Below are 112,348 nucleotides of genomic sequence, written 5' to 3' on the forward strand. Positions count from 1 at the left end.
TTTGAAATGTAAAGTTGTCTCAAGATAAAGAATGTTGAGCGTACTAGTGGACCTTTTGGTGGAGGGGGTGGATGAATGAATGAATGAATGAATGAATGAATGAATGAATGAATGGATGGATGGATGGATGATGGATGGATGGGTGGACTTTCCATCAGAACCTTATGAAACAGCTTGAAGACTGAAATAATTTGCAGTAGTCTGCATTAAGAAATATTACATAAATGATTACTACTCAAAACAACAACACCAAAAAAAAACTGTTCAAAAATAAATAAATAAAATCCCACATATTCAGAAGTCAGCCTTCCCGATAAAAGCCTTAAGGGACACATTTGACAAGGATAACAATAAAAATAAAACTCACTGATTGTCAGAGTGTTTGAACCTAAAGTTATTACTGTTTAGCTCCTTTAGCTTCAGGGGCAGGAACAATAAAAACATGACCTTGTATTGGCCTCAAGTAAATACTTTACAATGAACACAAAGCGAGTTCATGTTACTATCTTAGTAGTAATATAATAATAATAATAACAATAATAATAATAATAATAATAATAATAATAATAATAATAATAATAATAATAATAATAATAATAATAATAATACAGGTCGACCGAGCAGTGATGATGGAGGCCGCTATAGCTGGAAGCTAACATCGATAGCATCAGACTTGTAAAGGTTAATGAAACAAACGGCCGTCAGTCACCGTCCAGGACGCTTTCCCCTTCTCCTCACGGCCGTTGACCAACCGTCCAAAGCGGGTTAACCTCCACGACACACCCGTGGCCATTTCCAGCGGATAAATAGAGGATGTTTTGTTGGAGGAGCTGCAGGAGCCGCTGGCTTCAGGCCGGGAGGTGCAGGTGAGCAGATCAAGTCACACACCTGAGACTCACGTGACTGATTAGCGGAAGTCATTAGTAATAATTCCGAATACAAAATCATTTATTTCAAATAATAATCATAATGACTATAGACAAATTTGTAGTAAAATAGTATTTTCCAATGTAAGTTATGATTGAAAACTAGAATTCTACGTGTTTTCATATTATTTGATATTGTTGTTTTGCTATTTAGTATCATAAAAAGTGATGGGGCAGTGGCAATCAAATCCCACTGTGAGAGGTCACCACTTTGAGTCCCTGAGCACGACCCTTGACCCCCCCCCCCATCAACTCCCTGGAGCACCTTCTTGGAGCCCGATATGCAACAACAGCCCAAAATGTAACAACGACATGAATTGTTATAAAATGTAATGTAATAAAACCCAAACTGTAATAACTCGTCAATAATGTAAAACGATTTAACAAGAATTCAAATGTGATCTTAATGTGTTTAATGTTTATACATTATTTTCTACGGATGACTGAAGAAATAGATTACAGATTGTAGAGCACAGAAGACAATAAATGACTTTGGCAAAAGCAATCACACATCAAAACCATAAATTGTATAGAAATACATACAAACAAGTAGTCCAAGCTTTTAGGATTCATTCTTTTAGTGTTATTTGTTTATTAGCTCATGTTCAAGTCCAATGCATAAATCATTGACTAACTTTAAGATGTAATAAATTATTACACTATTAAGGAAAACATATTTTGCTTGTCCCATAATGTAATATTAAATGTGTTTAAGTTTTGAGCTCAATGTCTTGTTACATTATCCACCAGTTATTACATTTAAGGTTTTATTTACATTATATTTTAAAACCATTCCGGTAGTTGTTACATTTTGGGTTGTTGTTGCATATGGGGTTCTAACTCGCCTTAATGTGGCACATCCTAGAAAAAGCGGAAGTGTGGAAGAAAGGAATTATTTCAAGCGTGTGGTCAGGCTTTTGGTTTAGTTAGTTAATGAGAAAAATGGAGTTCATCTATGTAGCACGTTTTCACCATTTTAAGAGCCTCCTAAGTGCTTTACACAGTTAATCACAGTCACACATACAGTCATACACCAATGGAGGCGGCTGCCATGCATCGTGCTCAGTCCACCCACTGGGAGCAGTTTAAGGTTCAGCGTCTTGAACCTTAAACTCTTCCTCAGTATAAACATTAGGTCAGTTGGTGACTATAAATTGTGTGGCGTGTGAGCATAAATGCTATCTCTCTGCAACATTTGCCCTTGCATTTAAATTTTTTTTTGGGGGGGGGGCGGGGAATTGTAATAGCTTTATAACTTGTTCTATTAAGTGTATGAGCTTTTAAACGTGGAACTCAATAAAATGTTACATATTCTCGGGTGGGCATTGAACCTCTGACAAAAACACAAGAAAAGAACGTCTCTTGTAAACGTGTCTTTGTTGATGGTTATTGTGGTTGTTGTCTGAGCAGGGCAAATAACATTCTGTCACTTCTGGTAGAAATCTGTCAGTTCAGAACAGATTTGTGGTGATTTTCCACATAGTGGTGCACCAAAGGACAACTAGACTCCTCATCTTTGTCCAAAACAGTAGAAATCTGTCTGGGAATGAAATTGTTTCCATGCTGTCACCATATCAAAAATAACCAATGTTTCATGTGGCAGTACAATGGCTTTAATTCAGTCATGAAATGTGTTTAATAGTAAGATTTTTTTTTTTTTTAAAGAATAAAAAAAGAAACAATTGCTCACAAATCATCTCAACTCTGGGTTTATGTTGTTTTTTTTTTTTTCAAAATACAGTGTGGATGTAACATAACTCAGATTTTTATTTTCTATTGTAAGAACTTGTTTTAGATATGTCAATACTCATTAGGAAAACAAAAATCAAGATCCAGTCTTCAATTCATCAGAAACAAAGAACTGATTCATGTTATGACCAAATAACTTTGAGCACGTTGTACTGGAAGCGACGCCTCGTCCGTCTCTGTTGCAGGATTGCTTTCATCTCCGGATGCGAATGGCCTCTTTGATCATCCTCCAGCCATTTGCTGGTCTGTGACTTTGACCTCTTCCGAGGTTGATGGCGGGATCAATTTTTCGGTGACGTGAGTTGTCTTTCACGTCATGTGTTCCTGTCTGATTGGGATTTATTCCAACGAGCAAAAGTTCTGGAAATGGTCAGTTTCTCTGCAGGAGGTTGCTTTGACCTCCAGACTCTGAACCGGCACGCCAGTGTTGCTCATTCTAATGTCAGATGATAATTGGCCACAGTTCATGTTGATGTAAGCGTCATAAGACTTCAATGTTGGGACTTGCTGGATCACTTCATGGTGAGTCTATGTCTGGAATTGTATAAATAAATAGGAAACTATGCAGACTAATCAGAGCTTTCTTAATATATTAGCGATGAATAGGAAAAAAAATTTAACTTTTTCAGTTTTTTATTTTTATTTTTAAGAATATACAGTCTACAGTGTTTATATATTTTTGATAATAATTCGTTCCTGTTTGTACTTCTTAGATACGCCTTATTTTTTTGGATGACACGTCACCAAAGCAATTGCAATCAGTTTTATTTTCCTGTAAGGTCTGTAGTATGTGTACGTTCGAATCGCTTTAATTGACACAGTGAGCTAACCTCTCTGGGTATCTTCAAACCACGGCGGAGTCCTATGACATGCTTGATGACTGCTTTTTATCAGGCTGATACTGATACTGTTACTTAGGATTCTACCAACTAACCCAATCGTATAGATTTGTTTTCTTCTTTTTAGTAACAAGCCATGCTGGTGGTGGTGGTGGTGGGGGGGGGGGGGGGGGGGGGGGGGGCAGTAGTTGATCACACTCACAAAATCCTCACTTGATACATCTTTTGGTGTACTCTGCTTTTATCCCACAATTACACAAAAACATGTGTTTGGTCAGTTTGGTCAGTTGTTGATCTGACATGAATGTTGGAGCATCTCTTTGATGGACCGACTACTAGTTTATGCACCTGCCTTTTGGCAATAGTCAGCAGGAATTAGATCTCAAAGTTGGACATAATTATACAAATTGATTCATGGATAACAAACAGGTGGGTGTTGAGTTATTTTCTGAATGTTTTGGGTTTTCCTTTGTTTTCTACATTTTCTATTGTATAGTTTGTCAGTCATGTCAGTCGATGGTCTGGAGGAAGGCACCAGGAGGCCTGAGATATTTATGGTGGTGTGGTTTAATATATAAGCTTGGGGCTTAGCTTGACCGGCATGTGGTGGACTCACAACATTACTATAATCTACTATTTCAACTAGCAATAAACACAGCACAGAGGAAACAATAGTGCGTCAGGAACATCAGTACTTGTTACGAGTGTTAGCCACTCTCTAGCTTGCAAATTTGATTTAAAAATGTAATATTTCATCGAGCCACACACTCATCTGTTTTAAGGACGAGACAATCTCACTTATATCTGAATTCTCTTTGTCACAGAACAAAAAACAAAAAAATCTTATTTTTTGTTTTGCACTGATAGAATGCCTCCATGTTTATCAACTAATAAGTGCAAAAAGTGACCAAGAGCTCAACACACTGTCAGCATATCATACTTGATGTCTTAAGAAGTGCCATTGAATAATACAGAACTACAGCTTTTCTAAGAATCAAGTTGAGTATGTTGTGAAGTTTGTGGCTACCTGGGTTATGTTTTTGAGGTTTTAAATGTTTGACCTAAAATCAGTGTGTTGAGGAATTGTTTGATAAAAACAAAGGCTGAGGACTTCCCTGTCCGTAACTGAAGCAGTGTCAAATGGGACAAATTTGATTATACTCGATCATTCAAATGTCCTTTTTTTTTTATCTGTTCATCCATCTTCTGTGCGGCTTTATCGTACTCAGGGTCACGGAAGGCTGCAGCTGATTCCAGCTTACAGTGGGTGAAGGGCAGAGCCTGGACAGGTCGCCCATCCATTCATATTTTAATCCATAGATTGACTCAATTGTGTAAACTGTCAATTCACTTGCATGAACCAGGATTCTTAAGGTGAATGCAATGCATAAAAGTTTCATTCTCATTAGTTGACATTAACTGACATTTATTTAGTTATCCTGTTTGCTCTGTTGCAGGTTCGCCACAGTGGATCATGTGATCAATGCAGTGGAGCCTTCCTAATGCAACCTGGGCAGTTGGGTGTTTAGTGCCTTGTTCTGGGAGGTTCAGTGTCGGTGGCAGTTGGATTCAAACCATTTCACTCCCCTAACCTCTTTTTACTGTGACCCATTTATGTACTAAGGAGGAGAAATAAAAACTTGTCAGCGCTCCCTGATGGCTATTTCTTTTGATTGCATTTTGAAAATGACATTTTTAGGTACTTGAACACATTTTTTTCAAAGGGACTTGCCATAATTCTTAATTGCGTTTAACTGTCTTTTATGACCACACAAGTTTTCATTTTCTCACTTCCTTTTTCTCACCTGCAATTGACATTGATTAAATAATGAAATCTCAAAATAAACACAGATACATGCATGTTTATGTATATAGTGTATGTACACAACCACACACTCAGTTGAATTGTTTGTGTTTAAAGGTACAAATGAAATAAATCTTTGTTTAACCATTTCTTAAATTATGGACGAAACTAACAATTTTATCCTTTATAAAAGAAAATCTTATTATTACCATGTAAAACAGACAAGTACATGATATATTTGATATTTCGCACAAATCAAAAAGCCAAATATTCAGTGACTCGTGAATGTTTTAATTATTCCATGTCTCCTTTCATGAACTTGACATGCTCAGCTGTGAGCAGTGAAATGAAGACCCAACAGAATGCCTCAGGTTAGAAGTGTCTGTGCTTTATTCTTTCTACAGTAGCAAGCTAGAGAAAAACGTCTGACACATCCCTTGTTTGAAGTTAACCTTTGCAAAGTGGCTTCACACTGGGGGTCATTCACCGCTGACGGTGCACACTCCAGCACTGGGAGCTGAGGTGTTCTGCTTCAGAAGGCCTGTGACGAGGAGGGACTTGTAATGGTTTAATATGGAATGGAAAAAAATCTTTGTTTTCTGTCTATGATTGACACCGGTGCTTTGAGTGGATGGGAGACATTTTTGTGTGCATCTCAGACCTCTTTCAAGAGGATGCCCCCACCTCATGATTTTTGCCTTGGTGGTGATGAAGTTAACTTTGAACAATCACACAGCCCTGTGATAGACTGGTGACCTGTCCAGTGAATACTCTGGCTTCTGCACTGTTGGCTCCAATAGAATATACAATGAGAAAAGGCAGGTATACAGAAACAGTAGACACATTTGAACAACAAAATAAAAGGCATCACCTCACTTGAATTTACTTGCACCAATTTACCATAATTAAATACAAGCTAGATTGTATTTCTACAGGGTATTGAGGACGTCAGCTGATCTCTCTCTCTCTCTCTCTCTCTCTCTCTCTCTCTCTCTCTCTCTCTCTCTCTCTCTCTCTCTCTCTCTCTCTCTCTCTCTCAATTTCAAGTGAGCAATTAACCTGAAATCAAAACTGAATTTGAGCTGTAGATGACCTTGTTGTCATTTGTTTTATATATAAATGTTGGTTTTCTGCAGTGTTTTTCCCATGAAGGTTTTTGACATTAATAATACTTTTGATTAAAGATGATTTGCAAAACAAAAAATATATACTTTATGATTGAAAAGTGCATCTGTACAGTGTTCGCCAAATAAATGTCAGAAAACCTCCGAATTCAGACTGCTTTCTCTCTCACAATGAAAATTCTACTGACGCTGTAAAACAATAGCAAACTGAATCAATATCAATTGAATATCTTGCACACGTTAAAGAGGAGAGGGTGCCTTGATTCGCACTAATCAAATTAAGCCAAAAGAAAACAGTTCACATTTGGAAAAACTATGTCTGTGCTTAATGTGGACTAAGTAGTGGGTCATCAGCAGTTTAAACAATATAAAACATTAAACGAACTGAAACCGAAAACAAACCCAATTAAAAATATCCGCATTTATTCAATGTATACCATTGGACAAGCAACAATTAAGCATGTGAGCCAGTTTCCAAATGAGCCCATGCAGCATCCACTGCGTTTGTGTGCGCAAATTACGCAGGAGGTCAGAGCGATACACGGATGGCAGACGAGCTGTTTTGGTTTCTCCCGGTGAAGCCAACTGCTGGGTTTAACAATGGGCAGGCGTTGCTACCTGTAGCCTTAACTTGGGAGAAGGGCACAGCGTTTTAAGAATGGGAAGCGCATTCCCCTTTAAACAAGGTGGGCTGAGCTTATTTGCAGTTCTCGCTCCTATGGCAACCCAATAGCTCAGCATCATGAATATTCACACAATTCACCAAAACGCACCCTGACTATGGATCAGTGATGTCAGCGGTCCATGGAATGCTCCACTGTATTTTTGCGTTATTATGTCACGTTGTTTGACGGCATCTGGAAAAGACATCTGGTGAAAAGCGCATCCTCCGTCGTGCATGACCTTTCCCCGGTCTCCATATCACCGTCCGTCGACACGTCTCTCACATGTCACGCTAAGGTGACTTTCAAGCAGTTTTTTCCACTTTTGCGCACAATGTCGGAACGGCACAAAGATGCACAACGGGGACGCAGTGGCCAAGCGGACCGCCCAGGCTGCGCGTGAGGACATATGCAAACTGCCAGGTAGTCCAATTATGAGGAAGAGTATCTTTCATCTGTTTCTGCAGAGCCACGGCGATCCATGTCATGTGTAGCAGGCTTTCTGGGATTCAGATTGGCTCCAGACTGATCGCTCTCACAGACAGAGAGGGAGCGCAGGGCTGGCGGCAATAATCGTTACTATACAGCCAAACAATCTGGGTTTATTTGGAATTTTCCTCCCCTGTGTCTCAATGTCATAATGGACAGGTTGCACTCCTCCATGCGTAAAAGGCTCTACAGTTTGCCACAGCACATTGGGCAGAAATCCTCTATAATGGGCGAAGGAGAAGACGCAGACAAGGACACCCGGAGGAAGAGTATAAGGATGAAGCCTCTACCGTCACCATCGCCGACCTCTGGGGGAAGCTGCAAAGGCATCGGCGAGACCAAAAGTGGGGAGTCTGGGATCATGGAGACGGACATCGGGAGACCGATGAAGACCAGCTCAAATGGAGATTGCCGGAGGTTTCGAGGCAGCCTCTCGTCCATCACAAGTCGGCATGTGCACGACTCGGACTCGGCGGAGGAGAGGCGCCTCATCACGGAGGGGGATATCACCCCGAGCGAAGAGAGCCCCCCTGGAGCCATCGGGGACGGCCAGCCGGATCAAGGCGCGCAGGGGGCCAGCGGCGGCGGCGGCGGCGGCGCCCAGAACGATTCTCCAGACCAGCAGTCGGGGTTTATAAAGTTGGATGGCATTGATCAAATTCTGCCGGACGATGAGAGATTATATCAGGCTGGATTCATACACAGACAGTTGGGAGCAATGCTTCAGCCAGGTGTCAACAAGTTCTCCCTGAGGATGTTTGGGAGTGAAAAGGCGGTGGAAAGGGAACAAGAGCGGGTTAAATCCGCCGGATTTTGGATAATTCACCCCTACAGTGATTTCAGGTAAGTTTCAACACCTGCCACTTTTCCCTCTCCAAAAAACAAAAGGCTCAGATTGGAGCGTCACATCAACACTGTGCTTTACGCAGGCCAAGATGTGTGGTGTTTCTCATTTATTGAGAAATTCCTCTGTTAAGGGCAAGCTTCTTCATTTGCTTTGCCCAGTTTCATATCAACTTCACAGCATATTTCACTACTTTTATTTTTAAGAATATAAATCACAAAAGTTCAGTGAACTGTCTTATATCTTTACACATTAATTTATCAAAGCTGGTAGCAGATTTTGATTTCATGTGACACAATTCAAAAATTTAATTCATTAGTTTTAGTGAATGCACATATTACTCATGAGGCCTGTAGACACACTGTGTTATTGAACAAACCGCAGATGACACAACCTTTGTTGATTAGGACTATCTTGGGCAGATGAGGTCCAAATGGATATTTAATTGAATCTTAGATGTTTCGCCTCCTGTTTTTGACAAAATCTGCTCCAGGGACATCATTCAAGCCCGATAAGGCTCGGTTATGAGGCCCTCTCTTCATGTAAAGCCTCACAAGCTTTAGTCTTGATTTTCTTCTCCCACAGAAAATACTATATTAGACAAAACAATGTAAATATTTAATTTGCTGCAAGCAAAAAGTTACAGACAAATCTAATCTAATTTGCACAATTTATGTCTGATCACCAAAGTATTGTCTGGAGCAGCAAATCTAAGCATAAAACGTCAAAGACGGCACCCTTTTGATGGCCCGGAGGTTCCTCTTTAATGTTAGTGCCCTTGAGTTTGTTATTGGCGATATGCTCTGATTCATGGCCACATGGATGCTCTTAACTAAGAAGACATGCTGGATTCAAGATGATTCGTTGTCAGCTTCATGGACGGGTAAACTGATGGTCACACGGTGCTTTTCCAAAAACCACATACTAGGGGTGTGTTCTCGTTATTATTAAATGGGCCTCTTAAAATGATATGCTTTTGATTGAAGAGTGCTCCCATAATCTGCCTCCCTCAGGCTATCCGGTTAAGTAAATCTTACACACACACACAAAAAAAAAAAGATTAAATGACATTTCCTAAGCTGGTTTTGTAAGTAGGCAATAACCCTTAGCTTTTTAAACTTGAGTATATTATCCTGTGGTTTAATATTTCAAGCTAAACCATTGCATTACAAGCTGTGACAACCTTGGCATTTACTGAAACAATAATTCTGTCACACATTGTTTCGAAGCATGTACTGTGAAAGGATAAAGGGCTAGATTGTCATCCCTATGTGGTAATGTTTCTCTTTCCCGTGGCAGTACATGCTCTCCAGCGTGTTTTCTCTTCCATTGGCTCATATGAGGGTGTAGTGGCGTGCGATATAGACGCTTACCTTCAAAAGTCCATCTGAAGAAGAAGATAACTGACTTTGACAGACGTGCGAGTTGTAGTTTGAGTTGCTCAGAGGCCCGTGATGTCAGTGGAAATGGCTAAATAAGAGTCTTCCTAGAATAAGTATTTTCTGGCAACAATGACTTCTCCCAGCAGATTTTTAATATGAGTCAGACGATAAAATCAGCTGTCCAAAGCACCCTTTTCTTTTAAGAAACCCGTTGCAGTGACAGGTAAATGGAGACACTAGAATGAGACATTTGTGCTCACGCTTACATTTGATTGAGATGCATCCACAACTACTCTGCACCACACTGTCCTCAAACCATAGTTTGCCAAGGTCCCCCCCCCCCCTCTTAAGAGATGAAATCTCTTAAGAAGTTTAAGCCTTTAAGGATGCCTGTCAGTTGAAACCACTTGCAGGTATGCTAAAACCACTACAGTGTTCAGTGACTGCGATGTAGAAATCCTCACACGGTGAGGACAGGCCATCAACAGGACGTGAGATCTGCATTAGACAGTTTGCCATTTTTGTTATGCTCCTCCCAGATGGTTGTGTTTCCGCTGACCCCCTCTGCTCTCTTACTCAGTGTGTAAAATGTCATGAGGAAGGGTGATTTGGGGCTTGGGGAGACTGTCCTGATACGGAAAGGTCAGAGATTTGGCACCAGCCATCGGATTTGAAGTGTCTTTGAGCAAGATGCTGAAGCTGGGCCTCTGTTGCTGCACTCGGTGAAATATGTAGATGCTCCCGTGACTCTCTGAGCACACAAATAGATAAAGGTAGTATAGATTTTTAAGAAGAGGGTGGCTGTATATCACCATAATTAAGCATTTGGTTGATCTGAGAGCAGTTTGTTAGTGGTGTGAGCACTCAACGCTATGATTTTGTAATCATCCATCACTGCAATTAAAACCACAGATGTGGGTCTGAGGCAAGAGGGTTAAACATGTTTCATCTGGATGTGATGTCAATTTCTCTGCGACCAATATGAATGTGACAAAGCACAAAATATGTATTATTTTATGTATACTTTAGGTGAAGCACAAAAAGTCCACTATTATATGTTTGTTTGACGTGAATGACTTGAGTTTAAACCTTTCAGTCAGTGAGGTAAGAAAACACATGTCATACTGTATGTCTTTGAGTTAACAACCTGCTTCATTGAGCCGCACAGAGCAGCACTCAAGGGGAGCTGTGGGGGGGGGGGGGGGGTCTGGAGTACCTTGAAGAAACCCACGCACACAGGGAGAACATGCAAACTTCACACAGAAAGGCCCCCGGGCCATAATTGAACGTTCTTGCTGTGAGGCGAGAGCACTCACCATTGCGCCACGGTGCAGCCTAAAAATGTTGAACAAAGTAAAAGCAAAACATGATACTTGGCTGCCTACATCCTCCAAAATCAGGAATGGGATGATTGGACTGTAATCAAAGGGCACATGGAGATGAGTGGAACCTTTTAATGGGTCCCGAGAAGAGAATGGTTTCTGTGACTAAGAGTTTCAGTCCCATGTCTGCATCAAAGCTTTGGCACCATAAGCTCAAATTACAGTGTCACAAGGAATCACAAAGTCATCGCAGTGCTGGAATTGAGCAAAATCTCCTCTTGTCAAGTTTTGTATGACGCTAAGAGGCAAGGGAGGAGCAATATCTTGCAAGGGGGGAAAAAGACAGATTAAAAATGGCATCATAATCCAATCTGCGGCCCCGTTTCCAGATCCGAAGCTAAACTGCCTCCTTCGATTCCGAACAAGAGTCTTCCAGCGAGCAGATGTGGTCAGTTAACCAGAGCATGGCATCGACAATCAATCTAAAAGAAGAAACAAGCCCAAAATAACTGGCTGAAATGTGTTGTGTGGATTTTTTTAAATAAGTTCAGCTGTTACGGATGTGAAGCATCACGTGACCATAAAGGAAGTCAGAGGGTTTAATAGGATCGTTGAATTGTGCATATGATGGGTGATAATCTTACTGCCCCCTTCTGCCCTGTTTCACACCGTTATAATATCATTGCTGCATGTCCTTGGTTGTAGAGAATGATAATGTCATCGAGCGCTTATGAATGTTTTGGTGCTTGAGTGGCAGAATGGCAGAGCTCACAGAATGGACTCTGTCTCTTTGTCTGATTAAAAAAAAAAACAAACCTGGTGATTATTTTCTTACCTGCTTGCATTGAGCACTTTGAGCGCATCCTGTCAATGCAGCAGCATTGTGCTGAGTTCTGGATAAATGATGAGGCGCGATATTGGGATGCAGCCCTCTGATCGTGGCAAGCCTTTTAATTATCTTGTGATAAAGGGGCCCGGAGGACACATCTGTTGGAAAGTATTCCACATTTCCCACGAGAGATGGAAAAGGAGATGCCACACATTAAAAGTTTTATTTTTCAGTTTTTTTCCCCTTGTTCTTCTTCTTCTTCTTTTTTCTTTTTTTGAACTGCGAAGGCTCTATTAAGCTTTAGAGCCGTGTTGCCAACACCATCGGAGAGGGGGGTCGGCTGTCCTGCAGTTTCTGTCAATCAGCTAAATCCCATTGCAACAGTGAGGCGAATCCTCTCTGCTAAGTCCATTTTTGCAACAACCTTTGATTCCTCACATACATCCAGTTTGTTTCATAAGGCATTAATCGAGGCAGTAACAAATATAAAGCTGCTGAGTAACACGTCTCACTATTGCTCTTTTCTTTTATTCATGCACAGGCAGACCCAGATTTGCGTAGTCGAAATTAATAAACCAAAAAACTAAATTAACAATTCATTTTGCCACTCTCTGACATGTTTTGTTTTCTAAACAGAGTTGAAGCATTTTGGTGTCGTTTATTAGCTGTAACAGAAAACATATTCAGACACATCTCATTTTTCAAACGGTAAAATACTGTACTTAGATTGTCATCGCCTTTTCTGAAACATCCCAAAGTAATTCCCATTCTTACTCCCATTTATTTTTTTTCTCAATGGATTTCAAGCTATTTAAAGTAGGTGTAAGCTTCACGATCTTTTTTCCAGCATCAGTCATAAATCACAGCCACAGACTTTCTTTGTTTGATGTACTGATTGCCCACTGTACCGGAGTGTGCTTCGTCTTTGTGAGAGTATCGGATCCCATTGAATAACACAATTCTCTATTTGAGTCCGGCTGATTATGGTTGATTTGACAGTACATTTTTGCTATTGATTTGTTTGGGTCTCCTGGGTTCTCAGGCTTTCCATCGGAGGATTTATTGAAAAATGAGATGGAGTATCATACATGGTTGGAACAAGAGCGATTCTGCTTCTTGCGGCGGTGGCAGGAGTCACAGTGTAGGTCAGCCATGCACAAAGGTCAAAATGAGGCAATAGAGAACTGTCAATCTCACAGTCTGCTCCCTATTTATATTGGTTTTGACAGTTTTTAATGTAATTTTAAGGCAAAACAGTACTGACTGCACAATCCTGGTGAAAGCAATGAGTTTGTGGTAAAATATCTAAATCAGGGTCTAAAATACTTTGCTCCCTCACTGCCTATTTCTGACACTATTAATTGTCGTGGGAAGGTGAAGGGGAAAAAAGAACTGCTTAAGAATATAGCAGATGAATGACACTCTTTTCCTCACAGTCTCCATTAAGTAATTCCTCCTTTAATGTAGTGAGGGTAAAACATGGGGATTACAGATGGTTCTGGCTGGGCTTGAAAGTGGGGTAATCAAAATAGGCTGCTGTGCTCATCCACGAATATTAGGAGCCAAGAGATTATTACAGCACAATTTATTTAATGGAGGGAGCCCAGGGAGGATGTGCGTGGCCGGCGGGTGGAAGGTTGCCTGTCATAGTGGCAGAATGATTGAGCGGTGCTGCGTGACCTCGCCAGGCACACTTGTGTGGGAGTGTGAAATCAGGACATGTGATCACAACCGTAAATATTTTTTTTTTCCTTTATTGAATTTTAGTGAACCCCCCCTCCCGATATGTCATTTAATTCAACCCTGTATTAGACAAAGAGCCGAGTGTAACCTTGGGAAAGTGATGGTAATCTGTAGGTAAGATTATATTGATTGATTGGACATCATATACATTCTGAAAATGGGAAAACCTGCAGGAAACATTTCCTGTTAAGTGCCGCATGTCACCCGGCTGATATGCTTGATGTATTTTGATCATCTGACAAGTGTGTGTGTGTGTGTGTGTGTGTGTGTGTGTGTGTGTGTGTGTGTGTGTGTGTGTGTGTGTGTGTGTGTGTGTGTGTGTGTGTGTGTGTGTGTGTGTGTGAAGAGACTGTATATTCACACACACAAACACAAACACAAACACACACACACACTAAACATATTTCTGACCCATATTCAGGTTTTCAGTCAGAGTACGTACATAATCACTATCCTACTGACTACATATGACTCATTTACTTATATTTTAACATTTCAAGGGGAAATCTGTCTTCTTCATTTTAATTTTACATTTTTATATCGGTTTACTTATTTTATAACCTTCATGCAGGTCTCGTTTATTGTGGGTGGTCAAAAAGACTCTTGACCATGCAGTTTTTATGTTTTAATTGAGACCGTTTGCTTCAGACTCCACGGCCACCACAATATTTTAAGGCCACTTTTATTTAATCAGCAAGTTCAAAGTAGAACTAAAATATGCAGTAGTTTGTATTCACCTAGACAGCATTTCTCAAACATGACACACATGACCTCTGGATAAGTGTAAGATCATCCGATCAGAATTTTATTAGATGATTACCTTGGCAGCTGAAACATCTGCCCCATATGTTGTCTTGCCTATGACAAAATCAAAATGTCAGGAGACCAGTTTGGTGAAGTCATGAGAAATCAAGTCACTGGGTTAAAATCAATTAAAACTGGCTAAACTAAAAAGAAAAAGTTCATGGAACATTTTTCTAATTATGTAACCATATCCTTTTCTTCTTTTTTCTTTCTCAATCTGAAAATTATCCTATAATCAGTGCTGATTGAGGGCGAAGTCAACATCACTTCACACGACAAAGGTGTAATCTTCCCGTGATACCCAAGAGGGCATTATTTACTTTGATTATGAGCACTGAAGTGTTTCAGGCTTCTGCACCATCTCTGAAGTGAAATAAGTATGAAGGATTTTTTTTTTTTTAGTTCCATTGGTCTAAAATAATCCATGTGAAACGATTGAGGAATTTGCTGGACAGGAAAAAGGAAACCTCTGAAAATGAGATAAGCCTCAGATTCAAGCTGTGTCTTTCATGGGAATTGTCAGTCTGGCTGGAATGAATAATTAGGAGTGCTTAGGTTAAAATACGTCCTGGAGGCCATAGTTCTTATTTAGTTGTGTCCTGTTCAGGATCCAGGCATGCTACTGATACAGATGTTGTTGACCTACTATATGATACTACTTTGTTGGGTTTCTTTTTAATTATTGGAGTTGAACACTTTTTAATTTTGTGAAATTTAGATTTGTCATTTATGAGGAGGAAAGTGGGATCTTTCAAGAGATCTTAGTAGTGAATTTAGGTAAAAATAACAGTATATAGTTAGCCTGTTTAGTATATTACCCAAATTGAGACTTTACCTATGTTAAGCCCTCCACTGCAGCACCAACTCAATTCACCTTACAGACATTCTGCTATATCTAGTACATACAGCTTGACCTTTTCAGCCCTGCCTGTGTCCCAGGTGGATTCTTGCACCCCTTGTGTTTCTGAAATTGGATTGCTCTTTTTTAATCCCCCTCTTTCAACCTAGACAGGAAATGACCACGTCCTGAAAGTCGCACTAGTGTGCTGCTCCAGGAGTTGAACACATCGTGAGAAACATCATTGTAAAAATGAAACAAAAAAACCCATTACAAAGTCAGCTACATGGGTCATTTCTATTAGGCTCCGAGCCAATTAGTGCCAGAAACAATAGCTGTGGATTAAGTATGCGGACAACATCGTATACCGTTTACTATGGACAGAGACTGCCGCTGTTTTTCATTGTTGTAAATCATCATGGCTTTAAGTTTTCTTTTAGTTTCTCTAATACTGTGAAAAACGAGTGGATATACAACAAAAACTGACAACAAATAGGTTTTTTCTTGCATTTAGGGGGTTTAAGATGCAACAGTTAATGTTCAGGTCATGAGTTTCACATGTGTTCATGACAGATTAGATTAGTTAATTCACCTGTATTAGCTGTTATCCCATCGCCATCATCACTTTCTCCCGCCATCTGTGCAGACACATGGTGCGGCGTTTCCTTTAGGGGACACTTGCCACAGTTTCCCTTCACAAATGTATAGAAAGCCAAAGTGCTTTGGACACAGTGGGGCCTCTACTCAGTGAGGACCGGAGTCCAGTGCGCTGAATAAAGCCCTCTGTGTGGAGCTGGCGTGGTTCACAGGAAACACTTCCCAGGATCAATGTGTTTGGCCTGGCCCTGCCACACGCTGGGTGTCTTGAAGACTCAGACAAATGGGTGGATTATGAGACATGCAGTGGTGAGAGACAGAGTGTTCGCACTCCTCTGCCATGGAGCGGGGGCTCTCCTGATTTATTGGCACTATCACCACAGTCCGTGGCATGTTCTTTTTGTTTCCATGCCACATTTTCTAACGAGTCACTCTGTAGCAGAGATGGTTAATACGAATCTAAACAGGGACAAAAAGGGACCGTATCTAAATGTACAGTCAAGTAATTATGGTGCGAACAAATGAATAAAGTCCTTCGCTGTTCAAGAGCGCCTTGCGTTTGTTTACTCCTACAAACAGATAAACTGCATCTCTTCTCCAATTTCTATTTGATTTCATGCTCAGTCTATTTGCTAATGGGTTAAACTCATCTTTTAAGCTTCAGTACCTTTGTTCTTACATTACTTTTTTAAACAGAGCCTAGAAAATCATGTTTGAACTAGAACTACACTCGGTAGAGCGCAGACCTTCGCCAACACCACATTTGTTTGCTGAACCGAGTTAGCATCGCTAGCGTGATAGCCCTTAGCTCCAATCGATGCTAACTAGGTAGGTCAGGTAGCTACATCATTGTGTGAAACACTGAGGAGGGAGCGTCTCCATGGCAACAGACGCTGATCTCATTTGATCTCATTTGATCTCTTTTAATCTCCGCCATGAGATGCCTTTCCCATCTGCTTTATATAGGAACCGCAGTTTCTTTGGGATTCATTCGGAAACAGTTAGTCGTTAACGTCCCAAAATGTAACCGATTGGTCCTTGGATGATGAAAAATCATCCCTGAAAATCTCATGCAATTCGGATGAGTAGTTTTTGTGAAAACTATGTACATACATACATACATACATACATACATACATACATACATACATACATACATACATACATACATACATACATACATACATACATACATACATACATACATACATACATACATACATACAAACCAATAAATAAATACACACCGGCGAAAACCTTCTTGGCCCAACTGTCATTGGCAAAGGTAATTAATAATGACTGCACCAACAGCGTCATCTCATACAGTTTCTCCTCAGTTCTCAGTCTCTGAGTCCTCATCGTATAAACATAGTTCTAGTTCCATTTTGTTTACACTTATTTATTTATTAATTTTTATTTTTTTTCATGCCTCTACTCTGCCTCTGACCCTTTGACCTCAGATCTCCGGTCTGGAGATGGACAGGAAAAGCTTTCATTGTGACTGCTGAATATAATGGCCCGGCATCGGTGCAACCTCAACCAAGGGCACGAGGACACGGCGTAATGCCGTAACCGGTCCTGGGTATTACTCCCTGCATTATCTTAGCACTTCATCTGTGGTGAGAGAAAGCCCAATGCTCCATTTTCCTTTGTCTCACACTTCTCTATCCAGCAGAGCTATGTGCTCGCGAGGAGAGGGATTCGGTGAGTTCACTTTGGAGAAGTGGCACTGGCCAGTATTTCTTCCACCACCCTCTGTGTCTGGCTGTCGAGAGACCCGTGTGACATGACCCTGCGGACCTTGTGGAAGATAACAAGGCATCATGATGAAACACAGATGCAATTAGTGGGGATATGACAGCCTACAAAGCAGATACTGGCACATGCTAGTAGCATAAGTGCATGTTCATGACACAGGCCGGTACGCTCGCCGTGTCTTCTATAGCTCTGTTACTTACTGCATTTTTATTTTAAGCCCCTCTAAGGGTATTCTTAATTTTCCCACCCACGTAAACACTTTTACTCCAGCGAGCAGATAGGTAGCAGGCTGCGCACTGGGAAGGTGCAAAGGGTTCCAGTGTACTCCAAAGCCTCTCCAGAAAACGCTTAAAAGGAGATCCCAGTGGTAAGAAAGGAGGACAGGAAACACACTCCTTGTCTACTTCAGAGCATTCTTCTCAGTGGGCCCCCGACTCCCTGATTATATCTGGCCAGTTTGCTCAGTGGCACTAGTGATTTCATGATTTAGTCAGAGCTTGAAGTGCACACTTCTGAGCTGCTCAAACATCCGAGCAAATTTAGGCTGGACTTATTTCATTGAGTGGATGTAGGGCATGTTTTTGAATGTCTGGGACTGACACTATGGCTTTTTTCTCAAGTTTTCTCAAGATGGTTATTTGGTTCTCAAGCTTTTAAATCGCTGTTCACGCCGTCTCCATATCTGAAACACGAGAGACAACATCAAATCACGTTAAAATGTTGTGATGATCGCTCAAATTCTTATGAAGCCATCAGGAAAACATTTACATTTTAGAATCAGTTTTTGTCTCAGAAGAGTTTTTTGTCTGCAATTCACATCATCTCACTTCAACTACTTGCTGATTGAATTAAACATATTTTATCACTGTCATGAAAATGCTTTGATTTTAACGCTTGGAAATCAGTAGTTTGAACAATCTAAATTAAAAATATTTTTTTCTTATGGAAAATATATTTTCTAAGAAAAACTAATGGTTAAAAATATTTATCACATAACTACATTGTTTGACTTCTGTAACCCTTTTCACCAGAAGTGTTGGACGCTCACACAAACAAAGCAGAAGCACTGGATAATATTGCACAAACTACCAGGCTGTAATGATGTTCCAATGAGCATTTTTATTTCTCCAAAATACAGTTCAAATGACTTCCACATTTTGCCAAATGCTGAAAGATAAAAAGCAGGCTGTTGAAGTGAAGCAATACGACACATCTCCCACTAGAGAGGTTGTAAGTTGCTATATCGTGATCTCATTATCAGCAAACTGACATACTGTTGTTTTTGTTTTTTTCAGGAACTTCATAATATGAAGGAAAATCCAACCACATATATATTTTTATGCAGTCAAATTAGTCGTTCACAAACATTCAACAAATATCCAACAACATCACCAGGAATCCACCGGTAACTTGCTGTATGCAACCTAAACCAACAAAACTTCATCAGAGGATGTTAAAATATCTCCTTTTTGTGGTCACAAGGTAGCCTCAACCCTTTTTTTTTTATCCAGTAATGGAGTCAATAACATTATCCAGAGACGTCCAACTATCAAACAAAAAGCCCCAAACAATTGCCATATGTGATATTTTCCACACCGGAAGTGATGGACGGTTTTAGGCTTCTCATCTTTTACAGTCTGTGTTTTGACCGCATCCGTAATGACATTGTCTATAACATCGCCGTCATGTTGGCTGTGTTGAATAACAGTTCCAGATAGAGCTTTAGAGGGGAATGAAAAACCGAACCCTGCACTCTTATCTTGATGTACCTCCAGTAGAACTACTTGTAATCTTATTTATGGATCTCTTTTAGTGGTGTTAGGTAAGGTTGCCTCCTTTCAGTTGATTTTGCTTTTCCTCTCCCCTCTGTAGGTATTTAGAAAATCCCTCTGTTTTCTCTTAGCCTAAGGTTGGGGAGATTTGCCTCTACCTCTGATGAAATCTTCTTAACCTGGGTTTGATAAAACAGCGTGCTTCACCTAAATATAGCCGCCTGCGACTGCACAGCCCCAGTGTCAGTGATGTGCTTGCAGTGTGCCTGCTGGCTGTTCTTAGGAAAGACAGTGCCGTTATGACAGTTCATTGGAGCGGGTGACAACAAAAATAGGATTAACCCTTTGAACCCGACTCTTTTCCTTCCTAGACACTTAAATTTAGCTATGCTTGCCAACTGGATTGTTTCAACCAAATGGCTGCTCTATTATAGACAGTACATGGGCATTGTTTTGGTTGCAGATGTTTTTCTGTTAGGTATCCTGCATCGTAGATTACCTGCCTCGGACTAATTGTACAGGAGCTGATGTAAAACTGATGCTTTTTGCTCTCACACAATTCTTTCTTTTTCAAAAAGGGCAATAGTTTTGCCCAAACTGTTGCAGTGTCACTATCAGTTTGCTTCTAACAGTGATTTAGAGCTGCTTACATTAAATTGTACTTTGGTGTTTCTAAATGCCATTCTACAATTTACTTTACGTTCAGCGAAAAAGAAAATACGACAGCACATTGAGTGGAAGTAAAAAACCCAAATATAAACGTATGTAATGAATGTGAAAGCTGTTTGTGTACATATGATAACGATAATAAAACAGCTAACCAAAAAAAATATATTTCTGAAGGATGTATTCTCTAAATTAGCTCCTGAAAATAAATAAAACCTTATTTCCAATGGAAATTTTATATGAGTAAAGTCACCATCAATAAGAGATGATTAGTTAGTTTTCATTTTCTCCACTAAAGTAACTCAATTAATGGCAATATTATAAAAGATAAATAAACACACATAAATAGTCTCTCACATTCTTCACATCGGTTTAGAGGAAAGCCCAGTATGTGACTGGACTGTGCATGTGTTTTGTTAAACTCGCAGGTGAAACCATATGAAACCAGGTTAGAGGTGTTTGGAATAGACCCGAGAGTTAAATCAACAGCCACTAACTTGATCTCTGATTGGTTTGAATCAAGTATGAAGATCTTTTTCCTGCAACTTTAATGTGTTAAGTCAAAGAGAGTGATTACCAGTTTTCAATAGAACATTGAGCAAGTCAAGGTATGACTGGCCACACAGTGGTCCAGGTGGTGGGTACGAGCATCCAGAGAGCTGCAGGAAATCAAGGTGTGGATTCCTGCATTTGATGTGGAACAGTTAAAATAACGTCAATTCACCAAAACATGTTGCGTCTCCAGTCAAACTGACAAGCTGCGACACTTAAGTGAGAGATCCACAGAGAAGGAGAAGAGGGCCGGCTGGTGCAAAGACTTATGGGATAAAATCACGCAATGGCGATTTGCCAGAGTCTAGATGAGGGGGGAAATACATCAGTCACAATCGACCACTAGATTGCAAAGGGAATAAAATGCGTACCGGTCGAAAAGTTTGTCTGTCACCTTATTGACACAGAGAGCAGCCGGTCTAACACATCTCCTCCCCCAACAAATAACTCAGGATGCAGGTGTGCTCAAAATCATTCAAATATATTGGTCGCTTCATTAATCAATATCTTGTGTGGCTATTATTGTGTAACCAGCTGTGTGGCGGCGGCGGTTGACATATGTAAACAGTGTGATGGAGCCAGGGTTTCTGATCTACGGGTTTCGATGGCGAGTGTTTTGTTAACTGTTGATGACATTCTGATGGCATCAGTGACGGTAGTAGTACTCGCCATCCTGCTCGCAGTTCAGGAAAATATCAACAAGTAAAAATGGAGTTCTGGGCGAGTGAACTTGTCATGTATGAAAAAGTAGAATGATGGTAGCAAGAAGCAAAACCCTTCATAAATGTATTTAATCTCATTTCAATAGGTTCATCAAGCTTGTTTTGTATTTGCAATTTTATCTGAATTAAAATGAGCTTCTGAAAATGTGCCACGTAATTACATTTTTTTTTACTTTCATCTGCCTCGTGTTCGTGGATTTGTGTGGATGCCCCAAGTGTAGAAATGCTGTTATTGTTTTTGTAACTTAAAGAGAAACGGCTCTCCTATAGTGACATAATTACTAACATATGCAAACTGACACACACTTTTAAGTTTGGATAAGTACAGTGGCTTACAGGAACTGTGTGTAATAACAATCAAACTAAGATTTGTGCTGCAAAAATTCCAAATAGCACAAGCAAAAATATTGACATAGTGAGTTAGTACGTCAGATTAAAGATACTTAATGGGGTCATATTATGTAAAATGCACTTTCTAATAATTTTCCATCAGCATCCCTGTACTTGGAATGACGCCCCAGAAGTTAAGAAAGTCTGTCATCTCACTCCCTGGCTTGTTTACAAGTGTGTGCTCCAATGAGCCAATCAGAAATCAATATTCCAATATTCCTATATTCCTATATTCAAAGGCAGAAAATCGAGGAAAAGCTGGATTTGGGGCAAATAACTTTCAACCAATGAGACCCATGTGAAAGTGTTGAAAAGCTGTCAAATATGTAAAAACAAGCACATACATGTGTACACAGACACAAATGTGCATTTCAATCAATTCGGGAAACGTTTGATTTTACTTCCGATGTGAAGAGATACGTTTCAGTGATTCATCAGGTCCATTTCATAATATTTAGTGTACCCAGTGTTGGCGAGTGCCCTTGTGGATGTTTGGTGTGAAAGCACCCCCTGCTCGTGTCCCGTTCCCATTCAGTCAGCGTGGCACAGAATCGAGTGAGGCACTGGTAAATCCTGCCTGCAACTTGCCCCTGACATGACAGATGACCTGCTTGCATGCTATTCCATCAGTCTCCCAGCGTGGTAGCCAGCAGATAGACATCTCTACATGCCAAATGTAAACAGGTGCAAGCACACGTGCATATATGCTCCCTGTAGATCCTCGGCACACCGCTCTGAAAAGGTGTGTGCATCTCGAGCCGTGTGCGGTGGCTTTCACAGTCCGTCTTCGGGCAGCCTGGCCCGGGCCTGGTGAGGAGAATGAGAAAGGCTTATCGTGTAGTCAGATGCACTCTGAGGATGACAACATGTTCCCATTGTCCCTGGTCACCCCACCAGAGAGCAGAGTGGGCTGTGGCTACAGACGGCGAAATGTCAGGGCTCCCTTCATGAGTACAGTGAACTCTCAGCATCTCCAGTGAGGTGTGAGCTTCACTTTCGCTTAAATTATTTTTTTGGGGAGCTTTTATTATTTTTCCATCTGATTATTCCTCTTTGGTGGCAAGATTACAGAGACACCCTGTGATCAGAGTTTTAGGATGTACCTCTTATTATCAAATATTTCCATCTGATATCTTATCTGAAAAGGCTTTCCTAAATGCGTTTATCTTTTGTGTTTTACAACAAAGTCTGTATGGAAATTGGATTTTTCCAACCATCAAACACAAACATGGAATTTAATTCTGATCATATGCTCATTGCAATGGAACTTGGACTTTTTTTTTTTTTTTTTTTTAATTATTACATTCTCACTTTTAGTTTTCTTTGTTGCCAGTTTGCTTTTGTTTTGTATTTTATTGGGATGATATGATTCTGGAACAAAAAGGAAAAAGAGGAGTTAGATAAATGAACAGAATGTTATGCAACAGTTCTCTCTTGGAAATAGTTATTTAATCTCACCAGTGTGAGGTTTTGTTATTACTTTCATTTTATTTCAAGACAGGTGGAATTCTCCTCAAACAACTTGAGTCTGTGACTTAGGACACACACACACACACACACACACACACACACACACACACACACACACACACACACACACACACACACACACACACACACACACACACACACACACACACACACACACACACACACACACACACACAGATAAGGGAGTGTGTAATGCCTTGGAACTGTCCGCCCAACATCCCACAGTCGCCCAACTGTATTTATAGAACAATGTTCTTCTATGTCAGGGTCCTAGTGCATAATAAAACACAGTAAATGGATCCCTGCTATGTTTAGGTGGCCTGACCTCCATTAGGAGGCAACCACAAGAGTGAAAAGGAGGAATCATGAGCATTTACTCTGCACATGCATGCAAACACACACACACACACACACACACACACACACACACACACACACACACACACACACACACACACACACACACACACACACACACACACACACACACACACACACACACACACACACACACACACACACACACACACACACAGACGCATCCATGCAAACACGAGCACGTTAAACCTCAATCAATGGGTGTTATGTGGAAATATAACCTTCAAGGCACAGAGGATCGTACAGTTTTTTTCTTGCTACTTGGATGCTGAACTAATTTCTCATATTCAACTAAAAACTAGTTAATCATCACGATTATTGAGAACTCAATATGAATTGTGTGGATGGATCAGACAGGAACTGTGTGTAATGAGAATCAAACTAAGATTTGTGCTGCTAATATTTAAAATAACCGTGCGTAAGTGCTTCACATTTAAAATCATTTCTTACAACCATAATTCCAAAGTTATTTACTGTGACGTTTCCGCAATTCAACAAAGAAAATATAGTAAATGCTTAAATAAGACATTTTATAAATTCAGGAATGAAAAATAAGCCTTCAGTTGCCATTTGAAACAAATCTCAAACGTTGGGACTGACAAAAAAATGTTGAAATGTTTTTAGTACAAGTTGTTAAAAGAATTCTTTAACCAAAAAGGGTTAGTGCTGCTGGATCATTAACATACAGGGGTATTTTTAAGAGGCTGAGTCTCTGACAAGTAATAATGGAGATAGGTTTACCAATCTGAGAAAATCTACTTCGAAAGATAACCTATATACAATAAATATTTTGGCTCATAGACCAAATCGTCAACAGTAGATGCTTATTATTTATTGTTATTTTTCGACAAAACATTAAGACCAGGTATGAAAATGTGCTAGAAACCCTCGCTCAGACTCAAGAACAGAAAACATTGTATGTGAATACAGTTTTGCAGAGGAGTTAAAAAATGAAAGTTAAATCTATATAATGCAAATTAGGAAGCCACATCAGTTAAAATATGCCACTCCTCTCCGGGCTCATTTGCTCATTTGAATTTGCTGAAGCAAGATGGAAAACTGTTCTACGGCCAGATGAGGTCTAATATGAAGCCGTCTGTTTTAGAAACCACTGATGTCCGATGTCCTCCGGACCAACGAGAAGGATTGTGCACAGTTCAAAAGCAGGATCCACAACCATTGAAGCTGGAAAGTGCATTGAGGATGGCCTGAAATCAATGAATCTTGACATTGTATGCGTCGACTCAACATCTTCAGAGGTGGAATTTGATGTAATAATGCCACAGTGTGATTTATCTTTTTCCTTTTTGTTTTAGCATGCAGTTCCTTTCATATTGAGAAAGGCGCATCGCCACATTAGGCGCACGGCAGCTGTTGTTAATCCTAGCAGTCCCAGTACTCCTCAATGCAAGTGCGGCTCTATCAAACAGGTGGCGGCGGGATGCGCTGTGCCAGAGTGCCGTCCTGAGGTCTTAAACAGCATTCTGTCTTGTTATTCTTGGTCCAGTGATGTGAGGGAGTTCGCTCTTCTTTTTCTAATCCTCATGCCGTTTCCTCACATTCATGGAGAATTATGTTACTGCTGGCAGAGGATTTCTTCGCTTCTAGAGAAGCCAGACATCACTGTTAAGTCCACGGGCCTACTTCTTGTTTTCATTTGGTTTGTTCGTTATATTTTCGCAAATATCAAAAGAATTAATGATATTCCTATTCGCTGTGGTTTCCCCTCAAAGTATTTTACCACACGGGCTGACTGACAACAAAGCTTTGTTTGATGATTTGTTGTGACACGACTGTCTAAACATCTACATCCCTCCAGTTATTTGATTGTCCTAAGAAACAGCATATCAGTTTATTTCACATTTCACTGCCATGTCTTAATAGTAAGCCAAAGACAAACCCATTGATAGCTTTCGAGGACACCTTTGTCATTTTTTTATATTCATAATCTCAGTTGCACGACTGCCTGAAGGTGGCGAGACACTCAAATAAAAGATGAGGATATCATTGATCACCTGTGCTGTTGTGTCAGAAAGACGAACAGGTTCTTTGACTGTTGTAGTCAGTCAGTCATGCAACCACAGACAGCCCGATAGTCTTCTCTGCTGCTATGTGCTACAACTGCTAACATCCGCGCAGCTGAAAATGACGTGATAAAAATACACTGCACAGCACCAAAACAATAGTTTGTGTTTTTCCCAAAGGGCAGAAACTGCTGTGCCATATTCATATGTTCTGCTGATTTCCATACCAGTCAACTGCTCTTGAACAACACTTTAATCCTCTCGTCACTTCATAGTTACATTTCCTAAAGACAGCAGTAGTCTTTGTACATGACGTATTGGATAACTTAGTCATTTTTATGTATATAACGGTTGTCACCTGTGATTCAGTGGAGCGCGACGATTGATTATTGTTGTCATGTCCACATGTTTTCTTGTATTTTTCTGTTCCTGATACGGATGTTTGTTTTTTTTAAACAGTGACAGCTATATGTACTTGTAAATTTGAAAACCTAAATATATCCCTGTAATTCTTTTTTGTTGAATAAATAATTCCAACAAATCATTATTGACAAACAGATGAAATCTTTATGTTTGCATTGTACTAATCCAGCTAATTCCATGCCAACACAATGATAATCCAATAGTGACAATGACAGAAGACTGATGACTTTCAGTCTGAAAGTTACCAAAGGTATAAGTTTCAGAATATTATTAGCAGCCTAGAAAAAGGAAAACACTGAACTATCTGAAAAGCTGTGGCCTATTGTGCAATGGTTATTCTCTAATTCCCTGTAATGTACAGACATTGGCTTTGTAACAGTGATTTAAAAGTTTATATGTGATCTAGCCACGAACATCAAAACACACAGCAGAACAAAGACACAGATTTCCAGCACTTACACTACCTGTAAAAAAAACCCCGCTGATGTTGTCAACTCAGTCCTGCCCCTGCCAAGTACTTGGTGCAGCTTTTACAAGCTCGAGCGTAAAGTATTAGGAGGCACAACAATATCAAGAACAAATGTCATTACCTTTGTTTCTTCTTTTGAAGTTTTACTTGTTCTCCTGGGCTTTTAGTCTTAATGTGAGTGAACACAGTGGTGGCAAGGTCTGTCTATATATAACTCCACATGACAACAAGCTGGAACAGTGGATACCTTTTTACTTTGAAGAATTCCAATTACTGTCACTGTTTCCTCAGCGTGTGTGTTTGTGCGTGCAATATACTATACATGAAACTGAGATGTGTGTTTATGTGTAATGTATATTTATGTATGCATGTGTGAGCACCGGGTCCCTGTGTAAACTGTAATCCAAGCACTTTACGGCAGCAGTGTTTTTTCCTAGCAAACAGCGACCTGAGTCGTTTTTGCAGAAACACAATAGCCTTTTTATCCATATTGAGAGAAAGTGTCGAACATTTATGTGTTTTTACTCCATCAGGTGATACACACGGCTAAGGAAGTCACAAAGTTATAGCTATTATGTTGTGATACGAGTGAAATTATCTGGTGTTGATAAATTTGCTTTAGTTTCAGTTGCGTAGAGCATTTTATTACACACATGCAGGACTCAACACTAAGGTTTTACTCACCAGCTACTAAAGTTACTTGCCAGTCAAAATGATTCCTGGCTCTGCTGACTCTGGTAGCATTCTCGATCTATAATTATCGTGGCTGACCATGAAATCACAGGACATTTTGCAATCAGCAAAATTATATAAAAATTTTTACACAAAAATACAAGCCATGCTTCAAAAAAACACTTCCTGTCCAAAACAACAGATAAAGGTTCATCACAGTCTGACTCTTTCATGGAGTGTCTTTCCACTTTCTGCCGACCTGGCTGCAGCGGTCCCACAACCTTCCCTATACAATTTCTTTGCTTGGTTCATATTATGTCTTTTCCACCAGAATCAGTCACATGATTTTTGACAAGCCAGATCGTCCGTGGAGTTTTTAAAACATCCACGCTTTTGTTCAAAGCAGCTTTGGTTTTACTTGCTATCTGATCGGAAAGAAAATCCAACATCACACACTTCCGTCCCAAAGCCGATCTTCTCATCCGTCCACATCGTCAGTGCTGCTGACATCAGCAGGCGTGCCTTAAATTAACCAATGATGAGGCGAATAAGCAATAACGTGCAGCGAGTGCTCTTCAGATTTGTAGTTCCCCCCCGTTTTATTGCGCCATTGAACAAGGTTCCTACTGTGTTAAGAAAAAAAAGAGAGAGAGAGACAGGGGAAAGCAAATGTTCACCGGCTGTCATGGTTAGTAAGATTGGCTGAGATTCTTGCAGGGACGACCCACAATTTGGCAGGTTGGAGGGTGTTAATGTTGAGCCCTTTGTTCTCAAAACGGCTTTAAAGTTTTAAAGACTAAAGGTCTAACTAATGCTGCTTTCCACTTGGCTTGGACTGCAGAAATCACAGTTGTTGGCAGTGCTGCAGAGCAGTAAATAAAAACTTTTCTCTTTATGGTTTTTGACCATTTTGACCGTTATGACTCACACAAACAGATCTGCCTATGCAAAATAAATTCAGATTTTCCTTTGAATGAACCGGGTGTGATATTTGTTTTTACTCCCAGAAAGAGGTATCGTAATAACAGCTTTACTAGAAACAGCTGAACTGTTGAATGGCATGCAATGTTGTGATTAATCAAAGTCTCCAATGCGGTTCTTCCGAGGAACTGATGCAAGTCTCAGGTGGGAATTCATAGCGTCACAAGCAACTGGAAATCAGCAAAAATCTTGAATTTTACACTCCATTTGGGACGACATTGTTTGACCAACTCAATTTAAAAAAAGGAACTTAAAATTTTATATGTAAATAAAACCAGAAATATGGATCATGCTGTGCGATTCTGTGGGGTAGCAATTCAAAGTACACCCCCGAGTTATTTACTGCAACACACAGAGAATGAACCATGAAATCAATAGACATAAGCCACGACATGGAAACAGCGGTAATTACTTTCTGTAGTCCCGCTTTCTTGCACTGAAAATATACCTCCTACCCCGGTTGTGTACGGAGCAGCAGTTCTTTCCCACTTTTTATCTCCCCACTCTTGATTAATAGTTTTGCACATAGACAGATCTTTATGGCCCAGTTAAAGGTGGGTGGGTAAATCATCAAGGATCCTAACAAGAGCGCGCCACGCAGAGGTCCTCACTGTGCAATCTGTGGGGCATCCAGGTTGTATCAGAAAAGAGCCAATTTAGATTCAATTACCTGGGAAGCGGAGAGCGCAATTTATAACCAAACTCTGAGGCTTGGAAGACATACGAGGTCAGTGTATAGTTTGTAATTAACAGTGGACCCTCACTGACCTCTGATTTACTGTCCCAAACACAAAAGCTTTTATGTCAAGACCTTCTCTGGCACTGGTGGAAAGTAATATATTAAGTATGTGCACAAGGTCATTGAAGTATGTAAATTTCTATGGGATCATTACATGGGGTATAAGATTGGTTCCTCTATACATGGACACTCAAAATTTAGCAGCAAAGAGAGTGGAGCACTTTCTCGTCTTCAGTTCAAATCCATTGTAATCTCACTTGATTATTAACAGAAATACAATAAACAATGAACCATAAAATGCTGTTGTTTATGGTTGTTGAACTAAAGTTGGTCTTCTACTCTACTTGTATTGTTATTGTGTTACAGCTAATCTTGTCTTTCCATTTATTGTGATTTGCGGGTTTGTGATTAACAGAAACTGCAATAGCCTCTCAAATAATTCTTTGTTTTACAGGAAATTATTAAAAACCCTTGGTGCTTTAGTTGTTAGACCACAGTCCAATGAGCTGCTCTGGGCTGTTCTGAGTTTCCATGTTCTCCATGTGTCAGAGTGATTTAGTTTTTTCTTATATTAAGTCTCGTTTGTCCAAAACTGCCACGTTTGGCTGAAAAATACACAATCCTGGAAGAGTGTTGTCTATTATTAAAAAAAAAAGAAAAAAGTCTGTCTTCAAGTGCAGGCATGGAAGATGGATGAATCGTTGAATGGAATAAGACTTAAGTATTCAGTAGATGAAGATATTTTCATATTTAAAAAAAAGCAATATATGAATTGGAATGAGAACAAACATATGTTTAGAAAGTACTTTTAGATTTGAGTCCAAGTTTTTTTAGCCTCCCTAAGACTTCAGTTATAATTGGCAGCTTCCCCAAAAAGATAAGTGCAGCATATTGGTCTTTTAAGTATCACAGATTCAGTCTTTAACAAGTAATTCTCTTCCAGTTAGAAGTCAACGCATAATGATAAAGATTATTTGCCCGATTGATTTACCATTTGTCCATCTTTGTCCATGTCTCCCTCTAACAAGGTTTTACTGGGATTTGACCATGCTACTGCTGATGGTTGGCAACCTCATCATCATCCCCGTGGGCATCACGTTCTTCAAGGACGAGCACACGCCTCCCTGGATCGTGTTCAACGTTGTGTCCGACACGTTCTTCCTCATGGACCTTGTCCTCAACTTCAGGACGGGAATCGTGAAGGAGGACAACACAGAGATCATCCTGGACCCGCAGCAGATAAAAATCAAGTACTTGCGGAGCTGGTTCGTGGTGGACTTCATATCCTCTATCCCTGTGGACTACATCTTCCTCATCGTGGAGACACGCATTGACTCCGATTTCTACAAGACGGCACGCGCCTTGCGGATTGTCCGCTTCACAAAGATCCTCAGCTTGCTGCGACTCCTGCGGCTCTCCAGACTCATTCGCTACATCCACCAGTGGGAAGAGGTAAGGAACCGCATGCCGGTGTGCTAAACTGCCTGTGAACAATGTTGTGGAGAGCTTTGGGCTGTTTGAGTTGTGCTTGGGGGAGCTAGAATCTGCGGCTGCTCAAAGTTAGATTCACAAAGAGCGAAATCGAGGGAGAAAATGGGCTGACAATCTAATCAAACACATGGGGTTTTTCTTAGTAAATCCAATTATGATCCAAATGGTATTCCCAACCTGGGGAGATGTACAGCACATATGTTTGCAGAGCCCTCCATGAATCATTTTTCCCCCCCAGGAAGAAAATATGAATAGATGCTGCCTCTGATTGCGTTCACCCTTGAAAGTAGTGAAGGAGCTCCTCCGCTGAACGCCTGTCACTAGTCGGTTGATGAAGCCAGGATGTTGATGAGTATTTTCTTTTCCTCTCCGTCTCCACCCAGCCAGCAGTGGGACCACAGAGCCCAGAGAGGCAGTGCAGCAGTATGTGCATAATTATAATTATGGCAATAATTAGAAAAGTTCCCATTGCTCACACTGGATGGATCTCGTTGTTCAGTCTTCGAGGTAAAAGGTGCAAAGTGAGGCGTCGGAGCCTCACGAGCCAACTAGAAGACACACCGCCAGAGGATAATATAGGACTGTCAAGGCAGCATATAGGAGCGGTGTTATACAAGTAAGTGCGCTGACACAGAAAGACTGGATTACAAGTAGTCATTTCACACAACTTCCCTTTAAACAACAAAACAACCTCTACAAGCCTGTATTTCCTAAAGGTATTGACAGAGCAGAGGAATGACTTTAGATCAGGGTTTAGTCCCTCGATCAAGAGTCATTCGGCAGAATCGTTGTGGATGGTCATAATTCAGGTGGTATCGCAGCAGATCTGCGTTACTACATTTGAAGCTACACAAAGCAGTATGTTTAGGTGACAGTCAGACTTAATGCACGGAGCTGGTGCTTGCCATATGGGCTGTATCCTGTGGATTACAAAGCTATATCTAGTTACTCGAGCATCAGGGTTCGTGTCTGTATTTCAACTCCAATCAAATCATAGAATAGATATCTATGTTTTTTTATAACATAGATATCTACGATTAGATATTGGAGGCTTTGCATATTGTCGTTTGGGTTTTTTGAGAACATACAATTTGGGAAATCTGTTGGTTTCACTGTAATCAACAACAACACATGTTCAAGCATTGCTAATTTTTGTGTCACTTTGAGGGCGCATTTTGTAAAGCTTTACGAACCATAAACTGTGGATCAGTGGACCAGTAATTGGAAAATTTATTTAATTTTGCTGCAATTCCATCGCAAAACCATTATGGGGCTCCCTGATTCCTAAAAATCATCATTTCCTGAATCTAATGATGATGTCATCACCAAGGTTGTGAAAAAGCCCAATAATGAGCCCTTCATTGCAATCAGGTGTGTTGCAACTGGGAGAGAGCTAAAACATGCAGGACAGGGGCCCTCGAGGACCAGGGTTGGAGACCTCTGCTTTACACCAACAATTAGAAAGGTTGAATAGATGAATGATTGCCAATCAAACCACAGCATACATTCACACATGCCCATTGGCTTTCAGCAGAATTCCCGGGTTAGAGATTCAGATGGCTATCCAAGTAGAACAGCATATATAAGTGTGGTGACATTAATCATGCAGGGCCTCTGTAATGCCATTTCAAAGAGAGGAAAAGTTCAAATAAATCACTTGGGAAGAATCTTTCTGCAGCCCTGTGTCTCTCATACAAAGCCACTGCTGTATTTCTGTGAGCAAAATGAAGGCGAGGATACATGTAGTTCAAGCCAGCCTTCATTTCAATAGAGCGAACTCACTGGCATTCGCCTGTCACACATTCAGCCTGAGCAATAAGGTCGACAAAAGAAAGCAGAGGACGCCACTCAAGTATCCACAGAAGTAGATTCTAGCCACAAACTGACAAAGAATTTGCTTTAAAAGTATAGAAAAACAGATGGATGTTCGTAAACCAAAGAACCGTGATTCATACCTGTGTCATTTTAAAAACTTGCAAGGACAGTGCGGGACTGTGACGACTGCAGCATTCGAAAAAAACAAAAAACAACCCAACGCTACAGAGAGCGGACATGATGCTCAAATAGAGCCAGCTGCCATTTACATAGGTGCGTGCGTGCGTTTGTGTGTGTGTGTGTGTGTGTGTGTGTGTGTGTGTGTGTGTGTGTGTGTGTGTGTGTGTGTGTGTGTGTGTGTGTGTGTGTGTGTGTGTGTGTGTGTGTGTCTGCTGATGAATGCTAGTTAGGCAGACAGAGTGAAAGGCCAGCTTTGCATCAGCGCCAGAGTACTCCAGATGCAACCTCACAGAAATGTCATCTGTCACTGCAGAATAACTTGTCGCCAAGATCACGCCACCTGACTGACTTTTTGACTTTTCCTATTGACAGCTGCACTTTAGACAATATATATATGTATCTCTTCACAATCTCACTATTTTGCTACACTTCACACCGACCTTATTTCAGTCTCTTCACCTACATATTGAGCTTTGGGGAGAAAATGAAACTAAGAAACTACTGTCCTTGAGTTTCGTTGTGTTCTTGTTTCTCCATGGTTATTTACAGCTGTGAAAAAGTGTTATTTCTCTCTGGTACTGAGGTGGCATGCTTGTGATCCATGGCGCTGTGCAATTTTTAACCTCTGTAAAATCACCAAATGCCAGTCAGCGTGGCTTGGCACTCTAAATATGGCAACACGATGTGATGTATACGTCTCTGACATAGCAGAAGCTGCAAACCTGTGATGTCCTGATGTCCTCCAACAGGCAAGGCTGAATTATTTCACTCATATTTCACGAGTGTCTGCAAGCTATAAATAGTGCCGCACGAATTCATTTGGTTTGTTATTGTTTGAGATTCATTTCCTCTTCTGTAGGAAGTCACACGGAGGACACTTCTTCTGGGATGTGTTGAATACAGCTCACTGAACTCGGCTGCATGGCTTGTCGCCTTGTAGCGAGATCCTGTTGGGAACAAATATTTTGAAATTAGATTCCTTCCCCCTTGGCACTGAAGTGCAGCAAATCAGGCTTTTGAGGAATCAGGACCAGTCAGAAGTTTATTGTAAAATACGCTGCACTGAATACTTGCAAATTATTAGTACAACATAGAGCTTAAATATATAACATGTGAAATCAAAATCTAATTTTCACACTTCTTAAAATCTTGGTCGACTGATTTGGCATATAAACAGATCAAACGAGGATAAAGGAATTGTTTTCTATGGAATGCTCCTTCTGGAAGTCACATTTCACTGGTTTTGGGTAGTGATTGCTGACTCCTGTCACGGCTGATGGACGAGACCCGGAAGCTGATTCGGACAATTCAGGATGAGTTTTTGAGAGATTATTAATTACGTTTGTCTCGTAGCCGGCGAAGGTTTCCAGGGTGAGATCCATGGGAAGGTCAGGAGGAGAAGCTAAGTCCAGGAAGACGTGGGAATGTCACGGCGAGGCACGAGACAATCTGGTACAGACACACAGGGAAAAGGGTTTGTTATAGACCGAGGGAAGAAGAACATGGGTGAGACAAATCACAATCAGACAGGCAGCAGAAACGACAAGCACATGGAGACACACGGGTAAGACAAAATAAAACAGGAAGCGACAAACAGGCAGACGGAAACTTGATAAAGACACACAAGGGATCTTGACAACTCCGACTCAGTCATGTCCAAGATCAGTGGGTTTCAAAATGCGAGGCTGGACTTCTCTGCAGCCCCTGTAAAGCTGCCGGTGCAGGTGCAGGTGCAGGTGCAGGTGCAGGTGCAGGTGCAGGTGCAGGTGCAGGTGCAGGTGCAGGTGCAGGTGCAGGTGCAGGTGCAGGTGCAGGCAAACATGTTGTGGTTGGGCTGCTTTCACCCCAGCACAATTCAAATTCTGATTTAAGGAAATGAGTGGAGGGTTAAACTATTGACTATTGTACAAAGACACACAATTTTGAGACTGAATTTATTGTAAGTGAAATTATGAAATAGTGAAAGCTTATTTCTCCAAAATATTTTAGGACAACGGAAATTTGTAGACTTTCATATAAAGATAAGAAACGAAAAGTTTAGCTTTTTGTTGTGAAGATCTCCATAGCTATAATCAATTATATCTTTGATTTGAACAACCTTGGAAAATGTCGGCACCGAGCTCAAAAATACGACTTGAAGTCAGACTTCTGTTGATCTACAATAGAAAGCAGAAATACCTACATATATAATTGATGTAAATGTGGTGAATCAAACAACCTTTTCTTTGTTTCAAATCGATTTTTGGCAGATCATGGAAGTAGCTCTGACATGTATGATTGCCTTGTGTAGTCAATTGACAATTTATGGTAGCGTTGTTTAAAGTATGGATAATTTCTTCGAAACCCGATAACCCCTGTGTGCTAAGCAATCGAATCTATGCTCAGTATACATTCTAACGTTGTATTGATTGTGCTGAAGCCTTAAATAAATAAACAAATTCACATTGAATTTCCAGCCCAATACTGTACGGACGGAATCAGAAGGGAGAAAATCAAACGCGGACAGCCTGTCGGGAGCTTGAGGGCATTTTCTGGTGACTTGAAGGTTGTTTTGGCCTGCCAGGGACTTTCAACTTGATCAGTTGTAACATGAAACAGGAGAGTGTGCAGCGCATCTGCAGGAGCAGCAGCAACTTCAAATAGTTTACACATTACAAAAAGATTAAAAAACATGTGGATGACTTTGCTCACTGACAGGTACTGTAGGCACGTTTATCATTCATTTGGTGCCTGGCCTGTAACACAATGTTACTAATTTGTGTAAGATGTGAGTCACAGAAGTGAGTCATGGAATAGAAATAATATCATTTCTTTTACTTGTATTGATGTAAATGCAAACACAAATCCATACATCCATTGTGGTATGTTTAGATTTGTGTAGATGTTTGCATATTTGTGCGTACTTTGTTGTTATTGACTATAATTGCGTGTTCATTGGAGAAGATATTGCACCGGCACCCTGAAGCTCAGACGTGTTGGCGCGAACTGTTGAAGTGTCCTTGAGCATGATTCTTGACCTCCAGCAGGGTCTTCCCAGAAAAAAAAAACAGAGTGGATTGCAGGTCAAAGCAGTGCTGCAAAATTTTAAGAATTGTCATGGCCCTCACTGCCGCTGTATGGATGATGGCGATGATGAAAATAGAGTATGAGTAATCTTCCCCAATTTTACACTTGCAGGGGGAAACAACTCGGAATCAAGTCAGGACAATCTGTCTTAAGGGGGCCTGCAATCTGCAAAACATATGACATCCTCTGTCCTTAGACCCCCATAAGGGTGTACGTCCCCAAACGACCTTTGAAGCGAACTTCTGGAGGAGAGAGCTCTCCCCCAGGACAGAGGAGGCATACATTAGTTCTATAAAGCCAGCAGCGGAACATTAAAATGATTTGAACCTAATGAAATCCATTTAAGCGTATTATGATCTCTCCAAGACAATTTGAGACTGTTTCACAGGCTGATGAAGCGGAGGGAAAAATGTATGCCCCCACAACCATATTAGACACGATTGACAAGCTAATACATTGTCAAGGTGTACTGCTATCATATGAAGTACTTATTACACATGGCTTTTTGTAAAACTTCAATTACAATTGTGATTGAATTCATTCTCCAGTAAGTCGATTCACATAGTAAAACGATGCACAGATGGAACTTTTATTGGAAAAGCGCCAGTCACACGATTGTTGTTGATGCGTTCGGAAGTCTGGGTTGTAACGTGTCAATATTCCTCTGAATCCTGCTTGTCTTTCCAGATTAACGTGCCCGGGATTACCGGCAGAGAAAAGAAACCTTAGATTACAAAGCACAAGATACGCTGAGGGCGTTTGCGACTGCAATCATCATCAATCAATCATCATCTTCACCCCCTCAAAGACTCTAATCCAAACTTTGCTAACACCACTAACACCCTTTTACATAACTCAAGCAATGCCCCGATCCCCCGCCAGCTCATGAAATCTCCGTCTTAAAAGTTCCCCTTTATCTCAGTTGTCATAAATTATCTCTGGTTGCTTCCTCTTCCACTCCACATATGAGGCTCTTTTCACGACCGCCATGTTGACAGTATGTTGTTGACAAACAGGGTTTTGGTGGCGGTGGCTAGGTGCCAGTACGACACTGCCATGCACTGCGATGTTCAGTGTGGTGTGCAGATATCCATCACGCTCACACACATACCGAGCTGACTGTCGTCGTCCCCCCCCCCCCCCCCCCCCGTCTCCCCCTCGTCAGCTTTGTCTTGTCACTTTTCATCGGGATAAAAATAAGACTGTGACCGGATATCCTCCTCATTGGAGTTGTCTCCTGTTGACAAACCAGTGATTTGGATGAGATTAGTCATCCTGTTAAATCAGATTCAAGGCAGTGCACTAATGATTAAGCTCTGAGGGCTTCCTCCCATCATGTCTGATGCCTCCAACTTGTCGTCTCAACGGGCCGACCCTTGAGGCGCCGCTCGTAGCGTGGATGGAGATGAGTCCGTGAGATGAGAGCCGAGCCCACAGTGTGACAGAACTAAAGGTTTTAAAAAAGTTAAAGTGTTGAACCTGTCTGGACAAACAGAATCCGGTTGACACTTTTGACATGAGAGTGACGTTACGGTAAAGTTTGTTTCATGGTCATCAGTTTAATTTTCAATTTAAGAAATGAAAAAAAGAGAAGTTTAATTTAGCTTTCATTTTTTTTCTTACCTCTATATCTTTGTGAAAATGGGATAAAACAGAAAATGCTTGCCAATATTGGCAGCAAAATGATTTTTGTTCGTGTCATGAACAGCTGCAGAAAAAGTCTGCCTCACATTGTATTTGACTCCCTTGCGAGGGATGCTTATCAATATGTTATTAGAAAACCATTTGTTGTATTTTTGCATAACCACTGTGTGCACACAGAGCCCGGACATATTCAGTGATAGTCGACGTTAAGAGGGACAAGAAAAAGCTTCCCAGCCAGCGGAACCAGACGTTAGCAGGATTTTTCTTTGGCAGTCTGGGCCACAACATTTAGGAAATGGAAGACTTTTCTTTCAGTTTATCATTTCACAAGTTAAAAATTGACAGACATGCATAACATGAATATTCTTCCCATATAAAATCCATACCCATTTATCCACACCAGGGTGAAAGGGTACAGTTTGATTGAGTGCAAGACAAACTAAGATGGTGTCGCATTGCCTTAAGTACCTTTGCTTACAAAGGAAAAGTTTGAAACTAATTTAGGTGCTTTATTCAGTGAACAGAGCTTTTAAAAGACAAAAGAAAGTAGAGTTTATTGTACAGTGTGTAGTAAAATACGTTCAGGTGTGAGAGGTTTGGGGTCTGCTGCTACACCGGCAGTGTGTAATGTATTTATTAAAAAGTAGCTGAACGCCTCTTTTTATTTGATATTGGCAGCTGGGATTGTTAAGATTTATGGCTCGGACGGCATTGCTGGCTTTGTGTTGCGGTAATGGAATGACAAAACGAAACGTCAGGTGCTGTGAGAGAAGTCAGCCATGTGGCTTCCCCATGGGTCCAAAAAGAGAATGAAGTGTCTTTCATTTCCACTCAGTAAATCTCCACAAAAAATTTAAATAAGGGAAATCGGCTAATCAGCTCCCCGCTCACTGACCCATTACCTTCGCCAAGGACTGGTCTTTCACAGATAAGAAAAGCAGGAAGAATGGATTTAATGGGCTATTATTGACTGCACAATGAGGCTTGCCAGCAACGGTGACAGGTCCTCAACACGCTGAATGAGCCGCGTGTGATATGAATACCCACAGTGGATTTGCTTAAAAAACTGTTAGACCGAAATGTGTAATCCGGCGCAAACCCAACGGCTCATCTTGGGCAGGCAGCAGAATCAGAGTGGTTTTTGTGAGCCGAGCCCTCCAGGCCTGTTTAGACAGATGATGGAAGGGTGTTCCCTGTGGTCCACTCCCAGGCCTGCTTCTCATTCTCCACGTGTCGCGCTCGCCGTCCAACGAGGGCGACACTGTGGTCGAGGCATTTACAGTGAGAAAAGTAACCTCCTGCCCGCCGCTTACTCCCGGAACCTGCCATCATGCTGGATGATTAGAAATAACTCGGAGACATGCATGGCTTGATTCAGTTGATAAACTTCATTACTCATCAGGAGGAAATCGTGTCTCGCTCAAACACATCAGGATGGAGCTTGTTGCAATTAACACAATAAATGTACTCAACTGAAAACATCCAGTACTCGTACATAATTAGCACCATTTGCAGAGAAAAAGACGGATTACGTTGAAATCACCACTGTCCATCCGTCCATCTTTTTTACAGCGTCATGCAACTGAGGGTAGCAGGATGCTGGAGCTGATCCCAGATTACTGTGTTCGAAGGCAAGGCACAGCATGAACAGGTCACCAGTCCATCAGAGGGTAAACACAAGGAGATAATCACATATAAACTCACATTTACACCTAGAGACTAGTAGTGTCGACATTAAACCTTTAAATGCATTGACTGCATCAATCAAAAGCTTTTGTACTTTTCCTCATATTAACCACAAATATTTTCAAATCAACAAAATCACTTTTGTGCATATGCTTTATTGTGTGTTCAATAAGATGCAATTCATACTTGGGAATATATATTCAAAACTCCATCTTTGTAACCCAAACAAGCAAAGTAAGGATTTTGTAATACTGAACTTTCAAAGCCTACATTTATCTCTACATCCGTCATTTATAATGTGGCTTATTACCTTCGCCTACGAATGTTGGGCGACCAGCGATGTTGGCCGAGAAGGTTATGTTTTCGCCTGTGTGTATTTATTCATTGGTTAGTATGTCTAAACAAATGAATGTATGTACGAGAAGTTGGTATTTTACCGACTTTTCACAAAAACTATCACCCCGAATTGCATGAAATCTTCAGAGATGATTTGTCATCATCCAAAGACTAATTGATTTGATTTTATGACGTTAACGGCTGTTTCCTGAATAAATCCCAAAAAACTGCAAAAAATAAATAATAAATTCCCATACAGAGCAGATGGGAGAGGCACCTCATGGAAATCAAAAGAGATCCGCAGAAATAAAAATAACTGTGATAAAATGTCAACTGCGCTAATGATGATTCATCTACTGCTCGAGGAACTAAACTTTTGCATTTGAACCTGACTTGAGCAAGACAGTGAAGCTTGCATGCAGCCTGGGGTTGCCTTCTATTGTGTGGCAGGAAAGACACGTGTTAGAGATTCAGTGCACACAATGGCATCAGCAAACCGACACGAGAGAAGAATTTAGTTTTGTCCTATGTGTGGAGACGCCGTCATGCCAAACATTCATCATCATTAACGGCGCGAGCAGCAAACACCAGATGCCTCAGTATAGTGCGACATTGACTGTGTCTGGGCAGCTACCGTCAGCACCGTGGGACATATGCATCTATTCTCTCACCTGGATCACGCTCTTCTCACTCCATCTGTTGGAGATGACGCAGCAGCTGCCTCCATCTACTCTCCCACCGCCTGCCGGCCCTTGCATGATCACTGCTTCACAAGGATACTGTTTGATTACAATTTATTTATTGATATTTATTGATATTTATCGGTACTTGGTCGTAGTCCAGAATGAAATGTTTGTCAATTAATTGGTGAATTTTAAGGGCTCCGTAAGAAAGGAAGTCCACTTCATTAATCCCCTAAGGGAAATGATTTCTCTGCATTTAACTCGTTCCCTTCATAGTTAATTTAACTACACAGACGAGGAGGAGTGTGCTGCCATGGTGGGCACCGGGTCAGTAGTAACCTGTCAACACTGGGTTTTCAACCTGTAATCCACCGAGCACAAGCTTGCTCTATACACGTGTCTCAGATAGAGGAACTACGGTAAAGTAAGAAATTTGTGTGTACTGAAAATAAAAACAAAGTAACATTTCATTCATTTTCGAGCTAGGAGGTTATAAAATATATGATGTGTATGTGTGTATTGCGTGTCTAATGTCTCTATTTACCTACCATCACCAATGAATCAATTATTTTGGGTGGAAATAGTCCAAAAGTAAAAAAACAAAATTTCATATAAAAATTGTAACAACTGTAAAGTTATAACTAGGATTATTTTCTGGAACAGATCTTTTATTAAAATCAGATTTTTGATTAACGACCGGGGGGAAAAAAAACATTTTGGTATCGCCTGTCATATGGCAGCGTTTAATGAGGGTTGTGAGGGTGAAAACAAGCCCCCTGTATGAAACTTGTGCGGCGTCTCTGTGCCCTCATCAATCAAAGCTCTCTTGTTTATGCTGATGCTAAATACTGCCAGGCTCACTCGGTGTTCCTATCAATTAAAAGAAAGTGGTCAGCAATCCATCATCCCCCCATGTGACATGCCATGTTGTGCAGTGCAGTGTATGCAAACGGTCTGCACACTTGTGTTAAATACATCTTTACAGTGCTTTTTTTTTAATTGATGTTAAATTATGGCGAACACAAATGTCCTTTTCTCTCTGCCATTTTTTTTTCTTCTTTTTTTTTTTCCCCCTTGTCCTGTTTGGCAGCTTGGGCAAACAATAATATGTGATTGAGAGCCTTCCGGTGTCAGAACAGTTTTTGCTATTGCAACAGGAAGAGACCTGGAGTGTCCTCCGGTTGCTGCCTTTAAACCAGGGGGGAACACTCAAAGAGAGAGAGAAGAGAGAAGATTGTGGGGGGGTGATCCAAACACTTTCCAACTGTTGTTCGATTAAACCAGCCCGAGCAGCTTTATCTAGACAGTAACATGATTTTCAAGCAGGAACATAAATGAACAAAGAAGCAACAACAAAAGAAGAACATGATTTTGACAGTTGAACTAACGATGGCAGAAAACAAGCAAGCAGCAGCAGCACATCTCAGTGAAATGTGTGTGTGTGTGTGTGTGTGTGTGTGTGTGTGTGTGTGTGTGTATGGGGTTTGTCCACTGGGTGTGGTTGGCACTGTTGCGGGGGGGCCTGTAGCGACACCTCAGAGCCTGAGGCCATCGGGCCCAGACACCGATACTCCTACGCTCGGCAGCCCTCCAGACCCTGGAATGCTCCAGTGAACCACCCCAGAGAGCCACGCCCCAGCCAAGAGGAGCCCACGAGAGAAGGATAAAGGGTGCAGGGCCCCAGGCCCCGATCCAAGCCGCCAAGCCGAGACCGGCCGGAGCAGGGCCCTCGGGCCGAGCGGGCCAGGAGACCCCCCCCCCCCCCGAATCCCGGTGGGGCAGAGAAGGCCCCAGCCACCCTGTGTCCCCCTCCAGGCCACCGCAAGATCCCATCCTGCACTACTCCACCCGCGAATGGGGAGGGGGAACCTGGCCCTAGCCCCCCTGGCAGCACCATGCCCGAGCTAGGGCGCCCCCGCATTCCAGCCGCACTCGAGGTGGTGAGACCACAGCGGGAGGTGCAGTTATCCCCCCCCACAGCCTCGTTTCTTTGCCTCGGAGTGATGGCTTTTTAACAAAGCTCTAACAGAACCAATCTTCTTTAATTTTTCATCATTGGAACAGCTCTTCCTGCTTGGCGTGGGGTTTATTTGAATTGATTACAGCTGTGGAGGCAGATAGGGGAATCACCTTCCTGCAGTCACAGTGCAGTTGGGCCACCAATCAGAGATTTGCGTGGCTTTACCAGTCACACTTCTCAAACGTTCATGCTCTACACAGTTTTTAAGAGCAAGGGTACATCTACAGTAGGAAAGTAGTGGGACTTTATTTGTAGTAATGAGTCGTTCAGGCTGTACCATGAGATACTGAAAGGACTCCGGCTACTTCAGAAACGTGCTGACACTGTAGAGTTTTAGAGAGAGAGTTTTCACTGTATTGACAAGTTGAAGGAAAACCTACACAAAGCAGAGCTGTGTCCTGAAATGAACCATTTCAGAGGCTCATGGTTAAACCTATTCAGCAGACTCAAGGTAATTGTGCTTGTCGTTCTTCACTATGTCAGTGTTGTACTGCTTTAAGGTTGGCGGATTCACAAAAGACCGGTCAAAACAGCTCCAGCTGAAGCTCCGGGTTTTTTTCTACATCCACCAAAAACCTGTATCCCTCTTTTTTAATAACTGCGTCTCCTTTTGTCTCAATATCTTTTACTATGAAGTGGAATGTCCTTAATTTAAAAAACAAAACAAAAAAAACTCATTTTACAAAATGGGTTCTTTACAGTATCCTTGAGGGTAAATGTGTTCAAGACGATGTAAAATGCAAGCAGAACGGTGTACTTTTCATATCTGTGACATTAATGTCAGGGGAATTGATATATTTGAATTTGCCTGTGACTGAGAGAGTTTTTATAGATTTTAAAGCAGTACCACTGCAGTGGAAAGCAGTTTTTAAGTCTCTTCCCTTTCCGGTCTGGAAATACCAATTTTAAAAAATGAAAAATGTATCCGACTCAATGCAGAAGATGGACGGGGGCACCTCATTATTTATTCATTTGGCAGAGAGTGAATTTAACACTTTCATGCTATGGATCGCCTTTACAGCTCTGACAGGAAATTTATCATCGACTTTGCATATTAGCTAATACAACTTATCACGTGCTGTGCTTAAAGGAGAACTTTCTCCTTGGAAAAAAATAAATAAATGAGGAGAGGGGAAACAAAATAAAAAGGCACATTTTCCGTGCAGCTGTGAGCACAAAGTGTAGGAGATGAGGGGATTCGGTGGGTTGAGCGAGGAAAAAGGTGCAGCTGGGCAAATGATTCAGCGGAGGTGATGTGTAAGAGCCCCGGGGCTAAACATTTTGAACAAGAGCCCAAAGAGAAAAGGCGACAGAGTTGGAGAGCAGACACAGGGAAGTCTCGATGTGTATCTGTGGTGTGGACAGATAAGAAGGGCCATGATGTCTCCGCACAACGTGAGAGGCACATTTTCCCAGGCGTACCTCTGACTTCACGCTAGCTTTTTTTTTTCTTTCTTTTTGACAGAATTAAATTGATGTGATTTGACGGTGCAGCAGCTGCAGTCAGCCCCTTCCCTAACCTGAGCACAAAGGAAAAAAATACACTTTTTGAATGCATTCGGATGGGGGAGAAAGAAAAAAATAAACAGGGGGCAAGGACCATGATTAAACACTGTTGTCAGTGATGAAGAGGACGGAAGATGAAGATGCTCTCGTCTCCCAAAGTAAAGATGGAATATCCCCTCTCAGTCACCAGCCCTTTAAAGGCAGTGAGTGGATTTTAATAAGGAGCGGTGAGGTTAGCGGTGCACACTGTGGTCTTCAATGGGATTAAGAGGCTTTGAATGGCTGAGGCCATTAAAATCTACACCGGCCCAGAAGTCCTGGTGCGCCTTATGAGTATATTTATCATTAGGATTAACAAACCGAGCCTGCAGACGCTCTCACCTCAAGAGTGCAGCCACCTCGACCCTTGTACCATTATTGTGTTTGTGCTGAGTGGCTGATGATAAGAGCAGAGCAGTAGGTAAAGCTGCGGTCCCCGTCCGCTGGCTGTCCCCGGTGGACGCCAGTGACATAAAACACTAGGCTGAGTACGTGGTCGTCTGATTCCAAAGCCACAAAAAGTGCGTGCATGACATGTGAAGGGAAAAGACCCACGGGTCTCTGGACTGCATGTGAGGGAGGAAAATCTCCCCCGGAGAATGTGTGCATGTCTGACTGTGCTTGGTCGTCTCGGGAGACCTCGTGGATTTGGCCATTAGCGTGTTGAGTCATCGTACGCTAACTCCTTCCCCGCTTTCTCTCTCTGACGCTCCTCAGATCTTCCATATGACCTATGACCTGGCCAGCGCCATGGTGCGGATAGTCAACCTGATCGGCATGATGCTGCTGCTGTGTCACTGGGATGGCTGCCTGCAGTTCTTGGTGCCCATGCTGCAGGACTTCCCCGCCGACTGCTGGGTGTCCAAAAATAAGATGGTGGTAAGTGCTTGTGCTTCTCCTGCGCAGAGTCCTCCTGCCTGTCTGAATCAGATTATGACCTGTCTTATCTCATCCGTCAGTAATTACTATACTAAAACCCTTTAGCTTCCTGGTAAAGATTTCCTTGTTTATCTGTCATTTTAAACTCTTAATCAAATACATTTATGTGTGACATTTGTCCATATTTAAAAAAAAAAATTTTCCTTGTCACTTTTATTCAGTTGAAGCTTTGGACATCTGTTGTTTGTGTGTCTTTCTTAGGTGGACAGACAAGCCTTATCCAATATTAATGTTATGGATTTTTTTTTTTTAATGCAGGAAAAGTTTTTTACCTTTCCTGCTTTACCTGTCATTAAAAAAAGAGTCCGTACCAAATGTATTTAGAACGACAAAATGAACACAATTCAACTTATCCAATACTAGTTGGATACTAGAATTTTCCAGCGAGTGCTCACGCTGCTCTTTAATTTAGCGGCGTTGTAACAGCTGCGGAGTGGAGTCTGTGTTGAGGCCTCACTCATTACAGCGTTGGCCTTTATCAGCTTATGGAGGTGGACTGTGGCGCACCTGATGTGCGAGTCGCCTGTGGCTGATGGCCTCATGTTAACTCGACGTGTGATAAAAGGGGGCAGCTCTAAAGGAATCTGAGTTATCGTCATGTTTTATGGCGACAATTGATTCGACGTCGGCCAATGCTCAGCTTTTCACTTTGACTCACTGATAAATCAAATTATATTTAATCCTTGAACAATGCAGCTGATTAGAGTAACACCCTACCTGATGGTTTATCCATACATTTGTCAATATGAGAGACAAGAGGGCATCGTTTGTGCCTTTGTTCGATCGAATAGCAGCTCACCACATTGAATAGTTCAATTGGTGACACTTTGTCCAAACGTGTTTCCTTTATTGCCTCGTTCCTTTAGGCTGTTTGCGCTCGACGCGATCACAGCTGTAACTGTATGTGCGTGTGCGTAATGGAAAATTGACATTACTTTTTTTTTTTTTTTCCAGTCAATTTGTAATTCAAATCAGTGAAGTGGAGAGAACGCAGTATTAGCATAAAGATGACAGATTAGGAAGAGGAATAAAACACATGATTAAATGCCGACGACAAAACGATGCACACGAAGGAGCTTAGTTTGAGACGTACGTGAAGCAGCTTCTCGTCAGCTGTTGCTTCAGCTCTTTGTGCCAGAACAGATGTCACATGAGTAGTTACATCGCTCAAGGTATGATGTATTCGGTTCATCACGCCTCGCTGCCTCGCTGACATGCTCACTTGTTTCACTGAATCCGCCTCTCGTACGTTTAAGCGCAGGAAATGACAGATGTTGCAAACACTGTCCCTTGAGATGTTTCACACTTTAGCTAATTTTAGCTTCTTTTTTTTTTTTTGTACCTGTTTCTGTGCATGAGGACGTACACACTGGTGTGGAAGGTCCTGCTTCGGGATGGTGTCAGTAGTTGGGACCAAACTATGTAACAAGCAACTTCTTTGTTTCCTTGAATATAACGACAGATGTATATTTAGACATGTTTTTTTTTTTTTTTCAATCTGTCATCTTTTATTTTTTAATTTCTGTTCTCTGTACCGCCATGAAAAATGTATTTACCCTCAGTATATAATGCATTAAGCCAACTTGCGAGGGAATTAATCTTAGGTTACATAAGGCTGCGCTGTCAGGCAACATATTGTAAACTGTGGCTCTAGATTAAGGTAGAGTGACGTGTGTGTGCACTTTACAGCAGTACAGGCAAGAATGACATGTCTTTACTCAACTCTTCATTTTACTTTGTGCAACATTTCATTTTCAACATTAGCATAATGAGGGATTACCTACGGTTTATAACTGTTTGTTAGGAAACACTCATTCAGTATGCTCCTTGGCCTTTGTATGAATGGCAATGAAATTACATCTTAAATATGTGAATAATGAGCAGGATGCATATTCAGTGAGGACATATTGCATAAGACAAAATGTCACAACAAAGTAAGGCAGATTTAAATAGTACAGAGAGTATGAGACGTTCACCATTCTGTATGTTCCCACAGAAATCACACTGCTGCTTGTATGTGAAATACCAACTGTCGTATGGAACATTTTTAAATCACAGCAGCACACTGTAGTTAAGTTTGATTTTAAAACAGTTTATTTTGAATTGTTTTTTTTACATTGTAGTCATCAACTGGTCCACAATAATTTTGCAAAAGAGTTTTTGACTATGAACATGAAGAATGTATAATGTATTTCTACATTCTCATCTTTTTACAGTGAAAATCTGATGCATGTTTTTTGAATGTAATGTTCACACTTTCATGTTTTTTTACCAGTGTTTTACAAGTTAATCTTAAATGTAAAATGGACTATACTTCAACTGCTTCAACGGTCTGATAGTATGTTGCTCACATGCTCGCACACCAATGGACACAGTTTTTATTTAAAATGCTCAACCTGCATTCAGTTATTCGCCCAAGGACATAATGAAATGAAAAACCAGGGGCCATAACTAGTTACACAGAAAAGTAAATTCAGCATTACCTTTGTTTGTCTGTTTCATTTATGATGCCTTGATAACGAGCACACACTGTATCTGTATTAATATGGCTGCCAAACATTAGCTGAGCTGTCAGCTCTGTGTGGGTCTATTGACTCACTCGCTCATTATTTTCAGCTGAGGTTACATGAGTCAGAAGTCAAACGGTGGAGCCTACAACAATATTTAGGTCTGTTTGAGTTTGTCGGTCATCCAAGCGCTCCACTGCATCTGTTCACACCGGGGAGGTGCACTTTTTTAGCTGTTATGCAGAACTTTATTCGGGGTACATACTACATGACAGTACTCCTGGTAGTGTTGCAAAAAGACATCTTTTATGTTGATGACAGGAGAACTGAGTTAGTCAAACAAGCAACTCCTACTCCCTTAAACTCCAGATTTAAAAACAGTAAGTGCTCAGACAAAAAGCTTTGGCAGAATATAATGTGACCATTTGGCACAGAGAGAGACAGTAGCTCCACAACAGTTGTCATGAAAAATTTGAATGACTTTATTGATTATATAGTAGTTATCAGTAACTAAACATCACTGCAAAAAGTGGTAATACATTTTAACAGTGCCTTATAAAAGTTCTACTTTTGCTTGAAATGCAGCCCCCAAAAGCAATCCTTTGGCTCAAGTGGTGCAAGAAGGCTCTGAAATGTGAGGAGAGATATTTATAAGTTTTTTTTTTTTTTTTTTAAATCCCCGTGTGAGAGATGTTGCCTCTCATTAACATCAAAATGGAGTTTGTTTTGTTTCGCACAGTAAACACTGTCTAATTAATTGCATTACGTAGAAGAATGGCTTTCATTGTGACAGAATAACAAATATATCATTCTGAATTAATTCAGGCCTTCGGGGCAGGTAACCCTCTGATGGAAAGCCCCTCATGCTTGTGCTCACATTACCTGGTAAACAAAGAGCTTGCTTGTGTTGATATAGCCGGTCACAGTCGGTTTGACTCTGATCAGAGTCATTAAAAGGCGTTTTTGTCTTCTTTTACAGTAGCTGTCCCATTATCTTGCTGGGTCATCGCTCCTTACCCTTTCAGGAGGGCACTAATAAAATTGCTATCTGTCTTGGCTTTTCTGCTGTGGAAATGAGTTTGAAAGCAATTTGGACATGTCACCCCCAGGAGAGAGTTGATATTGATTTGCCATGAACTACCACCGGGATCTAAAGGAAAAGGGGCAATTTATCTACAAATGAGAAAACTCACAGAGAAATCACTTTTTTTCTAAATAGCTGACCTACTTTCTGTCATGCAAGCCTCCAGTGTCTCACGCTCGATCCGTCCATTCTCAGGGCTCTGTTTTAGGCTCCTGCCCAAATGTCTGCTTGCTCCAAATGTTTGCATATTGCAACGTTTGTTTTTACACAGCCAGCTGCTCTGTTTTGAACTGCTTCAAATGGACATCTGCCATTAGTTTTGTCTTAACTAATTGGTGTGCATGTACGTGTGCGAGCTGCCCGGGTCCTGGTTGACCTTTAATATGACGTCGACTCCCTAATTTGAAAGATCGAGATGAGCGAGTTATGAAGTTTACCACTCTAACTCGCCCTGTCTTCTGTTTCTTCTAGAACGACACGTGGGGACAGCAGTACTCCTACGCACTTTTCAAAGCTATGAGCCACATGTTGTGTATTGGGTATGGCATGTATCCCCCGGTGGGCATGACAGACGTGTGGCTGACCATCCTCAGCATGATTGTGGGCGCTACTTGCTACGCCATGTTTGTGGGCCACGCCACCGCACTAATCCAGTCTCTGGACTCGTCTCGACGGCAATACCAGGAAAAGGTGAGTCAGCATGATGTGTTGGCTGTCATGTCGTACTTGATTCTGAAATAAGTCATTAGATTACAGTCTTTTAAGTGTTTTAGTTCAAACACAAACAAAAACAATCATCAGCTTTTTTTTTTTTTAATTAAGACTCTTAAAAGGTCTTTTTCTGTCTGAGAAAAGTGTGAATACTCACATTAAAAACACCCACTTTACAAACACAAACTGCCACTAAGGCCGCAGACCCGCTTCTACTGGTTGGCTAAAACATAAAAGTGACGCTAAACACTCAATTGCCCACTGGCATACATACAAATCAACAAAACACAACCATATGTGCCATCATATACTACTTATATGAACTGTGTCAGTGTTGTTTTCTGTTTTGCTAGGATAATAGGGGTTCTACATTTACGGGATGTATTTCACATGGCGGGCAGACAATTTTATGCAAAGTGACCTCTACCTGAAAGTTAAGTATCGTACTCAAAGACATAACCGATGTAATCTTCAAGATCAGATATTTCTCAGCAAATAGACGTGATTTAAACAAACCTGTTGTTACCAAGCTTTACAGAGACTCGGGACATTCATTTTAATATTGCGAGATTGTGAATTTGATATACAGTAGATATAAAGTGTCCCTCTTGTTTTCCACTTTAATGAACTATGGCCGATCCCAGCGCAAGGGAAAGTCCACCCTGGACAGTTGTCAGTATTAATGGAGCTATTTATTTCAAAAGAAGTTGTTCTGCACATGTTGACCGGTGAATGCAATACTCCTAAGATTTTGCTACCATGCCCACATCTGTCTCTGTTTCAAAAACTAATGTAGAGACTGTTATCTGAGCCACATATCACGGGACTGAATCATACTGTACGGTGGCTAAGTAGTTAGCATTGTTTGTTCTGCACAGTAAGAAATATTCAACTCATCGCCCATTATATATCAGCTTAACAATCATGGAATGACTCCTGATCCCTCCTTAGGGCCTTATGATCCAAATATGACATGAATGGGTGAATGAACAAATGCACAATTGAAATTACGTTTCAAATGAATAAACTTTTTCTAATCCTATAATGTTTTGTGATGTCATACCTGTTCTTTTAGCAGAATCTGTCAATGGTAAATGATTAACAATGAATCATTAAGTTCCTCCGTGGGCTTCGCAGACAAATATAAACACGTGTGTCACTGGGTCACTTTAATGCAGAAGAAAAACACGATATTCACAATATCCCCCACAATAATTCCTCTTCACAATAGGCTCAATGGAACTAATAATATCCCTGCAGAGTGTCAACAGTCTTCCTGAATGTAAAAACATGTCTTTTCAAATTTGACTGATTCACGACCTGGAAAAGGAGGAAGAAGGATCTTATTTATAGTGCCGTCTCCTTCATACAAGACAGCGCTATCTTCATTTCATTTGACATGATCATGCCCCTTCTTCAGCTCTTTTGTCCCCCCTCCCAACATACCTTGGAGTTTGAATATGATCTACTCCAGATCTCCTAATTGATCTACTCCTGATCTCCTGAAATGTATTTCAATTATATGTTTATGTTGTACGTTCAATTGTATATCCAACATTTCTTTTCATAGACTAAACAAAACCTGCTTTGTTTTCAGGCTTGTGGCATTTCTCAGCTGAATCACTGCACACGTGCACAGAAAGAGCAGTTTTTTTTAAGCTGACCTCAACTAAACCTTAGCATGAGAATTAACATGCCAGCATGTGATCACATGCTGGCATGTTAAGATTTATACACTCTCAGGCCACATCCACACGGGCCAAAATGATATTTTTTTCTCCCCGGCATTCTCAAAAAAAAGTTCCGTCCACATGTCACTATAATAAACACGACTCAACACGATGCATAAGGGCGTGTCGTACATATGCCAGGCCTTTAGGGGCGCTGTGACTCACCAAATACACCAACAATGCAAAAGAAGACACGGAGCAGATAGAAATTTAGAAGTAGACTCCCGCTCATAGACTTTTATATAACTCCAAGTTATATAGGTCTATGCTCCAGCTCCTCCTCTGGCTAGTGTCAGTAGCTTCTGCAGCTCAACTGGAGCATGTAGTCCGACATTGTTGTGGTTATTCGATGACCGCGGTGGGGAGGAGAGGTGGGGGTGATTGCGTCATCGTTTTTTTTCCACAGATGATCGTCTTTGCCATCCACACCTCAAACCCGAGCCGGGGGTTTTAGAATTTCCCCACTCTGGGAACCGTGTTTAAAAAAAAAAAATAATAAAGTTTTCGGGCTTCTGAAACGCCACCTGGTCGGCCCCTCAATGTGAGAGTTAAAACCTCTGCCTCTTTGAATACAATCCTTGCATTTGGTCCATTCTGCAGGTGAAGTAGCGTTAATCACTATGAGAAGGAGCCAGATTTCTCTCCATCCATGTGATGAAACTAATTATTCAGCAGGAGATGTGCTGCATTAACCGTGAGGTGTAGGTAGATCCTTCCCTATCCCCTCCAGAAAGTATTGCACCCTGCGAAACAATCGAATGTATGAGACTACTTAAGTCCAACATTAAATGAGTGTGGATTTTTGCCTTGAAACCGTGTGGAAAGAGACAGACACACAAGCATCCCCCGTGCAGGGAGAGGAAAGTCCCGATGGCAGGCTGTGAAGGCCGAGACATGTTCCACTCTGCCATGCCCTCCGCGGGCCCAGCGTGGGCGATAATGAGCCGAGCTGCTTGGCTGCCACTCTACCCACCGTCTGTAGCGAAGAGGAGACAGGAGAGGCTGACCTCCAGGGAATGGAGGCAGAGGCTCGAGGGTTTGCACCTAAATGAAAGAGGGAGGTGGTGGGAGAGAGAGAGAGGGGGGCAGAGAAAAGGAACCACGGCAAGACATGCGGGGAAACAGATTAGCTGACGTAATGGGTGTGTGGTGCTGCATCTTCCAAAGGAATGAAAGGGCACCTCACTAAATCGAGGGCTGAGTCTTCGCCAAGCTCAAAAAAGGTGAAAAATCCCAATAAGTAAAGCAAGTAAGTAGGTTCCCGACTAATGTCAGTAGGCCCAGCTCAACACTCGCCACATGGCTGCTGCTCTGCTTTAGAGATTCCTCGCAGACATGAACGTCTGGCTCGTCTCAGCACCAGTCAGCATGTGCTACCGAAGGTTCCCGCTGCCATTTCTGGGATCCCCCTCCCCCCTCAGGGCACCTTAAGAATCCCCCAGCCAGATGAAAAGGCTCCCCTGTGCTTCCACTGCTTCCCACAGTGCCCGCCTGCAGAACGGTTATTACTGCAGACTGCAATTAATTTTTCAGAGTTCGGATTCTCTCATTTATCTTTCCAAAAGGCTCAGTGATAAGACACACTCGGGGTATACCGTCACTGCCCGCTCATCTGGCACTGGCAGCCAGATAATAGTCATTTCTTCTCCACTGTACTATATCCACTCCTCCTTTGTGCTTATCGGGGTTAGTTCCTTCAAAGACACAAAGCTTTTTTTTTTTTCTTCTTCCCGTTGGCCTTTTGACTCAGTCGTGTGACCGTAGGATCTGCTTCCTGGAGACTTCCCTTTGCACTTCCATGTTGGACTAATACCATAATCCACACGCAGAAGAAGTGGCCCATCCATCGGTCAGTCCCCAGTGTTTTTGGAAGACAGGTGGTTGTCTTCAGATGGCCGTCGGGCAGCCACGACAGGAACAGCTGCTTCTGTCCTTCGGGATCGAGGCTGGGAGGAAATTTGCTAACTGAAGTGCCGCTGTCACCGCCGACAGCCAAAAGCAAACCTGCCATCCTATATCGATCTGTCATACACATGTTTTTGCTCGGCACTGTGAGTTCTTTTTTTTTTTTTTTTTAACCAATCGGGAAAAAGTTGCAATAGATTGGCTTTTTATTTTACAGATGGATGTACAATTGTTTGATGGTGTCGCGGAATGTCAGTTACAGAAAAACACTTGAAATGCTAATAAGGCAATTGTTTTTTTTTATTATTATTATTAAAATGGTCATAAGTTAATGCAGTCTGATTAAAATGGCTGCATCTCTGTTTGCCTTGATCTCTTCTTACGGGTCACTTTTTAAAGTATTCTTTATTCTTATTATTATTGAATAAACTCACTATTGTGGCTATTTAAAGTGCAAAGCCCTAGCAAAGCTTTAAACATTTATCAAAGGCCATCTATATGAGCAGCACATTACATCAAACAAAACTGCACAGTGTTTTAGTTTCTCAAATAAATAATTAAGAACAACATGAGGAAGAGAAACATGCAATAATTCAAAGATTGGTTTCCATAAAATATGAAACTAAACTTGTATAATGACACATTTTTGAAAAAAAAAACACTTCAGACTCTTCTGGCCCATAGAAACCTAACTGCAGGATACAAAGTGAATGCACACATCTTAACGGGGTCATATCATAAAGCTTTTCAACACTTTCACATCGCTGTTGTTGGTCCATACACATCTTATTCAAAGTTTATGGCCCAAAATCCAGTTTTTAGCTGCTTTCAGTATCTGCTGTGTCTGTGAGAGCTGGACTGGCTCCGCCCACACATGCCCATCTTGGGAAGAGGAGGAAGTACTTCCTCTCGTGGTGCCATGTGCCAGAGCAGGGGTACGTCCAAATTGTCCCTCCTATCTCCTTATCTATCGACTTTTCCTAAGTCCCGGAATTGTTTTGTGTGTCGGCCATGACAAGGACTGTCCGAATTCTCAATAAGCTAAGGAAAGGAGGCTCGTTGCTTCCTTTAGAGCCTCCTTTAGCTTAGGAACCACTGATGCATCCTTTAGCAAAGGAGGCGAGCTCATGCTGCCCCACAATTCCTTGCTGTGACAACATTTAAAGAGACCCGCTCATCCGAGCGTTTACGGAAACTCACAATGTCGGAAAAAGAACGCAGATCATGTAAGTTACCAAAGCAATAATCTGCCTTGAACAACTTTAAATCATCTCAAACCCAGATCCCAAATATGAATATTATGGATGTTGTTAAACCAACACAGCCTATTCTCATTTTGCATTGATTATTTATTCACCTGGCAGCCGTTTCACTTTAGTTCCTCGTAGCCTGGCAGCCTCTTTTCCTTTGAGTTACTTTCAAACCCTGAGATGTTTGAGTTTATATCAGCGGTTAGAGACACAGGGGAAAGTGGTAGAAATGCGCTTTTTTTAGTCCATTTTCAGAAACTTGTAGTTCTTTCCCCCACCATGGCGGACGTCACTAACTTGCGCCGCCGTCGGATTATTATGACTAAGCACTAAGTGAAACACCAACGAGATCGCCTTTCACTAACTCCTTTAGGAAGACTCCTAACACCTTTCCTTATCCCTGTGACGTCATCCACGGGGTGATGGTAAAGTCGATAGATAAGGAGATATGAGGGACAATTCAGACGTACCCCATAGCTGCCTAATTGTGGGAGGGTCAAAGGGAGGGCCTGCCTTGATTAGGATTGGCTAAACTCCGATGACACTATATAGAGTTTGATTTTGGATTGGCTCGTTGAAACAACACACTTTTTCGAGATGAAAACAAGCCAGGTAGAGAGAGGACAGACTTTCTTCACTTCTGGGGCATTATTCTAGGTGTGGGAACACATACTACTGTTAGAAAGCCATTATAAAGTCCATTTTGCATAGTATGACCCCTTTAAAGTTAATCAGCATAGTGGTTTCTATTTTCTTTCTGATGATGAACACTGTTTTCTTTTCCTTTTACCTTTATTGCATCCAGTAGTTTCATTGACATAAAAATGTCTTCTTTAAACACAACAGTTTGCAATTTGAAGAAACATTTAAACAAAACAAAACAACAAAAAAACTGCATACAAATGACACAATGATAAACTAAACAATAAAATACAGTGCAAACACCTGAACATCCCAAGAAAAGCAACATTGCTCCCTCAAATGTATTGAGATTTGTGAGTGTGTGTATCAAAATAATAATAATGTAAGATCACTTCACAAAATTGTTGCTAAAATGACATTCTATCCATGTAGACAACACCAACTGTCCATATCCAGCATACATCAAAGAGACAGCATTTCATGATGTTCAGCAGATAATAATCAAACCAACAACCTCTAGTACTTAAAGACCAAATCCGGTATGAAATTGTATTTCAGACTTTCCAAACACACATGTGGAAAATGTACACAGTGTGTGACAGACTGTATTTCTCATTGTTTCTGGGGTTTCCTCACCGAGTTTCTCTTTCCTGTGCTGCTTTCTCGCCGCTCACTCAGATTTGAGCTGGAATTTCTCTCCATAAATAAAAGTTTCCTTCCCACACAGGGAGCACAGTCGATGCTAAGGTTTTTGTCAACTTTCACTGAGTCAAACTCAGAGTAATGTTGGTATTTTCGAGCATTAAACGCTGCAGGTCCTGCTCTCTCTTGCGCGCCATGTTATCTCCTATTGATCACGACATGTCTCTGTTGTTTACACTGACGTTGCGTCGCTGATACGTCATTGTCTCACAAGACGAAATTGCGGTTTAGTAATGCAGTAACGCAGCCTGCTTGCGGGAAATTAACGGTAATCAAATTACTGCTTTTGTAAGAGTAATACTTTACTCATGACTTGAAAAAAGTAATCAGATTACGCATCAGGGCTGGAGAGTAGCATTGCATCTATAAGCTGATGATCAAATGTAGATTACAACAGAAGATAAAAGCATTTACACAAAAAATAGATCTTTAGTTAGGATGCAGAGATTCCACACTGCTGACATGCAAAATGTGTATTTTTACTACTAGTATTAATATTACCCTGATCATCTGTGCGATTCTATGTACTAAAACCAAAGATACCATCAACCAGGCGTCATCAACCTCCTGAAACTCTGAAGTTCTGGAATCTTTGTAAAATGTCATTAAAATCAACATGGTAGGAAACACATACGCACGCACGCACGCGCACACGCACGCACGCACGCACGCACGCACACACACACACACACACTGACTATAGCAAATGCATGTTGGGACACTGCCAATGTGTGTGTGTTGGCTTTCACTCTTTTAAATAGTCTCACAGTTGCCTAAATTTGCATGTGGTGTGGATTTTGCAGAAATGATAGATGACCTGCTTTGTTTTCCTATAACTGTAATGGTTTATTGTGGATAGTGTGGATAGTGTGAGCTTCATACTTTCACCTTTTTTTATTTTTATTTTTTATATTTTGCCAAGCAAAAAAGCATAGTCTTATGAAATTGACTCAAATTGAAATTGCTGATGTCTTGGGAAAGCCACATGATGAGAAATATGGTGTGGTTGCATTTCTGATGAAATGAAAATTTAGTTTTCTTATTATTAATTATATTGTGCAGTAGAGACATCTGGTCTGGTATGCGCTCAAATGGGACAGAGTACGCCATTCTTAAGCCGCTGTTCTACCGCGCAGTACGTTGCGGGGCGGAGCGGGAGGTTACGGTACGGCAAAGCGCACCCAGGACCAACTCAGAAAGTACAGTAAAAAGGTAGGCAGGGTTGTGAACGACTTGGCGAAGAACACGGAAGTGGCCGCCGGCCGGCCGAATTGTTCTCTGTGACTCAGGTTAAACTTTCTCATTGCAGCGTCCAGCTCCTGCTGAATTTCCTCCTCCTGTTCCATGACGGAGGAGCGTCTGTATCTCGTTAAAAGACTGCGATGTTGTGTCCCAGTTAACAAATCAGCTATTGAGCACAAAGCGGCGTATGTAAACAACAACAGGGGGTTTACGGCAGATGAAACAGTTAAATATTGCGGGCAAGTCGAGAGTGACGATCGTCACTGCCAATCAACAGACGGCTGCGTTGTAGCTCCTCCTCACAGACCCGTTCCTCGGTGCCCGGTACCTCAACGGAGGGGTAGCGGAAAATCGTAGCCGGCGGTCGCGGGTTCGTTCCGTACCATCCACAACTTTTCAGTCGGACCGCGCGAAGACCCGCCCCTCGACACTCCGTGACAGCAAGTGTCGTGGAACCGCGCCTTTAGAGATCTCTTTGAGTTCAAGCAACCTCTGGGCTACGGCCTATAATGCCGGTGAACAGTGGAATCTGCTTTACGAGATGAACCTTCATAAGAAAGGAGGAGAGACATACCAAGGCCTTTTTGATAGATATTGTCCATCCTACAAGGCATTGCAACTCTGAAAATACAGCATGCAGGCCCAACACAGTGCACACAACATGAATGTAGTCATAAGTTTTGTATCACACTGCCTCTGAGGAACAGTGTGTTTGACAGTGAAATCACCAAATGCCAAAAGATGCTGATGTTTTCAAACGCCAATCCACCAAAAACTGCCAAACTGGAGGAACAGTTTCACGTTGATGAGTCATTCAAGGTCATGTGCAGATAGAGGACTCTGCTACAGCGGTGGTCCGCTCATTTTTGGGCAACAACCTGCCACATCAGTGGGCTTTGAAAGGTTGCTTTTCCTGCTTTGCATCTTTTGATAAGCGAGTTCAAACGGCACATGACCACAATTGATCTGTCCAGGCAATGAGCATGCTTGAACCAAAAAAAAAGTCTACAATTGTGTATTTTTCATAGTAACTTTGAAGACCTGTTTAATTGAGAAACAATAATCTGATCTAATTGGACCAACTGTCATTAAAAGTATGATGAATATTTTTGTCGTTCAGAAATAAACTGAGGATTGAAGGATGGAAAGACACATTTGTACTCAACACACATTTGTGGGATGAACCATTGGTTGTGACCATAAAATGGCCAAATCGTCTTTCTGAATTCCAAACAGCTTATCCTGCTATTGACTCTGGTTTTGAGCATCTGGTACTTATTTGCTGCCAATCAGGTGCCTGGTTGAACACTTGTGAGAACAGTTTGGGGGTGTTTTTCATGGCAGAGTGACCATGAGTGTGTGTGTGTGTGTGTGTGTGTGTGTGTGTGTGTGTGTGTGTGTGTGTGTGTGTGTGTGTGTGTGTGTGTGTGTGTGTGTGTGTGTGTGTGTGTGTGTGTGTGAAAAAGGCTGGTTGAAAAATGTGAACCGTTCCACAGCCGTGTGTGATCGGGCTGGTTACCATGAGGAGGAGCTGCCAGGCTGTTGTGGTTTGCTCAGTTAATACGCTGTTACATAGCCAGTATGTTTTGTTTCTGCAGACTTCTATTATTCAAACTACCAAACAAGATTGAAAAGCAGAACTGTTTTCAATGACACAATCTACATGATCTTCTCTGTTGTTCTTCTCTTAAATGTAAATATGGCAAAAAAAACAAAACAAAAGCAAAATAAACTGGAATAATCCAATGAGGAAATAAACAGGTTTTCAAGGCTAAAATGTTTTAATCCAGAAGCATTTTTAAAACAGATTTTTGTAAGACTTCCTAATTTTTTGTGCTATGTTTATAAAATATTATAACATCAGCCAAATGCTAAAATGACCCATCTCATGCAGTTGTAGGCATAATATCTGTCACCAGTGAAAAGTTAACTTAATTGGAAGGTTTATTTTATAAGTCTAACAATGCATTGGTATTTTCTTCACATTCCGATAACACACTGATAATTTGGAGGCAAAAACCTTTCAATATGAAGAATTACACATTTTGACTCATTAGCAGATGTTTGAAATGCTACCAGCTTTTTTTGTGCTCCCAGTTTGCAAGCTGACAAAGATCTCTGCAGTTTACAGTTTCAAGGTTGTTTTATTTTCAATGTTTGAAAACCAAATATGCCTTGTTGGTACTCCAAAGAGGCTGTCAGCAAGACTACAAAATTGCATTATTTGCATACACCAACAGCTTGTGAAGTAAAATGAATTGTGACTCATTTCTGTGCTGCACAGACACTGTGAGGCTCCACAGACTAGAAATGACCATTTGAACAATCATCCTCGTTACGTAGTTGTGCCAGCGTGGCGCTGGATGCGCTCTTCAGTAAACAGATGCGTTGAACCATTAGCGTTGTAGTCGTACTGGGGTTGAATTCAGACCTGAGCCATATGGTAAACAATCAGTGGACGACAACGACAGCCAACTCCTGCAACCCGATATGAAGCACTGTTTGGTCGGAGTGAGAAAGGATCAGTGTTGAGCCGATGGAGTCCAGTGACACTGTCGCTGCTTTCAAGCTGCTTTTGATGCAACAGAGGCCCCGCTCTCATTGACTTTTCGAACGGTTAAAAATAGCACTTGCTTTGCCCATACAGCCAATATAAGAGGCCATCTGTCCAGTTGGCATGCAGAGGTGACATCGAGGTAGCACATTTTATATTTTGATGGGAAAGGAATCAGTGAAACCCCTCTAAGGGGTTGTGATGAAGGAACCAGCCTATGAAAGATTCTCTGAAGTGTACAGATGGAAAAGAGGGAAGGCAGGGGAAGGAAAAAAAAAAAAAAAAGGCTCTTCTCTCAAAGATGGTGAAAATTATCATCAGAAAGCCTGGGTATAATCTTTTCTGAATAGAATTCTATTACAATGTGGCACCATGTGATAAATGCTTGGGCTGTCAGCAGCTAGTGAGCAGACTTAAATGAGCTCTTTGGAATCAGGCGGCATGTTAACTGTTACACAAAGTAAAGAACCCAGCAATCAAACTAAATATTAGGAGGGTGGGAGTTGTGAGTTTTGAGGGTAGCCCCCACTGAGATGAAGAATAGCTGTTTTAGATTCATGTTCGCCGGGCTCGAATATATCCGCACTCCCAGTTGTTTGTGTCCTAAACTGAATCTGCGGATGTAAGGTGTGTGAGCGTGTGTGTTTTCAACTCCAGATGTATGCAGATGCCTGTGACTGCAGATATTAAAGTTCATGTTGATGTATTTTGGGCTGGAGTTGTTGGAGCTGTTTACTGCTTGATTGCTGCCGTCCACACTATCAAACGGAGAACTGAAACGGTTTACGACGTTTAAGAGAGTGGGCTTCTAAACAAACGCTGCTTGTGTGGATCATTGTAGGTCTCAACATCGCATGTGGAAATGGATCAGACACAGAACATGACGACCATATATTGACACCATCTTTCTTGTAGCAAATCTTCTTTGTTGAGGTTTTTAGAGGAATTCCTGCTATTTCTATCATGAGTTCCCAGAATGTAAAAATAGGCCCAACAATGGTCTATTAAGGGCTGTTTTAGCATAGTATACAACGCACGTGAAAAGGGTGGAAGTTTTAACGTATGAAATATCACAATAGGCTTTGATTAGTCGTGTATTAAAAAATGTCTATTAACTCAAAGGAAACCAAAGTAAAAGAAAAGTATTTTGCTCCACCACCGTTTGTTTTGTTCTCTTTGCACCTGAGAGTCTAACGTACCATCGCTATAAGAACTGAATAGAAAATAAATCACTCCAAGCTTGAATTAGTCCACAATTTTGTCTTTCTACGTTAGAAATGTGCTTTTTTGTAATTATATGACGGTATGTGGAGCAACGATGTTTGAAATAAGCAGGTAATACTTTTTTTAATAATCAAAAATGCTTCAAGATCTTAAATCAACAAGGCCATTTATGGTTTGGTTCGTGTTAGCAAATGTTAGATTGACAAATCTTCAAGTGGCCTCAGCATTGAATAACTGCAGGGAAACACAGCAGAAAGCTTTGGGCATGTATTTTTTTTATTTATTTGTGATTGATATGTAAGGTATTGGATGTTGATTGTTTCTTTTGCTTATTCTAACTTCTGTACGATGGAGTAAGCCACTCATGTGTGATTATTCTTTCTGTAGGAAATTACACTCCCATCACATTTGGGTTAGAATTTTAAACGCTGAACAGCTTGTTCACATTGCGCCATAGAACACACGGAGCTGGAACGGGTTAAGCATCTGTCAGATTCCCACAAGATCTTTCCCTCCTGTCTCGGGCGTGTGGAGAACCATTATCACGCAAAGAGAATTACATCTCTCCAGATTGGGGGCGCAAGATGGCTGCACATGTGACTGTGCAAACGGGCTATGCCTGCCACTCCAGCTCTCTGTAAGCCGCCGCTTATCTGTCGCTACGGCTCTCTTCTGTGGTAATTTATACAGCACAGCAAGATGGGGATGTGGAGACCAAACAAAAGAGATGATTTCATTCATTTGTAGGTGACTTGTGATCCTCGTTGTCTACTTTGCCAAACAGAAGCTTTCTGATTTCCTCATCCTTATTCCTCCTTCCGTAATGTTATTCAGAGTGGGATCATTTGAGCGGTGTTCTGTTTGTCGTTGGCAACCGGTGAGGAAATCGTGGATGCCCGAGAGATAGCATGTTGTGGCATGCCAGTCCCAAATGGCCTTAGAAGCAAATGGCAGGGGGGTGCTTCAGCCCCTCCCCTTTAAAATCTCTAATTAACACTTGGCAATTAGACATGGCTCTTTGGGGAATAGTTAATAAGAGGCCCAAAGCTGATTATTTGTGGTTAAACTGACTCTAGAGATCTGTTGTGCTTTTATTTCAATCCCCCAATTAAGACTTCCAGAAATACAGTAAACAGTCAACAGTTGGAGAATACAGTATGTCGATAGAGTTGTCCTTCGCTTCACAATGAGGAGATTAATGTTGTAAAACTCATACCCGGTAGTTTTACTGTTTCCCTCACTGATGCCACACATGTGTAACCTGGGCACCCAAGGTTTGATTAATGTTGAAGGCTTTGGAAATCTCTTGTGTAAAGAAGATGTAGATATCATCCAACAAAAGCAGCGGCATGATGATGCCTTTTGGAGGCTAAATCACGATTTTGCAGTACAATCAACCCAAGGATACAGCTGTCAACACGTTGAGGAGCTTAAGTCTGATTCTGCCTTACAGTCAGAGCCGTTCTCATTAGCCTGGACCTGGCTGATGGGATTAAACTAAACCCTGTTAGACTCCAGTTTCCTCTCTTACCATTACTGCTGAGTCAAGGATTGCCAACATGCCTCAGAGGTCCTCCATAAGGCCAAAAACATGTACTGTGGGTCCCTGAGCAACACCTTCGGCCCCCGTCAGCTCCCCTGCCCAGCGGCGGGCTGTGTGGCTGCCTTCCGATGGGTCAGTTCAGTAAAGAAATTTCCCCGATGGGATTAATACAGTATGATAAAAATGAAATATATTCTTAAAAAAAAAGATGCTCATTGAGAGTAAATCAAAATGAACTGCCAGTTTCAACATGCTGGTGTGCCAACTGTCATATTTGCAGGTGCAGGACTTGACCACGATGGAACTCACTCATATGAGGAAAAAGAACCCCAACAAAAATCTGTTTCTATCAGTCCTTGCCCTCTTTTGTCAAAGCAGAACTCAGGAGAACCAGGTCAATCGTGGACCACTGTTTCTTCTACAGTAGCACGACACTGAGAAAACATTCATTTCAACTGTGACAGTAATTGTTTATGTTCCATATTAAATTCTCTGTTAAAAGTTCACTTTCCTGATTAGCGAGATTGTGCATTGATTGCACACGGTTGTGGACAGGAATCATTAAAGCATGAGATTCTCAGTATATTCCAAAATTATCTAAAATAAAAATGTATTATTAAAGACATAATCTGCAAACAACATTATAGTGAAAATACTTTTTTCCAGTTTCCAGTGAGAAATAAATAATTTTTACTTTATTTGTGTGTGTGCACAAATTCTTCATTATATGACCCTTACCTTTTGACCATGCAGCACAACATTTAAAAAAAAAAAAAAAAAAAGAGAGAGGTTCAGTGGGAACAAATGTTTATAAAGTATAAAATAAGTGCTTGACAACTCTTTTGGGAAATGAATTATTCATGTGCTATTTGGTAAAAAATGTGCATCTTGTGCAAATAAAGAAAATAATAATGAGAAAAGAGTACAAAAGGAAAATAGAGTACAAAAGGGAAGGAGATCAAAGAGTCGATGAGGAGACAGTTCTGTAAGGTTCATGCACAATATTGCCAAGGCTGAAGGCTAATCGGCTCATTGGAGCACAGAAATACTTTTAGAACCTCGCTACTGTCATGTGCTTAGAAGACGGTACTTCAAAGAGGCAGGGCTCAACCTTGACCGGTCACTGGTTAGTACCGTCTTGGTCGCTGAGGATTCCATGTGTACTAACCTGCATGTTGTTGTAGTGGTCAGTGCATGCCTTGTGTGAAAGCTCAAAAATAGAAATATTTCTGCTGTAATTGCAGGCAAATTGTCAATCCTTAGTATGCTCTATTAAAAACCTTAATTAAAACTTTTTATGGAAAATGTTACTCAAACACCAGGATTACCCTTCACTTAAACTTTTTGGTTTGTTTTCCTCTCAACATATGGCCATCCTCCACAAAATATATGAGCTGGCTTTGCAAGTTCAACCAAAGAAAAATTAACTGAGCAGATACTTTTTTTTTTTCAAGCAAGGAAATATGATTGATATAGGAATAATTGGCTTGTTCACAGTACAAGGCCTTTATACCATCTGTGCAGCATAAAGCCCCCCTTGTTTTGGTTGAGCAGTGAGAAACTCTGATGGTGAAATGATTACCTCCTTAATAGAATATATTACAATAGAAATACTTTATTAATCCCAGGGGGAAATTCCTGAAACTGCTGAGACAAGTAGAGCAAGAAACACTGTGCAGCAATGAGATAATTTTCTGTCATGTGGTGTTTTTATCAGCTCATCACACCATCAGGCGAGCGCTGTCACCAAATGGTTGGCCTCTTTGCATCTCTGTCAGCAGTTCTCCTCAGACTCTGCAGTAGTTATGAAATCCCAGAAAGTGAAACTGCACGTCTCACAGTCATACTCATCAAAACAGTAATAGCAATAGGACTTTATCTCTCATTTGTTCACTTAACTAATACCTTTTCATCCTGAGAAAATCAAAGTGTAATATGCTGAAAAGCTGGGGATAAATGGGGTGTATCAGATCTCTGACAGTTTTTCTTTCTATTTTATGGATGCAGGGGTGGGGGGTGTGGGGGTGTGGGGGGTGGGGTGTTACGGCTCTTTCTGCGGGAGATGATAATCCACGCCTTTTGAAACAGAGCGCCTTGCTGTGGCATGTCATGCAGGAGACATTAAGACATGAGACAACATTCTAAATGTGGGTTACACCTGTCATATTTGCCCCAGCGTCACGTGCAGACTAACCGTCTCAGCGACGCTCAGCAGCCGGTGCAACGTCCCCCCCCGCCCCCCCTCCCTGGAGGAGAGAAGGCAAACGTTCCTCTCCGTGGAAAGATCCTGTTTCATCATCAGATCAGTAAACGCTCAATTTTATGCCAAGGGGATTGTGGGGATAAAGACTCAAACCCTTACCCCATGACAGAACTCATTCCTTTCCCCTCAGAGGGTGGATCTCTAAAAGCTTCTTTCCGCATCCTCCCCTTGCTTGTGCAAGTATTTAATTTTCCAGGTCACTTTTAAACAGTGTGAGCTCAGAGACATTTTCAAATGCCTCTTTTGAAATTCTGAAGAAAGTGACCTAATATTTAAGCATATAATGTAAGCAGTTATATACCTGGTCAGTTATATATCAGTCCCACTTGTCAGGTGGATTTCTTCTTCTACACTTGTAATAAATGAATGGGCATGCCACCATACTGAGCAGACAGTTAGTTCACGGTAGACTGGTCACAGAGGGAGTGGTAGCATTAGGTAGCATCAGTATGCACCGTGTGACTCCAGATTGTTTCTTTGATCTGTAAGGGACTGGAGGGTTGTTTGTATTCAAACAAAAACCACAATTCATTTAAATTTTGCAAGAAAAAAAAGAAATGAAGAGAACCTGCGAGAAATAAAAGATTGGGCCTGCATTTATCAGGAGAACCTCCAGGATACCTGCAGACCTTTGGTGGAGCCCTATTGGGGTCATCATTTCAACTCACTTATATGTATTATATTCCAAGTTGCTTGTTCTTTACGCTGTATGCTTTTCTTTTTCACAAAAACAATCTGACTTGCATGAGACAGCTGTCCCTATTTACTGTGCCACGTTTGCGCAAGACTCTCCTTTTGATGATTTCCTCCTAAGATTAGTGGCGACGAGGGGAGAGTAGTGTCGGATCACAGAGAGAGAGACATCTGAGGTCAGCCGTGTCATTCAGTGGTGAAGCTGCTGGCAGCGGTGATCAAAGAACACCTCCGGCAGCGCACCATGAATGGTTAATTTCTCTTTTTTTTCCCTCCCTTGTTTTGCTTTACTGTGGGTCAAGGATTTGTGTTATTATTCCCAAGGAGCTCTGAGCGTGCTTTGATCAGCGTCCTTACATCCGATACTATGGAGTCAATGGTCTGACATGTGTTTTATTCATCCTGTCTCGAAAACAGAGGCGCAAGTGGAAGCCATAGCCCCCGAAAAGCTTAACTGTGAAACTAATATTTTGACGAAGATTCTTGGTACGTGTTATCAGAAACAGCACTGTACTCATGTATATATGATACGATATATTTGGATCTATGCAAATAATGTTCACACTTTTAACAGCTCTTGTAGTGCCATCTACATTAAAGAATCTGTGGATGAAAAGGGAGAGATTCTGTGTGCATACTTCAAGATAAAGTCTGTTTTTTTTTTTTTTTTAATTCATCTTGACTTTGTATTTTTCCACGTACTGAACATTTGTCTCACTCTGCTCTTTTCTCCATGGGAAAGTTGATATATTTAGCCCGTGTATGCTCACCACATTTAAACTTTTCAGAGTGAAAGGAAAACTATGAGAGACCCGATCAAAGAGCAGAAAAGTAATATTTAGTTGGGTGTTACTCACCAGGGCCTGGATGGTCTCGGTGTTTCTGTCTTCATTTCCTTGTGCGTCTAACCTCGGTGCCAGCTGCTCCCTGTGGCGGTGTATTGTGGCGGCGGCGCTGTGGCCTTTTGAGTAACCTGATTGTTGTGTGTTTCCGTGTCCCTGCAGTACAAACAGGTGGAGCAGTACATGTCCTTCCACAAACTGCCGGCAGATATGAGGCAGAGGATCCACGACTACTACGAGCACCGCTACCAGGGGAAGATGTTCGACGAGGAGAGCATCCTCGGGGAGCTGAACGAGCCGCTCCGAGAGGTGAGACCAGGGTTTTTCGGATTCGGTTTAAAATGGCCGTTCCTGCGAAGCTTGGATTCACAAGTTTACTGATGTTTTGCCACGACACGAACACAGAGAGGGAAAAGCTTTTGTGTCAAAACCTACGCAACTCAGAAAAGCCCCAAACGATGGCAACAAACAGAAGGCCTGCACAACAGATATTTTTATTTTATTTTAAATCTCTAATGGAAATTTCACATCACAATAATTGTGACTATAATTATCACTAATAACGATGGTGTGTGCTGTGTTTTCAAAAAGGCACACTCAAATAAATTTACCAACTTTCACATTGAGAACTACAAATAATAATAAATTGTTGTTCTTGTTTTAGGTGATCATTTAGAAACGTTCATACTGTGGTGTGATTGTTATGTTTTTCTTTAATTAGGTTATAATTTAACATCTCTTAAATTTTAAGATTTTCTTTCAGGATTAATAAGGACCCCACAACATGAAGCTACACATTTCTATAAACAATAAGATTAGTAAGCAATGCAAATAATTATGTTTAGGGAAACTATAGTGCTTTTTATTTTACTGGTCACTATATTTTTTTAGGCTCCACATCTGTTTTCCTGTTTTTACTAACTACTGCGTTCAATCTGTCTTTTATTCTCATTCAAACAGGAAATCATAAACTTTAACTGTCGAAAGCTGGTGGCGTCGATGCCTCTATTTGCCAACGCTGATCCTAACTTTGTCACCTCCATGCTCACCAAGCTGAAGTTCGAAGTGTTTCAGCCTGGGGATTACATCATCAGGGAAGGAACCATCGGCAAGAAAATGTACTTCATACAACACGGCGTTGTCAGCATACTCACCAAGGGCAATAAAGAAACCAAGCTTTCAGATGGCTCCTACTTCGGGGGTAAGATGAGACGCTGGTTACAGAAGCACATGCTCAAAGGTCACACACACACACACACACACACACACACACACACACACACGCTCAGACAAGTCTGTGCTGTTTTAATATTAATATCGCCGTCCTTTAGCACCTTAGTCGTGCGGCTCGGGATGGAATTTGATTTGTGTGGCGGCAGCGTTTGGGAAGAGCTATTCTGGCTCTGGTATTAGCTCATCGTGAGCTTGAAGTGGTACGTCGTGCACTGCTTGTCACCTCACTTAAAATTCTGCTTCATGGTTTATGCAGGACTTTTCCCTTAATTCACATCAAGAGCTGTCTCTTAAATGTAGGGCGAACCCAAATTATGAAAACAGCACTCGCTGTAGTGCAAATTAGGAAATGTGCATCCAAATGTCAACGAGGTCGGCAAGCTGTGAAATTCCATACGATACCAATGGTCGAGAATTATATGGTAACCCAGAGTTGTTATGTGCTTAACTTGTTACACACTTAATCAGGGTCAGATAATGCATATAGCCCTCTCGTGGTCCCGCAGAGCCTGTGACACATGTAGGAGGAAACGCTGCCATACTGCCCTCACCAAATACCAATTAATTTGTTCAGTGACAGCGTATCATTTAGACTGCACTGTTAAGTAATTAGAAGTGGTGGCAAAGCATTTAACAGCACATGACCTGCCTGTGGAAGTTTAATTACGCCTTGCCTGCTCAAGTCCATCTCCCTGCCCTCTCTCTGGGGGGGGCTCCACAGAAATAATGAAAAGATGGCAGGCAATCTATCTCTACACATGCCAAAACTAATCAACATTTTACACAACATGGCCCCGGCTCTCTCCAAGGCCATTTTCTCTCAAACGTCGTCCAAAACGCTCCTTTACTTCGGTCCCTTAACAACAAGGCAGACTTTGAGATTCAAAGAAAAGATTCGTTGTGCTTAGAGGCTTATTCCGAGCACATGCGTCCCGTCAACGGCACAGTTTGCGCGACAGCTTGGATGCCTTGGTTCTCCAAAACGCTGAGCCGAACGTGCTTCAGAGGACAGTGTCCTCAAAATGCATCCGAGTGGATGCGTCTACGTTTGACTGTTTTTCCCTCTTTGGGCAAATACAAGTGGAGTGCGCCACAAAAGTGCAAAGTGCACAGATTCTGAAACAGGAACCGGCTCGGTAGCTTTAATCTTGAACGCACGGATTCCTAATTATTTTCCGTCTTGTTGCAATGTAGACACGGGGCTTTTGACTCCATTATCCTGTGACTATTACTGGCAGTGCCACTCGTTTTGGGGGTGCAGAGGTGTGGGGCTGGTGAGGTAAGCCTGGAGCCAGAGGGAGTTTGTTACCAAACACAAGTTAGTCATTCATGAAATTAATTGGTGCAGGATCAGCACGGGGACTGTGTGGCACATGTGGATTTGAGTGTGGCTTGTCAGTATCAGCATGCGGGAACTTAAAAGCAATGAATGATTTTTTCTGAAGGTGCAGACGTATGGAGCTTTGCATCACATGGTTTGAAATGTTTTCCTGACTGTATGAGAATGGGAAGTTTAGGCGGTCCGGCGGTGGAGGGCTATTCCTTTGTGTTAACACCCTAAGAGTCAGCAGGGTCTTGTCCATGGAAACGGTGTGCCTATTTGCTCATCAACATCTCAAGAAGGGGGAAAAAAAAAAAAAAAAGGCACACGCCGTAACTCAGTCATTCATAGACAACCTGAATTATTTATACAATTATACACACAGCAGTCTGCTCCAGTTTGTTAGCTGTTGGATTAGCTCAAGCCAGAGAGCCTAAAGTCTAAAGTGGACACGACATGTCCTGGATGGGAGCGTCGGCTGGGCACACAGAGATCCAGCGGAGAGGGGAAATGTAATGTGACTGCAGTACTAACGCCAAGGGACACATGGATCTCTGCCAAGGCTGCTCTCTGGACGCCGCTTTGGGCTCAGAAAGAAAACATGTGCCCTCCTCCTCCTCCTCCTCCTCCTCCTCTCGCCCACCCCACCCTTCACTTGCCTCTTTCTCTCCTTATAGTTCAGTATTGAAACACTTATCTGAACAGCATCGCCGCTCTCCGCCGTCGGTGCCCAGACTCAGGAGGTTATTGTGTTTTTAGAGTTCATCCTTTGTTCCCCGCAGTAATTGAGGTGTTGCCAGTGAGGACCGTGGCTCTCTCTTGCTTGGAGTAGAGCTCGGTGACCTTGTGGTGGACCTGCATGCCATTCAGAGGCGCTTATCAAAAAGCTGTTTTGGATTGCGCCTCTAAGATGGCTCACTTTGTCGCTGAGCGAGTGGTTAGCCGTAGCTCTGTGAGCGGCGTTAAGAAAAGAAAGGAAAAACGAGAAAGAAAAGTAAGACACAGTCAGAGGGAGGAGGGAGGGGAAGTGAGCTGACGGCACAGTTCACAATCTCCTGTGTCATCTTCTTGGCTTTTCTCACTCTCTCACTGGTGCTCGGTGAATGGTGCTCTCTAAATCCATAGACGTGTGAAATCCTAGGTTGGGGAACTAATACTCCTTCCATCTCTGCTACCTTTTTACTTCTTATTTTTTTTTTTTTGCCATTTACCGGTTTTTTTTTTTTATATCAGCGCTCAGACTCTGCACTGCCAAATGGCCACCCTGACTGAGTGAGTCAGTGAGAGCAGCTGGCAGCAGCAAAGGGCCAGGTAATCCTCCCAGTCCTTAACCCAGTTAACACCTCTGCGTCTCTTATTGTGGAGGAGCTTCAGCTGACTGAGTGACGGAATGGGGAGGGGGATGAAGATATATGGAGGAGTCTTATATAATGTGACAGGTCGGATCGTCGGATAGCAAGATATACGATATTATACTGAGATGTTATGTTGAGGGATGCTGCTGGGATGGAGCATCGGAATGTTTGGAATATGATGTGATAATATACATATAGCTGCAGACAATAAATCATGCTATTGGATGTTATAGTTGTAAGTAACGCAATACAATATTATCAACAGCTCTGTGTTCAAATATTTTTTTCTATCTTTTTAGACCATGAAAACCTCAGATATTCAAAACTCTACATCTAATGTTATCCCATCTCTAAACCAGTTAAATTACAGTAGACCGTTTTCCTTGAGACAAACTGTTTTCGGGAGTAACAAACTGAGTCTGGGTTATTTCAACATCCAACTCTAAACTCTGCTCTTGTTTTATCAGATTAATCATGCTTGGATCTAAAGATGTATGTGGTCCGTGGAAAATGGTAGAGATGCCTTTGAAACTGAAGTGGGATTAGGAAGGGAAAAAGATTTTTAATCCATTGTAAAAAAAAAAAAAGAATATATATCTATCTTGAATTCATATAAATTCCAAATTGTTGGTTTGTCCAGAATTGATTACGTGAGCAAACACTGGTCATGAGTAGATCATTGGTACAAAAAGATCATTTCAAAGAGCCACAAAGTTTCCATCAAATGATTTGAACCTGATGATTTACAAGCTCTTTCTGAATTTCTACACTCACAGTGACGTTACTCTATTTGGAAAAACAACGACAAAAAACATCCCATAGTAGTATTTCTTGGACCGTTTAAAGTTTTTCTTTCAGACGTGTCCCACATGCTGGTTAAATCCACCCAATCTCTTTCTGAATGTGCACAAGTGTGTTGCTCTTGTGAGGAAATGTTGAGGATCTTGGTTGCTTATCATTGTGGCCTCAAACATTTGAAATAAAGCAGAGGATTTCATAGTAAGTGTATAAGTTCATTTCCTATAAGGTGCTGCTTATTGACAGCTGATCAGCTTAAGGTTTTTGATGTGATCGTTCATCTTTGTTTGACGATTCAACAATATTCTAAGTATTTTGGGGGGGGAGGGGCAATTCACATGGATTTTGCCCTCTTTTGGACCTGGTTCATTTGCTTTTCAAAAGTGACTGATGCTGCAGGCGATAAAAGACTTCTGTGCCTGAGAGGGTTTTGGACAACTCCGACACCACCAGGCTGAAAGACGATCTGTTTTACAATATTTCATCATTCAAACTCCGCATAAAGCAGGTAACTGGAACACGCCGTTACTTCTGAGGCTTGATCAAACCATATATGAGCCGTACTGCACATTTACATTTGTAGGCAAACATTTTCTGCAACTTGAACGTTGCCTTGTTGAGTCTTTGCTCCACACTGGCATAAACACAGCTCATCCTCCAGTTTAGGGGAAAAAGAGACGATGAAATGTGACGGGACCTCAGCATCAGTCGTGATCCGGAGAAAAAGAAAAACACTAGACGAAGAGCAGCCGGCATCCTCTACCTGTCCTGTGCATGCTGCCCGAACGGGAGGTGTCTGTGCACCTATGCTAATGCTGTGAGGTAGTGAGCATGGCATGTCGCCGGGAATCAAACAGCCCGTTGCGGATGTTTCAAAGGTTAGAGAGTGTCCGCTCCGTGGGCTGCAGGCGGTGTGGCGGAGGGAGATGGGAGCTGACAGCAGGACTGAGAGTCCAGGTGAGCTTAGCCAGACCAGGCTGCGGGACACAAATACTTCATCACAGACCAAGCTGCCCTGCTCATATTCATTAATTCACATCCGGGCACACTTGGAAGCATGGAGGAGAGTACATCTGCACACACCTGAAATCGCATGCAGATACATACAAAGAAAAAAAAAAAAAGTTACGTAAAAAGTACATTCAAAGGCCAGAATTTGCATTCCCTCGCAGTAGTTTCTAGGCACCTCATGTGAACTCGTGCACATACAACACACAACACACAACACACAACACACAATACTCAAGAGCATCTAAGCTGTTTAAAGCACCCAAACCTGTGAAAAGAAAAGAATGGATGATTACTTTTAGTGAGAAGGGAAAACAAATATTTATGCTTTCTTCTTCAAAAACATGCTGTTCTTGTGTAGGTGTTTTAGTTTCCCTCGCGTTCATCACGAAATCAATTCACAGGCTTCAACACTTTTGCCCTCCGTTGCTTAGTCATTTGTGGAGAATCATGAGCCGCACATCTGTTGAGGATTCTTCTTTCTTAGAAATTAAAATTTCATCAATGTTTGTATCTCTGCCGTGTAGCCTTTCTTACACCAGCTTTTTTCCTTGTAGCTTTTTATTGACTGCCTTTAGCTCAGCTTCCTGCTCCCAGAGTGGATATTGCCAAGGGAAAGTCAATAAAGCCTCACACTGAGCGCAGTTTGTAAGCTTCTGTTTATTTGTACATCATATTGAATAAAAAGAGAATTCAAGAGAGGTGTATTTTTCTTAAATTTTACTTTTAACAGATTATTTAAATATTATTATTATTATTATTATTATTATTATTATTATTATTATTATTATTATTATTATTATCTCAAGAGGCCAAGACCAATGGAAAATGTGCATAATAATCAACCTTTTTCTTTTGTTTTATATCAAAAAGGTACTTTATATAATTTCCTTGTACATTTAAATGTATATTTTTTTTGAAAGTTTTTATGTTGTCTTCTAAAATGCAACATGACTCAACCTTGTGCCATTTGGGCAAATCAGCTGAGCTGAAACATGTGAAGTCCTCCCTTGTTACCTTGTTTCTCTTCAGGGTAATGATGATAAACTCCCTCTCAGTTTGCACCATTTCTGCAGCCTTCAGCACGTGTTCACAGTTTAATGTGGGCGCGAAAGCTACTTTTCTACTTTTCCAAACTTGCTTCACAGATCTCTCTCCCCATACTTGGGTAATAGTGTTTTCATATGTCCACTACTCCTAATATAGCATTTAATAAATCCAAAACAGGACTACTTTTGTAGAAAAGTTAAGTTCATGTTTTATTTATAGTTTTCAATAAAGAGTCCGAATTGGACCTGGTTTTGCCTCCGGGCTGCTTTAAAGGGGTCATATTAAGCAAAATACGCTTTCTAATGGTTTCCCAACAGTAATACCTGGAATGAACTGGAAGTGAAGAAATGTTTTTGGACCAATGATACCCACGTTGAGAAGCTGTATAATATGACCTTTTAAAATCTTTTGTCAGCTGTTTTTGAACATTTTACCGCAAGTCTCCATCTATATCTGGAAATGAAACATAAGAACCACAGGAAAACAGTTCAAGGAACAGTTTTTAAAAGCATTGATGCTTGGTTTTGAATTTTGAATTGCTCTGTGTGCTACAGTTTTATGGTACTGTTTTATGTAGGGACTTTCAATGGAGATCCGTCTCTTCTAGCAAACTTAAGTTAGTGTTTGTGACACATGGTCCCTCGCCCAGATACTGCTGGGACCAGTACACCTCAACCTTAAAGGAGTCACATTATACAGCTTTTCAATCATTTCATTAGGGTCTCGTTGGTCCAAAAACGTTATATTCAAAGTTTATTGCCCCAAATCCAGCTATTTCTTGATTTTAATCCATTTGAATATTGGATCATAGGAGCTGCATTCAGAATCTGCTGTGTCTGTGTGCACAGGACTGGCGCCACCCCCACATGCCCATCTTGTGAAGAGGAGGAAGTACTTCCTCTCGTTGTGCCATGCGCCAGAGCAGAGCTGCCTAATTGTGGGAGGGTCAAAGGGAGGGTCTACCTTGATTGTGATTGGCTAAACCCCCGATGACACTATATAGGGTTTGATTTCTGATTTGCTTGTTGGAGCAACACACTTTTTAAAAATTTAAACAAGCCAGGGAGAGAGAGGACAGACTTTCTTCACTTCTGTTTCCTTCCCAGGTATGGGGATGCATATTACTGTTGGAAAAACATTAGAAACGGAATTTTGCATAATACGACCCCTATAAATTGGATTAAGCAGTTTAGAAGATGAGTGTGATGATTGGTAACATAGTTCCTGATATTTAAGCTAATTACGTGTGTACTTCTAAGGTAGAACTTTGCAAATACTCTGCAGAAGTCAGCCCTGGAGTGTTACATATTTATATTTAAGTGTGACCACACTACACAGGTTTATGAAAAATATAGACATTTACGCCTTCTTGTAACGTATCGTGCATGAGTTGGCTCTCGTTTACCCTTTTCCGCCCTCTTCATGCTCTTTCTCTCATACACGCTTATATTCTCACATAGTCTGCCCTCCACTTTGCGAGCTGGAGGGGTGGGGGGTTGGGGTGTGTGAGGGGGGTGCGTCTCTACAGTAAGCGCGCGGGCCACGTGGGTTCTCGCCAAGGTCATTGCACACGATGTCTTCTTTGTCCTCCTTTCTCTGAGCAACATCCAATTTTAATTGTGGCGTCATTCAATTTTGATGAGTGCACTGTCACTTAAGTGTTAAAAAGAGATGCTGAGAGCGTTTCGCGTGGCAGCAGCTCGCCAAGTTACGGATTTCACAAAGCAGAACAGAACAGCAGAGCTTGTTCATTTTGAGGTTTTTTTCACACTTGTGATTTGTGGTTTTTCACTCTCAAATGCTCATTTTACTCCGTCAAAAACTACAACCGCGCATCTATTCCCAGGCACTCATTTATTCAGTATCGTCATGATATTATAGCTATCGCAGTCTGAGCCAGCAAAGCCTTGAATTATTTTGGGCTCTCCTCGAATCTCGGCGTCGTTATGGAGGACCGCACAGGAATGGGTAAATGTGGCGGCAGCAGCCATCACTTCGAGGGGAAAACACACTCCCCCACTTACAGAACACAGGCCCAGTCTACAGCAGCTCATCCTGCTCTATGATTTCATGCAGGATTTTGGGTGTGCTGCGATGAGTCAACGGAGCTGTGAGTAAGCAGTGGGAGTAGAGCATTCATAAATAAATTGAATGTAACTCACGATCCCGCCGCAGAAGTGGTCTCGAGGTGAGGATGTGCAGTGCAGACGTTCACGAGTCACTCAACATTTTTGACATGTTTTGTGTACCCCCACTGCAAGGTGTGTGGAACCCCAGAAGGTTTAGTATCACATGAGTGAAGAGCCGGGGTACTGGTTCTCACTCGTCTCTGTAAATTACCCTCCTATTCAGTGAATACTAACAAGAAGAAAATGAATAAAATCACAGTAGCAACAACAATATAATGTAGTAAGGTTTATTTTACTGCTAAATTATTCATTCTCCCAAGTCTTCTTTGTGCTGGATAGATGTTTTTTAGTCTTGAATGTCAGGTAAGTCTTTATACATCTCTTTGTAACTTTTACATCTGGTGTTTTATACTAAAGCTTGTTTTAGAATTTTTGATTAAACTTAGAATGAATTGATCTTTAAAATGTAGGTTTTGATTAAATAATTGTTAGTTTTAAGATTGACTTGTTTGTTTTTATCATAATCGAGCTGAGAAAATGCATCTTCTTGACCCACATTTGTTCCTGCATTGTACAAATGCTGTTGCATAATGACATTAATGCCAATATGACATGATCATATTGGGGCTGATGGGTTTTCCTGCTGTAATTGGCTGAACTGGTGAGTTGTAAGTGTTGTCGGGAGAAATCAAACATCATGGAAAGATTTATTTTAAGATGCGTAACAACCAAATGCAAAATGTATGTGACGCAAAAATAAGAATGGTTTTCTAGTTGCATCAATTCTTTAAATATTTTACATTTCACTGGTTTGTTAGATAGCTTGCTGATTGTGTATTTCAGTTCACCTTTTGAACTTTCAAGCTTAGCTCTCTAAAATTGTAATCGTTTGTAAGTTGAAGGTCACAAAGATAAAAAATCAAACAACAAGGAAGAGTGGCGAATCGACCACAACAATTATTGTAATTCATCTACACATTTTCTTTAATGTTGGCTACAGTTTGACAAATTAAATGTGACTGAATATTTGACATTCATTTTCTAAAAAATCTCAAATTTTGAGTTATTCTATTTTACATAGAGCTCATAAATGGGGCTTCACTTGTTTTACCCATTTGGGGCTCTTTTTTCTACTTGTGCTGGAGTTCAGACGGCTTTGCTAAGTGTTTCTGCTGCTCTTGCCACAAAGACAGTTTGATGACGCCCGTGGGCTCGCTGCGGCTCACTACCTCGTCCTGGCAACGTTGGCTTCGTCCAGAAAGCCACGGGACAAGAGGATTTAATACAGAGCTGCAGTGCTCCTCTCCAGAGGGGATTACTGGAGCTGTGCTGCTGGAAATGGACCCCCAGCAATAGCTACAGCCAGTGCTGCCCCCGCCAGCATGCACTTACAGTACACACTCAACCACACGTGAAAAAAAAAAAAAAAAAAAAAGAACACACATACATCTTGGTTTTTACTCGGTCACACAGCTCTCTCGCTAACTTGGCTATTGTGCGTTCACCCGAGCTCGCCCTCACCCTCAAACAAGCTCGCTCTTATGCTTCATATACGGTACATATTTCTCACTCGCTGTCCTGTTACATCATGCATTCTCCCTTTATCACTTCGCCTGTCTCAATTTGCAAACCATTGCACACAATCACAACCACTTTACACGGGATGACCAGAACAAAATAAAATCCTCAAATGCAATCCAATTCAGCCGCCGTACAGGGAAGGCGACGCCTTTCAATTGTGTCTATGTGCTTCTTGCTTTTTTGTTGCTGGGTTTTTTTTGGTTTTTTTTGGACTATTTATCAGAGTGAGATCGGCTTTCACGTTCTATTAATGACTCTCATTACGAAATGTTTGACACAGACACAGTCTGAGATTTCACTCACACAGATGTGCAGCTACTGAAGTGTGAAGTCCAGCATATTGATCACAGCAGTTTAGATTAATTCTGTTACATTACATTACAATAGTTACATTTAACGGCCTAAAATACATTTTTATTGCACAGTTTACCTACTTACACAAGCAATTTATAGCATTTATTCGTCTAGAATAGGCACAGCTGCATTTCATACACCATCTCCATCAAGATTTCTCCAAAAATATACACTCTTACACATCAAACCATGAAGAAATTTTCCTATTCACATCTTCATTATTAGGTGGATGAACTCTTCTTTCATTTGTCACATTCCAAATAGTCAAAAGTTTTCCACCTGCACTTCCTGAAATAAATAGTCTGCATTGTCATATTGCAATCACCAGCGTGATTAAACTTTGCAGAGAGATCACCAGACGGCACGCAACCTTCAACGCTCTTGCCGAAATCTAGACTTCCAGTTTTATCTTGGTATTTCACAGAGCGTCATAGTCTGCGCCGTTAAAAAAAATCAACAAAACCGCTCCCTGCTTGGGGTGAAATGGAGGTCGTCTCGTGGCTGATGAACAACGTGATGTGGTGTAACGCTCCACGCAGGTTTGGCTAATATGAGAGAGCTGCTTTTAAAAGGATGAGAGCTGATGTGATTAGCTGTGATTGTTACTAGCCCCTAACAAAACCCAGCATCATTGACAGCATCAGTTTATCACGCACCCACACACAGCTCACTGTCATTATACCCACATGCAAATCCATTTACAGAAGAGAAAGCTGCACATGCACCAAGTCTGAGGGTTTTGCAGTTTTATTGATGCTAGTGGTGAGACCCCCCCCCCCCCCCCCAAAAGATAGGGATACGTATAGGTAGACGACACATCAATCTTTCATTGAATGGTGAAAAATGAAGGATGCCACTGTTCCGTTTTTGAGGTCAGCACACTCGTAGAATTATTTTTCAACCTTGTGAACCGTCTTGTGAGTTGTATATAGCTTTTCTATATATATTTCTAATTCTAAACATATGAATCTGAATGAATTAATCTAATTCTAATAATACAAATATATTTGTCGGATTCTCCTCTGATTTCCTTTCAAAAATTCAAATTAAGCCGGTGACCCTCCAATGATGACCTGAAGTTGGCACCAGTGTGTTGCACATGTGTCACTCTGGCGTGGGTCCACATTGTAGCAGGAGGCTCTCCATGTGTGTAAACATGAAGCCAAACAACTAAAATTGTTAAGTAGAAGCAATGGACAGCAATGGAAGGTATACTTATAGGGTAGAGTGAGATAATGTTGTTGAAGTATTCTTTAAAATGTAGATTTGATGGATGCAGGAGGGCATGGTAATGTGCATTCGGAGGTGAATTGCTGTGTGTGTGTGTGTGTGTGTGTGTGTGTGTGTGTGTGTGTGTGTGTGTGTGTGTGTGTGTGTGTGTGTGTGTGTGTGTGTGTGTGTGTGTGTGTGTGTGTGTGTGTGTGTGTGTGTGTGTGTGTGTGTGTGTGTGTGTGTGATAGAGGAAAATCTAATAGCATACAGAAGATGAGATGAAAGCTTACAAGAAAATAAATGAGGGAAGGTGAGGAAACACATGGCTCACAAGCAAATATATGTCAGTCACTTATTTACATGTCCTTACATTCAACCACTGTGTATTACTTTAAGGGCAATAGTGTACTATGGGCATACTTGGATACATTTGTATACAAAGTGTGCAATAGGTATAATAAATAAACAGCTGGAATGTGAGGCACATATGTCGTGCATTCTCCAGCATTCACACAGATTTACTGTCTCACACTGACATGTCCCACTTACAAGCACATGCAACGTCTGCATGCAGTACAGACACAGTTGCACCTGCACTCCCGGTGTGCGTGCCTGAACCTGGCAGCAGTGCAGCTTGTTAAATAGAGCATTATTCTTCTGGCAGATACGGCTGGCAGACCCATAAGCTTTGACTATGACACAATAAATGCAGCACAATTTCTTGTGCTTTATCACATTGCACGTTATGTTTGCGACAGGAAATTAATTATATTAGGAAAAAGTAGAGATCAACAGTTTGCAGGTATTTAAAGAATGACTAAATGATTGTTTTCGTATTCAACAAAAGTAATAACACATAAAAAAAAACATTTCTGTAGTCGTTTCTTCAAAAATGGCTACAAAATGGGATTTTTTTCTGTTGGTGTTTCAGTTTATGCAAGGGCTTGATTAAAAAGTAACTGACAAACACATTGCTTTTGAAATTTGACATTTCTGATGTGGCAGTTCAAATCATTTATAGAATGAGTGGAGTGGCACTGCGGTAAAGAAAACATTAATTGTAAGTTATCTTATCAAGTTAAACACTGAAAATAAAGGTTATCATGAAAAAAACTTTAAAAATCCTAAAAATCATTATTCTCTACATTCAAAAGTTTTGAAAAATATCTGTTTAGCCTTTTTTTTTTTTTTTTTTAAGGTATTTTACATCATTCTTTTAATGCAGTGTCACACACTCACATTCACATCTATGGAAAAATGTTTTTTTGACTGCGGGTAGATTCCAGAAAAGCTTCCAGATTTCTCATCACTTCATGAATGTGTCTGTTTCTTACAGAGATTTGTTTGCTGACGCGGGGAAGAAGGACAGCCAGCGTCCGAGCTGACACGTACTGCCGCCTGTACTCTTTGTCCGTCGACAACTTCAATGAGGTACTGGAGGAGTATCCAATGATGAGAAGAGCCTTCGAGACTGTTGCCCTGGACAGGCTGGATCGTATTGGTGAGAAATACCTCTTAATACAGGAATGATTTCCATTCAAGGCAAACTGAAACAAAACAATATTTGAAAGCAGTGAAATTCTGTGGAAAAAGCTGCTTGAAGGCCAAAGTTGGCATCAAAGCAGCAGGCTTATTTCAAGACATAACTAGGGCTCTTGGACAAAACTTAACGGCTCTAAAAAGAAATGTTCTCACTGATACTCTGTGAGTGAAATTACTTTCAAAGTCATCTGCATATAAACATGCAGATTGAGCTTTGGTTTTGAAATCCCGGCGTGACTCCTCTTACGCACACAATTGATATTCTCCTCGTATCCATCACCGTTCCCAGGCTCAGCCTGGGCAGATGAAAAATTCACAATGAAAGGCTTGCCTGTATCATCACTCAGCCATCGCCGCATGCTCTGTTTTATCCTCAGCTATGTTTAGAATAGAAGATAGAGAAATTGCTTTAGGGGCTCTCTTTGTAGAAAATGGCTGCTTTGAAAAGATGTGGTGGGCTGATAGTAATAATTCTCTGAGATGGTCTCCGGCGTATGTCCTTTCTCCCGGGCGGCTTGATGCTCAGGCACACCCTTCTTGCCTAATAGAGTAACGCACAGCACTAAATCACAAATTAATTACTGTCTTGATGGACTTTGCGCAATCTGATTGGAGGTGTGTGAGTGATAAAGGGTCAGGTGGTGCCGGGTCAGACGAGATATGGATACAGTACCTCACAGTAACACCTCGACTCATCTGCCACCAGTCATAATGGAAAACGGAGCAATTGATCTGAGCCTAATTGCATTTACAATATCTTTGGATTTCACGGCCTTTTGTTAATACTAAATTGAAAACGGCACTGCCGTGAATTAACCCTGTCACTGCTGGTGTGACCATTCAACAATGATTAAATGGACTTTTGGGTCAGGGTTGTGTGCATTTCTTATGGAGGATGGGTGAACAGTCCGTATGCCTGTCATAGTGACGTAACTTAAACTTGTCCCGTTGACCTTGTTCCTTTCTTTCTTGAACTGAAAGTGCTTGTCTAAGAATAGTCAATCTGAGATGTTTGTATATTACTTTATCTTTATTGTGAGTTTGCTTGACATATAGACGTTATCGTTATTTAGGAATAAAATGGTTTCTGGTAGATCACATGTGTTTAAGGTGTTTCTTTTTGTTTCGACAGCCAATAACAGTTTAAAAACATCCCCCTGGAGATATTGTTGTTGGGGAGAGTTTATTGCTGCCCGGGCTCAACCAACAACGTGGAGTACATTATTTGGTTTGTTTTGTCCCTGTTACTGGGGGAGTTATAATACAACTTTATCAAAACACACTGCCCAAACTTTAGGCTGTCTTGAATCCTGAGTTTCTTTCTCTGGGTTATCTTAAACTCCTTTTCCTTTCTTTTTCTTCTATTTTCCCACTTGTAATTCCATGCGGTCCTTTAATTCTTACCCTCATAGTTGTTCTAGTTCTTTCATTTTCTATTAAGGAGTTCTGATGGGAAATTGGAAAAAATGTTGGTGTACTTAAATGACAGCCTACTTCTAACTTCCTGTAAGATCTGTGATAATTCTACTCTTTTCTACTTTTTCACTTCTTCTCTCTTTGTCTCTTTGTTTTTGTGTTTGTCTACATGTGTACATATAAAAGGCAAGAAAAACTCCATCCTGCAGCACAAGGTACAACATGACCTCAGCTCTGGTGTACTCAACTACCAGGAGAATGAGATCATCCAGCAGATTGTGCAGCATGACAGGGACATGGCCACCTGCGCCCACCTCCTGCAAAATGCCCCACCACAGTCGCCTCCCTCACCTACCCCTGTCATCTGGGCCCCCCTCATTCAGGCTCCTCTACAGGCAGCAGCAGCAACAACCTCAGTAGCCATTGCCCTGACACACCATCCCCACTTTCCACCAACACTCTTCAGACCTCCAGTTTCTGTTTTGGGTTCCCTGAAGGACCCTCCAAGTCGATTTAAGAAGTTCCACACATTTGCTCCATCATCCACAGTCCCCGGCTCTGCTGGGAACTCTCCATCCAGCACACCTTCTAAACTGTGCACTGGGGTGGACATGCCATTGTTGGCCTCTTTCCGGGCTCAGCACATGACGTCTGGTTCAGCATCGGCTGGCTCAAGCCAGCAAGCCTCAGGTAGTGGAGCCCAGTGTGGACCTAGTGGAGCTGGGTCTGGATCAAGTGCAGCAGGGCCCTCTGTCTTCTCCTTCAGTCCATACTCATCTTCTGGTTCACCCACATCTAGTATGGCTCAATTACACCCTCAGCCACAGCATCAACAACCCTTTCGCTCCAGCAGCCCACCTCTCTCAAACCTCTTTCAACAAGGCGCCATAAGTGGAAGCACAGGGTCAGGACTGAGTGGAGGGGCGGTGGGAGCCTGTGGAGGCTCTGCAGGGTGGTCTTCAGCTGGAGCAGTGGGGGGCTCTTTGGAAGGAGCTACAGGCGGGGATGCTGCTTGGGCTGGAGAGGACTTTACAACTGGAGTGACAGAAGTTGGTCCTCTGAGAAGTTTTGGGTTAGGAGGGACTACTGGTGGATCAGCTGCAGGGATCTCAGGGGAAACCATAGGAACTTCAACTGAAGGATTAGTCGGCGCTGCTTGTAGCAGAGCAGGAAGTGGGACATCAAGTGGAATAGCTTTTGGCGTAAGCTGTGGGTCAGTGTCAGATACAGCCAGGAGGTCAAAGGAAGGGACGTCTAGGGGATCAATTGGACGAGCATCTGGAGGACAAGGGGCTTCTGGGGAACCATTCGTGGGGATAACCACTGGAGGATCTTTAGGGAGGGCTTCTGATGGATACAGTGGGGCCTCTGGTGGTACGTTTGGAGGAATATCTGGTGATTTAACAGGAGGAAATCCTGGGGGATCATTGGGAAGGGCTTCCAGTGGATCAACAACCAGCCATATAGAAGGGGGTTCAAGTGGGCCAGGGGCAGGGGTGACTGGAGGGCAAATCAGCAGACCAGTAGGAGGCACAGGAGGGAACCATATAGCAGGGTTGACAGGTAGCCCATCTGGAGGGGCTTCTGGTGGAATTACTGCTGGACTGATTAGTTCTTCCCGTTGTCAGAGTCCTATATCTACTGGTTCATCTAGTCCTATGCCTGGTCAACATCTTCAAAACCAGCCACCTCCAAAACCCCCACAAGTGGCTCCTCTGCAGCAATTTGCTGGTGGAGGCAGGACTACTCCTGGTTTAAACCTCTTCCAGTCCCCCCCACATGGCTCTCCATCTAGAAGCAGAGGGCAGCACACTCAGCCGCCTGCTGAGGGCTCTCCATCTTCCCTCAGCCAATTTAGCCTGGCAGGCCTCCAGTCTGGCTGCTTGCCTCACCAGATGTCATTGGAGAGGTCTGCCTTAGCTTCATTGGCTCAGTATGGTTCAGCAAACGCCTCTCCCTGCCTTACCCCTGTTGCACCCAGTCCCACTATTCAAAGTCCAGTGGCAGGAAGAACTTTCCACTACAGTGACCCTTCCAGTGCCACAGGATCCCACAGTTCCTTGCTCATGCCTCAGTCTTCTGTCTCCTCACAGCTTCCCAGCCAGCCGCACACAACAGGTAGAGAGTCTCCTCTGGGACGTTTTTCTGAAGATCTCAAGCTTTTATCCGGCTCACACCCATCTCTGCCCCAGGAGGTCGCCCAGGCCTTCGGACACCAAACCTCTCGCTCATCTGTGGAAGCTGGGTTTTTCCCCTCACCATTTTCTTCACCTACTCTTGTGCCGAAACCCTGTAGCTCAGTGCCAGGACACATGACTCCTCCAATTCAGATATCTCCAGGGCACCCTCACCAGACTCGGTCCCCTGGGGCCTCCCCAGCCTTGCCTCCGCGCCGGGGCTCTGCTGCTTACTCATCAGATCTAGAACCTCAAACTGTCCGCTCTAAACTCTCTTCCAATTTGTGAGGATTAATCACACCCTCCTCTGCTCCTCAGACGTGAAACACATGAACTATCTATCTCCATCTGTGGCATTCTTTTCTGTCTTCACTGTGTTCCACCTGTCATTTTACAAAGATTTAAGATTTCCTGTGATTTCAAAGACACTCTATGAGTAACTCTGAGTTCTAGAATACTCTATATTAAATTTTTCTTTTTCCTTTTTTATTCATACATACTGTGTATAGTTAGAGATATATATTAAGTAAGTGAATTATGGGACTGGGAGGGTGTGAAAATGTTCTCCATTTAAAGGACAGTCATTTTGTTTATTTCTATAACTATGCCAAATTCATCTGGTGATTTTTGAGAGGCTACTTCAATGGACTACACAATAATACTCTTTTCTTGCAGGAACCTATGCACTAATACCTGCTTGTATAAAGGATTTTTTTGTGTTTCAAAAAAACATCTGAATTTTTAGCTCAAAGAACGTGCTTTGGGACAGGCTGACTCTTCTACCATATCTTTTGGGATCACATATTGTTGGTCCTTAAATGTATCTATTAGATTGTACTTATTTATTCTCTGTATAAACTTTTCAAAACCTTAGGAGATTGAGAGAGATTTTTGGAAACCAAAAAGACTTTTCCTGTGGGATAGTAATTCACCTCGTCTTGGCCCGTCTATCCTTATTTTATACCACTTTATCATGTTAATACTGTTTTATTAAGCAGAGGTAGGAGGATTGAGCGAGCTACCCTCCATCTCATTATTGAGACATAACAGTGTGTGAGTGACAAGATTTCTGCAGCGTCCTCAACCATGCCGTAACAAGCTCACTTTGTCTTCCAAGCTCATGCCGCTAAAGTGTGTAGAAAGCATGTGTTGTTTTTCTCCCCGACTGTGTACAACTGTTTCTGTGTGAGTGTCAGTGAGAATCAATGTGAATCATTGGAACGGTCAGATGCAAGGCAAGACTTTTTCCATTGACTGATTAAAAGGATGTTTGCCTTTTTATGTAAAAACTAGAACTTCCACTAACCACTGCTTGTGTGATGAATTGAGTTGCACCAGGACTGCTCAACATAAAAAAAAACAACTGTTATGAAAGAGCCCCAAAACTGCATGCAGAGTCATTTAAAAAAATAAACAAAAAAACAACCCAGTACATTAAGTCCACAAAGTGGGATAGCCAAAAAAGTGCTATAACTGATTTTGAATTTGTGCTATGGTTCTTCTACTCTGGCTATGAGTTTCCTCATTGAAAGATAGTGGTGACTTTCAGATGTTGAATGTATGTACTTCAATTGTTGCTCCAAGTAAGTACTGTAGCCATGGTACTCGCACTGAAGACTCGCTTCCCCGGGGAGTTAAGAGACTGTTCCATATCAGAAAAGGTCATTGATTCAATACCTTAGACAGACATTTTTATCAGCAGCCACTTCTACTGCCAAAGTATCCTTTAGTAAGACACTCATCAAGACACTTGAGTTTGCAAAGCAATGTGAAAACCTCGAAACAAACAACGAAGTTGCCTAAAATAGCCCACTATTTATTTACACTTGCTGTATAAGATACTGCTGTGGAATTGCACTGATATTGTACCAGTGAGAGAAATTGTACAATATACAAAATCAGACTATAGTATGATATGTTCATCTGAGCTAATAAGGTCATTATAGTAGATTAATAAAAATGTTGGACACACAAACTTTTGATCCTCTTTAATACTGGCCCTATGGATATGCTTGAACACCCCAGCAGAACTTTCTAGATTTAGTTCTCAGTTGCAAATTGCATCCAGGCCTTTTTGCTGACATTGGGCTCTTTTAGCAGGGAATTTTTTTATTATTACTTTGCACAGTACTCTAATTCCGACAGCATATTGTTCAAACGTCTGACCTTACTTGCTCATGATGAATCCCTTTAGCTGCAAGTCTAGACTTCCATCAAATGAAGCAGAAATATCAAACTTACACGCTGTTAACTGGTTATCAATCCAGTTAACTTGTTGATCGTTGGAGGTACCGGATCCCCTCAAATATGTTATTCCTTCTTGAATCACTCTCATCACCCTGATTGTTTCTTTCTATTTACACAGACTAAACTGGAATGCTGTGAATGATAAATGGTATAGCTGGCATAGTGGTGTACGATTACATCACGGTCAGGCATCGTATGGGTTTCATTTTTAGGCTGCAGCCTCATTGTGCGATCACTATGGCAAGAACCTTGTTGTAAATCACATCACAGGCACAAGCTGACAGTCCTGCTAACCTCGTTTCTTTTTGGTTTCATTTTAAACCGTAGGAGCAGAGATGTGTTGTCCAACTTTATGTCTGTGGTTTTTCAATTTTCAACATTTCTGTTCCAACCACAACATTTTAATGTTCTTCTATTCTTATGTTTAACTACATCATTCCATAACTGTAATTTTTTGGTGGATACACTTGGTGCAGTTGAATTGTCCACTTCTAATTCAAATTCAAAGTGTTTTTTTTGTCACGTATGGTATATGTTTTAAAATATTGACTCACTACCTATACAGATTTGCACTGTTTGAAAGAGGATTTATTGTATGAATGTCTAAATATATTAACAAAGTTAGTTTTGAAAAAATTTACTTTTTAATGTGAATCCCCGAGTATAAGAGTTGATTGCAAATACAGTAAGGTCAATTCCAATCAAAGCTCAATGATGGGGGAAATACCCTTCAAATAGGGGTGTCTTTTCTGGAGCTGTAGGTACGCTGCACGTTTCTGCAGGAAAGAACACAGCATCCACAGTGGAGTAAGGTATCACTGATCTCCCTAGGGAGGAGTGCTGTGATATGCTTCTTCATGTTTGTCTGAAGCTCATCACCACGACAGACCCACAGGTTCCACTCAGACAGCTGAGTCCCAAACACAGTCACAGCACTCAGTCGCAGCAGCCTAATTGAACAAGACATGTCTGTAATCCCTTGACCCTCGCAAGCTATCGCACACAGAGGTGCACAGTGACCATGTTCTCACCTCATTACAGTTCTAGGAAGTCTCGGAGGTATAGCAATACACACAACCTGATACACAGCTGCACAGATGCATATTTACCGACAAGATGCCACCATGAGGGATTCACACCATGTGATAATACAATATCCCCATCTTTTTTTATTCCAGAATTTAGGTTGTTAATTGGACTTGTCGCTGGTTGCCCTATGCTTAACTCTCAGTGGGAACAGACAAAACATAATGGACAGAACCAAGAAACACTGGATATCAACTAGTAATGAGTGGTTCGACGAGGTGTGTCTCTGTGAAGTGGACACAAAAAAAACTTTGCCGAGAAATGTATGCCCTCCGTTCACTGAGCTGCAACAATGTGAAATTAGTAGGAAGTCACAGGAAATGCAGGCAATCAGCAGCAATTTTTTGTTCATGTAAAAGTATGTTGCGCATGTCACATGAAATTTGCATGAACGTCACGCTAGATATTGTTCAAAATTCATCTGAAGTTTGCATGCATGTCACATAACTTTTGATGTTTGCAGCCACCTTGCAGTGGATGTATGATTGTTCGGTATCAGACACAAGATAGAGAATTCTTGACCATATAAATATGCGATCTTCACCCAGTGCAGCAATCATTTGGTCATCAAGCATCAAACAGAATGAAGCCAATAAAAGGGATAAAGACCACACTAACATGCTGAAGACATATTTCGTGAAAATTGTAATTCCCCAAAACTAGATTGAGATGGCTTTGAGACAGATTTGTGGTATCTACTATGATGAAAAGACAACTTTTTTATTTTTATTTTTTTTTACAAATTTGGCTATCTCATACAATGGCCGTGGCACACGTGAGGAGATGCAAAAACATGCATATGTCTCAAGATATTTTTGAAAGTCCTTTTTAAATTCTATTCAAATATTGTTGCAGCCCAGTCAGACAGAAGTTGGACAGTGTCCTTGAGCTTTCTTGTCAGACTCTTTAGACCACAATTTCAATTCCTCAATCCGTGCAAGGCGACGCTCAGCTGGGCACTTCTGAGAACACTGATAATGAGCCATTCAATTGGATTAGCCATGTATACCATGCAGAGCGGGGGCTCCCACAGCACCATGCTTGGATGGGAGTCACTGGCACGATTGAGAGGAGGAAAAAGGTGAGACAGATGGAGCTCTGTGATACTCTGTGACAGGTATGACAGAAAGCGAAAGCCTGGAAGGGTTCCATATCAGGAATATTGATTGTCTGAACCCAGCGTTGGCATTAAAACCTCAGTGGCCTGTACCTGCTACCCCGCACAAAAGAAGACGGACTGCTGCGCCTCGTACATCATGAGAAAATCCCCCTCTTACCTTGCAATATGACCTTATATACCTGTGGATTTGGAGAACAGTTTGAAGCAGGCCTGTGAGACAACAGCGTGGATTTGAGAAGACGTTGATATACTGAGGAAGTGATGTAGTTGGACACTGAGCGACGGGAGGGTCAGGTGGACGGGCACGTACCCCGTAGAGCACTCGTGCCGATCAGGGTGATTGTGCCATGTTGCGCCCTCCATCATGATTATTGGTGAGGGCAAGTGGATGTTTTTCTGCATGTTATTGATTGAGAGGATATGAGGTAAAGCTTTGAGCACTGTTCTGTACCTTGCAGTTGTGTGTGGGTGTGTGTAGTTCCCGCACTTCCTGGCAGGGTTGATCGCTGAGGCTGGGCGCTGTGGCAGGAGGGTGTGACAGGGAAGCAAAGGTTGGAGCTCAGGGAGATAGAGATATTGGACAGCGATTGATTAGTTGGCCAGAACTAAGTCTGGTCCGTTATCACAGATAAGTGGTTTAGGTGAGGGGTGGTGGGTACACAGTATCAACCAGATCTGTCACTGTCACAGAGCAAAAACAATCTCCACGCTCTCCTGTCTGTTTTGTTTGGACCAACCCTGATGCAAAATTTCCTGTTTCAGTCTATTTATGTAACGGAACTGCCATCCTTTATAAATTCCGAAAAAGCCATTTTTGATTGATGTCCATGCAGCACTAGAATTATGTAATGGAAGTGAGAGGGGGGTTAGTAATCCTTATGGTCACGAAATACTTTGAACTTGGAAAAGACTATGTCATTCTTCTTTCGGAGTAAAGACATGAAAATAGTTGAAATTCAGGTAACCATTTTCCACCTGACAGCGATGTTTATTCTTCAAGGGGATTTACTATTTCCAACCTCCCAGACAATTTGCTGCAGCTGCATCTGTACCATAATGTAGAGTTGTGTTTTTGGAGGAATCAGCTGGGAATTAGATAAGGAGGCTTAGAAACTTTGTGCCTCTGAGGATGCGAATAAAGAAAAACAACAGTGACTCACCCACTCATGCAGAGAACTATTTTCATTATGACTCCCTGTGTCTCCATCTGAACATTGCAGGAAAGCTGCTGTTTGACAGCAGTAGAGGAAACTGAACTAAAGGACGATGGGGGTCCCGCGCCGCTGGTGTTTTGTCCAGTAACAGAACTCGGGTTTATAAAGTGCAGGGAAAAAACCCATTGAAAAACAGCTGACATGTCTTCTTTTAATCCTCTAGGACTTCTTGTAGCATTTCAACATCAAGTGCCACATTTACATCTCTTTTAATATTTGAATTAAAACCACTCTTGGTCAATACATTGGCCTGGAGGTGTTGCCTATACCTGCAGTAAGCGATACTAGACTGAGTGCGCATGTTCTTCCTACATAATTACAAAAATGTCTGTGCCCATCAATGCTCCCATGGGCATGCTGGTCCTAAAAGAATGGAGTAAACTGTGCATTCTATCTTTCTAAGCCAGGTGCGAGATCAATAGCAGAATTTTCTTATTTGATTAGCCCTCATGTATGTGTGGTATATGAGAGTTTTGCCATTACATCAAAAGCAGCAGAAGTTGTGTTTGTTGCACACTGCTATTATGATCTGACTGCCAATGATACTGTGTACATTTCCTCTCCTCAGAGAGAGAACCCAGCACAGTTTATTTCCTTTGTAGCGGATATTGCCAATACAAGGCTTCAACAGTTTTGTTTTTTTTGTTGTTTGTTTTTTACTACATGCATGAGTGAATTTACCTTCTCACCAGCAGAGCAATCACTACTACGGCATGAAGAGGCGTTAGAGCACCGGGATCTCAAAGGGGATATGAAATGGTTAGTTTGTGTTACGCCCAAATCACACTATAAAATAATTGCGGTGTTAATTATAACCCATATGAACCATGCACTGTTCATTATCTGCAGAATAACCACTGTTAAAACAAGTGACATCGGTGGTTTTTGGCCTCTCGTTTTGACGGAGAACTACTTCAGGTGTGTTGGAACAAATGAAGGTACGTTGACCTTCAAGAGCACATCAGATGCGGAGACTGAAACTCTTCCCGGCTCTGCTTTGGCTCCTGGCTCGCGAGCTGTGCTGTGCAGCTGCAATCGGGTTTGCAGGTTGTGTCAGTGAAGCCCCCGTTCCCTCTATCAGAGCCCATCATTGGCACTCTGGAGCTCTTCCAAACGATGGTTTGTTTCTATAAGCAGTGTTCTCCCGGTCTGTTTGGGCCGCTTCCAATTCTGTTGCCTAATCTTCCCTGTCTCTTTGTGCTGCCTGCTTGTCCATGGACATGGGCAGGAGAATCACTGATGCACACTAATGAAATCATTTGCTGTGATTGAGGATTAGATGTAGCAGTAGTGGAATCGAACCTCCAATTTCCCCAGGGGAGAAGAAGGCACACGTTTTTGTTCCTTTTTTTTTTTTTTTCAAGACTATTGTTCTTCATTCACGCCACAAATTTCTCTAAACGCCCGACTTCTCTCATAAAGAATCATCAGAATCAGGTGTATGGTCTAACAGTGTACTTCAGAGTGGATGGATGTGATACAGAAGCTGGTAAATGTGGTGCAAAGTTGTTTACTGTAGCGTCGAACACAAATGACCTTGTTTGCTTTCTGCTCCAACACGGTGGTGTAACACAACACTAATGTGATTCTAACCAAAAGATTGGCTGTTGGGCAGTGAAACCTGAATTTGACCCAGTATAGGATTACCATGCAACACTCGGGGGGGCTTTCTAGTTCGGCTGAAGATCTTTCTGGGGCAGGAGTCTGTATCTGTGGGTATGTCATTATTTCAGGCTACCTTACAGCTCACTTATAATTCTGTAATCTAACAAATTATCATTGTCGATTTGGTTTTGAAAACCACCAGCACTTGTGTTTCTCTGTTGGATGCAGCTGATCATAAATGCCTGCGTTGAAGCCAAAGGTGAGGCGACTCCTCATTGGATTGCTGTGTGGTGTGGTGTGGTGTGGTGGGGAAAGAATTTATATTCTATTTGGAGAGATGAGGGTTTACATTAAAAAAAAAAAGAAAAAAGAAGTCCTGCCTCTCGAAGTCCCCTCTTCTTTCATTTGCTGGAGTACGTACTATAATTCCACTTAATCTGATGTTGGAAACATAATGTCGATGACAAGGTACTTGCTTATACAGATTTATATATTTCCATAGGACCTATTTATATTTCTGTATTTATCAGCACTGTACCAGATAGGTTAAAAAAAAAAATGTGTGTGTGTGTATACAGAGTCCATAACATGTCCATGGTTTTGTTAGGAAACATGTCATTGGAATTGTAAAATCTGTCTACTTTGGTTGCGGCGCTGAATTGGGACATTTTTGTTACACGATGATACCGACGAAGACTTTCTGCCCGAAAGGCTCAACTTTTTTGTCTCATGAAGGCTGTGACTGGTTCCACACTTCTTACGAGGACTCACAACCTTTTGAGGAGGACAGTATTTTGACCGCTTTGCTATCGATCAATGGATATCTATTTTTTCTGCATTTAACATGGGAACTGAGAAGGGGTTAAAATAAATAAAAAAAATTAAAAAAGCAATAAGGGAACTGTACAGTTATGGTGTGGCTTGATGGGCAACTTCGGAACATTGACCCACACAACAACCACACACACAGTAGCCGTGGCTCGTAGTTTTGTGTGGTGGTGAAAAGGAGTGAACTGTCGATAAGCACACATACTGGATGAAATAAAATGGTATAGAATAAAATATAAGAAACACCTGCCTGGAGTCTTTTCCTTTCTGATTTTTCTTTTTTTTTTTCATTTTTTATTACTACAAGCCGCACGGTCTCGATTGAACCTCACCAAGTCTGTTTGACGCCACACCGCACGAGATGCACGCCTCTTTAGTTCGCAATGATTCTGTTGCAGGCTTGCATGATGCTGCAAATGGAAGATTTGCGGAGCAGTTTGTTTTTGCTCACCCTCCTGCCTGCTGAGAACACGTGTCTTTCACGCACACGTTTGCTTTGAGGCGCACCAACGAGCGGTTCAAGGGACATGTGAAGCTCTTCTGAATGCCAGAAATGTTGGTGGACTGTTAAAGAAAAACAAAAAAATATATCTTTTTTTTAAATAAAAGTGGACGACAGTCTGCGTCTGCCCCTGTGAGCACTCAGCCATCTGCTTCATTAGAATTCCCCCTTGAGGTAACCTTCGCTTCTCAGGGAGGAACTCATTGAAAGTGAAGGGCTTTGTTTTAGATTGTCTATTGTAATTACACATTATTCTCTTCCTCTGATGCTTGCCTGCTGAGAGGAGAGGAGAGGAGAGGAGAGGAGATGAGAGGAGAGGAGGGGAGGGGAGAGGAGAGGAGAGGAGAGGAGAGGAGAGGAGAGGAGAGGAGAGGAGAGGAGAGGAGAGGAGAGGAGAGGAGAGGAGAGGAGATGAGAGGAGAGGAGAGGAGGGGAGAGGAGCTGGCTTACGCAGCCGCCTGTTTGGCAACTGACGGCGACAAAAAGGGAAAAAAAAAAAAGCGAAGTGTAAATCGCGCATGGCCGCAGCCGCTGACACGTGAGTGTCCTTTATGCTATCTCCATGCAGGCTTTTTTTTCTTTTTTTTGCAGCGGGGCAGATCAAGCGAGGTCATGGTGACATCCTCCCGGGTTGAGGTGGCTGTCTCTCTCGCTGCCACAGAGACGAGCAGCACTAATACCTTCCTCTGTAGCATCTGGGATAATCTGCTCTAGTTCTCCTTGGGTCAAACTCAACAGTAATTAATCCAACCATTACTCTGCAGGCCTCGGGGTTAAAGTATATGCGTATGTCTCAAGCGTTTTCCTTTTTTTTTGCCTCCCGTCCCTCTTTTCCAAGATAGCCCCTCTTCAAGTCAACGCTGGTGCTGGAAAAAAGCATGGTTTGATATTCTCCCACAAATTAAAACATTTTAATAGTGGCATCTGAGAGCTACATGGGGATTAGGGTGGATTTCAGTTGGCCGGAGGGATGAAACTTCAGTGACCTGAACATCGAAGATCTGCACTACAGTGGATCAAAACACAGAGTTGCTTTATTAATTCAGGACATGAAATGCGCCACCAGCAGGTTTTCAGCATCCTCCTTTCTTCCTCTCTATCTTACAAATCTCTTGTATTGAGTTTCTTTTGTTTTTTAAGAAAAATGCTTTTACTCTCAGTATCTTCTCACGCTTGTAGCATGCAGGCATGGCACTACAGTTTTTTTGGCAGCCCAAGGCCCAGAGCACTCAGGAACACACACACAGTAACTACAGCACATCCGCATTAGCATTTTTTTTTGTTTTTTTTTCCTCTCCCTCTAAAACCCCACCGTCAAAGCCTTTTGACATCTGCCAGTCTGTTCACAAATATTGTCAAAATGCCAACTTCGCAATGCTCTAGCTTTTCATACGCGTGGCTGAAAGTTTTTTCTGTGTGTGTGTGTGTGTGTGTGTGTGTGTGTGTGTGTGTGTGTGTGTGTGTGTGTGTGTGTGTGTGTGTGTGCGCGCGCCTCGTGGGATTGAGTTCATTAAAGCATACGCATGGGTAACATCAGAAGGATGGCCACAGGTTGCCAACCTGATGTCCCCTCTCCGCCTCTTGCTCTGCCAAACTGCCCCCCCCCCCCCCCCCCCCCCACACACACACAAACCCCCCCACCCCCACCCCACTCCAAAAAAGCCCAGTACTCTGTTAAAAAAAACACGATTGTCAGAAATGGACCATATGTGCCCTACTTAGAGGAAAAGTGCTGACAGAACTCTGTGTGGGTTACTTTCACAAATTAAAGGCTGTTAAGGTGATGATGTGACCTCGGGGACACTACAAGTTAATAGTTCCAATCTCCAGGAGAAGTCATGTGAAATGTGATTTGCCCAGTGGGGAATGAGCGTGCTTGTCATCTTGTGTATTATCGTGGATTTTGAAGACTCTGTTCCACTGTTGTGTTTCACATTTTGATTCCAGTGTTCCTTTAGTGTGTTTAACTTTTTTTTTTTTTTTTTGTAATTTCTCATGGAAAGAAACACACAAAGTGATGTCAAGCATAGAATCTATGACTGAAATCATCAGTGTGCAGTTGTCAGAATTCTCAGTTGTCAGAATTCTCCAGAATATCTCCAAATTGAAATACGAAATAAACTGTGGGATCCAAAGAGAAGGTGATTTCATTAGTTAACAGATCAACATGAGAGATAATTTCCCTCTGAGCTTCCCATATGACCGACCAAAACAATTGCAAATGTCCACAGAAATAATCTAAATTGTGTTTTAGTTTCTTTGCATTGAACCGCTGACCGCCATCAGTCTTATTGTGTGACCTTCTGAGGAAGACTCTTTTGCAAAAAAAACCCCCCCAAACAAATAGAAATAAATAAACTGTGGTTACAACTGATTTTGTTGTTAGGAAATTCAGTTTCAATGCTGAAATACGACGTTGAAATTCCTTGTATCACTCCCAAGGTGATGCTTAAATCTAAGTCTTCAAATTGAAGTACATTTGATTTAAATTAAACATTTATATGCTGCTTTTATAGGCAGAAATGAATAAAATACTCACAGAATTTGAATGACAGGGATATTTAATAAGAGTGAAAATTTTAATTCAGTAAATTCTAGCATATTGTAATGTATAAACATCTGGGTTCACGGATTAAATGTTTCTCGTCATGAAATATTTCCAAATCTTTTTCTAAAAGGATTTTTTTTTTTATGTGAAACGTAATTTACTGCTGCTTTACGTCAATTTCATGATAAGTGTTATATTTTTTATTTTATCAGTACTAGCTTTCCCAGTCACAGACGTCACACTCATTAAACTGTGTCGCTCTGCAGTCAAGCCTCCCTCTCCTGTCAGTTGAACCTTTTTATGTCTATTGTGAAATTAATTTTATGTTAAAATCAGATTTGGAAGGCACACAAAGGATTGGGAAAATATATAATTCAAGCTCTCATAGAAACAAAATTTTGTATTACTAAAGAAGTATGGTTATAAAGGAACTTAAATATAGTGAAAGCACATTTGTCCTTCATTACACTGCATGTTTCTATTCAGTCAGTCACTGGAAAAAAATCACCTTATAAAATGATACTGTATGTTACTGCAACACCATTACTTTCACCTTGAATACTTTTTTTAACTGATTGCTGTTCATTATAATATAATTACTCAAGAAAAGGCCACAGGGAACCAATAATAATGCTTTAATTGGACACATCTTTTCAGGAAGATATATTCAAAACCAGTTTTGCCATTTTCCTCCATTAAAACAGCCTGGAAACTTCAATTCATAGACTTTTTCCATCTGGAAAAAAAAAATAACCATTAATAAATGAGTACACATAATGTTTGGGTACTTTCATGCAATTTGTTCACAAATTGAATAATCAAAATTTGTTAAAATGCAGCTGTTGCCCCGAGGCAACATTTTACCAAAAACTGCACAATGATATTTAATATTTGACATTATGCCATTATGGAATCACCGAGGCAGTATAACATTTTGTGTGTGAGTTTATACAATTTTCAATTCCCGTCTCTATTTTGAACCCGTGTTTTTCCAAGTTTCGCATTACTGCACAAACCGTATTTTATACTGTGTTAAAAATAACTGAACAACAGATCAAAAACAATGTCTGTGTTTACTATCAGCTCACTTATAACTAGTAGATGTAACTTCAGCGGAACTTATTGAATGAATCTGTCATTAGACTGAACCACACAACTTGAGGGAAACAATTAAATGATGCACAAACTAGATTATGATGAAAACTGATGCATATTCATTCAATCAATTTTTTTATTTTTTTTTACAATTTCGAGCCGTTTCCAGGTCGTCTGTTGAGTGATAATGGAAACTGAGCTGTGCTGCCTTGAGCTGCGACCCCACTGCGATATGTCAACACAAGAACCAGTGGCTCAAGTTGTCACCCTGCCATCTGCTAACAGTCTGCCCTAAATATCTCTTTCTAAGTGCAACGAATCCCTCCTCCAGACAAACTCTCTGTGCCTGGTACAGTGAGCTGTCTATTTCTGACCGGCAAGGCTTAAATCTGTCTTTCAATGCTCATAAAATGTCTAAACACTGTTTATTGAATTGGCCCTTGAGATTGAATTGCAGAGATTAATTCCAAAATGTGATATCCGCTCTTTCCAAAACACGTATGACCTGCCCACCCCGCTTAACTGATTGTGAGCAGGACAGTCGAATATTCCAGTGGTTATTTTGGGGTTTTCATTTAAAGAAGAGTGATTTTCAGTGGTGTGTTTTGATCATGTTTTGAGCAGTAATCTGATATTTTCCTTCCACAACAGACCCAGCTTTTTTTTTTTTTTGCAAAGCCACCAAATACATTTGAATATACCAGCATGTTTTATGGCTGAATGTTGCATATTTCATAACCCCCCCCCCCCCCACACACACACACACACCCTCCCACCCCATTTTTTTCTTCTAAAAATAATAATATAAAGAGAAACCCAGAGGAACTCATTTGAAAAAGAGGAAAAAAAAACATTTTCTTATATTTAGCAATTATAATCCTCCGTGACTGGTGATCCCTGCAATGCCATTCTCCTCTACTTCCTCCTCATCCTCCGCCTCCTTTACCCCAGTAGGAGCTCCCTTCCTCACATCCTTTCTCCTCCCTTCGTCTCTGCGGGCGCTGCATCCCCCACTTTGCCATCACCGGCTTTTCACTGGGTGAGGGTAAACTGCAGAGAGCGCTGCTCCTCTCACGCCCTCCAGCCTGGAGCTACAGTGGCCTGTTTATCATATTAGCCTGTGCCCTTGAGCCTTTAGCAGCCTTTGAACTACGGAGAGAACGCAGACCGGGGTGGCTATATCATAAATCATATGGCTTTAAATTCTGACAGTAACTGGCCCTGGTACTCAACCCTCGGCAGAGCTTCAGAAGGGAACCCCTTGATTGGCTGATTGGGGAGATTCTTGTGTTCTCTGCCGCACGGCTCCTCTCAAGAGAGCGAGTGATCACAAAGAAAAATAAACACATTCCTTAATCGTTTTCACCGTGACCGTGAAAACCAGTAGATATTAGCAGCGGAATACATTTCGCCATGCAGTCTTGTTTTTGTAGCAGTCCAAGCAGTTGGTGGAGCGGGATTGAATCATTGGCCATATGTATGGAGAAAGGCTTAATTACAGCAGTGCAAGGCTAGCCATTGTTCAGAATAATTAAGATAGCTTGAAGTGTCATTACTGACTCCCATAATTATAATTTTTTCGAAGAGCCAGTCTGTTGAGCCGAGTGTCTTCTGGAGGGGAAAGAGGAAAGAGGAGTAATTTGGAGGCAGCCAATGTTCTGAATGTCACGCTGGCCCTCCATACTTCATCTCACCTGCAAATGAATGTCCGGGGGGGTGCAGTCATTCATGTAGTGGATTTTAGGCTTGTGCCCAGAGCGACTGGTACTAACCTGAAGTTCATTTTCAGATCATTCTTCAAGGTGAGAGACCTCAAATTGAATTCATGCCTGTTGAAGGCAGTCACCCCCATTATGTCAAGTGGCATGTGATGTAACGTCATATAGTCCAGGAGCACTGTCACACATACAAACACTAATTTCATGCAGAATCAGCGGGGCACCTCAAAAGCTCTTATTATGGAAGATCAAAATTGTCTCATCACCTCTGGTGTGTCAAAGAGTCAGAAATATGTCTGACTGTAGCTCCTGTAAAACTGCTTGGAAGACTTGTAAACAAACAGCAACATACAGGTACGTCGCAAAGAATCTGAATGTCGTGAAAAAGTTTTCAGTCAGTCATTTCAGAAAGTGAAACTGCTATTTTATATAGACTCAATACACATAGATTGAAATATCTCAAGCCTTTATTTTTTGTCATTTTGATGATTATGGCTTACAGATAATGAAAACCCCAGAAATATTGAACGTTTTCATGATATTCAAATGTTTTGAGATGTACCTGTATTGACAAAGAGGGGTTGTTAGGGAGGAGGGCTGGTGAGGAAGCAACACATCAGAGTTCAAGAAGAAGAGACCTTGAGAAAAATTGATAATGCTTGCCACGATGGATTTAGCCTTTAGTGTTAATCATAAAACAGTCATTTGTTGGCTGACCTTAGCTATTGACAGGACATGGTCCTCTTTTTAGCGCCGCTCGCCAAGGACACTTTGTTGCTTTGCCAATACGACTTCACAAAGACTCAAGTCACAGAGTGCTTTAGGAGACGTGCAGTTCACTCAGGCATTTAGTGAATCTCTCCTTTGGCCTGTCAGCACTGCAGCGTTGTACTATTTAGGTCAGTCCCGTGTCAACACAGAGAGCTACGAATGTGAAAACCAACTGGGGAGAATATCAAATTGTTTTAGTCATTTAAAATGAAACTGTGTGGCTTGCAATTACTGTTGCACAGATTTACCAAGGGTTTAGAAACAAATATGATTCAATGTATGACAGTGAAAGAACATTTATATGCATTTCAGTTACTATTTTATCGACTATGGACCTAATCTAAAGATTTAAACGCATGCAATGGCTGCAAATTTGATATGTAAAGCGTACACAGGGTCAGATGTACTAAATAGCACAGTATTCATTTCTTGCACTTGCTTTAAGTAAACTGGAGGAGAAGGCGTGTGCTTTGGACTGTGCAAAGATACTGGGATGAGTTCAGGATAATAGGAAATCTTACTATGTTAAATGTGATTCACAACAAAGTCTGCTTTTAATGTGTTTGAAAAGAAGGTTGAAATCAGGTCAACCATTTACTGAGATGCTGTTATTGTAGTGACAGGCATTTTCTCAGATGGCTCTCTCTCTCTCGCTCTCTCTCTCTCTCTCTCTCTCTCTCTCTCTCTCTCTCTCTATATATATATATATATATCATTTCTATATCATTTATCATTTCTCAAATAGCATTTCCTCTCTCTCTCCTATAAACTCTGATATGTTTGATAATGCCATTCAATAACTCACATTTCATTTTGTACATGATTGGACTTAGTACCCCAGCCAATCAGTCTATACTATAGCAAAGTGAAGCAGCAGAACATGGCCATGGTACTGTTTCCATCGTTGTCATGTAAACAAGACTGAATGAACACGAAACCCTCATCTGAAATACTCCTGCTTGCGCATTATTTCATTCATGGTATTCCTCGCCCATAAATGCAAACTGCAAGCACAATCTGTTTGTGTGAGCGTGCTACATTCTGGATTTTAGTAAATCAGGTTCTGTGTGAGACCCAGAGTTCTGGTCCAATCCCAGCTGACATTGGGAAAAGAGCAGGACAGGCCGCTACTGCGTCACAGAGAGAACCTATACAAACGAACAAACAAACACTTGTGTGCAAATTTAGCTTAATTTAACTTAACTTAGGCAATTTAACTTGACCTGGCATCCATATCTTGGGATTGTGGGAGAAAGCCAGAGTCTTAAATGAAAACTCACAGATACAAAAGGAGAACATGCAGACAGAAAAGGCCTTTTCACAGAATTGCTGTGAGGAAAGATTGTGAGCCACAACACTGGTGCTTCCCAGCTTTTTTCTCTGGAGCCAGTTTGGCTCTGGGAGAAGCGGTGGACTCCAGTCTGTGCTTGTAAAACATTTCAGTGGAGCCAAACCTGGACAGGCCGAGAATAGAGGAGTTTTTTTGTTTATTTTTATTTGTCTGTATATTCCATAAAGCGTCTTATCGTGTTTTGTTCAAATGTACGTCTAACAACCTTGAAGCAGCACCCATGGATCACAGCTGCTCCCAGCGGGGAGTTAATAACCACTGTGCTGCTAAGCCCGAGTAAGTTTAAAAAAATGTATTGCTATTATTGCCATTATTCTTTATTTAGAGGTGGCTGTGATAGGTTTTGAGTGCGATGGAAACCGTTTCTGTTGATGTCCATTTGTTATTGCTCCTCTGGTCATTTAGAGAATCGAGTCCCTCTCTTAATAACTGAGTTCCACCACTTTTTATTGGTCATAATTAGTAAGGCGGAGGGCTTTGCCCCTTAAATATAAATCTCTGTCACATTGGGGGATTTGCTGAAGCGACTAATGCATCTGGATCTGTTTTCCCTGAAATGTGTCACAGTTGTAGAGTTGGGCCTCCCCCTCAAAAGTAGCGTTTCAGGAAGCAGGTTTCACAGCAGCTATAGAGTCCTTACATAACTGGAAGGAAGTGAATGCTAATTGAGGAAAGGATGACTCACTTTCATCAGCAGAGGTATATCCTTCTGAGCGGTTGTACCTTTGATGTTTCTTCCTTGGGTGTTTCTCTGGGAATCATTCCATTTGCAAAACGTGCAAGATTTATATTGCATGCAATTGTGTGTGCCACTGTGTCGCCACATAGCTCCCAGCAGTGTATTCAATAGACAGTTACAGTACGGTGCCAACTTCCCCTGAGCAAAACAGAGGGGGGGGGGGACAAAAGGGAGGAGGGGGAAGTGTATTGTGGGATCTTGTACTTGTGTATGTATGGCTGTGCCTCTTTGGCAGTATACAACCGCTGGCAAAAATGATGGAATCACCAGTCTTGGAGGATGTTCATTCAGTTGTTTAATTTTGTAGAAAAAAAGCAGATCACAGACATGCCACAAAACTAAAGTTATTTAAAATGTCAACCTCCTGGCTTTAAGAAACACAAAAAGAAATCAAGTAAAAAAAAAAAAATTGTGGTAGTCAATAACAATTGCTTTTTTAGATCAAGCAGAGGGAAAAAAAATATGGAATCACTCTATTTTGTCGAAAGAATTATGGAATCACCCTGTAAATTTCTATTGCCAAAACCAACACCTGCATCAGATTAAATCTGCTCATTAGTCTGCACTTATAAAAGGAGTGCTCACACCTTGGAGAGCTGCTGCACCAAGTGGACTGACATGAAGCATGGCTCCAACACCAGAGATGTCAGTTGAAACAAAGGAGAGGATTATCAAACGTCTTAAAGAAGGTAAATCATCACGGAATGTTGCCAAGTACAAACAACATGGGAAGGTTGTAAAAGGCAAGCAAACTGGTAGACCGAGGAAGACATCAAAGCGTCAGGACAGAAAACTTAAAGCAATACGTCTTGAAAATTAGAAAATGCACAGCAAAACAAATGGGGAAGAAATGGGCGGAAACTGGAGTCACCGTCTGTGACCGAACTGTAAGAAACCACATAAAAGAAATGGGATTTACATACAGAATTCTAAACGAAAGCCATCATTAACATCTAAACAGAAAAAAAACAAGGTTAAAATGGGCTAAGGAAAAGCAATGGTGGACTGTGGATGACCGTGATGAATCGCGAATCTGCATTGGGCAAGGTGATGATACTGGAACTTTTGTTTGGTGTCGTTCAAATGAGATTCATGAAGACGACTGCCTGAAGAAAACATGCAAATTTCCACAGTCATTGATGATATGGGGCTGCATGTCAGGTAAAGGCACTGGGGAGATGGCAGTCATTACATCTTCAATAAATGCACAAGTTGACATTTTGGAGACTTTTCTTATTCCATCAATTGAGGGGATGTTTGTGGATGATGACATCATTTTTCAAGATGATAATGCATCTTGCAGTAGACCGAAAACTTTCCTTGAAGAAAAAGACAGGTAAGGTCAATGTCATGGCCTGCAAATAGTCTGGATATCAATCCAATTGAAAGTCTGTGGTGGAAATTGAAGAAAATGGTCCATGACAAGGCTCCAACCTGCAAAGCTGATCTGGCAACAACAATCAGAGAACGTTGGAGCCAGATTGATGAAGAGTACTGTTTGTCACTTGTTAAGTCCATGCCTCAGAGAAGGCAAGCTGTTATAAAAGCCAGAGGTGGTGCAACAAAGTACTAGTGGTGTGTTGTAGTGTTTTTTTGTTTGTTTGTTTTTCCCATGATTCCATCATTTTGTCCTCCAAGACTGGTGATTCCATACGTTTTGCCAGCGGTTGTATTTGGGAGTGCAGAGTGTATGAGCCTGGACACAGGAAACAGGGTAATGATAAAGTAAGTTTATTTCAATACCCGGTTCTGGTTTTGTTTCAAAAAAAGCACTTACTTAAAATAAAAGGGACTTTAAAATAATAACAATTATAAACTTATTCCATAGAGCCTTGCAGGACACCCAAGGTTTCTGTACAAAAGCAAAATAAGAGAGAAAAAAGTGTATAAAACACAGAGGATACAAAACAGCCGACAGTAAAGAGAGCGAGGGATAAAGTGACGCGGTCGGCGAGTATAAACAGATGAGTTTTGATTTTTGATTTGAAGATGGGGAGAGTGTGAGAGTTATGGAGGTCAGGTGGCAGTGAGTTCCAGAGCTGGGTGGGGCAGAGCGACTGAGGTCCAGTGGGGTGGATGGAGACGGAGGATCGGCGTGAGCAGGATAGAGTGACAACATGCAGGAGGTCAGAGAGGTATGGAGGGGCCAGGTTTATATACTGTACGGATAGACTATGCAGCTGGACAGGGGGATTTTGTAGATTATTCTTTGCTTGACCAGGAGCCGGTGAAGTTCGCCTTGAAAAGCTGGGTCTAGCTTTGTTTCTAAACGATCTGTCTAGTGGGTGGTGTGAGAGGACGTGATGTAGTGTGCAATGCATTCTGGGTAGTTACCAAGCAAAGCTGACCACGCGAAGCAGACGTAGAAAGAAAAATTGGGAAAATATCTTTTCGGGCTGACGTGAAGTAGTGAGGAAGAAGTAGTGAGGAAGAAGTAGTGAGGGAGGCGCTCATTGATATCTGGTCTGAAGACTAAATATCGCCGTTGTTTGTGGCTACCCATCAGCCGCGAGCTCATTAGTCTCGCCACCACGGGCTAAAGGGGCGGGACTTCCGGAAACCATAATGAGCCGTGTTTCTTCTTTACATCCTCAGGATTTGTTTCAGGCAACAGCGCCCCCAAAGCAGCAGCTGGTGTAATTGCGTGACATTTTCCAGCCGTTTCTTTTTTTTTTCCCCCGGTCTCAAAAGTGAATGTGAACACCCCCCGAAGCAAATGAAGGTGTGAAAATTTACACCAGTGGTATGAAACATGAGGCAAGTGAGACAAGTCTGTCCCACCTGAGAGATAAATAACACACACCATTCATTTTGGGCATTTTCCTTCATGAATTTGCATCATCAGGTTCACGCTAATTGATCAATGTACAAGATGCAATGTGACTGAAAGCACTTTTGTTTTTATGAATGTAGGAGATTTTCAGGTACAAAATATGTGGTGTGGTGCAAACCAGCTCAGCCTTTAGCCATCATTTTGGTAGTGGACTTTATTAAAATATATTTTAAGTGTTAAGGTCCAAATTCCAATATGTTTGATAATTTCTTCTCCAACATGAATAACTCCACAATTGTGTGATTGCGGGGTCTCCGCGCTCCATCTAATTACTCGATGAATGTAAGCAAATGAACACAGAAATTTACATTGTACTTGTGTAAACACACTCTAATCTATGCAAAAGAATCATCAAAATATTCCTGTCTTTGCTTCATGTTTTTTTTTTTGTGTGTTATTCTCCGTAAACACACAATTTAAATTGCAGGTTCTTAGTAAATCAGGCCCTTCGAGTCATATTTACAATAAATTCTATTTTACACTGTTTTACTCTTTATTATTGTATTTGTTTCATAATAGTTGTAGTAGCTTTTTATACACAACATAGAAAAAATAGGGGGGAAAAAAAAGGGAATTTGTTTTAGGTTTAGTAAAAACTACATTATTTTTAGGATGCGTTTGTATTATTTTGCCCTAAAGGAATGCAAACATTTACAGTTGTCCACTTCACATGATAATAAATTGGATTGTATTATATGCGGGCTCTGGACACTTCTGCTCTATAAACTAAATTTAAATGTATTTTACTCACCAGTCTCTTGACAAGAAACACAATTTTCCACCTGTTGCAGGGCAACAAATTAAATTAGTGTGAATGCCAAGTGTGTGACCCCCATGGAGAGCAATGTCTGAAATGTTATGAGGTCTCAAATATTCTTTGAATAGAAAATAGATGTAATATAAGGCCTGGCATGAGGATAATGAAATCTTGCTCTCTGCATTTGTTTTGTTTTTTTTGTTTTTTTCCTCCCATTTTTCTTCCCATCAGTTTGTCTGTGGCTCAGGTGGCATAGCAGTTCTGCCTTTGATCATGGGATCACAGGGTCAGCAGTTTGATCCCTGCCTCCACATATCAAAGTGTCCTTGGGCAAGACACCAATATCCAAGTTGCTCCTGACAGCTGCTTGATCACTTTGCATAAGCCCCATTGGCGTGTGGGTGAATGTGTGAGAATCACTCAGTTGAGAACGTGCTATAGGAGAGCAGTCTGTTTCCAGTTTATTATCTTCTGCCGCACAAAAAACTAACAAAGACCTCAGGCTGCAACAATACAGCTTTATGGGGAGGTTTTAAAGTGACATCATAGGAAGAGAGGAGCGAGGGAATCAGAAAACCTTTCAATGTTAAAAGATCAACATGAAGTTATTTTGGCACCTTGAACTGCACAAACTGCAGCAAAGGTAATGAGGTGGAAATGTTTATTATCCCGAGAGTGAGTCATGGTTAGTAAGCTCGCGGAGCGAGATTCACTCAACAAAACCACTCTCTTTTCAAAATATAAATTTTACAGTACAAAGCAAAGTATTGTGATGTGATGTGATGCAGTGGAATATACAGTATAGTGATATATACTGTATACTACAGTATATATCAACTTCTAACTTTGGTTAAAATGTTTGCTGATTTACATTTTAGCAGCAACACGACTCCAATAAGTGTGGTAAAAGGCAAACAAGACATGAAAAATGTAAATAAATAAATAAATAAAAACTGTATCAATGATAATAATAATTATAATAATAATAATAATACTGATGAGACAACCTAACAGTGACAAGACTGGCTAAGAACATAACCGTTTAGAGAAATGAGGAATTGCCAGAAATAACATATATAATATATCAAACAAAATCTTTGAAGATCCTGTGCAAGGGGAAAAGCTGAAGGTGAGTATTAATTATCTTTAACTTTATTCCATCAAGCGACACGTCTTTAGAAATAGGCATAATTCTGCCCTGAAAATCACTGCAGTGGCTCAGAACCACTGTGGATAATCTTGGTCTGGGTACAGACATTATATTATATGTAAGCATTACAGTTCAGGCACTGAACAGGTTTACCTTCTCCACAAATAGACATGTGTCCCAAAACAGTGTTCTCTTCATGTCAAAGTCATTTTTTTCCTTAAGGAAAAAACTCGACCCTGTTACAACTTTCTTGAAGTTTGTTGTTCTTTCAATAGTCTTTCAAAAAATAGTACAATCTCTTACTTCTAGGAAATAAAATTTTACATCCTGTGAATGACATAGAGGATTATTAGAACGGCTATTCTTCCTGTTTTATTTACATTTAACAACTCGTCTCAACCTTTTGTGAAGTTGATGTTAAGATAATTAATGTAACGTTGAGATTCATTCTCCACAAATGTGAAAAATATAGAAAATGTGCTTTGAAACAAATAAACTCGGATTTAACAGAAAATACGTTTTTTTTTTTTTTCATGGATTTATCCTAGGAGTCACAGTTTTACACCTACACAATTTCAGGAGACAATGAGCTTGCTTTGCGAGATGGTGTGACTAACTGGCTGCATCCAATCAGCACACGGAGTGACCACAGATGAGATGTCGTGAGTTGAACGGAGGGAGTTGCTGAGCAAATTCAATAACTCCCACATAAGACAAAAACTGAACTCAAAGAAAAACCCAGCAAGGTGAATTCCATCTCCTAATCCCCCCCGCCAAAACCCCAGCTGGAAAAATGAGAGAATTGGTTTTCTTTTCCCTGTTTCTTTTTTTTTTACTCCCATTGGTTGTTAGCAGGCTCAGAAAGTCCGATAAAGATCCAGTGCTGTTTCTTTCTCTCCCTCTCTCTCTCTCTCTCTCTCTCTCTCTCTCTCTCTCTCCTTCCCTCTATCTTCCTGGCTCCACCACTGATACGTCTTCTCTTCACCTTTCAAAGCCTTAAATCACTCTGGCTGTGGACAAGCATACAGTTAATAAACCTAACAGCAGGCAGGGGTGTGTGTGTGTGTTGTGTACAGGCCATAGTAGCCAGTGTATATTAGGTCTCTAGGCTGGAACTGTATCATACTGTAACAGTGATAGCCGCCTGGAGTCATAGCTCCATTTCACATATTCAAACCTGACGACCACAAGAGAAATATCTGCCAATTTGGTATAGCAGGAGAGCAACCGTACACCTTATGTGTGGAGGGAAAATGTTGTCAGCGATATCACTGAACAAAGACATGATTATCCCGATGCAGAATGATAACGCGCCATCGAAGCCAACGCCGTATTTAGGTGTGGATGTTCTGTGCCATGTCACGGCTGAGAGGCTGGGCCGCACATTTTGATATGCAGGAGCACAGCAGCGGAGTTTCCTGCAGCAAGCAGGCAGCTCTCTTGTCACAGGTGTACCGAGGCATGACACGTAAACACACACACACACACACACACACACACACACACACACACACACACACACACACACATCTCCCCTCGCGGCAGCCATCCGCCGCAGGACGGCTGATAAGAATATCACAGGTCCTATCAGGCAATTAAACAGGGAGACGCAGCGGAGTGTGTTGGCTGCGTAATGGCTTCGGCCTCCCTGCAGAGAAGTCAGCTTGACTGGCCAACAGGGGGGATACAGACCACTGATGGAGTGGGAAATCAAATGGTGGGAGAAGCAGCTACATTGGTCACAGTGAGCAGTTTTTCTGTCATGTGGTGGAAGACGATTTGCCATGTAGTGAGGGAAAAAAAAAATAGTTTGAAATCTGAATTTGACTGTGATGAGGATGAGTAACTGATATCTATAATCCACAGGAAATGGCACTGAAGTACTGCTTGACAATAATTTGAAATAGGTCTTAAATTAGAAATCCCTCTGGTTCAGTTATGTGTTTTGTACTTGTTCAACACCACCGGGCTTCACATGGATGGACAAGGTTTTAAATCCTGAGATCGTGGGTTCTTTGACCTCTGCGACATTCTCATCGCGCTCGCCACGGGACATGTAGAACTTAGGTGACAGATCTACACTCCATTAATGGACATTCCTCAAACCCACATGGACATTATCAGCTGGGAGATAGAAGTTGGTGTCTGATGCCTGCCTCGGGCTCGTCGTATCTGCCACTTTAACCTCAGCGGGGAGGGTCAGTGATCAACTCTGTGGCGTCTCACGCAGTCTCACCACACGAGGTGCCGCCACCCCCGACCTGAATAGAGACATTACTGCGTTTGTGTGTGTGTGTGTGTGTGTGTGTGTGTGTGTGTGTGTGTGTGTGTGTGTGTGTGTGTGTGTGTGTGTGTGTGTGTGTGTGTGTGTGTGTGTGTGTGTGTGTGTGTGTGTGTGTGTGTTTAAGTGAGACAGATACGATAAGAAAACGGAGAAAGTGAGTCAGAGTGTTCCCTAGATTCAGGCTGCAGTTAATGGAGACAGATAGTACCTTTTCCAACGGTACTGATGACTCAAACAGAAACAAACATTCACTGTGGGGGCAGAGCCTCGACTCAAATGGCTTTATTTGTTGCTAGGATAAACCCCTTTCAACTCCATTAGATGTAAACAAGACAGCGAGGAGAAGAGACACATTTTAGTTTGTATGTTATGAAAAACTCAGCTACTTTCTTTCATGCAACGTTTGGTGAACAGGTACATGCCTTTACAGGTTTAAAATAACATGTTGTTTATTGAGGATTGAGAAGGGACTTCAGGTCAAATTTCTCAGGGTGCCAGAGACAAGTCATTCTATATATTTAATTTTAAATATTAGAATATATTTGAAAATCGAAATGGTCACAACCTACAAATATTTAGGCATTTTGCTTGACAACTCCCTGTCTTTCCCTCCTCAAATTCAGCAGCTTGCTTTTCCTTACGAATGAAATCGTATCTTTCTTTTGAATCCAGAAAGAGACTGGTTTCTGTCACATTCATGTCTGTGCTGGATTATGGTGATGTTCTGTACATGCACGCTTCCTCTCGTAGTTTACGGTTCCTGGTTACGGTCTATCATGGAACTCTGACGAATTTTAAATGTCTGACATGTCATTGTCTGCTGTACACTTCTGTTGAAGTGGTCTTCTTAATATGGCACTCAATCATTGGTCTGTTCTTATTTATAAGTGTGTTTTAGGTCAGCCCCCATCCGACCTTCAAACCTACATAAGTCACAGAAACACTCCTTCCCTCGCAGGATCTCTACTTTCTGTTCCTAAAGTCCTGACTGAACTGGAGAAAACAAAAGCGTTCAGGTTTGCGGCTTCATCTGCTTGGAACGAACAACAAAAAACACCTTTGACTCAAAAACCTGGATTTAATGTATTGTTTTAAAAAGTGGCTTCGTGACTTGGAGACAGTCACATCAGTCTGCAGTTTTTTTTAAATAATGGGGTTAATTTTAATTTATGGTCAGTTTTTTGTTTAGCAAATTTTTTTTTTAACATATTTACATTTTTCTTATATGTTTTGTGTGTTTGATGTGCCACTTTTGTCTGAAACTTTAATGTACTGCTGCCTGTCTTGGCCGGGACACTCTTGAAAGACAGATATTTAATCTCAGCAAGGTTTTTCTGGTAAAATAAATGTAAAATTATAAAAAAAAAAACTGGGGTTAGGGTGAGGGTTGGAAACAACTGAAAATGACAATGCAAAAGACATTGTCTCCAAATGAATGAATGCACTTGATGTAATAGTTTTGTGTATCACTGTACTCCCTCTGTACCCTGACCCGCTCCCCGTCAACAGTAACATCCAGATAAAGGGCTGCCAAGTCAGCTCAGGCCCTCCTCCTCCTCCTCCTCCTGCTCCCCCTCCTCCTCCTCCTGCTCCACTCCTCATCCTCCCAGTGTGTGCGTGCTGCTGACAAAGATAGGACTCTCAAAGGGGCCGGCACAATGCTGGGCAGCTCAAAAGGGTCCTGTTTCTGCTTGATCCTTTCAGTGTCCCTCTGCCACCCTGTTTTTGTTTTTCTTTCTCCTGGACATAAAAATAAATAAATACACATCTAAATATGAATATATAACCCTGCCTTACACATCAGAGCACTGTAGCATTGACAGAATGACTTATTAGTCCTTGCCACACACTTCTCTCTCCGTCCATAGATTCATCAGGCTCCCAGCCTCAAAATGGCTGGCACCTCCTGGCACTCGTCTAGCCTGTCACCCTTCCTCTGCAGTGACCTTGAAACGCAGATGAAGGAGTGATGGTGCTCCCATAACTGCAGCGACACGTCTTCTCTCCCACCTAAACAAAAAAAAAAAAGCAAAATAAATAAAACCCATACACACCACTAAGATTGCTCTCCCACTTCCACCGACGGCTCGGGGGGGGGGGGGGGGGGGCAAATCTACATCAATTATTAGGTCTCTCTGGTCATTTTTTATTTCCCATCAAGTCAGATGTGCTGATGAAATACAGAGCTCTCACAAGGTAACAACGGCTAGAGATGCTTTTGTTAAAAAGTGATAAAATATTGATGTTTTAATCAAATAAAAGAAGTGTAAGACCTTTTTTTTTTTTTTTAAAAACAACTTGATATTTCCAATCATGAGGGTGCAATAATGTGTTACTCGTCCACTGCTGGGGTCAATGACAAAGAGAGGGTAAAGTGAGTCTGACAGCAAGATACACAAATGAAATGACATGACAACGTGTGAAACCAAACTGTCTGCTGTAATCAGCCACCTTCACAGGCCAAATATCTTCCCCCGAGAAGGAAACTTGTGATCAGTCATGTGACTTTTCTTTCACGTCCTGGTGGAATAGGAGTGCAGACAAGAGATGATGCATGAATTCTTAATCAGATAAAGACAGTGAGAAGTGATAGGAGTGGAAGGCAATCGTCCCGGCCATGCTGAATTAATGAGGCGCCCGCTTCCTTCCGCATGCCAGGTTTCTGAATGACTCGGCTCATCAGCCGTCTTCACTTTCCCGCCTCCATCCCTGGGCTCGGCTCAGCAGAGGCAGAATCCACATCTTCCAACGTGTGCCGGACACTCGTCGCTTCCTCTTCATTAAAGGCAAGAGCTGACTCCTTGTACGGTCTTATTTCCTTCATGACCTTGAGAGAGCAAGGAGAAGGAAGTGGAAAAACTACAGTTTTCAGATTACATTGGAAATTGAGCAATTATGGTTCAATCGAGGTGGCGTCCAGGGTGTGAGGGTGAAGTGAGGGTGGGGATGGTCCTAGTGAGGTGTCCCAAATAAATCCTGTCCAGTACACGCTCCTCTGACCACCTGAGCCTCTGCTTTTTCCCTGACTGTCAGCTGGCGATCAAGTCAAGCAGCACGGAACCGATTCATTGCTTCAAACCAATCCACAAAGCAGCTTTTGCAATGCAACCTCCTGTCACCTTTCAACCGCCCCCGATCACACGTGTGGTGATGTCATCAATATGTTTTACCCTCAAACAAGTTTTTTTCTTTTTGTGAAATTACTCATTCCCATGGCCAGCAGGGCCTTGTGGTATAGGTAGGGATAAGAGGCCAAGCCCAATGTCATTTGCATACAAATTGCCCAGCTGGTACCTTGTTGTTATGACAACGGCACACAGCTCCCAGAATTCATTTGGAAGTGAAATACAAAGGGAGAGCAGCCAGCGAGGAGAGTCATTGATAAAATTCCTGTCGCTTTCATAATGAAGATGTTGCTGACACTGCTTTCACATGTCAATCCAATCACCACTCTGCCCCAGAATGAAAGGGAGATTTATTCCCAGGACTGGAATTACGGAGCCAAAATATTCAAACTTTGAGGAGGACAGAACTGAATTCTCTCTTCACTGGTATAATCAATGGTGCAAATACACACTTATTGCAGGCATGATATAAAACAATTGAGGAGTGTTTTGGTCTGTAACTAGACTAATTCTCACTAATCTGCAACTTCTGCTCAACCTCTGTCAGGTACTCTCACCTGATTTTGCAGACCTGTATATAATTTCTCTCAATGAGCCATGCCAAATCCTCAGAGCATGTGAGGGAGACAGTAAACTCTGCTGACAACACAGTGTCCTCTACTGGCAGCAAGCGGCAGGAAGTTTACACAACCGCCTGTCTGCCTGAACAGATAGTATTTAGCTCAAGGGCAAGTGAGCTGATGCTTTTCCACAGTCATCCTGGCTCAGCTTACTGGTCAGTTAAATTGCCCTGCGTTGGGCTCCATGAGCATTCTGTGAATCCAGCATATCTGTTTATTCCAGCAACCCCCACGAGACCCTGGTTTAATCATTGGCCTCTGTATGGCTGTCAGACCATCGCAGGTTAATCAGTTTCTCTCCCAGCGGGAAACAAAAGCACCTCCTGCTTTCAGTACTTGACCTGCACTACCATGGAAAGGTGCTGACCTATACAGCTAAGGTGAACCCTTGCCCTGACATTAAACGGCGTTTAGTTTTTGTTTTTTTTCTTCTATTCAGCATGTTAATGATGGACAAGTACCCCAATGATACTTCTGTTAAAGAGTGCAGGAGACAACTGGTAAAAACAACTTCAGTCCGGTTTGAAAGGCCTGTATCAGCAACAACACACCAAGACGTGTGTTCGCACACACTTTCTGTGTTTTTGTGCGTGTCGCAGCCTCTACCTCGGGGTGGGAGCATGAAGAAGGTGACATATTGTGCCTCCCCGGCATATAAATGCAGGAGCCCTTCTCGCCGCTGGCTCTGAGGCATGACAGTTTAGTGGGTTTCTTCCCCTGAACGTGCAACCTCGTCCAAGGTCGCAACTCGCTAGCAGCTCAGATCTTTGCCAAAGCAACACAATCCATTCATTTGTCACTTTCCATTCCATTCGACATGGTAACTCGGTGGGGACTCTGCGGCGCGGGGAAGATAAGCCACGACTTCAGCGTGGCCATGAAGACTCTGCCTCCCGGAGATCACCAGGTACTCAATACAAACTCCCACAGCATCTAGATTGTCACACGGAGCGTATTATTTGCGCCGATGTTGGAGTATGTGGGTTTGTGCTTGTTTGTGCAGATAGCGGTCATTGCATCAAGGAGTTTGCAGCGTGCCAAGGATTTCGGCAAGAAACACGGTATTCCAAAGGCTTATGGCAGCTATGAGGAGCTGGCCAAAGACCCAGACGTTGGTGAGTTGAGAGTTGGACGCAACCTGGCAGCACTGGTGTGGGTAATGGTGTGTGCGGGTGTTGCTGTTTGAAGAACTTGTGTCCTCACAGACATCGTGTACGTCGGGGTGCTGCACACTGAACACTGGCGAGTGGGCCTGCTGTTCCTCAATGCCGGGAAAAATGTACTGTGTGAGAAACCCTTTGCTATGAACTCCAGGCAGGTGAACGACCTTGTCGCTGCAGCCAGGAAAAACAACGTCTTCCTGATGGAGGTGAGGTTGAAAGGATGAGGCGATTTTATTTAGGTCTTTGTCCCGGGGCTTTAAAAGTGACGCCTGGACAAAGTTAATAGATCACATAAAATATTTTCATAGCATAGAAGTAGCATGGTGTGAAAGTAGTCAAACAGCAGCCTTGTTTTGTTTGTCTTCCTGCAGAGAATCAGATGAGATAATTGATACCATGTTGATATTTATGTAGTAAATATGCATCCGGAGCCAACCCCTGCTTAGCTTAGCATAGCAGAAGGACTGCAAACAGGCAAAAACAGCTTGCCTGGCTCTGCATGAAGGCTGCGAAAACTGCCTTCAAGCACCTCTTATGTTCAGTCATTGTTAAGTTGTTTGTTATGTTAAATCGTGTGTGCACTTTCGTGACGGCACAACTCCAGAAAAGTTGTTTCTGCTGACCAAGACAGAACTTCTTCCTCTCCGTTACTCAAAGCCACATGTTGTGCTTTCATTTGGACTTACTGGCACAGGAAACAAGCAACATCTAGTATGTGAATTCAAATAATAAGATTGTGGATGGATGCAGCAGCTTTAAGACCAAAATAACTTAAGTATGTTAAGCCTCACTGTAGTGATAGTGGAGTTACGGAGAAGCCAGTGTCCTTTTCAAACTCAGTACCAATAATCGACAAATCCCATCACTCAGATCTAACCAATAAAGCCATACCTGTTTGTATTTCTGTGAAATAACTATGATATACTGTCTCAAACCTTCATATGAGACATTCAAACTGCACATACTTCCAGGTGTTAAGACGAACTTACTGGTGCTTTAACTGATTGCAGCTGGCAGCAAAGCTGTTTAATCGCAGAATTAACTTTAAATTGTGTCGTGCACCTGTGAGTGTATACATTTTAATCCTCATGTAAGGATGCAGTGCTCAGGCGTCCAGGGGAATAGTCATG

General features: G+C 41.7%; 2 protein-coding genes across 2 annotated transcripts in view; both read left to right on the forward strand.

Annotated features, from left to right (window-relative positions):
* Nucleotides 1–7,744: 7,744 nt before the first annotated feature.
* On the forward strand, nucleotides 7,745–82,750 carry hcn4 (hyperpolarization activated cyclic nucleotide-gated potassium channel 4; the record flags this gene model as incomplete). The annotated part of the gene is made up of 9 exons (XM_080490216.1): nucleotides 7,745–8,436; nucleotides 30,018–30,441; nucleotides 44,173–44,334; nucleotides 48,457–48,675; nucleotides 65,449–65,595; nucleotides 66,247–66,487; nucleotides 78,664–78,828; nucleotides 80,472–81,211; nucleotides 81,914–82,750. The coding sequence occupies 9 exons, from the start codon at nucleotides 7,745–7,747 to the stop codon at nucleotides 82,748–82,750; spliced, it is 3,627 nt and encodes a 1,208-aa protein (XP_080346342.1).
* Nucleotides 82,751–110,742: 27,992 nt separating this feature from the next.
* Nucleotides 110,743–112,348, forward strand: part of dhdh.1 (dihydrodiol dehydrogenase, tandem duplicate 1) — a 4,517-nt gene continuing 2,911 nt past the window's right edge. Inside the window, exons 1-3 of the mRNA XM_080458892.1 lie at nucleotides 110,743–110,962; nucleotides 111,059–111,170; nucleotides 111,261–111,424. Of these exons, the coding sequence (XP_080315018.1) occupies nucleotides 110,873–110,962; nucleotides 111,059–111,170; nucleotides 111,261–111,424 (366 nt within the window). The 5' untranslated portion in view covers nucleotides 110,743–110,872. The remainder of the gene's footprint in view (nucleotides 110,963–111,058; nucleotides 111,171–111,260; nucleotides 111,425–112,348) is intronic.

This window comes from Lipophrys pholis (genome assembly GCF_963383615.2).
Source record: "Lipophrys pholis genome assembly, chromosome: 2".
NCBI lineage: Eukaryota > Metazoa > Chordata > Actinopteri > Blenniiformes > Blenniidae > Lipophrys > Lipophrys pholis.